This window comes from Mercenaria mercenaria, chromosome 10 (genome assembly GCF_021730395.1).
Source record: "Mercenaria mercenaria strain notata chromosome 10, MADL_Memer_1, whole genome shotgun sequence".
In the NCBI taxonomy this organism is placed as follows: Eukaryota; Metazoa; Mollusca; class Bivalvia; order Venerida; family Veneridae; genus Mercenaria; species Mercenaria mercenaria.
The window spans coordinates 22,975,604-23,119,782 of NC_069370.1; the positions used below are offsets into that span (position 1 = coordinate 22,975,604).

Below are 144,179 nucleotides of genomic sequence, written 5' to 3' on the forward strand. Positions count from 1 at the left end.
AACCTACCTACATTTCTTCCAAACTTTGTAAACTAAAGAATAAATGCAAAATCAAGAACTTTTACAAAATGTAACAAAGTATTTTCAAAGATGTCTAGAAACATTCACCCTTCAGGCTAAATTCATTTTAAACAGCAAAAAATTGCTAATCAAATGAAAAATTTCCACTTTTGTACGACAAATCAATGATAATAAGTATTAAAAAAACAGTTTATCTTACTTGAAAAAAGAAATATAATGAACAAAGTTTGGTCCTAGTGGGGCTTGAAACAACGCCTTCCTGAAAAATTAGTTAAAGTAGTCTTATGGTAGGAATGGAATACCCTTCAAAAAAGGAGGTACACTATTACGGGTCTGTCAATTTTCCTAATCATCGTATCAGGGAAGGAACAGGACTAGACCATAATCATTAACAGTCCGGTTTGTAGCGGGTTTCCCTCATACCGACAAGAAAATCACCCCATCTGATCAGTGTTCGAACATTCATACATGATGTGTTTGTGTGTGTGGGTTGGTGGTGGTGTGTGTGGGGTGTGTGTGTGTGTGTGGGGGGGGGTGCATATCGAAGTATAGATGGTGTGTTTGTTATTTTTATACTTTATCTGATATTATGTTCCTAAATGTTTATTATTGCTTCTTTATAAACATATATAAACGGTTATGGCACGCCAACTGCCCATTATAACGAGAAGCCTGGTTCACGATCGAAAAACTAGAATTAACAATCGATAAAGTAGGTTTTCAGAACGTAAAAGCAAGTGTTTCGAATACTTACCCATATTTTCGAGCGAAACACAATATAACGGGCGTTGACGATAGTTTACGCCCTTGAACCCAGTTTTAAACTTTTTTTTTTTTATCTTTTTTTTAATTTTTTTTTTTCAGCTGAACTATGATTTCGGCCGTTAATCTAAGTTCACTAGTGTGAACCTATGTTTACGGGCGTAATCCAGTGTTCACGAGTGTAAACCATAGTTTACGAACGTGAACATATGTTAACGATCGAGAACTTACGTTATGACCGTGAAAATGGGTTTACGACCGTAAACATAGGTTCACGCTCGTGAACAAAAGATTACGACCAAAAATCATAGTCTTGTTCGAGAAAACAATTTTACTGAACTTAAACTTAGGTTCACGTTCGTAAACTATGGTTCATCTCGTAAACCCAAATAAACAATGTTCGCTGCAATCCAGTAATCCAATCATTACATTCTTGGTCGAAAAACTAGGATTATCGAATACTAACTTAATATTTTCGAGCGAAAAACATAGGACAACGCGCGTAAACCATAGTTTACGCTCTTGAACCCATGTTTAGGTTCGTTTACCTAGGTTTCTCGATTGAACTTTAACTTGGGTTTACAAACGTGGACCTATGTTTACGAGTGTGAACTATGGTTTACTACGATGCTCTTTGTTTTCGCTCGAAATAATAGGTTTGCATGCTGTTAAGTTCGAAAAACCTAGTTTATCCATAGTTAATCCTAGTTTTTCGACTGTGAACCTGGGTTCATGTAATTATTGGACAATTTTCATACATGTCACGTCTGTAAACTCTGGTTCAAGATCATAGACCTAGGCTCACGTTCGTATACAGGGGTTTAAGATTCGTAAACGCAGGTTCACACCGAAATTCATGGTTGATTTTTTAATCCTAATATATCGACCGTAAACCATGGTTTACATTTTATAAACTACGTCTTTCGAATAAACTACGAATTTCGTTCATTATCTTATGTTGTTTGATTGGATTACGTTCTCGGAACCTGACATTCTTGTAAGATATTAATTTTTGTGGTTTCAGATTCCCAAGTGAGCATTATGTGCCGTTTGTCTCACAAATATTGTTATCCCCAATGAAGCAAACACAATGTTTCTTTTTTCACCATCTGTAGTCTGTAATATCCTTACACTACCTTCACAAGTTAATCAAGATGGTTCATTACATCAATACCCTATGCTCGCCTTAGTTTGATATGGAAAACCCATAATATCTAAGATTTTGCGAACACCTTTCTCCAACAGATTTCATCCAGTGTTTTGTGGTAGCCAACCTTTCTGTACTTTCAGTACTGTGATTACTAACACTGTTGATACTATTATGTTGTGTTAGAATCGAAATAATAAGGTCCCAAGTGTGATTTATCGTAGAAGTACCCGAGGTTTTTGTTCTTATGCGAAACAATATATAACTCAGGCCTACGGCCTTCATGATATATTTTTACGTATTAGAACTCAAAACACGGGTTATTCTACGATAAACCGCGTTTGGGAACTTATTATTTCTTAAATTAAGTCACTAAAGTGCATCGTTTCCGTTACATGTGGTTTGAAATGAATTCATTTCGAGAGGTACTAGAAATTGAAATGATCAATTACAATAGGAGGAAAGGCGCGAATTATTTCATTGAATAATAAAGGAATATTTGTCTTCATATTTTAACTCCATACTATTCAAGAGTAACATTTTTGTAGACTGGGAAGTTAAACTGCGATTGCTGTAAATAAATGGTGTACAATTTTTCCTGCAATACGCGGAATGTAGTAACAAAGAAATTTCCTCATAAGAAATTGAGAATTCCCCCAGTAGAAAGAGAGAAAAGGGATAATGCATTTACACCAAGAAAGGCAGAAATTTATCCAGGTTTCGTTTTTAATTTTTTTTTAATCCGTCTGGTTGTTTTAGAGCTTCTGGTTCTGTATCAGTGAAAAAGAAAATCATTTACACCGACATTTATTAGTTCAACTGAATTGGCGCAAACTGCAGTTACAAATGTATATGCTTTTGTCGGATTTATTTTCTCACATGACTTTTTTCACGAAACAATTTATCAGTTCGATAAGATATTGTATCAACTCCCCTACAAAGTAAGTTACACCAAATTGCAATTGAGTTTAATTTATTCACTTCAAAGCAAATATTGTTCAAAAGCAATCCAAGTGTTATTAAGATGTATGTCATTTTGTTCAAATGTTCAAACAAATGAAATTTTCCCTTATCTCCGAATCAAGTAAATGTTTCACTATTTTCCGATAACAACATGAATAGTTATAGACTATATACGTGACAGATCTCATAGAGAAAAGAAAAACAATCGAAGTTTTCTTATGAAAAAGTTATAAATCTACGAACATATAAATCTCGTATATGTAAAATATAATATGCAAGTGCAAACATAAAACTGAGGTATTGGAAAATGCCTTTGTGGCGAAAATGCTTTCCTGATTCTTTATGATAAAATGCCGTTCAATTAATTCTTGCAAAAACAGTATTGAAATGTCTGAGAAGAAATCAACTATTACGGTTTTAAGTTTAATTTCAATTTACCGTAGGAAAGCAAGAAATTCCCCTTCGTATCTACAGTGGTTATTTTTTCTTGCATATCGTATTTTACGATCTTTAGAGTAAATAAAGCACGTTGTAGCACCCTTTCTTATTGTAGCGTTTATAAACAAAGCTAGGAAATCTAACCTCTGTAAACCGAAGTGATGTCAGGACATTTCAATAACACAAAACAACAAAGTCTAGGTTTGAAGCATAACGTTATGTTTTTGTTTACTTTCACATAAAGTAACGTACTTTGAATAGAGAAATATACTACAAAGAACGAACAGTAACTCTCAATGTATTTGATAATTTTGCATTTTATAGTTTGTATTATATTACAGTCGACTACATTTAAAACATAATGCTAGGTTTAAATCCAATCTTCGGTCCTCGCGAAATAGTTTTGACTACTGACTTGTGAGTCATTTATTATTTGTAAAATAATTAATCAGTACACACCAAAGTCGGATACAATTCCTAGCAAGAAACTGATTTTATACGACATCGTTCCAGCAAATCATAACACTGAAAGAACGGCCGGACCGCTACTGAAAAAAAAATATAAATCGGATTAAAGCACAAGAAAATGGCTATCCATGGAGCCAGATATTTTAGTGTTTGTGGTGTCAGTTACCCGGCGCTGAATTATTCATTCATCAAATACTGTTTCAAATATACGGGCTCTAGTTTCTTGAATTTAGAGTGTACAGCATGAAAATTTAGTTTTTGAATACAAAATCCAACACAAAATGATTATGAGTACCTAAGTAGATTAAATCCATTTTTCAATGGCAAAGTATATAAAATGGATGCCATCTTGATCAAGTGTTGAGATGTTTACTATTTCTCATATTTACATTGTAAGCTGATTTTGAAAATTCTTTCATCCGTAGGGGAAACTTCCCGTTCGGGAAGTCAGCCACTGGGTTTCTCTACTTCCTTTGCTTACCGTTCGGGAAGTTAAATCATCCTTCTTTTTAAATTTTATTCAAAAGGCCCGGTAAGTAGGGAAAACCCATAAATTGATTTCCTGAACGGGAAGTTTCCCCTATCCAGAACAGCATACTGACATGGCGAGAATGAGGCTTTGATCACACTGAGTAGATTGCATATAAAGATGTCCGCTATTTGTGACCTGCAAGTCATTAGTAGATGGACAGCTGCTTTGGCACACTAATATATTTCTACAATTGGATATGAAGTTTTCTTAAGAAAATTAGTTGCATGCCCATGAGGTTACTGTGTGTAGTTCATACAGAGAATACGTAGCATCTCTTATAGCATTTTCATGAAATGGTGTAATATTTCAAAAAAAAAAAAAAAAAAAAAACAAAAGAAAAACAACAACAAAAAACAAAAAAAAAGCAAAAAACAACAACAAAAAAACGAATCAACTAATTGTCCACAAAAACAATGATGTTGGAGCATATCATATAAATTTGAACTGATGTTGGACTACAATGAATCGGTAGATATCATGATTCTTTACAATGATTCTTTCAGAAAAGTATCCAGATATATTTCGTAAATGTTCTACAAGGTACGGTGGCCGGTAGCGTCCATTTTAAAGCCGCGAGAAATTTTTCCGTCAGTTTATAAAATGTCGCGGGCAACTTCCAGATCCGCGAGATTTTATGTCGAAATTTCTGTAACGCTCCTGTCGTAAAATGTCACGGATTAAAGACGAAACCGTGATGTTTTCTGTCTACATGGTAGAATAAGCACGTTCATATTTCTGTATATCGGAGACCTCAGTACTGGATTTTCCACGTGGCATCGCTAAACAACATTTAAGAATTCGAAAGGTTTAAAAGTAACAAATATCAAGGTACTTTCTGTGTAGTTAATATCATATTCATTGATTGCCACCACGGCGTTAGTTATTCATTTATATCGCAAATGAATTTGATCTTAATACAAATTACTGAGTTCTTCTTTGAAATAATCGATATTTAAATGTATATATTACAGGACCCCTGACTCTATTTATAACAAGGTCAATGGTTTGAGCCTTCCATTCTGTGTCCGCTCTGTGTCTCCTAAACCTATTGAAGAATTTTCATGAAACTTGGATCAAATGAGCAACTCAAGGTTAAAGGTTTGAGCCTCCCATTTTATGTCTGCTCTGTATCTCCTTAACCCCTTGAAGTATTTTCAAATTCATCGATTTCCTCATACATAGACAATAAAATATACTTAACAAAGTCAATGCTTTCACCAATTACCATTAACCCTTTTACTATCCATAACAGTGGCGGCGGATATAGCTGTCTTTCAGACAAGATAAATGTAATTATACCTGATAAGTATTTTCTGTATTCAAATCAATCTAATGATGAAATAATTTAGTGAAAATATATCCTTAAAGGTGAAAAGTAAATGAATTGTAAACGTTTTTCTTTTGCAAAAAAAGTAACATAATTCAATTAGAATTTTATGTAAGAAATAACCTTATTTTCAGTTGCAAGTGGAAGAAGTTGCAGCCACTTTCATATTATTGTACAAAATGGCTAAGGAAAACCAGTTAGATTACAGCTGTAAAACGTCTGAAAAGACATGTATTTTAAAATTAAAGATGTAAAAGACCTGTTAGTGGAGAATTACCAGAAATACAGTTGAAATTTACAGGTTGAAAATAATTGCTGGTCTCAGAAATACAGCTGTAAAAAATTTAGTTGAAAGTTACAGCTGTAAAATGGTCATGTCTCAAAATTTCAGCTGTAACTAATTTTGGAGGGAAACATGAGTACTGTCAGCAATCTTTAATGCATTTCGGCGGGATATAACTGAAATTTACAGAGACACCACATCATCTAAAATATTGGAATTTTAGCCATTATGGAGTAAGTGCAAATGTTAAATTATCTAATATAGTTGTAAAAGGACATATGTAAGTACTGGCATTAACAATTTAATTGAAACTTTAAAAAAAAATAGTTACAAAATTGTTATATGTTTTCATGACAAAGAAAGTTTTATAAACAATATATGATGCATAGTTTCTACTTTGTATCCTACTCTTTAACTTTGCAAATGCTATACCAGAAACATATTTCATATTGTTCTTTACTAACTTTTTTTTTTGCTATTTATGTAGTAATTGCTACCCTTTCTAGAGAAATACAATTCATCCTAAAAAATTTTTGTACTTTTGTTTTCGTCCCTTAAAATGTTGTACTCTTTTTCAACGTTTGTTATATTTCTACAGCTGTAACGTTTAGGCGTATTTACAGCTGTAGCTTTTTCATTTTTACAGCTTTAACTTTTTTTTTACAGCTGTATCTCATTTGCATGATTCGACCTGTTTTACAGTCGTTTTGCAACTGTAAATTGAAATCTACAGCTGTAAAATCAATGATTTTATATATAATCTACAGGTATAAAATTGAGATAATCATGACTGTACTTTTAAACAAAAATACAGGTCTTTTACAGCTGTAAAATTTCGCGCAGGTATACAAACGTTAATGGCTATATGTTACATAGAATAAAATTGTAATACGGTGCTTTATTTTTGATTAATTGCAGTTCGTGGAAACACATACTGTTAGATCTTCTAAATGATAATTTAGAAGGAAGTAATGAGGCACTGTTGTTATTGTCTGGTACTGTTTACTTGCGTGTATACTCCTTGGACAACATGGAGCCAAAGTTTACAGAAGAAATAGCTTCTGAGGTAATGTTGCTATCCGGTGCGAATACTTGTACAATTTGCTCCTCAAGTGATTGCATTTGCTGGCCCATTCTTAGCAATAATTACGCTTAACCGTGACTGAATGGCGAATAGTTCGGATCATGATCAGACTGCATGGATGTGCAGGTTGGTCATGATCTGCACCGGTCGCAAAGATAGATCAATCGTGTCCAGCATGATAAGGGTTACTTCATATACATTTTCTGTTACCCTTTTTATTGATTTTTGCTTCAACTTTTGTGGGATGCGATTTTTTAAAAAAAAACCCTTAAGTTTCTAGATAACTGGTTTCTCTATCGAAACAGTGTCTAGTAAGTCGCGCAGCGTGAACAGTTATTAATTTTATTTGACAGTGCCTGCTTTATGCTAAAAGGTAACCAATATTATAACTCGAAATACTTCGACTTCATTCCAGCTGTATAAACCTTCTTATCGGAACAAGTTTATGAAGAATCCGTGGCAAATCTTGTCCGGAAAACCGATTGTGGAGCACCATAATATTGTTTCATTGTTCTGTATATCGGAGACCCCAGTAATGGACTTCATTGACAGCATTTAAGAATCCGAAAGATTTAAAAGTACCAAATATCAAGGTATAATTGAGTAATTAATGTCATATATACAGTATATGAGAGTTCTGATGTTACTCGATTCCTCCAGCCGTCGCTCTGACACTCGGTCTGTAGTCCATATAGCTTTGCTTTAAATCTGACGTAGAGAGAACGCCCAAAGTTCCAATCTTGCACCAGTTATGAATGGGAAGTTTGTAAAGTCCTTCCATTTTCAACATTTCATTACAGTTTTGTAAGATTGCGACTATTTCACTCTCGTTTGATGGTATCCCGTGTTAGCGTGCAGCCCCAAGCCAGCGGTCTGATGGAGCGCATTATTTAGTTGAAAACAAAACGTAAAAGCAACCCTATACTTAAGTTCTATAAGTCTTCAAAATTACTTTTATATAGATAAAGCAGCTGTCTAAATAGAAAATATGCACAAGTACATGCTTAGTTAAATACTGATTTCAATATTGCACATGAAATGATCGAGGTTTTGCAATAAAGGGATGTAATAAAATAGGGATTCAATAATACTTTCTTTGTAAACCTTAGCAAAGATCTAAGAAAACAATTGCCTAAAGTAGTATTTAGCAATTAATTTAGATTCTATATTCCTTAAAATAATGTGGCAACGGCATTTTAACCAAAGGAAGTATAACCCTTCAAAATCAGATGCCATATTTACTGTTTGTATTCATGTAAAAACGTAGAGCGATACCAGAAATTCAAATTAGGATTTGAATTGAATTCATAAGGACCCGTTAAATGTCATAAAGACATGTCTATTAGGTCTTACTTGGTTGTATTATGATATATCATCTTCCCCATATTAGCAGTATAGAAGGCTGTAAAAAAGAATCGAACCCGCCCGCTTAGCTCAGTAGGCAGAGCGTTGGTCTGCGGGTCGCGGGGTCGTGAGTTCGATCCCCGGGTGGGAATTATATTCTCCGTGACGATTTGATAAAAGACTTTGTGTCTGAAATCATTCGTCCTCCACCTCTGAATCATGTGGGGAAGTTGTCAGTTACTTGCGGAGATCCTGTTTTTGTTAGGTATGTACTACTGGTACAGAATCCTGGAACATTGGTTAGGTTAACTGCCCGCCGTTACATGACTGAAATAGTGTTGTAAAACGGCGTTAAAGCGAAAACAAACGCACAAAAAAGAAGCGATGATCAAATGATCATCGGTAGTTTTCAATATGTGAAATTAAGATAAATCATCTAGGCTTATTATCGTTCCTTTATTTATAGACGTCTATAATTGTAAATGAAGCTCTGCTATTGCTCTATACTCTAGAAGAGAACAATCCAATTTTATTTTATACATCAACATAAATATGCACAAAATATGATACTTCCTTTATTACGTAGAAATGACTCGTTTTGACTGAAAATTACACGACATACACATACATTTTCCGATTTACAAATACATTTCTTATTTTAAAGAGTTAACATAAGAAACTTTTGTTCCTTCTTTGTAGGTTGGCCAGATCAAATAACATGAAGGCAGCGACAGTTTTGAAATACAGCTTCTGACTGATGAGATTGTTCCATTTGTTTGACCGGATGCTTACGGCATAAAAGGAATATTTTCAGAATATGGATTTTAAATGTTCCAAGCAAAAAAGACCATCATGTTTTTTTTTGTTGTTGTTGTTTTTTTGCGTAGGAAAGCACAGATGTGGATACGCTCAAAGATATTATTTCTGTTAAATTTCTCATGGATATCTATCACTGACTGATAAATCCAAAGCTGATGCTTTTCGTATAAATACATCGTCAGTTTTTGCCAGTTTTTATTTACAAAAAGTCATAACAGCACTATTTTTGTATTTTCATATAATTGATTCTAATACCAAGGGTGACATGAAATTATGAGTATCCACGACAAAAAGCAACCTAGCGGCATTTCTATAATGTCAGAAGAAGAACACGTGTTGAAACATCTTTTAAAATCCTTATATATTGATAAGTTAAGCCAAATGTCCTGTAAACCATTTCTCCGACTTTTGTAGCGTGTCTCTGTTTTATCCTGAAACATATACAAAACTTCAATATCCACTCTGGATAATGGGGGAAACATATACAGATCTTCTATATCCACTCTGGATAATGGGTGAAACGCAAACATATACAGAACTTCAATATACACTCTGGATAATTGGTGGAACGCAAACATTTACAGAACTTCAATATCCATTCTGGATAATGGGTGAAACATATACAGAACGTCAATATCCACTCTGGATAATGGGTGAAACGCAAACATATACAGAACTTCAATATCCACTCTGGATAATGGGTGAAATGCAAACATAGTTTACTTAGTTTTACAGATGAAATGGCTGATGGCATACATGTGCATAAGATAAATTACTATAAACAGTGTGTACAGCTATTTCGATGTAGGAATAATTACATATTTTTATAACAATTATAACAAAGTATTTTATGATAAATTAGATGACGGTGACTGACTGTTTGTGCCAAGTTATTTGAATATTTATATATATTATATATATGCAAAGTAAAATTATTGTGATCTTGACCTTTGAGCCTAGGGCATGGGTTTTTGCATGTGATACGCCGTCTCATTATGGGAAACATTTGTGCCAAGTGGTTTTGAAATCCCTTGATGAATGGTAGAGTTATGAACCGGACTTGGAGCTGATGCTCGAAACCCGTGATCTATAAATGTGACCTTGACCTAGGAGAAAGGGTCTGGGTCAAGATTGTTGTCTTTTTCTGGGGAACATGTGTGCCAAGTAATTTTAGAATCCCTTGACGAACGTCAGAAATATGAACTGGACACAAAACATACCCTTCTAAACTATGACCTCTAAGTGATAACTAGTGGTCTGAACTTTGCGCATGACAAAGTGTCTCATTATCGGGAGCATGTGTGCATTTATTTCAAAATCCCGGATGGCAGAGTTATAGGTGAAATATAACGGGCTGACGGAAGGACACACGCTGCAAATTTCTATGTCACTCTGTTTTCTTCGAGAAAGGCGGGGAACAAAAAAAAGAAACAACAGTGTTAACATTTGTATACAGTTATTTTATACAAAGTTTTAAGTAATAATTTAAGCTCTTCAGTAAGAAATGAAATAATAATCTTAATAACTTATATATATTTTGAAAAGTATTAATATGTTAACTATAACATGTTGACAGTACATAATCATATGTACTACACATTAGCTTACCTACAAATATTTCTCCGGGTACCGAATTACTAATTGAGCAATTCCGGTTACAGTAATCGTTACTACAACACGAATGGCAGGATGGTACAGAACGTAACATGTGCCGAAATACTATGTTACACTGCAAGTAAAATTGAACTTTAATTGGTATATGTAACCGTGGCTACCTTAAATTGTAATGTATTTCAAAGTAAAGGTCTTATTAAATAAACATTTAACCTGTACAATGTACTGAAATTTTTGTCTTGAAACGGTTATTATATTACTGTACAGAAAAGTATCTTTGAACTTTAATAAGTTAAAATTAAGTATTTACTGGGACCCGATCTTTTACGCAAGCAAACACTCTGCAGCCGATAATTTTGTAGCCCTTATTTCGCAATACTTATCACAACCTAACACAACCAGTTGTGCTGTTTCCCAGAATAAGGTCACCACGAGACGGGGGATTAAAGTATTGCGTTTCCTTGTCCGGGTATATCTTTACTTCACTGGTCCGGATTTGATTTTATATAACTTTAATAGTACAATCAGAAGATGAAATGGACGGTGTACAGAATCAACTATTTTGTCTCACTTGTCGTCCTTGTCTAAACTTTATTACCATTACCCGGATTAATATAAATTATGTATAAATGGTGAGTGTGCGTTGCAATGTTTTGATCCATCTTTAATTGAAACCTGCCATATTGGATTCTTCATGTGAGCAAGCCATCCAGATGACATACAGAAGTTCGGTGGTTCTACCCGGGTACCCGCTCGTGATGTAAAGATGCATGGAGGGACACCTGGGGTCTTCCTCCATCATCAAAGCTGGAAAGTCACCATATGACCTATAATTGTGTCTTTGCGACGTTAAACCCAACAAAATAAAATAAAAAGAAACCTGTCAATTCCTTTGTCACACATATTAAATTGATGATTGTTATTACGGAAAACACACAAACAGCAATTATGCTAACAAAATTGAGACTAATATTCTTAGAATGGATAAGAAAGTATTAAACAATACCAGATGGTAAGTGCAGCCAAGCTTGTAATGGAAACTATCTCCCCACTGGTATCTTTCTATAGAGCACACCTGTAAATGCCAACAGGTTTTGTATGAAATACAGTTGTCATAGCAATTTTCTACTTCAGCTCAAATTAAAACTTTAACTGTTACTTGACTTTAGTCATGAGATGAAAGAACGTAAAGCAATGGTGATATCACATAGCCAGAATGTTTCTGTAACAATGATTTTCTTTTTTACTCTACTCAGATGTAACGTTTTACCCAGGTGAAAGAGTTACCTGGTCCGGTGCACACATTGTAACCTTGTTACACAGCTTTATGTCACCAGTATGATGACAGTCAAAACACATAGGACCTCTGTGTTCTCGTGTAGGGAAGTCTGAAATGGGTTAATACAATAATAAATCTAGGTATTGCCAGAAACAATGTATCGAGTTTAGTTGGGATTTTTTATCCATTACGAAACAAACAAATAGCTAGTATGTAATGTGCTTGCTGACTGCATCTCTGATTTTGCAGCAACATAAAATACTAAAATGACTTAAGTATATTCAGTTGTTAATTACAAATGAACATGATCCGTATCAATGTCTTTTCATATCAGAAAAACAGACATAGTCTTAAATAATCTGATTTACAATTTATCTGTATCACTGTTAAAAGCACAGTGAGAATGAGTCTGAAAAGCGGCATTGGCATTCTCAAAATGAAATTAAAAGTAAGCAATTGGCACAGAAAAAAGGACAAGGAGTTTGTTAGGTACCGGAATTTCCACAGCCTCTGTTGTTACACATATCAGTAGAGCAACATTCAACACATACTGAACTAGAGGTGCTATTCTCTTCTTTGTGACATTTCTGAAATGGGAAACGCTCTTCGTAACTACGCTATGAATGGTTGTTGTTAAACTATTTGTGTTACTTCCAAGTATATCCCAACGATAAGACACAAACGCTCAAGTACTGGAGTGCAATATTAGGTGACATAACATTAAATTAAGCTGTTGACTCAATGTAGAGATTTAAACATCCAGTGAGATTTTTTTCAGCACTAACTTCGGGGACCAGACAAGGGTTAACCTCAAATCTCTGTTTTCATGTCCCACAAATCAGTAGTGACATTTTAGTCTTTTTAACTGATTGGGACTAGAGAAGCTATATTTTCTGTCTCTGAAAGTTAACTGGATCTCGAGGATACATCAAATATATAGAGACAGTTTGCATTAAGGGATATAAATATATTCAGAACAGCTGACTTTACCATACGTGAGATCCGTTAGGATACTAGTTCGCATTATAAATTATCATATAGTAGAGAGAATTTATACGAACTAAATCAACACCGCAATATTATGACAATGAAAAGACTCGGCACAAGATGGAAGTCTAAAATCAAATACACTCAACAAAAAAATTAAAGGGTCAGACGTATAATATCATAAATCTTTTTTTGAAAATGCAAATATATTAAAAATAACAATAGTGAATAAATGTTTATGTTGCAACGGAGTTTAATGTTAGCCAGAGCGTCATCGGCAGGTTGTGGCAGTTGTACCTGGACACTGGGGATGTACAGCGGAGACCAGGTCAAGGTCATTTGCGGGTCACAACCGAAGCGCAGGACCGACATTTATCGCTTATTGCACGACGTCGACGGTTCGACTCCGCCGTTACGCTAAATAGAGACTTTGAGCAGACGTATGGGTACAGGATCTCTGTTCTAACCGTCAGGAACAGACTTCATGCTGCAAACCTGTGGGCTATAAGACCGGTCGTGAGACCGCCCTTGACCCCACACTACCGAAGAACCGAAGATGTCGTCTAGTGTTTGCCCGTGACTAGCTGCCATTTGGACGTCAACGTTTGCGCAACGTTTTGTGGACTGACGAGTCCAGATTCAATTTGGATTTCAATGACGGGCGCAGACGAGTGTGGAGAAAGAGAAACGAACGTTTCCGGGACTGCTGTGTGGCAGAGCATGACCGATTCTGAGGGGGTTCAGTGCTTGTATGGGCGGGCATATCCTATGACGAGCGTACGTACCTATACGTCATTAGGAACGGGGCGCTGACCGGTGTTAGGTACAGGGACGAGATCTTAGACCCTATTGTGCGCTCTTACGCTGGAGCGTACGGTCTAGGCTTCATCCTGATGGACGACAATGCACGCCCCCACCGAGCACAGGTGCTGGATCAGTACCTGGAGCAGGAGGGCATAGAGCGGATGGAAAGACCAGCGAGGTCGCCAGACCTCAGTCCAACAGAGCATGCCTGGGACATTCTGCAACGCAGGATATCCGGTCGCGATCGGCAACCAAGGACTGTCGAGGAGCTAACAAACATGCTCATTGAAGAATGGCACAGAATACCCATCGCAGACATTCGGAGGTTGATTCTTAGCTTTCCCCGCAGATGCCAGGAAGTGATTAATGCACGTGGTGGACACACAAGATACTAACTGTGATTTAAAGGAAGAACCCATAAGGTGGGACGTTTAGTTCAATTTTTTTATTACCCCACCCACCTAGTCTGATACACTGAATTTTGAGGGTGGTTATGTTTTATGAAGAACTGTCATACTGTGTTTTACATTTTTCAAGAGAGGAATACTCTACAATGAAGTAAACACGTAATTTTACATACTACTGTAAAGATTCCACTGAATAAATTTACGTTTATTCATTTGTTATGACCCTATATACTTGACCCTTTATTTTTTTGTTGAGTTTAAATAAAATGACTTCACATGCCTTTCCAACAATATTTAATTATAAAAATACAAACTAGTTTTGCCTATCAGTTCATCAGTGTACATACAATGTAACCTTATATATATATATATAATTGTACAGAATTTTATGCAGTATATATAAAGATGAACACGCTCTCTAAAAAAGTCGGGCAACGCTCAATGAAATTTTACCATTATTCAGTTGTGATTTCACTGTGGATTTCAAAAACTTACATGCTCATCCATGCATCCAGATCGAAATTCTTTTCCATAAACAGACTGATATGACTCTGTGTAGCAAACCTTAAAACAAACATGGATATTTGTAACTGAAATTATATATCTCCTGGTGAAGTTTTAAAGGAAATTATATATCACTAGGTAAGAGTAGCAACGGTAGTAAAAAAGGACGACTTCACTAGAAACCATGATGTCACTAACGATTTTCAAATATTTAATTAGTATCATTTAAGTAAAAAGACATACAAAACCTTTTTTATAAAATTAAATTCCACGATTTCACCAATATTAATTGTGGTAGAGGTATTTAATCATTTGAGCTAAAACACTTTCGCGTCTAATAACAGACGGCGAAGCTATGACCCAGTAAAAAGATATTTTAACAATTCTATATTAACCTGGTTCTTCTGGCATCGTGCAACAATGTCACAGTACTCGGGACTTGACATATCGTCGCAGTTAAAGCATATATCTGGCTTTCCTGTATTCAGTATTGCTAAAATAAATAACATATTAACAGTATAAGAAAGTCAATGATTATTTTAACTTAAATAGGTTAAATGTCAAAACATCGTTTTTCCAACCTCCTTATTGAGATTTTCATGGCATTTTTTTGACTTTAATATAAATTACCATCATGATTATTATACAATTATCAGGTACGCTTCACGTTTAGATAGACATATAATTCAACTTTGTCTGCCTTTTAACTAAGTTATAAACACTTTGATTGTTGGAACAGCTAATCTAATCTTATATGATTTATGCGAAGAAGCAATATTTTTGTTTGTATATATAAATAACAGGTTCTGGTTCTACCTTTCCGTGTACATGTTTCTAAATGTTCAAAGAATCCTCTATCTGTACAGCTCACTGCTTTTGTTAGATTTTGAGATGCATCTTTAGAAAACTCATAACCTATATCACACTGATATAGAAGAAGGTCCCCGTAATGGTACGTCGTTTTCGTTGAAGCGTTAACGAAGTGGGTGAAAGTATTACCAGCCTCAGGTAATTTACATTCTGAAATAGGAAAATCCGTTTTGGGGTGTTAAAAGAGTATGAGGGGAGTTTGAATATCAGCTGAATTCGAAATATTACGGGGACTTGCCGCTGATACTGACAATAACTTATTCAATGTGTATCATTAAAAGGTGTTCGTAATTTTTATAATATATTGCAATTTTAAATGTTGTTTTACTTTTTATAATACATGACCGTACATCTTTCCTCTCAGTATCTTGCTCATAAATTATTGTTTGATAGTTTGTTTTGTTTATGTTCAGCTATTGCACTCCACATGTTACTTTTCTTTTCTAGTGTATGTAACATTGGTAAAAGAAACATGTAGTACAAATGCATGAAACACCCCAGAAAAAGTAGGCTGACAGTTTTAACATTTTAAAACAGCTACATGAATTAATAACTTTTTCATTCCATACTCATATCATATTGATTTCTTATTGATTATGTAAAACAGCACATGGAGAATACATCGGTTTTGCAAAATGTTCAGCTTTGCTTTTGCTCAGCTATCCTATGTATAAAGAGAAAAACAATCAAAAAATAACCTTTGATAAATACTTAGGATCAGACAAGTCCATCAAATCTGCCTATGCATCAATTGCACACTTTCAAAAAGAAATTTGTTACACTGTGTATTTTCTTTGTCTACCTCTATCATATACACAACTATGCTGGTTTTTATTTTCCCAGATAACTTAAAGTTCGTTGGCGGCAAATCAGGTTTATACTATGAAGTATGCAGTAAGAAAGCGTAGAATATATAAAGGAATAATGTAATTACGGATACCTTTTATGGTGCATTGTGGTAATGTAGACCAGGCTCCATTTTGATCACAAGTTATGTTCCATTCACCATTGGTACCGCCTAACAAATAATGCAATTCATATCCAGCATCACAAACAATAGTTGCAATACTTCCATACGTTGTGTCGTTAAGAGCATATTTCAGGTTGGAATGTTCATTGAGCTGAATTTGTCCACAGTCTGTAAAAGCAGCACACAAATCATGAAAAACGTATTCGAAATTATATCAAACATTTTGTCAACTGCTTGGCGATACTTTCAGCTATGCACAACCAAATCCATCCTTGGCTTGATGAATATGGAATGACTATATGCCAATTGAAAGTCTATTTCTAATATACACGTAAGAACGGTTGGTACACTTCGTTGTGCCAAAGAGAACTGTTTAGTTTATGCATTCATTACCTAATGGATTTTTTACTCTGTGTTTTTTTCGTCTATATTTATCATGTTCGTATCCGTGCTTATACTGCTATGGAGGCATTAAGATTAATATTTTTACATTATAACTTGATTAATACGTTAAAAGAAGAGCAAATTTTGATTACTGAAAAATATGAAATTACATCAATTACTTGTTTCGTATCTGTCCAACACTACGTAGTTAATATAATTTTGAAAGGAATGATTTAGGTACGAATACCTTTTATGGTGCACTGTGGCAACTGAGACCACATTCCCTTTTGATCACAAGTTATGTTCCACTCATCATCGGTACTGCCTAACAAATAATGCATGTCATATCCAGCATCACAAACAATAGTTGCAATGCTTCTGTACGTTGTGTCGTTAAGACCATATTTCAGGTTGGAATGTTTATTGAGCTGAATTTGTCCGCAGTCTGAAAAAAGCAGCATTTGTAGACTTTATAACAAATCATGAAACAGTGTATCGAGTTTAGTAAGGATTTTTTTTCACTAAACTTGAAGTAATACATAATTTCAAACAAATGTATCTGTTTTGCGGTCAAAATTAAATGGTAAGACCCGATAACACATATACCGGTACTAATACATATATACTAAAACAATTCTGTGAAACAATTATTTGGAAAGCAGAGAATGCAACTAAGCGACATGTAAGCTAGTAGCAGACTCGGTTTGATTAAGTCCTTTCACGAGAGATAACGACATGTGCAACACCTTAAAGAAGTCTAATCAATACTATAAGATATATGTGTAAGTGCAACCGTGAATGTCACAAATTAACAAGAACTGTTTGTAGCGCACATATCACCCACACCAACGATGGACTTACTGATCTCAGAACAGTAGAGGTCATCCTAGGAAGTTTGGAGACAGTAGCAGAAGGATTGCTGAGTTGCTGAGCGAAAACCATTTTCACTTTTGATGTAGCTGTGATGTTGCACTTTGACCTACTGACCCTTAAAGTAAGAGGGCCCACCTACTGACCAGAGGTGCTCATCCTATTAGGTTTTACAACAGTAGGTCCTGGTTATCTTTAATCATTGAGCGAAAACCGTCTCAAGGTCACTGTAATCTTTACAATGGACCTACTGACCCTTTGATCGTGTTAATAATTATTTTGAAATCACGAAATGGCACATAAAGTGTTTTGGTATACTAAGAATAATGTGTTATATGCAACAATAAGGAAAAAATGTAACAAAACAAATGAAATGTAAAGGGTAGAAACATCAAAGGCATATGGAGGTACCTTTCCGTACGCATGTAGGTATATACATCCACGTTCCATTCTCTGTACAAAGAATTGTTGCAGTTGAAATTCCACTTGTCTGAATGTCGTTAATGTTGTAGTATCCTTCATCACAGTCTATCTCTGCTGTTGAACTGTACTTGGTGTCACTATGCAGGCGTCTTTTGAATGCATTGTTTATGATGATGTTGTGTACATTGCCGCAGTCTAAATAGATATCAAATAAATTAACAATGTCTGTATCAAACAATTACATAAAAAATCTTACATTTTAACAAATATTGCAACTAATACAATTAATACATTAAAGCACCTAGCAAACTTCACTTAGTACATTATCATCCTTTACTATATAGTTCCTATGCCGTAAGTATTATGTAAAAAACAAGAGCTGTCCGTAAGACAGTGCGCTCCAACATTCTGCAATTGACAGTAAATGAATATATGTATCAATAAGAGACTTCTACTTTTAAAAGGAAGGGGCATAATTCTGTCAAGAACACAAATTAGAATTATTGGGATTATTACCACACATGCAGATGATAATAGTAAAGGTGTATTTTGAGTTTCAAGTCATTATCTAATATACTACCAAAGTTTTGTCCAGAAAACGAAGTTTGTCAAAACATTAAGTATGAAAGGGACATAATTTGGTCAAAAATACAAATCCCAGTTATGGGGATTGTTACCACGCATGTAGATGATGATGATAAAGATATATTTTAAGTTTCAAGTTTATCTTATAATGTACAAAAGTACTATCCAGAAAGCGAAGATTTCCAAAAAACATTAAGTATGAAAGGGGTGTAATTCTTTCAAAAATACAACTGGAGTTATGGGGATTGTAACCACACAAACATATAAGGATTATAAAGAAATATTTTTAATTTTAAGTCATTACCTTCTAAAGAACCAAATATATGTCTATAAACAAGGCTTTCGAAAGAAAAGAATTAACATTAAAATAATTCCAAGTATAGCAACTCGGTGACTTTGACAAAGATATGACAGAAAACCAAGGTTGCCGAAAAACTTTAACCTTACAAATACTAGTAACATAAGTATAAACCTTTGTGACCTTGACGTTATGTATAATGGGCCCAGCCCCTGCACATACTTTGTTTGTATGCTGGACAATGTTTATGTGAAGTTACAGAAGATATATGCAATAGAATAGTAACAAAGATATGACAGAAAAACAAAGGTTGCCGAAAAACTTTAACCAAGAAAGGTCACGCCGACGCCGACGCCGACGCCGGGACAAGTACAATAGACCCTTATTCTCCGAATAGTAGAGCTAATAATATAATATAATAGTTATACCCTCAGGCTGTTTAAATACAAGTAATACCGTACAATATAATCACAAAGGCATACATTACCTTTCCTGACACAGTTTGGTATATTTGCCCAAGTTCCATCGGCAGAGCACTCGATCCAAGTTGAAGATATAGCAAATGTCTGAGGTTTATTTTGATCAGTATACCCAGAGTCACAGCTTATAGTAGCATTCGACTGGTATTTTGTATCACCGAATGTGAGTCTGAGTTTAGCATTTGATATATTCAGCATGTCTAACTTTCCACAATCTGCAGCAAATATAATGAATATTGTTCAAAACATATTGTTCATCATATCAGGGATTATCTTCTTTAATATAAGTCACAATGCACAAACTGTTGATAAGACGTATAATTTGTCAATTCAAATAGAAAACATAAACAAGAGGGTCATGATGACCCTGGATCGCTCACCTAAGTAATATGAGCTACATGTTTCAAATGTCAAACTGATGATAAAATATTAAGAAAGTCAGTAGGTCACATTCATGGTCAATGAAATTCAGTTTTACGATTTGTGTGCAAAACTGTGTATGTCATCAAAATTTCAAGACTGTATCTTAAAAAAACAAGAAAGTAGGTCAGTAGGTCATGGTCACAGTCAAGTGACATCATATTACTTGGGGTCATCAGGTAATTATAATTAAACAGTCCTGGAAATAGGATCAGATGATTTTTTAAGTATTTTTCCTATATAACTCACATAATAACTAAGTGACCCCAGGGCGGGCCCCTTTTAACCCCAGGGGCATAATCTGAATAATTTTGGTAGAGGACTAGGCCTACTAGACAATGCATCATACCAAATATCAAAAGCCTAGGTCGTATGGTTTCAGACAAGAAGATTTTTAAAGCTTTTTCCTATATATGTCTATATTAAACTTGGGACCCCAGGGCAGGGCCTCTTTATGAGGGATGATGCTACATACTAAATATAAAAGCCCTAGACCATGTGGTTTTGTACAAGAAGATTTTCAATGTTTTCCCTATATAAGTCTACCTAAACCATGTTACACCCCGGGGCGGGGCCATATTTGACCCTAGGGGGGGGGGGATAATTTGAAAAATTTTGGTAGAGGACCACTAGATAATGCTACACACCAGATATCAAAGCCCTAGGCCCTGTGGTTTTGGACAAGAAGATTTTTAATTTTTTTCCTTTCAGTTGCCATGGCAACCAGAGTTCTGCATGGAATTCAATTCTTTGAACAATTTTGAAAGGGGGCCACCAAAGAATCTTTCCTGTGAAGTTTTGATGAAATTGGCATAGCGGTTTATGAGGAGATGTCGTTTAAAGTAAAAGTTTACGGACGACGGACGACGGACGAAAAGCGATCACAAAAGCTCACCTTGTCACTCTGTGACAGGTGAGCTAAAACTGTATACTCTTACGATAATAGGGACATTTTATACACTCTGTGTTTTTGACACCAAAGTAAATGACGACGGACGACCTTCAGCTCTTTCCGGAAGTAGTGAATATAAATCAACTTAAAAATGCCAGTCATTTTGTATTGTTTACATGCAGGGGCTATATGACGTTACCTTTCCGGATGAATTTGGCCATATTCAAACTAGTTCTATGCTCAGAATTACTTATTGTTTTTTGTTGAAATTCCATTTGTTTGAGTGTCTTTAATGTAATGGTATCCGTCGTCAACGTAGAGCTATACATGTGTCTGATTTTACCTTTCCGTACGCACATAGGCATGTTTATCCATGTTCCATGGTCGGAACAAGTTATAGTTGTAGTTGAAATCTCAGAGGTTTGAGGGTCATTTATGTTGTAATATCCTTCATCACAAGCTATCTCTGCTGTAGACTTGTACTTGGTGTCATAATGCAGGCGTCTATTGACTGCATTGTATATGCTGATATTATACACGTCACCACAATCTGCAAAAGATACACGTCTTAAATACCATAATTCATTTAAAGAGATAGAATACTTAGATACATAGCAAACTGTGACAAAAGGAATATTTTAAAAATGTTTTAAATCTAAGTTCAAAACTAACATAAAAGAAAAAAATAGTTTACTTAAAGCACTCAAATAATACTCTGGTCACAAGAATACGGAATCCTGTTAGTGCCATGTAAAATGTCGTCCCTCGCCCCTCAAAGGCGACGCACGACATTGCGATACGACATCGCCACAATGCGATACGACGCCGACAATGCGATACGACGCGCGACAATGCGATACGACGCGCGACAATGCGATATGACATTCGTTAAAATGTCGCAATGTCACAATGTCACTTTGCAATGTCGTGCGTCGAGTTGGCAATTTTGGCACGATATGTCGCGATGTCGCGTCACATTGTCGTCCGTCGTATTGCTTGTCGCGCGTCGTATCGCATTGTTGCGATGTCATATCACAATGTCGCGATGTCGTATCGCATTGTCGCGCGTCGTGTCCTGTATTTGAGCGGCGCGCGACGCGCGACAATGCAATACGACGCGCGACAATGCGATAAGATGCGTGACAATGCGAAACGACACACTACATTCTTAAACGACATTGTTGCAATGTCGTGTCGCATTGTCGTGTGTCGCCTATGCGCCAGTAGTACGACGTGCGACATCGCGATACGACAAACGACAATGCGATACGACATCGTGACAATACGGTACGACAAACGACATTCTCAAAAGACATTGTCGCGATGTCGTATCGCATTGTCGTGCGTCGACCGGTGTTCACTTGAATAAATACCGGTGTTCACTTAAATGAATACCGGCTTATCTTGGTCGCATTTTTTCGAACAATTCATCAATTTCATTTTATAATTAAAATCTTTAAAAGTATGGTATCAAACTAAATTTCTTTTAATAAGTAGAATTGACTAATCGAATATTAAAAACAGTTCTTCCCTGACGGACATTTGCTGAATTTTGTCATTTTTGGCATAGAATATTAGCAGTAAAATAAGGAAAAAGTGCTAATAAAATATTTTTGTTTGGTAAATAACTGCAAATAAAAACTTGTTTTGAAAGACAAATACAAAATCTGAATGTTTGTGACAAAAAAGACAACATATGTTCGTCCGTCTGTATGTAATTTAGGATAAAAGCTGTATTTCCGTACTTTTCCGTACGAAAAATGTCCGTGTTTTACATTAATTGTAAATGCAAATTTTTCATACGTCGCAAAACTGATTTATTCTTGTCGCACGGACATCGTGCGGACACCTTACCAGTACCGTGCGAGCGCCGTACGAACTCGCGAGCACTGTTCGAGGTACGACCGGGCTCCCGGCAAGCTCCGCACGACTTGTCTACAATGTCCGTACGGATATCCTACGATTGCATCCTCTAAAGATCGTACGAGACGCGTAAGTACTGTGATAAGACGCTACGATTGTACAGAGATTGTAAGAATTCTTAAATTGGTGGCACTGCAATACATTATTGCTGCAGGCTATGCTGATATTATGAAAGTTTGGCAATTTAATTGCAATAATGATTTTTTAAAAATAAAAATAACTTCAAAATCACAATTATGATTCACATTGAATTTACGACACTCCAATCACGACAAAATGATATCCAATATCAAATTTTCAGAATTCTGAACCAAGTATAAATGTCAGAAAACTATCAATATTTGAGAGCACTGAAAAATGCTGCCTACACTTGGCGCACATCAATAGGATTATTATCAATAACACCGCATGTATTTTTTTTTAAAATTGCCAGTTTGTTAAAGATACCATTTGGAGGACTTGTATGTTCTTTTATTATAATGCATGTACATTGTTTCAGTAAAACAAGTTTAGTTTACTAAAAAAATCACAGTGTGACTGAATACATGTTTCACGTTCAAAGTGTTTAGGTGATGACATGATATTTCCATTTTCGTTGAGAAGCCTCATCATTTGATTAGAAAATTGTTAAATGACGGAATTATACGTAATTGCAGGAGAAATGCATAACTGTATTTACCATCTTCAAATGTCAGGGGTTAGGACGTAAATAGTGTCTTTCGGTGGTTTGAGAGAGACAAATGTGTCTCGGGTAAATATGGCGGATTATTATGACAAATCGTTACCCTAGGGCAGATATTTTGCCAAGTATGTGAGTTTTTCTTTTACTTTGGAAACACTGAATGCGTGCATTGTGTGACTACGGTATTTATCTCCTCCCGACAATTTACCCCGAGTCTGTACCTGGCGCCGTAAAAAATATATTGAACGATTTAGACGGAGATAAATAGTTCAAGTCCTGCTCAACTCCACTTTTCCAACGATTTTTGTAACACAACAGTACAAATTCGACCAAATTTATGATAGCCAATGCTTTAGAATTATTAAGTCTTACTTACGACTACATAGCTTAAGTGCAAGAACCTTTCATTGTCCATTTTTTCTCTCGTTTAAAGCGATTTCTGTAACTTACGGGGAACTTTAAAACAATTTGGTCTCTATTCGGGTCCGTGATGAAATAATGCACGGAGGGGCACCTGGGGTCTTGCTCCACCATCAAAGCTTGAAAGTCATCATATGACCTATAATTGTGTCGGTGCGACGTTAAACCCAGCAAAATAGATAAAATCTATTCTGGTCGCTCTGTACTGTGTAAGAGTTAGTATGATACCATTTCAATGTACAAGGAAAGTCATCACAAAATATTTCGATAGCCGAACCAATTTCACATGTGTCGTTTTATATTTGCAAGCTAGCAGTTCATAAGACAATTTTACAAAGGTTGATTATTTCATCCTGTTGTATTGAATCATACTGAATGTGCGTATATGTAAGTACAAACAAATGAAATGACATTTTCTGTCACTGCCAGGACAGCAAACATGTGATAAAAGAAAAAAAAGTTGATAGTGTGGCGTTTAATGCGAATAATTACATGTCATTTCGTAAAATATCATACATGGCCATGCTGAAATCGAATACGACATGGTTCAGGTAAACTGACAGTATATGTCGTTTAAGAATCGAAGTAATAAATCCCAAACAGTGTTTTCTTTGTTTGTCGTCATAAACATATCATTATGTGTTTCTTCGCATCTACACTTTTTAGCTCATCTGATTTTTTGAAAAAAAAAAAAATGATGAGTTATTGTCATCACTTGAGCGGTTGTCGGCGTCGGCGTCGGCGTCTGCGTCGGCGTTGCCTGGTTAAGTTTTATGTTTAGGTCAGCTTTTCTCCTAAACTATCAAAGCTATTGCTTTGAAACTTGGAATACTTGTTCACCATCATAAGCTGACCCTGTATAGCAAGAAACATAACTCCATCTTGCTTTTTGCAAGATTTATGGCCCCTTTTGTACTTAGAAAATATCAGATTTCTTGGTTAAGTTTTATGTTTAGGTCAACTTTTCTCCTAAACTATCAAAGCTATTGCTTTGAAACTTGGAATACTTGTTCACCATCATAAGCAGACTCTGTACATCAAGAGACATAACTCCATCTTGCTTTTTGCAAGATTTATTGCCCCTTTTGGACTTAGAAAATCAGTTTTCTTGGTTAAGTTTTATGTTTAGGTCAACTTTTTCTCTTAAACTATCAAAGCTATTGCTTTAAAACTTGCAACACTTTTTCACCATCATAAGTTGACCCTGTACAGCAAGAAACATAACTCCATCCTACTTTTTGCAAGATTTATGGCCCCTTTTGGATTTAGAAAATATCAGATTTCTTGGTTAAGTTTTATGTTTAGGTCAACTTTTTCTCATAAACTATCAAAGCTATTGCTTTGAAACTTGCAACACTTGTTGACCATCATAATCTGACCCTGTACAGCAAGCAACATAACTCCATCCTGCTTTTTGCAATAATTATTGCCCCTTTTGGACTTAGAAAATCATTTTCTTGGTTGATTATTATGTTTAAGTCAACTTTTCTCATAAACTATCAAAGCTATTGCTTTAAAACTTGCAACAGTTTTTCACCATCATAAGTGGACACTGAACATCAAGAAACATAACTATATCCTGCTTTTTGCAAGAATGATGACCCTTTTTAGACTTAGAAAATCATGGGTAGGACAATATTTCTATTACACAAAAAAAAAATCAGATAAGCGTCACCACCCGCAAGGCGGTGCTCTTGTTTAAACAATGTTCTCATTCAACGATTAAATCAATGATTGCGATATCTTATTTGTTAAGTAAACGTTTTTACAGCACAAGGAGGAAGATATGCTGACGAAGGCAGTGAATTCTGTCTACACGTACAGCCCAAACATATGACATACCACTGGTCTAATTGCTCTGAATACCTACTAAATATGTGCTACTTCGGTAAGAAATACTGTTAATAGTTTTATGTAGTGTACTCGCTGAAATCGTCCGTTCACCGAATGATAAAATAATACAGGTTTTTATATCAATCAGTTTTATACCGTTTCACAGAAGCCTCTAATTTATATCTGGTTGGGTGTGCACTAACAATAAATGAAATACTAATATAAATTGGATATATATCATTGCAAATTCAAAAATATTGTTGCTGTTTTGTGAAAATTTTAACTAGAACATTATAAAAACTTTAACGTGACTGATTAGGCTATGATTCAATTTTCAACAGCCCCTATTTACTTCCACAGGCGGAACCATTCTAGCTATTTCTTCAGAAAGACAGAACTTTTCCTGGATTGAAAACGCTAACAATTGCTTGAGAAATGGAGGTTTACCAGTGCCTTTTCAAAGCTATATTTACAATAAACTAGAAGCATCGACCCTTGTATGGACGAATGTAATCAGAAGTCCCGTTGTTAGATCTGTAAAGACAATAGAACACATCGATTCAAAAGGTAAAGCATACATTCCATTTTAAGTACTTGGAAATTTTACTATGTTTGTAGTATTGCTTTGTAGATACACTGAAATACAAAATAATAAAGAGGGTCAATTGTCCCTACCACTAAAAGACAGGGCATACACCGAGGGTTATATCAATGAGTATTTAGGTGAGACAAATGTAAATATTTTAACCAGTGTATTTACAACATTGTTAATCTATGTATACACTTCAAATGGAATAAGTAAAAGCAGAATTTTATATAAATATCGTAAGTGTCAATGAACTCATGCAGAAAGCAGATTTCATTTAATGTATCATATTTTCTTGCATAAAAACTACTTTTTTTTACTGGATCCGCCCATATATTAACGGGAGAAAAATCTTGTGCAAACAAGGCAATTCACGTGCTGTTAATACCCGATTTTTATTTTTGAAATGCTTTCCCAGGGACGTAAATGTATTTCTGCGCAGATTGACATCTGGTATCTGCGTCTTGTTTCTTTCATAAAAACCTCTTCTTAAAGCATAAAAGATGCAACCTAAACCATAGAATGTTTTGCTGTATCGGTAACTAACGCCAAATGCGCTGCCCCAATAATGTTCGTACTCGTTTCTTCCCTTGTTTACCCCCCTTTTAGAACTCGGCGTCGATTCAGATTTTCTAGACAACCGTGAATGTTAAAGAATCGCGTGTAACCTGTGCGATTCTTTGTTTTTAGGAATCATATTTATAATTTTGGTAAGTATTAGTCGGTATGTTTTTATTTAATTTCTCGAAGAATTTGTATAAACAGCTTGGAAGCTTGACACTACGTTCGTACTCATCCGTACTCCAACTGTGTCCGTACTCAATATAACTCGAATGTAAAGTTATTATTCTTGAAATTGTGGTCGAGTGCACCAAATTGTGAAGTGATATGAACAATTATTGGTAATTTTATGTTTGTAATAGCGAGAGATAAAATTATCGTTTAAAAACCTCCAGGATGTGCTTTTGATAGTGTTGTTTATTTCTGGGCCAGGGTTACGGATATTTAAAACATGTTTACCGTTTCCAAGAACAACAGAGAATGGTAAATAAAAAATGTACCGGAATCGTCAAGTCATCAAATATGAAAACAATACATAAAGTCGTCGTGTAATGTTTTTTTTTATGCAAGAATAGCGACAATACACGTTTGTTTTGTGTATTAACGTCTGCAGAAGCCCTTGGGATATGTTTGTGACCTCGATCTTCGGTCTCGGTCACAAACAATCCCGCGGGCTTCTGCAGACGTTAATACACAAAAAAACGTGTATTATCCCTACATTTTTCTGTTTAAACAGTATTATACAAAAACTGAGAATCCGACTTTCGCACACAATGTTCCTGGTCACCTCATTCATGATATACTGTATAGTAAAGTTGTTTTTATGATATTTAAGCAATCCTAAGAAAGTTTGGAATGCGTTATGGATTTGTGCGAAAAACTAACGGTACTTTCCTGTTAAACTTTTCTGAAAGCCCAGACGGCGAGAGAAATGTTCTTTGTGCTCATGGCAAGACAACAGGTACTTATCATTTGAATATCGTCTGCTGTCGTGGTCACAATCATTGCATCAGAAAATTTGAAATTAAATCATTTCGGAGATACGTGATAATGTTCAACATATTTGATGTACATGTGCATTTTTTTTTATTTTAAATAAGTAGTGATAAAAAAAACGACCTTATCTTATTTTTTTTTGTTTTTGTTGGGTTTAACGTCGCACCGACACAAATATAATGTCACATGGCGACTTTCCAGCTTTGATGGTGGAAGAAGACTCCCAAGTGTCCCTCCATGAATTATTTCATCACCAGTGGGGATCTGTGTAGAACAAAAACCTTACTTATGCCAACTGGATGGCTTCCTCACATGAAGAATTCAACGCCCCGAGTGAGACTCGAACCCGCACCATTACCCATGCGGCCCCCAGTAATGTCGTATATCAATGGTCAGAAGCAGTCTAACAATGATATACTGTAACTTATTTTTCTTTTAATGACTGTCAAGTGTATTTATTAATTTGATCTCATATCGTTTATGATCGCAAGATGTCTCTATTTATGTGTGTCAGTTTTATTGTTTCAGTTTTCATGATATGCCTGCATGTTTGTTCTTTTACATTTTAGCTCACACCTTCTTCATGACAACAAACAAAGCAGGCAGGAGGAAAAAGGTCATCAAAACAATTGTTGGACATAGGCATTGTGGCAAGTGCAAGTGGTGGAAGCGGAACAGGCAGGGTCAGAAAGTAAGAACTCATTATTGTGTAAAAAATCACACTGGGAGTGCAAGATCGATGGAAGCAGCCAGTGGTTTGAAAGGAGTTAGAGAGCTGTTCAATGAAGGAACTCCTATTGAGTACTTGGAAGGAGATGGGGATAACACTTTGATAGCTAGGCTGAAATCAGATTTGAACATTTCTCTAAAGAAACGCTTTGACAAAAATCATGTTGTCAAAAATGTGACTGGGACATTGTATAAAATGAAGAGTGCCCTTAAACTAAGTGACAATGTTATATCACACATAAAAAAATGTTTGTCCTATGCTTTCTCAAAAAATCAAGGTGATAAAATTGGAATGGAGGAGAACATTCGGGCATTGATACCGCACCAATTCGCAGACCACACTCTCTGCCATGGACGATTCTGTGGATATAAAAGAAGGCCGTCTGAGAAGTATGTGCACCGCAGTCTGCCATATATGACACCGCTACATGACAGTAATCTCAGGACCAAGCTACAGGCGGTGTTTGACACTGTGACAGCCAATGCCCACAGTTACGTTGACCTTGGATCTAGTCAACAATGCGAGTCGGCCAACAGACGTGTCTCATTGCGCGCACCAAAGTCACATTATTATGGTGACACTAAGAGTCTGGACTACCGTGTGGAAGCGACTGCTGCTTGTATAAATGAGGGAAGACATTACCTATCGCAGGTACTATTATTCTCTTTTTCTATGTAATGTTTTAGTTGTGTAACTTCTGTTTTCTCTTGACAATATTTTACACCTCAGCTTAGTCAAGCATAAACAAGCTTATTATGATTGTGATCCATATTTATCAATATCAGACTGCCATATCATAAGTCTTATCTATTACAATCCATTTGTGCATGCTTTTATGGATCCAGACTGATAATCATGCTCATAATTTCATTAGCATGGTATGTGCTTGACTAAGCTGAATTTCTGGTTTTTGCAGTTATTGAAGTGTTTACAATAGCTATTAGTGTGTCTGGTCAAAACTTAATTTTGTAAGGTACAAATATATGTTTTCTGAAAAAATGGGGACAAACACTATCTATCATAACATTGTATCATATAATAAGATTATCTAAAGTCACAAACATACAATTTTTACACTGAAAGACCAGACATACGACTCTTTTCATACTGTTGTTCCAGTTTCAGTCAGTGTTTTGTTCTTACATTCTTGTTCCTTAATTTTTGTTTTTATTTGTTGCATAGTTTAGTCAACTACATGGACACAGTCACACCCAAAGTCATAAGAAGAGAACTCAAACATAGGTAATATTTTGCAATAATTATTATGTGATTTACTTACAGTGAATAAAATGTATACCAGGATGACAGTGTACTACTTGTTCTTATCTGTACATTTTCAGTATTTTAGCATTTGATCAAAATTCATTCTAAGGGCAGCATGTATAGATATATTGAATGAACGAAAAGTAATGTTTGTCCATATTATTCACTAAGATGTTGTATTTTGTTGATAACACTGTAATATAAATTTTTATTATCTAACTTGTAATATATGAAACAGGGATTTGTGAAGTTGGGGCTTTCTCCAGGAGAGTACACTATTCAACATTCGGAAAGACAGTTGAAACGACGGAGGGAACTGACAGATAGAGCCCTGTTACCATCATCTAAACGTCGGCGACTGGAGCTGAAGAAAGAACGGGCTGTCATTCAAGGGGCCAGTGAAGCAATGGAAGGGGACACATATCAGTCTGGTATATCCTTATATTTGTGGACTTTATATAGCCTCAGATATTATTTGTAACATTTCCTTTTCTTTAAATTTTATTATTTCAAAAGGGGAAAGATTTAGACGAGTATAGAATTTTTGTACAGAATGGTAATCGTATGCCTAGAAACTTCTTTTGATATTCATATGATTTATAATACTACATGAGCTACCTCAGGCAATAACCTATATGAAAGTAACTGTGACCACTTTGGATCCGGTCAGCTCTAAAGTCTAGTCTGTTAAAGATCCAAACTATTTGGGTCACATCTGTATGACAATGACTGAAAAACAAACAGATCCTAATCAGACTACTGTTTAGCTTAGGGTGATTTTTGCTTGATGTAGCTCATATATGTAACAGACTATATGTCTGACATCAATATTTAGGGACTATTTTGCTTGATGTAGCTCATATATGTAACGGATTATATGTCTGACATCAATATTTAGGGACTATTTTATCATTCTTACAGGGATTGGTCATATGGAGGCAATTGATATAGAACGCATACCTGACGCTATTGCCCGTGGCAACTTCAAACCAGTCGTCATAGATGGAGAGCCAACCATCATAACATTTGATTTAGAAACAACAGGACTTAGTAAGTTATTTTACCTTTAAAATATTACAATGAGATTTTATCTACTACTTTCCATAACAACCTTTATTTGTCAGCAGAGAATGTTTGACTACAATGCATGCAGATGGGTGTCCTGTATAAATGGTCACTTTCCAGTCCAACAGTAGAATATCCCTCAGTTGCTTAGGGAACATTATGTATCCTTATTAGACTGGTCAAAATTATTGTAATGTTTGTTTCATTTGTCATTAATGAGCCATGTCATAAGAAAACCAATATAGTGCATTTGCAACCAGCATTGATCCAGACTGACAAGAAGAAAAAAAGAATTGTTATTTGTAAGAAAGTTACTACTATATTTCTTAAGAAGGCATTGAAAGTATATGAGCCGCGCCATGAGAAAACCAACATAGTACATTTGCCACCAGCTTGGATCCGTACCAGCCTGAGCATCCACGCAGTCTAGTCAGGATCCATGCTGTTCGCTTTCAAAGCCTATATCAGTTAGAGAAACTGTTGATCCTGACCAGACTGCGCTGATGCTCAGGCTTCTCTTGATCCATGCTGGTCACAAACCTATTAGGTTGCTTTTCTCATGGCGCGGCTCAAAATTTTCTTATTGATTGTCATTTCAGTTGTGCACAGAGTGATGCCGGACATAACACAGATAGCTGCAAGTGACCAGTCGGGAAAGACATTCAATGTCTATGTCAACCCAATCCAGCCGATAAATCCGGAAGCAACGACAGTGACTGGAATTTCATTTGTGAATGGAGAAATGAAAGTTCGAGGACAGATAGTTCAATCTGTACATGTGAAGGATGCTGTTAGCCAATTCTTGTCATGGTTGGAGCAGTTTAAAAATGTTGTTTTATGTGCCCATAACGGAAGAAGGTTCGACTTTCTGATCCTAGTTGAACTGCTTGAGAAACTTCATCTTAGTGAAAAGTTTAGTGAAATAGTTCCTGCTTTGTTGGACACAATGAGCATATTCAGGAAACAATATCCTAAAAGTTCACTGAAACAAGAAGATCTTGTCAAAACTCATTTAGGAATTACATATGATGCCCACAATGCTGTTGGTGATGTATTTAGTCTGGGCAAGCTTATCTCATATATGAATATTGACAAAAAAGAACTTATCAAAAACACCTTTTCAGTATCTGCAGTTTATAACAATTTACAATTCAATAATGCAAAAGCTAAGAATATCCAATCTCTTGAAGTCTTGATTTACTCAGGAGTGTGTAAAAGACCCACTGCAGAAAATGTGGCCGGGTCAGGTTTGAACCTCGGATACCTTCGGCTCATCCATAAACGTCGAGGCGAGGACGGACTACGTGAAGTTTTTACTTCACTCAACAATGAAGGACTTCCAAGAGTAACCAATTCTAAAAAAGTACTGGAAGACTTTATACCAAAATTGATAAACTATTTACTGAAGTAACATGTATAAATTAGAAAAGTACTGAAAGTTTGTAGCAAAATACAGCGAACCGAAGAAAATCTGAAAATTAGGGTACACATTTTCTAACTTTTATTTCTTCACTTACAGACGGTAAATTATTTTCAAATTGTGTTGTTGTATTCATTTGAATATATAGATAACATCTATGTATAGTTTAGTGATGGCATTACTTACATTATTCGGAAAAAAATATGTTTTGTGTGACGACATGCTATTTTTTCCAAATATTTTAAGGATTTTTTGTATGTCAGAGTTCAACTTTTCTTACAAAAATAAGATTTTATTGAATAAAATAACACCATAATAGTTTTTTTTTAATTGAGAAACTATTTTCAGGATGTATTAATGCCTTAATTGCATAGAAATATTTGAAAAGTAAAAAAATCATGATTTTTTTAATTTTGCTTATTTCTCATTTGGGTCCATTTCCGAGAAGCTCAAGTTTTGACATCAAATAAGCTAAATTTGAAAAAATCTGCGGTAAAAAGTTGGTAAAATGTGTATTTTAGTTGTTGAATGCTGAAATATCACAAATATCACAGATTTGGAGAATTTCATAAAAGTACCTATTACGGGATGTCATCCTTAACTTAAGATTTAGATGTCAGGGTTTTGGTCGGTGTTCCTGTCGCCGTCGCCATGGTTATCATTGCCGTCGGGATTACCACTATCATTGTTAAAAGACGACACAGGTTGCTTAAAATTTACCCTTTGCATTTAAATTACTTTTCATTGTATATTTTGTAATAATAATAATATAACAATAATTGTGTGATTTATTTTACCATAAAATTAAAAAAAAGAAAAGGAAAATAGAATTTTCTCCAGAAAAGGTTAGTTTCCCGCTATGCATTTGTCCTTACCATCTTACCAACATATATAATTCCAACATATACATTTATTGCACTAGTTTTAATGACTTGATCTAACGCTTTCAGAAAGAAAGTTCGCAAAATACATAGAAGAACGGACTTTGACAGAGTAATAAATTTGAACTGTTCAGGGAACACTCAAACTGATACAACAGCAGACGAGAAATCAGATGATGTTGTTGCACAGATAAATATCGTGCCTTTTAGTTCACATGAAACTAATACTATGCTAGAAATTGAGGATGATTCTGAAAATTCCACATACGACAAGTCAATGCGTAAAAAGAATGATTCAAATACAAGAACCGACAATGTTTACAACAAACTTGATTCTGAAACTAGCTCAACATGTGACAGTTTATACAACACCAAGAGGAATGTTAGATTTGCGCATGACAATACATACAATACAATAGAGTTGGATTTTTCAACGCTGTAGCATACCACTGGAAAAGTACAAAGGAAATCTACACCAAAGTAAATGAGAAAAGGGTAACAGTGTACATGCATATATAGACAAAATAAATAATAGTTTGCCAAAACAAATGGATCAAACTTCGAAAATGTGTTCTACATGCAAGGAGAGGTGTAGTCCAACTCGGGGCGTGTTTATAACTTTCATTTCATTTCAATCTGACATTGGGGCCTCCGTAGCCAAGTAGTTAAGGTCGCTGACTTCGAATCACTAGCCCTTCATTGTTTCACTAAGGGCGTTAAATTCTTCATGTAAAGAAGCCATCCAGCTGGCTTACGGAGGTTCAATGATTCTACCCAGGTGCCCGCCCATGATGAAATAATGTATGGAGGGTAACCTGGGGTCTTTCCTCACAATCAAATCTGGAAAGTTGGAATATGACCAATAATTGTGTCGGTGAGTGTAACCCAACAACAATAAAAGAAACAAACCGATTAGACATTACGGACCGTCGGGATAGGTAACTAGAAGCGACATTGACACTCGGCCAATATTTAGTACAAAGTACATAAAGAATATTGAACAACACGTGTTGTCGGTTCTTGAATATAATTTCTTAGCAAAAAATGTTTATCACAGAGTTCTTACTCAAGCCCATAAATAATTTTACTCAGATCACTCATTTCTACTATGTTTTCAACGTTCCTGTTTTAGACGATTTTATATTAAGGTTTACAAAAATATGAACTTAAAATAATATTTCGAGTCACTCGTTACTATCAAAAGATAATATTGGAAGCATACAATGCAACTGCAGGCTCGGTTCGATTGGCGAGTGCATGAGAAGTTAAATTAGCATATAAAGAATAAAAGTCGTGTTATAAGAACATATTCCCTCTAAAAACCACTGAAGCAGTGTACATGTGGAAGTGTAGATAATGCATATTTACACAAAGTAAATACAAACCACAGTAGGACACTGCCTTGTCACTGTTTAGTGCAAAAATATCACAAAAATAAATGTGTATAAAACTTGCATATTGTTCCTACCATACGGAAAGGACTATCCATTTTTTTCATATCAAGCCATTTTACATTTACCATTTAGTTTAGACAACTAGAAGAATGAACTTGGACGAAAGTGTTCGATTATGGTATTTTTATGGAATGTTCCAGTTAGTTTCGTTTCGTTGCGATTAATTACGCTTTCGTAAGGTATCTAAATTATGACTATTAGTACATCTCATAGTGACAGACATACAAAATTCATTTGTTTAATATTTGAATTATATTCTGAAATAAGGTTACATAGTTCAAAATATTTTAAGTACTGGGTCTGATTGAAATTGCATTTATTTTACATCAATTAACTTTAAACCTGGTCTCCCTGTCGCCGTCTCCGTGATTACCACTACGTATAATTACAAGTTCCAACTTGTTTATCATCCGTGGCTTAAGTCCTTAACTATGATCAGCAGGTCGGCAGCACGCTACCTCTGTAACAACTATGACTATACAAGCGGTGTTTCCCACATGATAAATACCCTACATGGCAAACCATATAACAACGCCGTCATCAGACTTCACAGATCGTAATTTCCCACCCCCCCCAAAAAAAAACCTAGTCAACGTAGACCACCATTATCACATCCCTATCAGGAACCTAAACTACCTAATTCCACATTCACGTACACAATATTACTCGAACTCCTTTTTCCAAGAACAATTCGACTGTGGAATATCCTCCCAAGTAATGTACAACCCAACTCCAGCGTTTGTTTGTTTGTTTTGGGTTTTACGCCGTTTTTCATGTAACGGCGGGCAGTTAACCTAACCAGTATTCCTGGATTCTGTACCGGTACAAACCTGTTCTCCGCAAGTAACTGCCAACTTCCCCACATGAATCAGAGGTGGAGGACTAATGATTTCAGATACAATGTCGTTTATCAAATAGTCACGGAGAACATACGCCCCGTCCGAGGATCGAACTCGCGACCCCGAGATCCGTAGACCAGCGCACTTACCTACTGAGCTAAGCGGGCGGGCTTGTTCTTACAATGTATTTTTCATCAAATTCTGTTGTAAAATTCGTTGTTTTCCTAATACATTTAAAATAAAAACATCCGTCTACAATTTCTTATACGGGTTTCCCGGTTTATAGAAAACGGAATTCCTGTCAGCAAACATCACGTGAATTTTCAAAACAGCGCACACGTATAGGTATCGAACTCTATTGTGACGTTTTGAAACAAGAGGGCCATAAAGGCCCCGTATCGCTCGCCTGACCTATTGACCTACAGATCATCAAGATTAACATTCTGCCCAAGTTTCATTAAGATATGGTCATAAATGTGGCCTCTAAAATGTAAAATAGCTTTTCCTTCGATTTGACCCAGTGACCTAGTTTTTGACCAGATATGACCAAGATCTAAACTTGACCTAAAGATCACCAAGATTAACATTCTGACTAAGTTTCGTGAAGATAAGTCATAAATGTGGCCTCTAGAGTGTTAACAAGCTTTTCCTTTGATTTGACCTGACCAAGATTTAAATTTGACTTAAAGATCATCAAGATTAACATTCTAACCAGGTTTCATTAAGATATGGTCATAAATGTGGCCTCTACAGTGTAAACAAGCTTTTCCTTTGATTTGACCTGGTGACGTAGTTTTTAATTATACATAACACAGATTCAAAATGGACCTTGAGATTATTAGGATTAACATTCTGACCAATTTTCATGAAGATATAGTCATAAATCTGGCCTCTACAATGTTAACAAGCTTTTCCTTTGATTCGGCCTGGTGACCTAGTTTTTGGCCCTGGATGACTCAATATCAAATTCGTCCAAGACTTTATTAAGGGTAACATTCTGACAAAATTTCATTAAATTTGGGCCCAAATTGTGACCTCTAGAGTGTTAACAAGCTTTTCCTTTGATTTGACCTGGTGACCTTGTTTTTGACCCCAGATGACCCAATATCAAACTCTTCTAAGATTTTATTAAAGGTAACATTCTGACCAAGTTTCATTAAGATTGGGCCAAAATTGTGACCTCTAGAATGTTAACAATTTTTTCTTTCGATTTGACCTGGTGACCTAGTTTTTGACCCCAGATAACCCAATATCAAACTCGTCCAAACTGTTATTAAGGGTAACATTCTGACCAGGTTTCATTAAGATTGGGCCAAAATTGTGACCTCTAGAGTGTTTACAAGCTTTTCCTTTGATTTGACCTGGTGACCTATTTTTTGACCCCAGGTGACCCAATATCGAAATCATCCAAGATTTTATTGAGGGTAACATTCTGACCAAGTTTCATTAAGCTTGGGCCAAAATTGTGACCTCTAGAGTGTTAACAGTCAAATTGTTGACGACGGACGACTGACGACGGACGAAAGACGACGGACGGACGACGGACGACGGACACAGGGCGATCACTAAAGCTCACCTTTGAGCACTTCGTGCTCAGGTGAGCTAATAAAAACAAACAAAATAATAACATAAAATGAAGTCAGTACACATAGTGCGTTTAATATTTCATCAAGTATGTGAAATAACTCGCTAAATTACTATAAATCCAAAAAATGCAAAACTGTTTATACGAAAATAGGAAACAAAACAAGAAACTCCCGACGAAAAGGTATAATAGAAATACCGTAACAGCTATATAAACAAAAATATATTGCAAAATAGTTTTCTATACCCCCATTCTAACTATTATGTCTGTTTCGTTTTATGTGAAATAACTCGCTAAATTACTATAAATCCAAAAAATGCAAAACTGTTTTTGTTTCGTATACGGAATGTTCTTCTTGTTTATATGACATTCGTATAAAACAAAACCTTCGTCGAATAAATCAAGAGGCATGACTTTGTCTTACAAGTTTCCATTTTTTCATATTTTCGGTGATTTTTTATTTAAATATGTAATGAAGTATCTTCATTAAGTAAGTTGAAAAAAACGACAGTGTTCATTTTACTTGAATAAATAATATACGAGTTGAATATTACTAAATCCTTACCACATAATTAAAACACGTACCCGCAGAAATTTCGCCGGAACCGAGTTAGATCGGTATTACAACTATGGAAGCATATCTATGTAGTTTATTCAACTTAATTTAATCAAAAACCTTTCCTTTGACACGAAACTATAATATCGATATGAGAAGCACGAAATATACATTAGCGTATGTAAGATCATTACGGAAGGAGTGACATGAAAGGCACGTGCAGTTTCCCGCCAAAATGCGCTTATTATGTAACATAAATGCTTCCGATTTCCTGCAAAAGATTTTGGTTATAGATGAAGATTTTTTTTGATTTTACCCCATTATGTTATATTCCAATTACAATTGTTGCATTTATATTATATATTGTGTTTATATCAAAATCAGTTTACAAGACGACCTTGGATATACCGATATACCCAAGTAGTAACATTTGTATGCGCACATGAAGACATTTGATTTTATTTTAATGGTATTAAACACTGAATTCTTTTAGAGCGGTAGGTATGTTTACAAAATAACAAAAGGTCATGGTTGCACAATGAGAAGCAGATGCCCCGACTTTCCTCTGGATTACCGCTTTTCCTTTCCTCAGATAGAAATACAGACAGATTCGAGACGAAACGGCTGCAGCGATAAAGAACCAGCATAGTTGCTCAGTACGCACGTGTTAGTCTAAGAAACAGCTATGCACGTGCCCACGTAATAGCTAATAAGTGATCTCTATAGTAAGTTTTCAATCATGCCAAGTGATATGTGCGCAGAGGTATTTTTTATACTAATACGTGCGCAGATGTTTAATACTATTACGTGCGCACGTAACGTCATTCTTATTACGTGCGGAAGTAATAGATATTACGTAAGCACGAAGTAATTAATACGTGCGCATGTTTTAGTATGACAAAAACATCCATGTCCCTCTCTGTGATACCTTAACTACATGTATATACATTCCTCCATTTTTTTTTTCAAATCATTACAGCTATTCTAGAAAAGAGAGAGAGAAAACATAACACCTGCATACGTGCCTTCATTTCAAAAGCGTAAAGCTATTCATTAACAGTGCAGAGAGCCTACCTAGTCTGGGCCCGCTTCGACTCCGGTGGGGTGGGGATGGTATTGGGTTTGATCTCTGGCCCCGTCATACCAAAGACGTGTGAAATATTACCAGTAGCTCCCTTGCTTGGATGCTTGTCATTAAAAGGGAAAAACTGCTTTCTCTGCTCCTACCCTGATTCATCAGGAATGAAATGTCGAAATTGATTTATATAAGTTGTAGAACTTGCTTCACAAGCTCAATAAGGCCACCGCAGATTTGCGGATCGCAGGATCGCGAGTGCGATCGCGGCGGGGGGGGGGGGGGGGGGGTTTCTTCTCCGTGGCGATTTGATAAGGGGTATTGTGACTATAATCATTTGTCCTCCATCTCATAATCATGTGGGGAAGTTGACAATTACTTACGGAGAACAGGTTTTTACTGGCACGGAATCCAGGAACTCAGGTTAAGTTGATTGTCCGTTACTGTTGAAAAACGGCTTTAAAACGTAAAACAAAACAAATCACAATCAACCTACAATAAATCATTAAAAACAATAATAAAATGACGCGTCTTTCGATATATTAGATATTCTTTAAACACAAATATATCTTAGCTATTTTGTTTTTAAAATGGTTATAGAATCTATAGGGATTTCAAGCGCGTAGCTACCTTTACGCAAATACGCAGCTGCGTAGTGAAAATCTGGCAACCATACACAATTAATTGGCTAGTGTCATGCAACGGAGATGGCTTCATACACTATCATTGCTTACTTCATATTGTGTTTGAAGTACAGTAAACTCCAGTTTTAGTGAACTCATCGGGATAAGCAAGTGCGTTTCCGTTATAACCTGAGTTTGTAATAAAAATAAAGCGAACCTGTTTCTTACAGACATTATTTGTATAGCAAACTGATTTGTATGATTAGTTGATTTAACGTGCATTGAAATTCACCAATTGTCTTTGTAGTTTTATAACAATTTACATACAGTTTTGCAATTTATCTCATAATCCTACTATCTGATTGCTTATTTTGTAATAATCCTGACCATGTGAAATATTACAATCATACGCTGTCTAGGAGGAAATTTCTATAACAAAATTATAATACAGTGTTAACAATCAATAAAATGTTGGTTGAGAAATCGGAAAAAAATACATTTTCAGGGCTAAAAGCTTTTGAATATGACATTTTGTATAACACTGCAGACGTGATTTGTCTCGCATAATATTTACTTTATCTTGAGCTGAGCGCGAAACTATTGTAACGGTATATAAATAAAAAAATAAGATATAATAGCTTCACGCCCAGCCTTTGATATCATAGATATATGTTATAATTGTACTTAAGTGTATGAAATTATCAACTATTATTCCATAGAAAATAAAAGTCAATAGAAATCCATTCATTACACCTAGTTAAATCTTACGCTATTGACACCGGTACAAGTCATACGATATTACAGTATTTGACAACCAATTCACAGTGAGATAAATATGCTCTTTCTATATAATTGGTGATTTAATATTTTCAATGCGTATTACGTAACTAAATTATATGTATAATATTTCGAAAGACTTTAAACAACATTTTTAAAAATCATCAAAACAAGATTTCAGTGTAATACTTGGTTTTAGATGTCGTTTAGATAATATTATATCAACAATCCCGCTACGTTTAAATACTTGTTTTATGATTCAATATTGTTGGTACGAAATCTGCCCAATGCTAATGTTAAAGCCTGAAATTTTCATAGTTTCGCACTTCGCCGTTGTGATCTCGCGCTTCGTCTTTCACGCTTCTCTGTCATGGGAAGGCGATACCCGAAGCGCGAGATCAAAATGACAAAGCACGAAATGGAGGTGTTTTTTTTTCTCTCGAAATTTTTTGCTTCACCACCGTGATGTTTAGCTTCGCTATCGTGATTTCGCACTTCACGCTTCACAATACGCAAAGTGTTCACAGCGCGAAATCACGATGGCTTCACCATCGCTATCTCGCGCTTTACAGCTCGCCAGAGAAAGAGATGCATGAGGCGCTAAGCGCAATATCACGATGGCAAACTGAATTATAAAAAAGGAGTAAGAAACATTTTGCAGAATACTGTTTTAGTTGAAGAAAAGATAATAATACATTTTGACGAAGTTGACATAATGCAGACGTCGATGACATTCGCCGAAATATTTTTCCTATGCAAGGCATCAGTTTCTTATTTTGTACATTTGTAACAATATCATGAAACTTAGCATGTCTTTGTTGACTAGTATTCAGTTTGGAGTTATGGCAAAATTACTTTTAACAACTCTCGAATAGATCTATATACTTATACACACATCTCTTGTTATCCAATCATAATGATGTTTTGAAAGTGTGTTACCACCAACCATCTGTTTTGAATACTGCACACATATAACATGGATCAATGAACCACAAATTGCACGTGCAATATTACACACATACCTAGTAAAATAATACATTTTATATAAAAGATTAAGAACGAAAAAGGTTTTCGTGCAGTGTTTAGCTTCAAATACACACCAAAATGCACCATTTGCGGTTCTCAGATGAAAAAAATATCATGGAGAGGATACAAAGACCCCTACGCATTACCTCTGCGTACTATGAAGAATGCCCTAGCTACGCGCCTGGATTTTATCTTTTATTCATAAAATAAAATATTTCACACCGGAAATGACATGTCAGTGACATTAATTGACTCAACATACATTTATTTATGAAACTTCGTACGGCGATGAAACGGAGTTGTTGAAACAATTCTGAGTTGTTGACTTACTATTTTTCATACGTCATAAAAAAGAAGTATAAAAACACATGTTTATAACTTTATCACAGACATAAAGTAAAAGAATAATTGACTAATTATAGAAATAACGCGGTTAAATGGTTTAAAATATTTTAACTCGTGGCTAAAGATATAAAATCTAAATATGGATTGCAATTATCAAAGAATGGTACTTTCTGTCGTTTTTGCCAGAAAAAAAGTTTTACAGGATTTGTTGGGAATCTATCTCGCATACCACTGACACCTAGCTTAAGATCTTCAGCTCTCTCGGTTTATATACTGGATTTGGACGGGAGAGCTGAAGTGCACTCCGTAGGGAAATCATACCAATAATCGTGCCAGAAATCTGACACGCTCGCGTTTGTACATTTTAAAAGAAATCGGCAGCAGCACTTTCTGATCAGTTAATATATAGTAAAATCTACCATTGTGCCAAATTTTACGCATTAAAACCCATAATTGATGGCAGAACTACCTGACAATTTCGAACTGGTCTGAAACGTTTACTCTACGCCGCCATCTTGCTCCTTTGAAATACGAGACTGACCTTTCACCCGCGCGAACCGCTAAGAGAGCACTCACATGTGCCGCTTCGTATTTGAAGTTGCATCAGCATCCCGGTGGCACAAAAACTTGGGAAAATGGTTATTTTTTATTGAAATTGATTTGAATTATTACTTTCATAGATAAATCCTTAAGAAAACTTGTATGTATAAATCATTTCTTTTGTTTACAAGGTGCTCTAGAGACTCTACATGTGTATTTTTAGCGGCTCGCGCTGTTACGTCATGCGAGAATCTCGTTGTAGCTATTCAATAATGGCCGCCGAAATGATGCTGATCTAGCAGTGACTTGTAAAAATTGGCGATTTTATTGTAAGATTTGCTTCCAGAATTTGATAAATGGTGTTAACCGATGTAGAAGTGATTACTTTATCAAGATATTCATACATCTTCGTTCAAAATTTCAGTTGACTACGTTTGCGACGAAAAGTTGGACAACTTTTTATTTTGGTATGGTTTCATAGTAGGCCTGGTCCAAAACTCTAAAGCCGCAACTATGAAAAAAATAAAATATAAAAAAGCGGCATTTAGAGTTTTGGAAGCCAGGACTAACTGACACCATGCATAATATTTCATTTCAGCCGCCATGCGTACCGATTGCGTCACAGAGACTTATGTACAAACTACGTCATATTTTTTAGATAAAAGAACTATTTACATGTGTCTACTAGTTGCGGTGTGCATGAGTTATCTTTCTTGTCTCTATAACATTTATGTAAACAATAACAATTTTCTTTTTAAGCAACTTTAATTACACTTTATTTTTAAACTTGAATATAATCCCGAAATACAGTTCACGTATATCTAAAACACGTAACTGATCAGTAAAATGTCTAGATCTACTTTCAGTTTCACTTTTGTATTAAACTCGGCTCTAAACATTTAGTTTTCTTATAAAAACAACTTTTAGTTATCAGTTACATGATTAGAACAAAACTCCCGCGTATCTGTTTGATGCTCGGTTGCTTAGAGATGAGCACGTTATCCTGTTTCCTTCAAAGAAAAGTGAGTCTAAAAATTGCGAAAAAAGTGGAAATTCAATATGAGCCGGAGCGGGTGTCAAGCTGATCTTTTCTGAAAATGTATATTTTAATAACCTTATTTTCTCAGCAAAACTTTAGCTTGACACCAGATCCGGCTCACAATGAAAATCGAGCATGTAGTGTGTAAATCGCATGGTAAAACGGTAAAAGTCACGGACTTCGACTATTCTAAAGGTCTGAGTCGTACAAATAACTTGGTTTTAAAGTTTTTAAAAGTCATAGTTTTAACGATTATGATCTTCTTTTTTGTTTTAGACAGTTAAAATTTCAATTATGGAGTTTTCATATTCTAATTATTTAGGGGGCCATTTTGCATATCTTATCATATCCCGTTCTTTGTATTCTGAAAGTAGATCTATCTATATTACTAGAGTAACATGTAAAGTAAATCGATGGTACGGAGGCGTAGAGGTAAGGTGTCTGACTTCTACGCACGTTACCACGGGTTCAAAATCACTTAGATATGTATATATTTTTTTCAGTTTAATGTAATGTCATCTCTAAAATTATTTTATGTATCATATTTCATGAATTTTAAAATGTTTTCTCTTGTACTATTTATTTTCTGGAACGCTGGTGACAGGTAATTTGTCTTTTTATCTAAGATACTTTTAAAACAATGTTATTTCACATTTTTATAACGGTAAATATGATGACTGTTAATAAATGAACCATACATTTGACGATACGTTTGATAAAATAGGTAGAAAGTCTGCATATAAACTTTGGGAATAAAACATATGGTCGTACCTCACCAAAATTGATCATTTATTTATTTTATCAAAGGGATCGATATTACTCATTATGCGCCGAGGGGACCGCATACTGAATTGAAGGGGTCGCAGGGTAAAGACGATCGCTTTAAATAGAAGATTTAAGTGTAGAATCAAGTTGGTAAATTTAAATTCATGTATATAAAATAAGCTGTGAATTATCTTTTAGAAAATTGGCACTATTTAAAACAATAAAAGTGATGGAGAAAATGTCAAGGAAGCGCTTAATTATGCTGAGCTAATTTTAAACGAGGAAGGATTAAATGCTTTCGTTTTGAAATCATGTGACGTTTATTTATGTAATCTTAAAAACATTCCAAAACTCTTAAGGGATAGGCTAAAGACAGGTAAGATGTATTTTATAAAATAATTTTGATAAAGTAAAAAAGTGTAAGATGATTTCTTTTAATTTGAGTGAATTCAAGATGGGTTTCTGGATGAGTTTTGAAATAAATGAGATGATCAGGCAGCGTTCTCTCTTAAAAATATCAGAATTGTAACCATGGTTTTGACCCAGTTTAAACCCACATGACAATGAAATATTTACATATCTTTCATGAACATGCAGTTACCAATCAATATGGGTACCTTGGCAGCTCTAAAGTTTGAGAAGAGATCATAGAAAGTGACACAGTAGTGTTCCAAGATCTGGAAGGTTTCTGATATACTTCGAGTCCCTTCTACCGGAACATAAATAAATGTAAATGTAGGTATATATCCTAGAAACAGTTTGAAATCTGGAATAGCTCTAGGAACTTGGGTAGGTCACACATTGATGTACGGTAGTATACGTTCAAGTCCCTACATGCTGAGTACAATATCGATGTGTAATTAGGTGTATCCACTTTGCATTTTACTATCTTAGGGTCAGAATATTAAATGTTTTGGCCTTTGACAGACGGACATACGTTCAACATTTGTGGATTCTAAGTCGAAATTTCGAGCTCGAAATTGCGCAAGCTTACCTTAAAGTGCGAGTTAGTATATATTAAATAAAACGCACCCGACACTTGAGATTTTGCGAATGCTAGACCATTATTTATTAAATGTGAAATGATTTTAATATATTTCAGGTTGGCTGAGAAAAGACATATGATACGATACAAAGGCGTATAATCTATTAATAAAAACGCACGAATTAAGGTAAGCTATTAACAATTGTGACAATGTCCTCAATAAAGCCTTCCTTTTATGCAATTTGCATACATAAAGTGTGCGTGTAAACCTTTAAAATACCACCCCGACCTTCCTGTACTACACAAATTCAATCCTGTTTTAGTTAAAAATCATTTACGGGTTTTTGCACTGGCACCAGAACAGGTTTTTATAAAATACCTAGGGGTAGGTTATAACATGTACAGAGGCATTTTCTTTCTGGTCTGGCGCCATTGGGTTTATGTCTATTTATATCGACTGAGGTTAGTGGATTTTTGTCGTTGAAATATACAAGCTTGTTTAAATGGGTCAACCGTGTTTTTGCATTTATAAAATAGACTGGCCCGGTTTATAGGTTGGTCAGGGCTACGGATATGTATTGTTTTTTGTCATCGAAATATTTCTATACAATGCTTCTTCCCCTTCCGTTTGAATCCGTCCATGTTTACAAACACGTTTGTTTATTTTATGGACTGTAAACGACCCCATGTTTATATTATTGTTTGATTGTTATGGTTCTCATGCGTCGTTGAACTCAAAAAGATTGTCGATGTTAGAAGTTAAGTGCATACTGTAATGTTATACAAAATATTTTCTGTATCGAAACGTTTTAATGAAGAAAATCCATAATTATCAAACATATTCTTATTATTATTATTGTTGTTATCATTATAACAGATTTACTAAAAAAATAAATATAGCGCCCTTTTCATGATAAACACGTTCAAAGGCGCTTTACATATAGATAACGCAGCCACATAGGGCGCGAAATTTATCCTTTACCGGTACAGACACAAAGCGATCTGACCAAAGGGACAGAGTGAGATATTAAAGCCCTCAGGCTAACTTAACCTAGCTCTTCGCGAATAGACAGTCTAGTTCTTTAACGTGCCCGATGTATAGCATAGATACACGCGAAGCCATCTTTCCTGGGAAGAACCAGTACAGGCCTCTTAGTTAGGCGGGAGACACTCAAGAGCATTTCAGAAATTTCCAATGTCTGGACTGGGATCGAACCCCGGACCTCTGGGTTGACAGTTAAGCGTATTACCACTAGACCACCGGCCCACTCACCCTCATGTTATCGTTTGAGTTATCATACGGGATTTATACAAATCAATCAATAGCATAGAGACTTACCCTAAGCCCTCTTTACACAAGGGAAACAATATGTTTATATAATGAACTTGTTGAATGAACACCGTTTGTTAATCCTAATTATGTCCATGTTATATCAGTGCAGTGGAAAAGTAACCTATTTATGCAATGCAGGATAAGACAGTCATGCACCTAACAGTCCTGAAATTGATTTCTTTGTTTTCTCATATTTCTAGATATTTTCCCATTTTTTGACGCATATATATGGGTAGTAGAGATTGTTCTCTTTCCAGCAGTAGCCTAGCCTTTTCAACATATTTGACCTTGTGAAATTCTGTGGGTTTCGAGTTGTTTTGTCTGTTTGTTGACAGAAAAAAATCAGACTTTCCCCAGGGCATTAACTGATTTGATCTTTACATATAGGATATTTGTTTGTTTTGAGTGAATAAGGAATATATCTCACCGAGAAGTGAGAAAATTTCAAATATTTTCATGAGAGTGTAGCGCGAGTGAAAATGTGAACATTTTTTCACTTTGAGGTGAGATATTCTATATTCACGAAAAACAAACACATTTTCTTTTTTTACGCTTAATTACGTTGAGATATGCATTTTGCAACATTTTTTTTTGACTCAGCGCGGGAAACAGACGCGCGTAAACGAACATGACGACAGACGTGTTGTGACGTTATAAAGACGCACAAGACATAAAATTCCATTTTATTTTATTTCTTGCTGCATAACGTTATGAAATTCTCATGAAGTGAAATAATTTGAATCGAGAAATATACTATAAAGAACAAAGTGCGACTACTTTTTTCATCGTGTTTTAAGCAAATAATCAAAAATTTATATACAATGTACAAGTAGATCGGCAAAGCTATAGGCTAATATAATTTACTGTGAGTGATATGCAGTGAGTGATATGGATTTTATCTTACTGATAAAACACAGTATTTCATCAGTTAGTATAAAATACATATTTAATCCCCACTTATAACTGGATTATTGCAGTAAGAATTTATGTGAATGCAGAAAAGTTGTCAAATACATGCATATCGTCCTTCTGCGTCCGCAACTCGGTTAAAGTTTTGATGCACTTCCTCTTTTTTCTGTCTTTATCTCTGTAATTACTTGATGAATTTGTATCAAATTGAAAATAGTAATTCCTTATCATCACCAACATCATCTGGATGTACCATTTTTACTTAGAATTTCAGTTTTTTTATATGCTTTTTCACTATATGTCTGTTGTTACTGAATAGACGTTATTCGAAATTAAAATGGTTGTTTCACATGGTCACCCGCACAATGACACAATGTCCATGATGCAGGCATCAAAATGCTATGAGTTATGCCCCTTTTAAATAAAATGTCAGGTTCAAGTTGTGATGCACTTCTGCTCTATCTCACTTATAATTTGAATTAAACTTCAAATAGTTCCTCCACATTCTTAGGCAAATGATATAATGTAATGTCATGGTGCATTACTTTTGCAGAAATGTCGATGAATTTTGTTCCTTTTATATTTATTTAATGTTTTGATACACTTCTCTATCTCGGTTATTCCTAAATACATTTGACACAGGCTTAAACTATTGTCAAATATCTGCAGTCTCTTTGTAGTAATTAAACACTCCAGTGACAGCTCCGGCTTCCCGAGATACGCCCAGTTTCACTATCCAGCATCGAAATAGTCGAGCGCGCTGTCTCGTGTGACAGCTCTTGATTTTCTGCTGAAGCAGCAAAAATTCTTCTTTCAATAAGCTGAACATTGTATTATTTTTACCCAACATAATGATAAAAGCTGTGACAATTAGTGGTCACGTGATTATTCATGCAAAAATAGTTTTCGACATAATAAAATATTCACAATATGACTATTTTAGATAATTTTCATATCATCTGGTATCATTTAATTTTGTTATTAACCATACATAATTGTATAGCCCATCCGCTAAGCTCAGTAGATAGAGCGTTTGTCTACGGATCGCGGGGTCGTGAGTTCGATCCTCGGGCGGGGCGTATGTTCTCCGAGACTATTTGATAAATGACATTGTGTCTAAAATCATTAGTCCTCCACCTCTGATTCATGTGGGGAAGTTGGCAGTTACTTTCGGAGAACAGGTTTGTACAAATACAGAATCCAGGAACACTGGTTAGGTTAACTGCCCGTCGTTACATGACTGAAATACTGTTGAAAAACGGCGTTAAAACCAAAGCAAATAAACAAACAAACAAATATAATTGTAATTAAAAACAAACAAACATGGACTTAAGAGAATATGAGGGTTTACATCACCTGACCGGATAGTTCAAGACGAGTTGTTAGCAAAGTTGAATTGTCCGATGTCCGTAGCTCTTCAGCTAACAATTTACTTAAACATCGTTCCACTGTAACACCAGGTCAAAACTAGACAAAACTTGGTCTTTAGTACCCTGATGTGTGTTTCCCACTGTTTTAAAATACTTTCACTTGCTGAATTCAGGCATTTAAATGACATATACTGTTATGGACCTTCCTTGACCTCTTGTTAAAATTGTAGTGATCTCAGACTCATTTATTGTTAGTATATAAAGTGTATAAATGAGATATTAAACATACAATAGAATAACAAAAGGTATACAATAAAAATTACAAAATACACAATATGACTTACAAATTTTACAATGAAAATAACATAACACTGAATAACAATGAGTATGGACAACACATATCAATAAGAATAACAAAATATAGAACAACAATTACAAAGTTTACAATATGAATAACAAAATATTAAAAATAACAATAACAGGCATACAGTAATAATATCAGAGATGTGTAATTATTACTTAGCAACGTTTGACATGCCATACTTTCCTCTATAAAATTAAACTTTATCATTTATAAGTCCTATCTAGGAAATGTTAATAGAATGGAATTTAGAATAGCATTAACAAGACTAAGACTGTCAGGGCATAGGTTATTAATAGAGACAGGTAGATGTCACAAACCAAATAAGATTTCTAGATATTAGAGGAAATGTGCTATATGTAATATACAAGAAGATGAATTTCACTGTTTTCACTTTAGATGATTTTTGACATATATTCCGTATGATTCGCCTAAAAGAGGGCTATATGTTGGTATATTTGTTCTGATTATAAGCACTATTAAGAATATTGTGTAGCTCTAGGCGTATTTTCTGTGTTACAGTGCTTCAAGGGATTCTATCCTTACTCAAACATTGAGCTCATTCAAAAATTGCGTACTGTTACAATGTCCTATGTCCTCTTTAGCCAATCGTATTGCACAATTAGGTCATGTGTCGTTAATTATCATACATTTTAAAATAGCCAAGGACAATTTATATGAACTCCATTAGTCAAGCTTTAAGTTTAATAGCCAAACTAAACTGCCTTAATGCAGGAAACTGTTGGTATTGTTTATAGCCGGATAGTTCGAAGAAAAGCTGTTGCACTCCACCCGGTGGTCGGCATCTTTGCTGGCGTCCCAGTTTGGATAAGATTTTGTATGTAAGCTTGTATGGCAGTAACCACTGTGGAAATAGATCGACACTTTACGCACTTTAACACTATGACAATCTGACATGCGGTGCACAGGCTTAACAACTATTTTGTATTTTGGTTTTTTACAAAATTACTCCTCTTTTAACAGTTTTCGGTAGAGTTTTGTTTGTAAGCTGGTAACTCGATAACCATCTGTTGGAATGGATTGAAAATTCACACACTTGTTCACTGTGACGAATTGACATGAGTTTTCAAGTTTCGTAATTCTTATTTGCTTTTTCTCAAGGTTAGGTCCCTCCTTATGCTAGGCTATTTGAACATTTTCAAATAATAGAGCCTTTGTTTCCAAGTCTTTTGTCGACGTCAGTGTCCATACAAGGCCAAATGCTTTCCAACTTCACACACACACATACACACACATATATATATTTTGTCTTTCTTTTTTCTTTTTTTTTGACCAACTGCTTTCAAACCTCACAAATGTCTTTGGCATTGTAAGATGACCTCAGAGGTAAAGATACAGATCTATAGCTTTTATTTTGTAAATGTATGCCTCTTTTTAACTTTAGAAGTTTGGTTGATGTTTTGATGGTTGTTAATCAGCGCTGTTATATTTCGATCTTCTCAGATCGTTCAGCACGACTTTTATGTCGTGTTATTGGTACTGTTTAGTTTCTCAGCTTGAACATTTTGGCCTGGGTGGTTCCAATACTCCCGCTTTCATAGCTTTGGCAGGGGTGTAAAAATTTTTTTCACACCACTCGCCCTGCAGGACTAGTAGCCAGTAATATCTACTCGCCCTTAGTGAACAGCCACTCGCCCTAATAATTGACACATCTAATACTGTCACTTTTATGAAAGGAGTATTATGTACAATAGTATTATTTTCCGAAAAATATTTATTTTGAAAAGTGTCTAAAAAATTTGGACACAATAATCATCGTCCATCCACCCGTGTTGAAAAAGATGAAAAAAAAAACGTTAAAGATTATCGGTAATTATTCAGTTGATAAACTAAGGAATTGACCTTGTTTTCATGATCAATTTACACCCCCTCAAAGAGCTAAATGAAGTGTGTAAGTATCTTGACATCTGAAGTGGAGATCAGAGCGGTATTTTTGCTCGAGATTGTCATGGCATTACGTCATGTTTTCGCGCCATGTGACACATCACTGTCTGATCGTACCGCATCGGTTCTTAAAATTCCTGAGAATAGTAATCAATAAAAAGTTTCTTCTTTAATTTGTTATCAAAAGCGAATGTGCTATATCCCGTATAAAAGGTAAATGTCTCAAACGATAGTTACTATAGTGGAGATATCCTACCTCTGTGACCTATTTGCCCTCAAGGAATTTACATTATTGTTTGACAAAAAAAAAGAACAAACAAAAAAAAAAAACACTTAAATTGTTGGTCAAAAAATACATGTACAAAGATTCATTTAAAACTTATTAAAAACCGCAATGGCATCACATTGCCTTATTTTAAAATCGCATTTCTATTTACGTTCACAAGGTCACGTAACATATTCTGCCGCACGAACAGAAATCTGTTTGCCAAAAATCGTTTTACTCCATGTATTGTAATTGCTGCCGCTTTTTCATTATTTAAGATTTTTTTATTCTGTTTTTTGTTCTTTCTGGTCAAAAGTCTGAATTTTATGCCCAGAGTATTCATCATTCATTTACTTATAGAAAGAAATAAGTAACTAAGATCGCGCTGCTTGAATTTTTACAAATGATTATATGAAAATTCGACCGTTTTTATAGAATTTTGCCTACATTTCTGTCGATATCTTATTAAAATCATTATAGAATTCAAATAGTATTATTTCTCAAGAGGTGCTGAAAACTTGAAGCGAAAATGTTAAAAAATGAGTGCACTACGCACGGTTTTTGTGTACACGTCGATGTAAATTAGATATTTAATACGATAGGTCGCACGTGCTTGTGGAATGGAAAATTACCGGCTTGACGTTTTGATATCTTTACGATTCGCGGGTAAATTCCAGTCAATCCAGGTAGCGACTGAACCATCTCAAAGTTTGTTGACGTTTTGGAGTTGTAATTTCTGAATTTTGGTAAAGTAAGGACGTAAAAAACCACTCGCCCGATCGGTCGAGTATACAGCGAGGTCCACTCGTCCTACTCAGACTTTAACTCGCCAATGCGAGCGGGCGAGTGGAATTTTACACCACTGCAATTTGGGTATTGCATAATCATCCCTTGGACATGGTGCCTGCTTTTTAACTTTGTCTTTTGACATTTCCTGTGATATGCAGGCTCCATAATCTCAGATCTACTTTCTAAATTAAATTCCAGTTTGTTGAGTTCTGCTCATTGTTTTCTCGTTTAGGGGAAACCCATTATTTTAACTGGGGACCAAACACCGCTTTTCATGGAATTACATGCAATTGTATTATTGAATGTTCCATGTGCACCGCGGTATGAACACATCTGCGGATGTCTCTAAATTATTTTTGTACTTGTAGCATGTGTAAATGCTGAGTTCTGCTCCACCCGGGGCTAGAGGGCGTGGACGGTAGCATGCATTTCCACTAACAGCCATGAACAGGCTAAATCAAACGGAGCCTGCAACATTTTTGTTTTTGTCGTGTTGAGCGACCTGTGGAGTTTCCACTTTTTATATTGCATGTAAGCAGGTTTCTCAAAAACTACTCCAGACTTCACAAGACTTCTGCATCATTAGATGACCTCACAGGGCAAGTTACATAACTATACCTTTTATTTTGTTAAAATTACACTCCTATATAAATTTTGCAATGTTTTGCATGTAAGCATGGTCCTAAGGAACTACTTGACAAAATGTTTTCATTTTATCCACACATCTCTGGTATCATCAGTTGACATAACATGGCAAGTTATATAACTCTTGCTTACATTTTGGCAAAATTATGACCCTTTTTCAACTTACAAAAAATTGCGAAAGCTTCTGTATTAATGTTTGTGTTTGGTAGAAGGGCAAATTGTTGTGTTCACTTTTATCAGAAGACTATTTTTTGACTTGGTTTATGTTCGATTATTTTTTAGTGGCAAGGATTTTGAATAATCGAGCGCTGCTGTCCTCAGATAGCTCTTGTTATATTATTCATTTGGCTAAACAGTTCCTGGGGTTCAGCAAATAACCAGTATTGATAAAAGCATTTTTTGTTCTCGCCATCTTTACATAATTGTTTTTTCTTTTTGTTTTCTGTTGGAATTGTTTATGGTACTTTTTTACCAGTAGGATGTTAGTACATTACTTACTTCATAGATTGTTTCCAAATCCATTGTAAGAGATTGGTGTATTCCTGTTTAGCTAACTGTTTGGAAAGGCAATGATTATGTAAGCTGTAGGAGCGGATTGTGTTGATGGAAGCACAGGGGATTTTACAATCAGACAATTTAAATCAAATATTGTCCTAGAAATGTTTAAAATAGAAAAAGGTCGAAACTTCACAGGTCGCTCAACACGACAAAAATGAAAATGTTACAGGCTCGGTTTGATTGAGCCTGTTCATGGACGGTAGTGGAAATGCATGGTACCGTCCGCGCCCTCTAGCCCCGGGTTGAGCAGAACTCAACATTTACACATGCTAAAAGTACAAAAAGCAATTTAGCTTATATCATATACATTGCACAATGATTATTGTTCCCTATCTAAATGCATCCAGTTAAATTACAAATTTTAATTCAATCAATGCAACTTACTTGTTACACCACCAAAATTATACGAATTCATGCACATTCATGGATCTCTGCTACGAAGAAATACACAAATCCTTTTAGATTAAACTAACAACAAATATAATGCCTAGGCAAATTTATTGAAAACAACGTTATTTATTAAAAATTAAAAAAACTGTTCAGTAGCAAGGTCAATAATAACATTATCTATTTCTGTATGTTACAACAATTCGCCTCAGATATATTGTCTTACTTGTATTGTTGTATGTATGTGACTAAAATTGTTCTAAACCATTGTTGGAAATTGAAAAACTAAACGACAGAAAATCCATAACAAGAAAGTTTGAAGAAGAATAGATTTTGGTTTTAGATGGCGCTTATTCCAGAGGCTGAAGAAAAGTTTTACTTGTAAATAGCCTTGTATAGGTGCCAATATTTTTTATACAAACTGGAGATAGTATGTGAAAATGTAAATTTTAAATAAGTTCAGATCTATCTATCTATCTTCCATAACCGTCGAACCCCTTGCGGGGACGTAGACGTTTTGCGCGTCAAAATCATAAAGAGAAAGAATATAGTGATACAAATTTAGAGTGGAAGAAACTAAAAAAATAACTTTGGTGAAATAAAAGGTTAAAACTTGAGTTAGCAGGATACCTTGGGTGTGACGGGAAAGGCCGTACCGGCGACAGTAACCATCAGAACAAATCAACACCCTTTACAATATTTACAAATTTATTTATATAAGATGATAATTAACAATGAATAGATGATATAAAAAAAAAATGATTATAAGAAAGAAAAAAAAAAAAGTTCAGTATCACCAGATACAAAGTTCGTATAGTTCCATTCTAATGTGACGTGACGCAGTTCTTTAATTTAATTGCGAACTTTAAGTAGCACAAACAATATATTGCGTATCTTTAAAACAAGTCCCTTTAAACCGTGAATACGTTGATTCCGTATTGGCTCCCTATGGTGGTAGGTGATTGCATCCCTGAGCTGACTTCAGAGGATAACAAAAATCAGCGTCTTTGCGGTTTACGGCACAACCATGGGACGAAAGCTCTGCGGTGGGAATATTACATCCAGGCGAGTGAAGACAAGTGAACCTCGGGCATTGCACTTCCGGGTTATGACATCACCAGGAATATCGTCTGGCGGAAGAAGCTAAAATATATAACATATGATAAGCACCATAGCAAAACAAATAAGTCAGGGCATAAAACTGCTCCTTTGGGTACACCATACCTCCCTAGGCTCCCATAAATAATACGTGCTACTTATACAAAACATATGTGCTACTAAGTTCAGACGTCACGTGATTAAATTACGTCACTTATTACTTCCCTTATTACAAAAATTAATAACTTAAAAGACTAAAGTTAAAGTATGACAAAGATATGAAAAGTTTATAATGAAAAAATATAGTAATGGAAATGATAAACTGCAGCCATTATTTACAACTACACATTAACAAAATTCAATGTAAATCAAACGTTATATCATAGTTGGCATCCATATAATATCTAATGCCATACAACAAAACGGACATTGTATGTATATGCTATAGACTGGCACAATATTTCATATTACAATAATATATTACATACATGGTACTAGACTTGCCATATAGATTTAACATTACAATGCAATGCAGTAATGGCGTTCCATAATTACGAAATGTTTGACATATGTTTTTGAAACAGAGTGCTATACAAATATCATGTTACAAATTTCAGTACAATTTTTACATCTTATATAACCGAGACATTTTAGATTCCTCTTTCGAAATAATTTACAAAAGTCTGAAAAATTTAATAAATTATCCTGACATACCGAAACTAGCCAAAATCATTTGCCGAAAAGTAAATGTTACAGAATTCTGTAGAATGCACAAAAAATTACCAAATAAAAATCGTAATGCAAAAATCATACACAAATCTAACAAATAAATTTCTTACCTCGATCGAGCATAAATTTCTAGCAAGAAAAATTAATCAGACATAGATTCGTCTTCAGACCACGATAATCCGTAAATAGCCAATCGGAAAGCAGACTTGTACACGTCTATATTTCATATACAACAGTAGTGTGTTGTATATATATCGGGGGAAACTTGGGCAAAAAACGCGTGAATTTCGTGTTAATTTACCATCTAACAATACAGGCTAACGCCGCAGTTAAATGACCTTGAAATATTCTCACCAGTTATCAATGGGATAAAAAATAAGATTGACTTGAAGGTAAATTCAGTTGACAACGTCTAAATATTAATGTAGGGATTATACACGTTTTTTCTTTTGTGTGTATTAACGTCTGCAGAAGCCGGCGGGATTGTTTGTGACCGAGACCGAACATAAAGATATCCAGAAACGCGCAAATCTATGAATTGAGTAATAGTTATAATTATATAAAAATCAAATTGAATTTCAAGAAACTCAATATTTGCAGTGTAGAACCAACTGGGTAAATACGTAATTTACATATTCACTGAAACGTTTCCAACAGTTGTAACTTTTTATGTTCACTTGTTATAAAATAAACATGTCAGCACGATCCTTACAAAAATTTGCAAACAACTGGATCCAGTTGTTCGAAACTTTAACAGGCGATTGAGCTAACGGTCGATTAACTTTATTAGTATAATTCGACAGTTTAGGAAACTTAGAAAAACAAATGTACTTGTTAAGTATTATAAGCACTAAATCATCTTTACAGTAAAATTAAAACATCATACTAGTGTTTCTCGCCCACAAAAACTAGTATCTTGAATAGAAATTTAATAGGCGGTTAGTTTAACAGCTTAATGCAGGGGTCGTGGATTCGAGCATCATTGAGGTCACGACCATGACTTCTCATATGGCACCAGTACTGGTTTTCCCAGGCAACGGACTCGAGAGTGGTCACAATGAGCTTGAAGCTTTCATCACATTCGAGGTAGAATAAATAAGTATAAACTAAACTAAACTAACAGCCCGTTAAAGTTTCGAAGAACTGGGCCCTCTTAGAAAGTAGAACAACTACATCATTCTTACAAGAAAGTCACGATATAGTTAAAAGTGTTCGTAGTCCTACGAGCATCTACGAACTAACTATATCCTGATAAATAAATAAATAAATAAATAAATAAAATGAATGAATGAATGAATGAATGAATGAATGAATAAACACCTGGTTCCTGTTTTTATAAGAACAAAAATGAATATAACCGTTATTATTTTGTCACTTTATACCGATTGTTGAAAAGTGATTTCTAACAGAATCTGAAAATTTGTACGTGATTATGTATATTACCAGTAAGCACTAGTCAATACTTAAAATACCAGATTACTTCAAACAACAGTATTTTTTTATCTAACATGTTTACCTCCGATTTGCTGTCAGCCTTTTTTGTAGTTTCGGAACCTGGGTATTTTCTTTAATCAACGTATCTGTCATCGTGTTTCGCCAACATGCAAACTCCTCAAAAAAAACTAATTGTTCAGTAGTTCAGTTTGAGTATTTTTGAGAAATCCATATCCATATTTAACTGTTTAGCATCTGCGATTGCAAATGACTCAAAGTGTTAATCAACGTCAAATTTTAGTAAATCCGGTATTTGAGTAAAACTGAATTTATACAAAGTAACCTGCATTCTTTCACATGCCCTACTGACAAATAGACATTGTCGGCTTAAGTTGATGTGGACAATGAACTGTGAATGTGCTGTAAATCCTGGGGGGTCTTCTCAAGACATACTTTTATTTCATTAACTGTTACAGTAGCTCACCCTTTTCATGACAGAACGTCATTCAAGTATTATATAAACAGACTGAATGAAACTGAGTCTTGGTTATGTTCTATGCTTTTTTAGGAAGTAATTAAATTTGGGACAATTTAAATGAATGTTAGTATAGGAATGTTCTCATAAGACATTAGAAGAGTTACTTTAACCAAACATGAGTTAAGTGTTTTATCAAGAGCTCTCCAAAATATACATATACTTAGAATAAGATTTCTTTTGAAAAAGACAGTAATTCTACAAAAGTTCCATAAACTATGTTTCCCATTTCAATTGATACATTTTTTCTGCCTTCGTTATATGTACGTCCGTCTATCCGTCTTCATATAGTCTGATCTAGCTTCTCAAAATGCTCTGCTAGGATTTGAACGGAACTTCACAGAAATGATATTATGAAGCCTTGTTGTGCGTATCCTCGATTTTTTGTGAGTTAGGGTCCCTTAAAAGTAGTTTTTGAATGAATCCGAACTGCTTCATAAATAGCAGGATTTGAAAACAATGTCATAGTAATGATCCGTACAAATTCTAGCTGAACATGTATTACAAGGTTCATATTTAAATGATCTTGTACTGAGTAATGGCCCTTTGATTATCATACATAAAGTCTATGAAGAGATTTTTTCAGTAATTCACCTCCAAATTTCATTGAAGCCTAAGGGATTTATTGAAATAAGATGCACATATCGTTGGTACATACTGCTCGAAATATTCTTCCGGAGTTATGTCCATTATTCATCTTACTGAAAAAAAATTGTTCGGACTACTTCTCCTAGTATACTGTTTGTGTGATTTGACTGAAACGTCTTAGGAATGATAGTTGCAGGTCTATATTATTCATAAGTTATGAACTGTACGTTGAATGATTTGACGAATTAATTGTATTTCATTATAAGAGATAGAAATTATGTAGACCGGTCCTTTTTCATTATTTTGGAAACGCCATCAACACCAGTGGAGTCAGGAAAATGCTCTTGAAAATTGTTTTATTTGAGAAAATTTGCAAATAAACAAAATCTGTGTAAAGATATTTTTGTGTAAAATATTAATGGACTGCTTTTCAGTAATTGTTCAATAGTATGACTGTTGTTTTAATGACCAAAATATACATACAAAGCCAAACTATTTTAAACCGGCAAAATTCCTAAAAGGTAAACACTAGTTAAATTCAGAATTGGGGAACATACTTTCTTTGCTTTGGGGTTACCTCCTTTTACCGGACGTAGATTTATAGAGAAAAAAAAGCCCTGCTAGAAATTTTTGTCAACGCTTCATTTCAAAATTCTAGTCCAGATTTCAATGATAGTAGTAAGTGCTTGGTATAAAGCCTTGTTGGGCATATCATTGGCATGTACGCTCGAAATATTGTTTGCGGAGTTATTACTCTTAAAATCATTTTCTAATAAAATGCGTAGCAACCTAGGTACGGGTCATGTCGCTTAACAATTTTTCACTGATGTATGGTCCTTGATTTTTACACTAAAGTTCACATAACATCGTTAAAAATTGTCACATAATGCCGTAAATAAATTTCACAGTATTCAGCTTCAAAGTTTACATTATTTATTTTACATCATTTTTTAGAAACTTAATGTAAGTGTAAATTGTCATTTTATACGTTGTATTCCGCTAATGTGAAAAGGTAAATAGTTATACATAATCATTTTCGCATAAAAGAAATGCTCTGATCTTTCTAAAAATCATATTCTATAATATAAAGAATCATCATCAGACTATATGTAACGCTGCGCGTGTTACGTTAAGTTTCTTTGCGGAATATTTTAGCTCAAACTCTGTTTTTCGAATATTTATTATTATCTATTTATTTGTTTCAAGACAGCTTTATTGAGGAATTAGCAAAATTCAGATTCTGTTTCTACTTTTATTCAGTTTTCAACAACAATATATGGATGTCCACATAATAACAATAATTTCTATAAACACAATAGAATTAATTAAAACTTTGTAATTATCTAGTCGGATATCTCGACATGAAACACAGAAGTATATGTCCTTCTTATTTCGTAGGTAAAACCATTCTGTCCACAATTAGTATTGACCTTTTATGATGTTCATGACAACAATAAAATCAACCAATAATATTGCAGGAAACCTACATGTCCCCTAGCAACAAATCTCGCATACCGCGATACCTAGTGAGATTTCACGTGATTTCACGTGGCCAGGGACCTTTGTCTGCGTGTCAAAAGATTATTATCTTACTAAACAGATATAAAGATTATGTAATGAAATGCAATAAGTCTATTAACAGACATTTAAAAGCAATTACTTTGACACTGCAAGATTTTATCAATCTAGTAAAATGTAAAACATTTCTATAATGACAACATGTAAATTTTTTGTTCTTTTAAGATTGATTATTCACAAAATTCGAGTTTTTACATATACAACTACTCTTACATTTTAAAACAAACTATTTGACCGTTGTTTAACATTAATGTCACTGCATGAAATCACCCCCTCGTCTATTTTTTTCACTCCCGTGAAGTGAAATATGAATAATGTTTTGTTGTTTTTTTTACAATAATTTTAGAAATAAACAATTTACTGAACCATAACACCGCTGTCAAAAAGCAAGATTTTTTATACATTAAATATTTGAACTATGATTTCCAGTCCATGTGATTTTAAGTCGATGCACCAATTATAAATATTTGTTATCTCCTGAAATAACCATGTCCTCGTTTATTGCGATTCCAGTGTTTGCCATTATTTCTGCCACTGCTTAGATCACAGCTTCGGTCATTTACACCGTTCATATTCTTGGCTAACTCGGACACAGTTTCTGTCAGTTTCTTTAACTGTTCTCCGTGATTTCGTCTTACGGATATATAATGGTAGAAGTATTGCATAAGTTGCTCACTGGTCGATCCTATGAAGCGATTCCCTGTATCTTCATGTAACCAGAGAAGGAGTGTCTCTAAATTTTCATCTTGTTTTTTATATGATTGTCTGACCGCCTCGGTGTCTTCTTTCTGAGACTCGTTTTGTTGAGACGCCAGTTCCAATTTCAATTCTGCTACACTGGACTCCATCTCAGCTGCAGCATTCCTCAGCTTTTCATTTTCAGCGATGAGCACCTCCTTTTCTCGGTTGATCTCGTCAAGGGAATTTCTTACTTTGTCCAGTTCCTCCAGCGTTTGTTTTGCAAATGTGGTAGCATTCTGAGTATTACATTGTCGTTTTCTCGACCCATTACGTTTAAGCAGGGATGTATTCGTAATGCAACTTATGAAGAACATGTCGTCTTCCTCATGGAATGGAAATACCAATTCCATTAGTTTCCGGTTTACAAATTCAGTCATTCGTAGCCTGTCTCGTACTTGTTGTTTTGCCGATTTCGTGATGGTATTTCGTACTCTTTTTGCCGAGCAGGTTCTAGCGAAATGTCCTTGTTCCAAACATTTATTGCACGTAACGGACAGCGCACGGCACTTTTCAAAATGTGTAAGTCCACACCGCGTACACACGACATCATGTTTGGTTTTGTTATTCCTATAAATCCATTTGCTCTGTTTACGGAGTTCCGGTTTATGTCCATAAATACTCATCTTTGAAGTTAAAATTATCTCCACCTGTTTGCGAATTCACAAAGTCCAAATATTTACGTGTAGATGTACTCGCTTTTGTGATGGTACCAAGAAAGTCAAGCGAACATAGAAGTTCCTTGTACCCGAATTCTCCACCAAGTGTAACGCTGCGCGTGTTACGTTAAGTTTCTTTGGGGAATATTTTAGCTCAAACTCTGTTTTTCGAATATTTATTATTATCTATTTATTTGTTTCAAGACAGCTTTATTGAGGAATTAGCAAAATTCAGATTCTGTTTCTACTTTTATTCAGTTTTCAACAACAATATATGGATGTCCACAAAATAACAATAATTTCTATAAACACAATAGAATTAATTAAAACTTTGTAATTATCTAGTCGGATATCTCGACATGAAACACAGAAGTATATGTCCTTCTTATTTCGTAGGTAAAACCATTCTGTCCACAATTAGTATTGACCTTTTATGATGTTCATGACAACAATAAAATCAACCAATAATATTGCAGGAAACCTACATGTCCCCTAGCAACAAATCTCGCATACCGCGATACCTAGTGAGATTTCACGTGATTTCACGTGGCCAGGGACCTTTGTCTGCGTGTCAAAAGATTATTATCTTACTAAACAGATATAAAGATTATGTAATGAAATGCAATAAGTCTATTAACAGACATTTAAAAGCAATTACTTTGACACTGCAAGATTTTATCAATCTAGTAAGATGTAAAACATTTCTATAATGACAACATGTAAATTTTTTGTTCTTTTAAGATTGATTATTCACAAAATTCGAGTTTTTACATATACAACTACTCTTACATTTTAAAACAAACTATTTGACCGTTGTTTAACATTAATGTCACTGCATGAAATATATATAAAGATTACAGCGTCAAGAATAGTAAATATAGGCAAGTTGGCGAGCTAAGCGAGCCGAAAAAGAATGGACATTCAATAGTATTCTGATATAATGAAAAATGAAAGCTTTGCCAAAAAGGGAGTGCGATCGCACCCGTCGCACGCCTTCCTCCCCCTCCGGCTACGCCCTTGCAGTATATGTTTTCTTTGTTGTAAGTTAACATTAACTTCCCCGTTTTATTTTCTCAGCAAGGGAGAAAAGTCGCTTTTGAAATATCTCTCCAGCATGATTATAGATTGACGAGCTCCGAAATGTATAAGAGACTGTCGAGAAAATAATGTAAAAAAAGAGGATAATTTGTTTAGGATTGCGCACTTTAAGCACATGAAAATAAAATACACGGCTTCTACCAGTTTCATTGACTAGGGATACTATTGTGATAGTTTAAAAATTTCTACACTAGCTTAGAGAGAACTTCAGATGATCACCAAACTGTAATTACATGGTCTCCGATCAGTCTAATTTCAGTATGCACAGCTAATGGGTGTGACTGACTTGTCACTGTGTTAAAGAAACTTAAAAATAGTTTGCTCGTTACATTTAACATTTTCCATGAAAAAAACAGCAACAATTACTTGCTTTGAACAGGTTAACTTGTACCGGTAAACAATCCAGGAACTCTAGTTAGGCAAACTGCCTGCCGTTACATAACATAAATACTGTAAAAAAAAACGGCGCATACCAAAACAAACCAATGCATGAATAAATGTGTTTTGAAACGCTCCCTAGTCAGTCCACATTCGATGTTCACAGTCAGACTTCACATAAACCGACAATGTCTATAAGCGCTAACGGTACAAAGATAATACCACTCTTATAAAAACACGTTAATCCTAATTTCTATAGAACGCGTGGGACAGTTTTCAATTATTGCAGTTTTTATGTCACGTGGTCTAAGTCGGATAGACAACTCGTGCCGTTGTCTACGGGATATATACAACTTGCTTTGCTCGTTGTATATATCCCGTAGACAACGGCAGGAGTTGTCTATCCTATACTATACATAATGTCGGAAGGTGGTGTGCGCAAGGCATATCTAGTCCAGTCTATTTAAAGGGTAATGTCCCGCCAAATACTAAATTTCATGGGATTCACGGCTAAGCCGTGGACTCCGACTATTGTTATTTTCACGGGATTCACGATATAGCCGGGAAATCTGACTACTTTGGCGCGGATTGAAATTGACAGTTTAAGGCCCGTTATAGTGGTTTTGGGGATAAAAACATAAATTACTGAAGTTTATAAAATATCAACTTTCTTATTACTGAACCGAATTTAATGAAATTTACATGGAAATTTAAGTTATGAAATACAGAAAAACATGAGAGGTATTGTATGCGTGAAATCTAACATTTACCTCAATAACTCAAAAATTTACAAAAAGATGATGCAATACCTGCATTTACACTACAGATAAAATAAGGCCCGTATGTTAATTTGTGACATAGGGCGAGACATGTTCAAGGCTGCAAACTGCGGCACTGAACTGTCTAGGGTAGGGAGGTGGGCGACACTGGGGGGAAGTTGGTTCCAATGGTACACCGTTCCCGGAAAATAAGAAAACTTGTAATGGGATAGCAACCAGATCATGATGAATCTTAGAGAAGAGTGATAACCTAGAATCTATACGCCTTAAATCCAGTCGACGAAGGTTTAGGGAGTGTAGCATATCTGTTACACTAGAAGTACGGCCGTAGTCAGTCTTGATCCAACGGGCGGCTCTCCTTTGGACACTTTCAATTTGGTCTAACTGGGTTTGGGTGTGGGGCGACCATACCTCAGATGTATCCAGTAATGATACTTTTGCAAACTTTCTTGTTTGTTAATTAGCTTTTTGAAATAGACCAAATATGCCCAAAGATATTTTGACATTTTTTGTTCTAAAAATGGTTAAAACTGAAATATACATGTGTCATTTTAACAAGCAGAGCGTCGGTTTCTTTCGGGCATATGAAAATCATGATCATGTTTATTTAGCAATATATTTATTTTTCAGGCTAAAACAATGGAAGGTTCAGCTGGGGAGGATCTGCCAGTATGTGGAATTTTGTCTAAGTATTTTGCTTATTTATTTATATAACTATATGAAATATAATATCTGAATAAATTTATGTAGAATTTTGACATATCGAGGGCTCAACGCGAAACTAGTCTATCTGCTTCTATTTCTATATACACTTAGACTAGTTTCGCATTGAGCCCATGATATGCTCAGTTATAAAAAGATGTCTATAATCAAAAATGTCTACATATTTAGAAAGAAAGAAACAAACAACCCCTCAGCGAAACAACGATGTAAAAATCTTTTTTTCAATTATTACATAGGAATCATAGTTTCACTGCGGCTATAGAGTTCATACTATGCAGTCATAATCGATATCTATATTAAGAGTTACATGGACTGTATAAATCACAAAATAAATCATAGATAATGTAATCAAACAACAGTGACGTTTCAATACATTTTGGTAATATATTTACAATATAGCTCATTCCAACACGATCACGAGCTTCAATATTCGTTTTATTTCGATAATAAAACGAATATTTTTGACTTACCAAATACCATGGCATGATAAAAAGATAATTTTCTGTTGTGTCAGTATTGTAGAATACTTCAATTTGTACATTTACGATTCCTAGTTATGAAGATGTCGCTGTCAGAAAATGGCCCTGGGTGCAGTCCGTGTGTGCAAAATATTTGAAAATATTACGGGAATATATTTTAAAAATTAACGCACATAATGGTCTAAATGGTCTAGAGCTTACAAGGGCGAATCCTTGTACATACCCTTCTATCATACTAATATGTACAGCATGCTGTCCATGCGAGGAGGTAGATTCTTAAACGTCCAAAGACATAGAAATTGTTTTCCGAATCCTTTAGGCTTAATAATCAAACCTGCATTTTATGAAAGTTTTGTATATATCGATAACTGAAGTTTCGAAAAAGATTTAAGAATGACAATTCTTGGTAGATATTCATCAGGTACCTACAAGCATAAATATCTAGTTGATCTCCCTTTGCATAAATTGTTTACACATAGCATACAATTAGAATATATTTTTCAGTGTAAGATTTACTTTTGCTTTACTGTATCGGATGTTTTGTACCATTATTCATTCAAACAATCTTTTTATTATTTTTCGATTATATAAATATATTTATGTGTATTCCCCTCGAATTCGACCTTTATACTTGCCATAAATATAGAAATAGTGCACTGAAAGTTTGTTTTCATACAAATGATCATTTGATATTATTGTTGCCCACCTAACACACCTAACATGCACGTAGAAAATTAAACACTGTTCATACACTAAAGCATTCATTGAAGTTTTATTCAGACTGTTTATACTACTGAAACAACGACAATTGAAAAAAAAAAAAACAACAACAATAAAAAAACAACAAATTAATAATTGTGTAAAAGATAAATTGCGAAGTCACCTGTACCGCGAAAAATTCAATCAGTATTAGTGGTAAGCCTATAACAATTTCCACTACTTTGTTCAAGTTATTTGTATTACGATTTGAGGTAGGAATCGTATTTGTGTTTAATATCAAATGGATATCAATTTACATCATTATTATCAGTAGATTTGACGATTGACTTTAAAAGTCTGATTATTAATGTCGTTTACTTTCAATATTTTCTGTTGATCAGCTTTCAAACAGTATGTATCTATTCCAGGATGGCTGGGAAGAAAGATATGATACTACACACGGTCGTATTTTTCATGTTCATCCTGGTAAGCTAGTCTTTAATAAAGTCATTAGCAAACATCAACCAAATATTACATTACAAATAGCATGCTAAAATGTAGAAATAGTATTTTGAAATTGTTGTCAGTGGATAAGTAAGAGCATTGTTCTACTTAGAGCGCGGACAAGATTTGTGACAGACACACAGACGGATGGACACACAGACAGGAGTAAATCAATGTCTCCAACATCACAGTGTGGTGGGAGACATAATAAAGAAAATCAGAAACCATAATAGAAAAAATAGTCATTGATGGAAACGAAATATTGAAAGCAACAACGGAAAACTTGACCCTTCCTGATTTTAGTTCTGAATCTTACCGAATTGGGCTATCTTGCCAGATGTTATGTTAATATTGATGATAGAAATAGGGAACATGCACTGGCGGAATCATAATGAATACAATCTTTAAAGCTATAAATAAATTAACCTGGCCTAGCGTGTGCTCTGAAATCACGTTATGTTAGGAAACATTTAAAATAAAGCTTAAGTAACACACAAGTAAGTCCTTAAGAAACAAAAAAAAAGAGATCACTTCTAAACATAACCTTTTTTAAAAAATGATTGCAGGACTTGTAATCTGTTGAGGAACTGTTATAACAACAACTGTTTGTCATATCCTATTCCTATTCCATTTGTTAGGTATAGCAGATTTAACTAAGGCAATTACTTTGTTAATCTGCAAAACTGTTAGACATTAATTGACTTGCTACATACATTTAGATAACGTTTTCCTGCTGCAACAATCATACAAGATTTGTTTTTCATTTCAAGAACGGAGGATTGCTCAGTTAGAAGATCCAAGAATACAAGGTTCACAAACTAAACAGGTAAAACTCTCGTTTTACTTTATTGTTTAGTCCTTTCATAAAACATATTTACGAAAAATAGTAGGGACTATGTAGTAACCTTTTTAAACAGTATACAATATACATTGTTTTTGCTGCTAGGCGCTTTGTCGTAATTCGTCTGGTATATTGTGGTGGTGGTTTTGTTCGTATAATTCTCTTAAGATATCTTCCCGTACATGGAATCCATTCAAAAATTCTATTCAATGCTTATGAATTGCTTAATTTAGCCACCCATAAACATAAGCAATAAAACCGAGTCTGCTATGCTATTGTGCTTTTATATCATTAAGCACTAGTTGGAAGGGGCGCCTCCGTGGCCGAGTGGTTAAGGTCACTGACTTCAAATCACTTGCCCCTCATCGATGTGGGTTCGAGCCTCACTCGTGGCGTTGAATTCTTCATGCGCGGAAGCCATCCAGCTGGCTTACGGAAGGCCGGTGGTTCTACCCAGGTGCCCGCCCGTGATGAAATAATGCACGGAGGGGCACCTGGGAGTCTTCCTCCACCATTAAAGCTGGAAAGTCGCCATATGACCTACCATGTGTCGGTGCGACGTTAAACGCCCCCCCCCCCCAAAAAAAAACTAGTTGGAAGGAATGTTGGGGAGGGATATTTTCCTTCTCACAAAACTTGCTAATGGAGAACCATGCTTTTTTTCTTTCAGTACGGTAAAGACTGGATCAATATCATTGATTACAATGCCCCTCTTGAAGACTTTCTGTAGGTAATAGAAATCATAATAATGTAGCATTAAAACAACTATTACACAAATAAAGTTGCGAAACGTTCTTTTTTTGATCTAAAGAAAAGTTAAAATGGTCATATTTTGCGAAATATTATTATCGTAAAATTGCTCCATATCAGATATAGATTCTAGTAACTGCTGATAATGAAATTGTCATCTTTCACGTGTGAATACTCAATAGTATTATATGTCTCCCACATGTGATGGGGAACACATAATTATTTAGTGCTGTCCGTCTGTTTGTATGTCACAAAGTTTGTCCGTGCAATTTATACGACACCACTGGGCAGATTTACACCAAACTTTACAAAAGTGATCATTGCCAAGCTTAGTTATCCATATTGTCGACATGTTCCGTTTCAAGATTTTAATGAAGTAGTGGCCCTTGATTCGTCAAGTTTAATGATGTTTCGACCACTTCTCATATTTTGTATTGGGTATATTTCCACAAAACCTATACGAGTAATTTGTGCAAAGCCTAGTTGTGCATATTATCGGCACGCTCCTCTTCAGTGATTTTCAGTCCCTTGATTTGTCATATTTTACCTTGCTCCGATATCAGCATTAGAAATTAACCAAACATAACAAAAGTGATCATTTTCAAGTTTAGTTGTGCATATCGTGGGCATATTCCTGTTCAGTAATTTTCAGTGGAGATATGATCCTTTATTTGTCAAATGATATGATATTTTCGCTGTTCAGTGATTTTCAGAGGAGATATGATCCTTTATTTGTCAAATGATAAGATATTTTCGCTACTTCTTTTACACCTTTAGACAGATTTCTATCAAACCTCACAGGAGTTATCAGTGCCAAGCTTAGTTATGAATAAATTCGGCATTTATGGTTCAGTGATTTTCAGCTGAGTTATGGCCCTTGCTTTGTTGTATTCTAAAGTGTTTACACTGCTTGCCGTGTACCATTGGGCTGAATATACAAAACCTCATGACTGACCAGTGTGAAGCGTAGTTTTGCTTATGATCGGCATTTTTCGGCTTAGTAATTTTCAGTGGGATTATGAACCTTGATTTGTCAAATTCTATGATGTATGTGCTGCATCTCCTATACCACTGGTTGGAATTCCACAAAAATCACTGGAGTGATTAGTGCCAAGCCTAGATATGTGTATCGATGAAATGGTATTATTCAATGATTTCTCTGGAGCTATGACCCTTAACTTGCGGCATTTTCCAATTTCTGCGTGTTAGGAGAAAATTTTTTTTCTTGAAAAGCAATGTTAAGTTTGCTATTCTATTTCTCCTTTGTTATGAAAATTGCCTTGAGTTTGATTATTTTCTGTGAATTTTGTTACATTAAAAGCTGTTTTTAAATGTTTAACAGTTGTACTTTTCTAACCTCTATGCCTAAGCTAAATTTCTCCCCACAAGAAATACTTGCAATGTGGGATAACAAAGGATGGAAACGCTTGTTTGCTATTATTATAAATGTCACTACTGATTTGTGAGACATGAAAACAGAGATTTGAGTATATATATGCAAATGTTGAACCAGTATGAATGTGTAGTACAATTCGGGCTCGTATATAAAGCAGCATCGAAACTAATCTTATTGGGTTAGTGGACTTGCTGTGGCATGTGCGTGTTCGTTTGTACTGCTAGGCGCTTTGCCCTAATTGGTCTGGTATATTGTGGTGGTGATTTAGTTCGTATAAATTCTCTCTACTATATAATCATTTATAATGCGAACTTGTATCCTAGCGGATCTCACGTATGGTAAAGTCAACTGTTCTGAATATATTTATATCCCTTAATGCAAACTATCTCTATATATTCAATGCATCCTCGAGATCCAGTTAACTTTCAGAGACAGAAAATGTAGCTTCTCTGGTCCGAATCAGTTTAAAAGACTAAAATGTCACTACTGATTTGTGAGACATGAAAACAGAGATTTGAGTACATTTATGCAAATGTTGAACCAGTACGAATGTGTAGTACAATTCGGGCTCGTATATAAAGCAGCATCGAAACTAATCTTATTGGGTTAGTGGACTTGCTGTGGCATGTGCGTGTTCGTTTGTATTGCTAGGCGCTTTGCCTAACTGGTCTGGTATATTGTGGTGATGATTTAGTTCGTATAAATTCTCTCTACTATATATATATATATATGTGTGTGTGTGTTAATTTATTCTATATTACACATGTAATACGTTTTTCAGATGGTTTCATGGAAATCTTTCCCGGAGAGAGGCAAAAAGGCTTCTAAAACATAAGCCTAATGGAACTTTTCTCATAAGACAAAGTCAATCTTGCCCAGACTGGTTTGTCATTGCCGTAAGATGTACAACATACAGGCATGAAGTATTCGAAACGTGCATAATCTGCCGGCATGGAAACTTTTCTCTTCTTGACTCAGATGTTTCTTTCAACAGCTTACCACAATTCGTAGAGGTACGCTAATACTGTTTGATAAGGTCTAATAAATATATAAGTAAACCGCCGTCAAACGATAAAGACTTTGTTTTAATTTACTACTTTTTAAATCATCAGATACGTAATTTTTCTCGAGAAATTATTTCCAGTTGTAAAACATAAATGTAAGTTCAGTATTATTTCAAACTATTTCCGTGAGCCGTATGGAGATACATTAAATATCAAAACATTATAGTTCCATGTCCAAAATATTTTTGTAACAGATCTTTATATACATGTATCATGTATCTTTTTTATCAATTCAGCAGATAGAATATTTCAACAGGCGTAGTTACAACTGCACTTAAAACATTGTTTATTCAATATTGCTAAACATTAAAAGAAGTATGATGACAATTTAAAAATTAGTAGATAATTCAAAAATTCCTACCGCCAAGAAAAAAACAAAGATGTAAAGACCATGCTCTAAACTTTTCAGACATTGCGGTGTTATCACGGTTAACTATAATTTTTCGTTAACAAAAAGTACAAGGTTATAACGGTAAACTGCAAGTTTTCATAAATAAAAGGACGGGGTCATCAAGGTAAACCGCAGTTTTTCATAAACAACAAAGTTCGGGGTTGTCACGGTGAACTTTATCTTTTATAAACAAAAAGTACGGGGTTATTACAGTAAAATGCATTGTTTTCATAAATTAAATGAAAGGAACCACATATTTTCAGCATTACACAAAGAACCCACTATACAGCTATGGAAAGTTAACTGCAGCCTTGGACAAATTTGAAAAGATTACAGATGAAGGTAAACAAATTAAGTTAATTTGGTATCTTGTTAATTTTGTGGTTGTTTACATGAATAATGACACACTAATACTAAGTTAAGAAGTTTGACTTTTGACCTCCAAGTGGACCTTCTGATCTTTGTTGTGAACCCAGCACTCTGTCTTGATGAGGTAAGAAAGTGATGCCCGCTTTAGAAAAATGCCAGCGGTTAAGAAGAGTGGTGCTCATTGTCACTCTGGCGTGTTCGCGTCCTTCGAACGCACCAACACAAAAATAGTGTCGTCGTTCTGTCGTGTTGGCATGGTGGTTAAAATCCGCCATAACGTCAGACCGACAAATAAACGCGCCGGTACGACAAGTAAAAATGTAAATCATGGTGTTCACGAGTGAAATATATTTCGATCTTTCGATCTAAAAATTTTCTATTTATTTTATGTATTTTTAATGGTTTATATAGACAGTTTGTCCGCGTAAAGTCATGTGCACCGCATCATGACGTCATAATGTCGTGACGTCAGGAGTATATTTGTAGAAAAACTGTAAATAGTTCTATTACGTTTCCTGATTTCTTTTACATTTAATTATGATAGAATGTATACATCTATATCTTTATTGAAGTATATTTTGCAAGGAATTTTCTATTATTTATAATTTATATTCTTTCGCATTCAAGTGTAGTTCCGTACCTGTGAAAAATAAAAATGATATTTCCACTGTTTGAAACAGTGAAAATATCAATTTTATTTCACTGATAAATTTCAGTATTTCACTGAAGAGCATAAAATAAAAAGATATCCTTTGCAAGATAGAATGCAAGCAAGGGAAATGAAAGAAGTCTTATTGATTGTGTCTGTTTTTTCTTGAACGTTTTGTTCTTCAGACCAAGCTGCTAAACTTTGAAGTGAAACATTACACAGCCCCTTACCGAATAAGATAAAGACTACATTATACGTCAAAACATTACTTCATGGACAGTGCCGGTCTAGCAGCATACATGCTTCGTGCTGTTTCCTCATTTGTTCCAAAAATATCGCTGTTTCTGTTGAATATAATGATAAATATTTCTAATAAAATCTGTAAGAAGATCATTTTGAAGCATGGAACGTAATCAAGCAAAATAACAGCAGACTCGTTGTGACTGAGTCTGTTCATGGGAGGTAATGAAATGTGCAATACCCATCACCCAGCCTAGCATTGGCTTACTTCATTTCTGGATTTACATCTCTCTATTTACGACAATTTTATACATACCAAAATTTATGACAAGAGGGACGATTTTAATTTTAGTATTGTAAATTTCCCCCATTTTGGATGTGGATGTACCCCAGGCTACATCTTATAGGATATATATTTCTCAGTTAATTCGGTTTGCAAGAGCGTGTAGCCATGTTGAGGATTTCAGTGAACGTAACCAATATATTACAAATAAGCTTCTTCAACAGGGCTACCGTTATTATAAATTACGTAAATACTTTGCTAAATTTTACTATCGTAATTCATATTTGGTTTTGAAATACAGTAGCAATTTAAAGGCACTTCTGCGAGAAGGTATATCATAACCCGTTTTTATGGGGATTTGGTTTACAAACTTCGTAAGATTTTGGGTCATGCCAGTTTTCCAGTTGTATTTAGTAAAGTCATTAAACGTTTTATTAAAAGAGATTATGACCCAACTGTTTTGAGACACACATCATGTTTGGTGTTCAGTCCTCAGTCCTTTTACAGTTGGACCCTACGCTTTACTCTTTGAATGTGTCTGACACGGAACAGGTGAATCTCACCAGGACTGAGATATATATATATATATATATATATATATATATATATAAAAGAGCATTTTTGTGTTTTACATTACATGCCTTCTGTTGCCTTTGCGTATGTTATGGTTTCACCTGGCAGGGATAGCTTTTGTTTACACTGTCCTTTGACTTTGGAACATGGTGGGGGTAAGAGTGAGGTTATGTGCACCATAAACAGGTTTAAGCTCCCCAGTGGTAGTTTTGCCACTGACCGTTCCAAGGCGGTGCCCCACTGTGTTCCTTTATTTGTTGTTTGGTCCTTGTGTGTTTGTTTTATTTATGTGCGTGTGGTGTGCATGTGTGCGTGTGTTGATCGTGTGCGCGTTTGGGGAGGCTGCGTTTTTAGATCTTGGCTTTCCCTGTTGGATATTCTTCCTTGTTTTTATGTGCAATTCAAACTCTGCAGTAAGAACATTTGTATATTTTAGAAGACATCATACCAGAAGAGCTTGAAAATGATCCATATACACGAGCGCTTTATGAAAAAGCAATTGTAGAAGGGAGAGAAAAAGACAACACTATAAGGGTCATGGTTATAGGTTGCTATGGACAAGGCAAAACGTCATTGGTAAGAAGATTATTAAAACAGTCTTTAGAAGGAGTTGAAACAACGAATGGAATAGATATACATAGATGCGCTATCATCAATGATAAGGAATGGGTAAAACAGGGAAGTGAAGACCTGGATAAGGAAATTATCCAGCGTTTGGTTAAAACTATTAAATATGATACGGACCATGCAGAAACTCCTGTCATTTCACATCAACGAAACGTTGGAAATAAAGATGAAGCGTCTACAGATTTGTACGACCACATAGGTGCAGCGAAAGACAGTTTCAGCGCGAGCAACGAAAAGACAACTCTTAATATCATGGGACTTACAATTATTGATAAATCAGATGGCTATTCCGCAAAAAAAGAACAAAGGAATAACAGGCGTGACACGCCACCTGTACAATATACATATATGAATAGACCAACAATAGATGACCAAACATTGAAAGAATTTCGGACTGAATTAAAGAGAATTGAATCTCTCGAAGATGAAAGAATAAACAGAAGTGCAACATTGAATATTTGGGACTTTGGGGGTCAGTTCGTTTACTACGCTACCCACCAAATATTCCATTCGAAACAAGCTGTATACATATTAGTGTTCAATCTGAGTGTAGGACTGGACTCAATTGTTAAAGATGGGGAATTTCCGTTGCATAAAAAGACTATGAGAGATTATTTGAAATTCTGGGTCAGCTCTGTTAACTCATTTGTTGGAAGTGTAGATGGATGCAAACCACCAATCATTTTAGTTGGAACGCACACGGATCAACTTCAGGAGGACGTAAATGTTGACGACTATTTTGAAGAAGTGAGAAAAATATTTGATGGAACCTCGTGCATTTATCACATCCAATCCGAGCATTTTGCAGTATCAAACAAAGATGTACAAGAAAAAGTTATAGATCAATTATGCATGTCAATAACTCATCTCGGACAGATACAGCTACAAAGATGTGTTCCCGCTAAATGGTTACTTCTCGAAAAAGCTTTGAAAATGAACAAAACGAAGAAAATTGTTAGTCTAGAGGAAGTTTTTGAAATAGACAGCAAAACTGACAGCCCAATACAAACTAACAGCCGACAAGAAACTATCGAACAAATTAAACTTTTCTTGTCATATCATCATGCCAGAGGAACATTCTGTTATTTTGATGAAAGCAAGTTATCTGAGTATGTAGTCTTAGATCAACAGTTTCTGATTGACGCTTTCAGATGTATTATCACTTCCGGACAATTTTGCAAAGTGCGACCAAAAATGCGAAGTCTCTGGAGTGACCTGTGTGACAAGGCAGTTTTAAGACCAGAACTTCTTGAGGAGGTATGGACACAAAATGATGCTAATGATTTTATTTCGTTTAAGGAATTGTTGACAGAATACATGCAAAAACATCGCATTATATCGGAAGTCGTAGCTCACGACCCATATAGTGAATGTTCATTTGAACCATTAGGATATTACATTGTACCAAGCTTGCTCAAAGTATCAGATGACGGTGTAATAATTGAAACCTTTTGTAACGGAAAACAATTGTCAGGAGTGTCATTTGGCTACGCCCTAGAAAATGATTCCATGGCGCCAGTACTTTTCCAGACAACTTTATCAGCTCTGATTGGAAGATGGCCACTGATTAGTTTCAATGAAAAACATATTTTGTATGACAATCTGGTTGCTTGTGAATTGAGTAGAGATCATGCTGGAGTGTTGATGTTGAAACAGAACAGAATTGAACTGCTTGTAGTAAACCTCTGTCCTCCTGACGGCGTAAAATCTGAAGTATGTGATATGTTTAGAAGGTATGTTGAAGTAGTTATCGATACTGACATGTGCAAGTGCCGCGGCACAATTGAAGATAGACGACTTATAAAACATTTGACAGTACGTTGTTTTCATGAGGACCATTGTTCAAAAGGAAGCAATGGCATATATGTCATCGATGATTTGCAGCCTCATACGGAAGAAAGATTTCCATGTCCAGACAAAGGTAATCACTGTTTGAAATTTGAAAATATTCTACAGGAATGGTTCCTGCATGAAGTAGATTCAGAACATGTTCCATGCAGAAAACTGACAAACAAGGAATACAGTAAACTTTCAATGGCCATTGGGCGTAATTGGCAACAACTTGGACTGGAATTAGGTCTTGATCATATAGCTATAGAACATATCCAAATGAATAAAGAGACAGTAGATATGCAGATATATACAATGTTACAGTTATGGGATAAGAAGGAAGCCGATAGGGCAACGTTAGATGCCTTAGTCCATGCAATTCGTGAATGTTCCAGGCGACATGTCAGTATTAACTGGGATATACTGAAAAACGTCATCAATGGATTCTGATCGTTAGGTGTCAAATCAGTCGTTTGAATCTTCGGACACGTTTACTCCAGTTTAGAAATTACTTACGGCATTTAAAGATTAGTGAATTAAGCCCATGTAACCTCAGATTATAGTGTTTTCCTAGTGCCTTTATCATCTATTAAGTTTCTAAGGTTAATGGAAACATTGTTATATCAATTATCATTCCTTCTGACTATATTTAAGAAATTTTGCTATGAAAATGGGTAACTTATCAGTATATGATATTATAAAATGAGCTTCTGTTGCCGAAACATAAAAGTGAATATACACTCAAATGTTGGGATAAAGGGATTTCCAAGTATTTTGTCTAATTCATTTATCTTTTTATACTCGCACAATTACAAGAAACAGAAAGAGGCGGTTTTAATCAATTTAACCTTGTGCCATAGCCGTTATATGACCATACGAGAAGTCAAGAAAACATATGACAACTCTTTAAATCCGCAATTTGACATTCACATTATTATCATTTTATCTTGTTCTTGTTACTAATGAGTAACAATAAAAAGAAAAGTGAAATGTGACAGTGAGTGTTAGCTTAACCAACCTGGCATAGGTAGGCTCGGTTAACAAAATCATGGAAACTCCGCTCCTATGTAATTAAAGTCAGAAAAAGTCTACCTTTTTAACAAAGCACAAACGTTTCCACAATAAGTTAAAGGGTTTGATTTTCTGTCGGTTATTCTACAGTTATTTTACACTGAAATGCTAGAAATTATTATTAATTAATGTAATAATAAATATTTTTGAAATTTACTCGTGAATTTTAAGTTAGCAATATCTTAAATGCCATGATTTTTTTTTCAATTTATATCGCAAATGAATATAAAATATGGAACATTAACGTCATTTATGATTTATTTATATTTCTTCGTCTTGAAACTACATACATGTATTCTTCTGGCTTTTATGTGGCTCGTTTATCTGTTGTTTTTTTCTAAACTGTCTCGATATTGGTTAACTTTTATAAAATGTTCTTAAAACGTTTCAGTGCTGCCTGTTTGATATATAAAAGAATGACACTTTGTTGGTACTGGAAGATAACGAAGTCTAAAAAAGACTTAGAAATAGAAAGAGTAAAACAATTCACAGATTTTCGTAGGGGCTGTCGAAGGAACGTATACTGTGGTGGCGTAGGTCGTCTGTCTTTTTTAGTTATGTCAAACAACATTTTCATATCCGCTTACTTATTTAAGAATGCTTTGACCAATGACGATCCTCAAACTTGATATACACATTGCTATTGAGGTCTTGACCTAAGATCTTCAAACACGAACATTGTTGAAAGGCATTACATTACATTTCTTTATTCCAAGGTCATTATGTCAAAGTTCAAGGTCACAGTGGTTGTTAATACAAACACGATTACGCTAAATAATTTAAGAATGCCATTACATACCATTTACACTTTGTAGACACATTGCTTACCGGTGGGTAAGTGGCTCATAGTTTAATGACTGTTCTTTCAAAAAACGCTTTCACTTAATGTATTGAGAACCCCTTTACCTTTGACTCGTTAATTGGCAGGTACGTTATTGATTTTAACGGCATATAGTTAAGGTCATGATCACCTTGAATGTTAGTACAAAATTCTGTTTCCTCGCAAAATTTTTATATTAATTAGATCCTCAAAATTAGCAGGCACATTGCCAGTAGGCAGTTTATGAACTATGTTTATTTTAAGCTAAAGATCATGGTGACTTCTAGCATAAAAAATCCGCTCAAGATTTAGAAAATTTCTTGTCTTACTACCTTAAAATTGGCAGATACATTACCCGTTGGAATTGCATGATCTCTTATATGTTAGGCCAGTTGGTGTGTGTGTGTGTGAATGTGTGTGTTTGGGTTTAACGTCTTTTTCAACATTTTTTCAGTCATATAAACGACGGTGTCTACTTGTAGCAATCAGCACAATGCCCAATTTTATAGTGGTGCCTCACTGGAATATCACGCCGTAGTCACGTGGCATGATACCCCACCCAGTTACAGTATACTGACACCGGGCTGACCAGTCCTAGCACTATCCTCTTAATGCTGAGCGCCAAGCGAGAAAGCTACTAGTACCATTTTTTCGTCTTTGGTATGACGCGGTCGGGGGTCGAACCCAAGACCTCCCGCACTCAAAGCGGACGCTCTACCACTAGGCTACCGAGGCATTAATCGTTTACCCGAGAGTTTTAATGTTCTTTCTGTTTTGTATCATAGCCATCCAAATATAGTAGTTGTAGGCGTTCCACATTGCCATATACAGCAGTTCAGTGAGTTTTTAAAATTCTTGCTTTACAAATGTGTAAAGCCCAGGTAAAATATATCAATGCTAGAGCAGAAAATCAATAAAATACACTTTACTGTTCCAGACACGCTGGCATACTTTCCTATCCAACTGTGCGGTAACTTGCATGTGGGTATTAAAGACCCTGTACTCAGTGTATATGAATTACCTGCACCAAATTTGTTAAGAAAAAAAAAACAACAAAGAAAAAACACTGATCTATGATACAAATAAGGTTTTGTTCCTGGATCCTGTATAAATGCAACTATTTTTCCATAAATGCAGAGGAATTTTCAAGCTGAAGAGGATGATTAATTTGAATTCACTATCTTCTGTGAAAAGTTCAGTCATTAAAATCAAACCCGCAACCTCTTGATTCAGATTCTGGTATTGTGATCAAGCTACACAGCTAATCATGCGGGACCGACTCTGCAGTGGATTTTTTTTTAAAATTTTTGTTTTTTGTTTGGTTCAGCGTCACACAAACACATTTTAGTTCATATGGCGACTTTTCTAGATTTTACTGATGGAGGAAGACCCCAGGTGCTCTTCAGAGAATTGTCAAGTCATGAGCAGACACCCAGATAGAACCACCAAACTGGATGACTTTCTCACATGAAAAATTCTATACGTGAAGGAAGATTTCGAACTCACGTGAGGAGCAAGTGCCTCGAAATCATTGACCTTATCTACTCGGTCACGAAGGCCCTCGAATCCAAAATGGAAATAATCAATAGACAGTGTACATCATATATCCATCAACAAGATTAAAAGAACTTTTCAATGGTTGGAAGTGCAGATGGAAATATCCGGCTCGAGGGTAAGTGTTTATGCGATACGGAGACTATTTTGTCGGTAACAAACAAATCAAAGGTCAAGTTGACAGTGGCCAAGGTAACAGTGAGCAGATTAATGTCTTTTCCTGTCTTTAAATTTCGTTCATGGATTGAAGCTTGTATAACTTCACACAAGTATTAATTTAAAGAAGCAGAGCGATGTTATATAAGGGATAATTGTCTTTTTTACTTGGTTGTCTGTTATTTTTCAATGTTGAAATAAAAGGTCGAAACCTCTTTCTTGACATTTTGAAATCCTGTGTAAAGAAAAGAAAAAGAAAATGATATTGTAGAAGTAGATATAAATCGGCCTACTTGTAAAAAATCTTAACTCACATAACGCAGCTGCTCAATGGCATTTTGTCTTAAGGAGGTAGGTTACCTTGTTACAAGGGTAAATTCAAATTAGTTGAACCGCAGCATTTTTTTTAATTTCATCTAATATGAAGTTTTAACTACTACAATCTCAATTTCTTTTGTCTCTGTCCCTTCAAGTTCAGTTTTTATCAAGGTTTGAAGAACATGACCCTCAAAAGGTATTTCATATTGAAAGAAGAAGGAAAATACGGATATTTAACACTTTTCAGTGTATTTTAGTTTCAATGATATCCGTAGAAGTCTGCATAATTGATAATTTTACTAGAATGCACGTTAGCTTTCTAATATCAGCTTAAAATGTATATGTCGCGGGGCTCGTGTTTCCATGGTAACGCATTTTCTCTCATTTTTAAACAACTATGAATAAAAATACGGGTTTTCGACGGCTTCAGTGCCATTCTGTTAGTGACCGGCATGGAATATTTAGGTAATATTATCAGCAAAATAACAAGCACTTTACATGGTACCCTATTTTTCTTAAAGTTTAAAGTAACCATGGCAACAGAGGCGTTTAAAATAGCTTATATCTTGCTTTTTGACGTAATTTCATATAAAAAGATATTGAATAAGATTATCTTTCTAATTAATGTATCTTTAAAACATATTATTTCTAACGTAAGTTATATTTTCGTGTTATTTGCATTTATGCAAACAAATTTCACAGCTTAGAATACTTACAGCAGTACCACTCGTCTGGTATTTTTTATGGAAAAATCGTTCAGCATGCTGCTATTATTCTCATGGATATTGTTGAAATGAAAATAAAAAGCCGAAGCTGTGTTTCTTAAATAGACCAGTGTCAACGCTTTTGAATTTTACATTTAGATACATAGGTCACGGGCTTCGTTTCCATGGTAACATAAATTTAATTCAAGAAACCACAGTTTTCTACTGGAATTTGAACAATTTTAGATCTAAATTCTAGTATATAAGTAACAAATTATCAACGGAACCTGAAAAACAGGTATTACAAATCAAACTGCTAGATTTTTTTTTGAAAATGGCCGTAATAAGTAACCTTTCACCCAACTATATTCCAAATAACATTGGCTATCTTCGTCCATTTTCTTACATTCCGCATAACATTTCAATATAACTACATAAAAGAAGCAAAATATTGAGTATCATTCAGAGCAATAGACCCATATGAAATATTCAAGCAAATAATGGTTATTTGAAAATAGTTAAAATAAAGAAAATGCATAGAATTACGTACTTTCAAGATAAAAACTATTAATTTTGCGCGGTAACTGACACGTAACGTCATGACGTCAATGACGTCAACATTGTTTTGAAGCGTTTCTGCAGCAATTTATTCATTATTTCTGCATTATTAAGCCATAAAGCATCAGATCGAAGACAGGTTCATAATTTGTTTGAAAAATGAATATACAAACACATTTAGTTTGTCGTAAACGTCGTCGTAAATCGTCACGTTAGCTTCCGGTTGGACATGCGCATATACAAATATGAAGGTAACCTACCTCCTTAATATTTAATTTAAAGCTGTGATCCGCAAAGAATGACAAATCTTGCCATAGGCCAATAGTTATAAGCACAGATATCTGTTAGTTTACTTCCCTTGCAATTACACAATTGAGTGGAAAAAATGAAAGCGGTTTAAGACACAGTATCAAACATTTTTTTGCACAACAAAAACATTTAGGATTTATACATATGTATATTCACTCGTGGAATGAATTTTAAATAAAATAGGACACGTTTCATGCTAATACTCGCATGTTTTCGAGTTGTTTACTTATTTATACTTTAAAACAGCTTCATAATTATGGTGTATCACATGTTCTTCTGGGGGAAGACCTTCTGGAATTTATATGAATAAAACTTGTAAACTTTTGACAACTTACTTATGGTTACCTTTTAACAAGCGATAACAAACTGAAATATCAGAAAGTATTCTATCGTGCAGATAATACAGTTTTTGCGTGTATTAAAATGTCACAATAGAAGCACTTTTGTAAAACAGAACACGTAGAATTAGCAAAGGTGCAATTATATTGATATCTATTTCCAATGCCTAAGAATTAATTCACAGTCTTTTAAATATTTTATCTTTTAAATATTCTGATTGATTTCTCCTTTTATAAATACACTAATAACTTGTGTAATTCAAGCATGAATGCGTGTGACATATGATTAGAAGTAGAAAGCAGACAACATAGATATTTCATTACATGTTTATACAGTGTTTTATCGAAATATTAGGGTGAAATATATCTGGTATTTTCACTGGAAAATAACAAAAAAATTTTCAATGGTAAATTGAGTTAAAAACATGAAATAAAAAGAAAATTTGTTTTACATGAGAGATCTAAATATCTTTCACTCAACCTATATTTTACATGTCCATGCTACTCGTGAAGTTTACCCTGTTTCTTCAGCAAGTCCAATTCCTTCTGGTTATAATGCAGTAATTCGGTCCAAAATGTGCTTCCGTGGTGTAGAAAGAAGTCCCTAATAAATAGATCCTAATATTTCCATTTTTCGCGCATTTGCGCGTAAATCGGGGTTCAAATGGGCATTATTTCACTCGTGGAATGAATTTTACATAAAATAGGACACGTTTCATGCTAATACTCGCATGTTTTCGAGTTGTTTACTTGAAAACGAAAGTAGATGTTTATTCTGCGGACCGCTTTCTGAAATGCGGCAATATGAGGGTACCTGACTTCAGTTGACTTGCATTTCACTGCATACTGTTCAACACCCCTTTTTCTTTTCGTTTTCTTGAAGCAAATGTATGGATATCTTGTGGAAAATAGGTCTACGACGGAGTGAAAATCTAGAAACTGTAACAAAATTGGTCTGAAGTAGCTGAATTTTATATGAAACAAAGAACAAATTCTTCTATTGGTATATAGCCTTCTTTATCTATATAAACCGCCATTTTGTTTTTTGAGGAGTCAATTTTTGAAATCGATCGGGCGTGACTTTTATCGGTGTGTTTACATATCTATCCAGTAGCAGACGATTACCTAACAATAGGGAACCGCATCCTGAGGTGAGTCATCGAGAAACAAAAGATGCAGCCTAAACGTGTTTCAACACGTATGCCTGTTCCAAGTCTTTACGATGACTTTGAATCTTAATGACGTCATTTCCGGTCGGGAATCAGATTTTCGAAATGTACACCTCTCGGGCTTACCAAAAACGTTAAATACTCAGAACGTCAAAATTGAACCTAATTCACTTTTCTTGCGTGTCCAGGCCTGACCATCTGACTCATTATTGCACACGTTTTTATATATTAATTATGGGCTAAATTGAATAGATTTTAGCGATATAAAGTGGAACTGGGCTTAGATCTTTGAAATAGAATCCGTCCTATTGTTTAAAAGAAAGGGACTGTATCGTTCTCCTTGAGCGTGTTGGATCACGTTTAGGCTGCATCTATTGTTTCTCTATGACTCACCTCAGGATATTTATGCCCGATCGATTTCAAAAATTGACTCCTCAAAAAAAAAAAAAAAAAAAAAAAAAGAAATGACGGTTTATATAGATAAAGAAGGAATTGGACTTGCTGAAGAGACAAGGTAAACTATTTATATTGCATCTTGTGTTTTTACTCCTGAATTTCTTTCAATCTTACACTGAAATAAACAGATATCCTCTATATATTTTGATTGTCGAACTACTCAAACAGCAATTGTTACTCACAGACGATTCTTACACTATGAAATTACCATCACGTCCAGAAGCTAGAAGCTGCCTGTACATAATACCCCTCCCGTAAGTGATCAGTTTCAGAAATGACTTACCGCAGGCTTAGATCAATGGGAGAGCACATACTTACAGATCGCAGGGTCCACGGAAGAGGCGTATGTTCTCCGTAACGATTGATAAAAGTCGTTTTGTCTGCAATCATTTGTCCTTCACATATGATAATTGTGGGGAAATTGGCAGTTAACTACTAGAGGAGAACAGATAAGTACTGGTCAGTATTTAGGAACACAGGTCAGCCTTCGGAATAACTGGCCGCCTTAAAATAACTGGTGCAAAATTGCGCTATACCAAAAATGAAACATACAAAAACAAAACAAAACAAAACAAAACAAAATAAATAAATAAATAAAAATAAATGAACAAAATAAATAAAGCAAAATCATCAGGTTCTATTTATTGAACATATCTGCCCTGTGAAATCTTGAAACGTAAGCATTACGGTATGCTTTAAAGTTATCAAATTATTTCTCCGCTGGAAAAACACTTTCATAATTTAGATAATTGAAACATCAAAGCCTGTGGAGTGTTTTAAATTATTGAAAAGCCACACAAAGTTCCAACAGTCAAAGCCTCACTTGAAATCTTTCCTGTTCATAATCGATAACGAGCTTTGGTCTGAAGGAAGAAAAATGCTTTTTGATATATATACGTGACTTGCAGAATGCTAGTTGCCAAAACAAACAGTTGTAAGATTTGTTTCAGAACTGATAAAATAGTAAATATTTCGATACAATCGGTTTTAAGAAGAAAATTTGAGTCATAGATTTTACAAATATAAAAAGCAACCAGTACAAAATGTCTGATTATTTTCTTTAATGAATTGAAAGGTATCAATATGCTTAGCCTTTCATCTGAAAACTGTTTTATTTCTATCAATCTTCCACCTTATTCTCTACAGTATACCGTCCTCTTTATCAAGAGGCAGTCTGATAGAAAAGAGCAAGTTATCTAACGATTGCGCGTGATTATGTTCCATTTAACCGAGGTGGTTTTGTTTTGTTTTTAACGTCGAAATGGCACAATTTTAGATCAAATTGCGACTTTCCAGCTTTGGTGGTGGAGGGAGACCCTTGGTTCCCCCACGTGCATTATTTGATAACGGACGTGTACCTTTTTAGAACCACCGAGCTTCCATAAACGAGCTTGACATGAATAATTTAACTCCTCTAATGAGGCTCAAACCCATACTGGTGAGGGACAAGGCATTCGTAGTCATCGACCTTAACCACTCGGCCGCGATTGAAAAAAAAAAGCATGAAAACGTCTCTCTTTAAAGGTTCAAAGGCTTCTAATTTTATGCTAAAACAAATGAAGCAACTATCCAAGTAACCAATTTGCATAAATGGTAAGAAAAGTTCCAGTATTGCACATGAACTTTAACCAATTTGCATAAATGGTAAGAAAAGTTCCAGTATTGCACATGAACTTAAACAATTACAGTCATGAAGGGACATAACCAAAACAATTATAGTCATGAAGGGAGGTAACCAAAACAATTTGTTGAATAGAGACACTATCTGTTTACAATCATTTGACAACTATTTAAGAAAACAATTATCGAAAATAGCATTTTACAGAAATCAGTAGATCGTGTCTTCATAACAAAATATGTGGTGGTTACTTAAAGAAAGGCATCACGACCCTTTAATCATCAAAACAATAATCTAGAAATTGCATTTGTCAAATTAAATTAAGATTGCTGTTTTATTCTTATATTTCAGTTATCATCAAAATTTTGCATCTATTTAACTTGAACAATGCAGTTATTGCCTAAAACAAAGGAAAATTTTCTCCTAAGCACAAGACGAATTCAGCCGTTTTTTTCAAGACTGAACATTTTAGCATAGATATCCGTTTACATAAGCTCCTGATAATTAGTTTCCATACACTGCACTCGCAGATATCAGTTGAAAGGACGTGTCTTAAACATATCTATCTCTATCACCTTTATATTGAGCCAAATTCTGATGCTACTTTTATCAAGTTTATATATGTTTTCAAAAATTAGCAGGATGTGTGCTTAAGAGATCTCTGTTAGCAGGATATGAGCTAAACGGATCTCTATTACAATCAGTAGGACGTATACTTAACAGAATCTCTGTTAGTAAATGTGTGAGATCCAAATCAGACGGCTTTAAAAAAGAAAACATTGCTAAAACTATTTTAGTATATTACTACCACCAAGTAACTGGATTGCCAGTCTCTATCAAAAAGAATGCATAGTAACCAGATTTATTAAAACATATGACAGGATTTATATCAAAACAAAAGCCAGCCGGCTGTGGACGTTTATATTTTTTAAAGCCCTTGATATCATTTGTCATTCGCTTATTCGCTTGTATATTACCAACTACAAAACTGATTGTATTATTGTCACGAAAATGTTAAATATTTAGAATAGAATTTAAGCTTTAATTCTGTGTAAACAGAATATGATATCGTTGTATATACCTAAAGTCTTTTGCAGGTATTGATGAATAAAGTAGAAGTGGTATAACACAACAATCCTATGGAACATAATACAACCGCCTCATGCATTTTATATGATATTTGTTACAGTGTACTTTCATCTATGTAAACAACTTAGTAACACTGTTTGTCCTAGAAAAAGTGTACGTTTGAAAATGGAATGAAAAAACAACAACAAAAATATCAAAACAACTAAATGATTGTACATAAAACAAATCTAAATTTGTGGCATGAAGTGGGTATTCAACAGTATCTTTCATAAAAGGTCAGCACAAAAACAAAGAAAAAGGAATATTTGCACGTTTAAATCGTGTTATTTTTTTAGCGTTTACTGAGGTGTGCCTATTCTAATTATCTTGATTATACGCGGATTTATTCTTCTTTAGATTTGTATTGCAGTACGTTCGTATGCGTTTCTGACAAAGCAAAAACAATAACAAAAAAAACCCCAATCAACCAAACAAAAAAAAGAAGAAAAGGAAGAAAACAAACAACCCCTACCCTTAAGAGAAACAATTAGTCAGTGAAGGTGTCTGATTTGTCTTGAACAATAGCCGTTTAAAATATGGTAGTGACGGAAATACAAAAGGGATAATCCTAAATGAGTGAAAATGCCCCACTCTAATACTTTCACTTTTACCATTGATAACTTATCAAAGAAAAAAAGTATTTGCTATATGTTTAAAAAATAGATCGACCTAATGTGTCATACGTTATACGATCTTAACGTAAATAATTCTTTAAAATGCTACAATGGTTACAAAGGAAACGTTGAGACTTTGTAATTTCAAATGTGTTTGTACCAGTGTCATATTTCCAAGCCTGTTTTTGAATATTTATAGGCGTACACTGGTCTCTGTATATGAGATGGGCGAATTTTTTCCCAATAATAGAATTTCTTCAAACTTTGGATATTATACAGTCATTGACTTATGCTGAGGTTAATATGTGTTTTTACCGACCTGTAAAAATGATAATGACCGAGGATGGCCCATATTTCATACACATTAGAAAAAGTGATATCACAATCGACCAATCAAATGAGCGAATTTGAGATGGGCATATAATATTGAAGGACAATCATCTTAGAAACAAAGATATGGAATAAAAGTCATAAGCCATCATTATTGAAAAAGAGTTAGCTGCCATTGAAAACGGCATTTCCCCCTAAATTGTGAAAAGTGGTCTGCTGATTCGGAGATTTTCATAGTATTTCATAAAATGATATAGGGATATCTAGACCGGCATTTGCAGCAATGTTCTTTTGACAAATGACTGTTAACAATTTCAGAAATTATTTCAAAATCAAAGCAGTGGTTTACACGGAAATGGCGTTTGAATAGATTTTTTTTTTCAAATTTTCTGGGGGTGCTGATTTTACGAACCAGAGTAATTCGAACAGTATTTGTAAAGGGTCACACAAGGAACATTTATGCATCTTTTAAATCTGGAAACCACTTCCTGACAAAAATGTATTTCAATTGCCCTGCGTCCGCTTAATAGAATAATAAGCCAGTTAACAAGAGAAACACATTCACACGGACATGCAGACGACACACGATACACAGAGACACAGTCAAAGCAAACGCACGAGGACACAACTAATAAACAAAGTGTGGGGCACCGTCTTTTGATGGCAAATCCATCCTTAAATGCATAAATGAAAATGGAATTATTTGTTTAAGTCTTTGTTTTCAATATTGTAATCATGCTTGAAATCTATGGGGAAGTGTGAAACACAGATCACCATGTGTGCCATCTATTTTCTGATTTTATGTGTTTAAGTTCTACATCACCCAGTTAACTTGATATGGCAAACGTGGTACTTTTTACCAATATTCTGATTTGAACGTTTGTAGATTTAGTCTTTATTATTATTAAGAGTTACCTGTTTGTACGTAAATATTGTGTGTGCATTGACCAGCATTACGCTGTCGTACTGTCGAGGTCAAAGTCAAAATGTTCTTTGGGTAATTGCACTTTTGTTTGGGTCCTAACTTTATCAGTACACTATTTATTTCTGTTTAAACCTAACAAATATTTATAAATACAGACCATATTTTCGTCCTGTTTTTTCAAGATCAATATCAACTTTTTTCTGAACAATGTCTTTGCCTATCACCGCCTCTTTGATATAAATAAAATATGTGGTGATTTCTACTTAAAATGATCCATAAATGAAAGTAATACACCTAATGTTTTTTAGTATGTTTGTGGTTTAGAGTGTTACATTCAAGACCAAATTTTAGTCTAATGCATTCCTAACTTAAAAAAACGGCATTAGACATACTGTTGCCATTAACAACCCTCACATGGTAGCGTCACGCGAAAGATATTATTTATTCAAAAGCTTGAAGTCTGCGTATCTCTGCAGACAACGAAAGGAGAAGAAAATACATCAGAAATTGTTCTGTTGAAACAATTATACGATTATTTTAAGTTTGACAATATTGATCAGCTGTCATGGATTACAAACTTAGATATTTCTTGTTTGGCTGTGTCCTGAGTTTCATTGAAGTGTGGACTTTCATTTCATCTACCAGTATAAACTTTACGAAATACCACTATGATTTTAATTTAGCAGGATACCGGTGTGTTCCTGACAAAACCGCCTTTGAAACTGACAACGTGTTTGATCCTTTACAATGTGGCAAGCTTTGTCACCTTGATAAAAAATGCCGTAGCGTGTTCTACGACCCGGAATTTAACAAGTGCATTGGATGTCGTGTTAATCCTGAGATTCCGACAGGCAATCATGAAGCATGCCATGGTTCAAAACATTTTCGATCTAAGCCGGTATACTGTGAGTATTATCTTAGTGTTATTAATACATGTAGCTGCGTTGAAAGAAATCTTCTAAAATTCAACATCAATATATGGCAATTTTTTTTCTACTCGGCAATGATTCGTTTCAACTGACCTAATATTTTGATTGCCTTTGTACTGTCTGAAACATTTCTGTAGTCACCTGTGCATCTGGAGCTTATGCATTTCATATTAAACACAGTTCACTACAGGTTTTATGTAAATTTCCAAAGTCAGCTTTTTTCTACATGGTGGAGCATATACTAGTTTTGCAACAACTTTTTCTTTAAAACTACACAGCTATTCTGACATTTAGCATTGCTGTATTGACATTGTTATCGACCTATATCATTGTGAAAGGCAAGCGTAACTGAAAATCTTTTGCGGATGAGCAACAACGAGACAATGTCAAACACTTTCCTTTCATATAGGTACAAAGACTGTAGTGCTAAGGGCTAAGGTTCCTCATGTGCTAACAACTATTTAACATTGTTAATGCTTATGGCCCGACCTTTTTGTATAATACTGAATGCTTGTTGTAGTTTGACTCTATGATTTGTTATGCACACAATCATAATACAATAAGAATTAAATATATAAATTAAAACTGAAACTTAAATAAAAATGTGTTTGTTTGCTAAATCACAGGTCATATTTTTATTTTAATATTAGCTCAAGAAACCGACTGCAAAGATATTTTGAAGAACCGACGCTCCGCACCAAGTGGCATATATCAAATAAGGTTGTGGAAGTCGCAGAAACTAGCAACAGTATACTGTGACATGCACACAGACGGTGGGGGATGGACTGTAAGTTTATATATATGCCTAGTAAACGAATATGGTGTACCATTTGGGTCGAAAGTCTGCTTTGCGTGTTCGCACATTTCAAAATATATGTACACGTATAAAAATATGCGTGCATGCGTAAATATGTGGGTGTACGCATATATGGACGTGCACGCGTAAATTTATAGGTGCACGCGTAATAACAAGTTGAAAACTATTATCAAAAGTTAAACATGTTCCCATAAAATAATTATTTTTATAGAGTTTTCATAGTGATAGTATTGTTACAGCTGTATTTTTGTCCAGATCCCAGAAAACAGGAATATGCTTTGCAATGACTGGGCTTTCAAACAATCATATTGTAGAATATTCGCAATGGAGAAAGGCCTCGTAAGCCTATAAATATCTTTTCTGCATTTGTCGACAACTTTTCTTAATCATCAAGTTAAAATATCAAATATTCATTGTAAGAAACTTTACATAAAATTTCGTAGTCTTGCTTTTTTGTAAAAATTTGGTTTCCGTCATTTTTTGGAAATGTGTCAAATACATTTTCCACATTTGCATATGTACACAGTTCGTAAATGGTAAAACTGATATTTGTACATTGAATTTTTATTTGAGCCGTGCCATGGGAAAACCAACATAGTGGCTTTGCGACCAGCATGGATCCAGACCAGCCTGCGCATCCGCGCAGTCTGGTCAGGATCCATGCTGTTCGCTAACAGTTTCTCCAATCCCAATAGGCTTTAAAAGCGAACAGCATGGATCCTGACCAGACTGCGCGGATGCGCAGGCTGGTCTGGATCCATGCTGGTCGCACACCCACTATGTTGGTTTTCTCATGGCACGGCTCATTTGTTCATATGCAGGTATTTCAGAACCGGTTTATCGGTTCAGTCGACTTTAATCGAAACTTCTCCGAATATGAGAACGGCTTTGGTGCTATTAGTGGAGAATTTTGGCTAGGTATGTTAACATCAATTTTCTGATCTACTTTGCTATCAGTGTGATGTAGGATTTGTATCATGTGGAAAAGCCTAGAACTTCATTTCGATTACCATCTTTGGTTACAGGCGATGCATTATTAAAAAGGAATGGAATAGTTTTTGTTATATTCGGTAGTAATTCTTACATGCGGCATGTGTTATTAGCCTTTATCTAAAACGAAAATACGTTGGCATTTTGCAGAGTTAGTACAAAAAATATAGTGTTATAATTATGCCTCATATAAGGGACTTTCATTTCACAGATTATGTAAATAGCAAAACAAACCTAATGCCAGTCTCAGAAATGTCACAGGTTTTATGACGACACATTTTTTTTTCTGTGTCATGTTAGTCTGTTTACAGTATGACACATATATTGAATATATAAAGATAAGAAGAAAAGATATCTTACACTTTTCAAATCTGTAACATTCTTTACACCGTTAAAAGAATTTATATTGGTGTTCTTATCTAACATATGATCTAAAATGATTTTACAATATATGTACAATCATTTTAGATCATATGTTAGATAATAACACCAATATAAATTCTTGTAGTACATGTATTTAGTGATTATGAAAAAATTATAACTACCTTTTCGTTTTTATAAAGCAGAAAAAGAGCTAGGGAGAGAGTTTCTAAAAAAGCTTGTGGCTTCCTACTCAGTCCTCTATGTTTGTATATTTGTAAAACTGTAACAATTGTAACTATATCAATAAATACTGTTTAAAGCAAAAAGAGCTAAGAAATGAGCTATGCCATGAGAATTTCATATTATTTAATTAGTGTGTTGTACAAAGGAAAATAGCACAGAATATTTTAAAAAGCGTATTCATGAAAATGATGAATGTGTTTAAACGTAAACTTACAAAGTTTATTTCAATTTGTCTCGATAAATTAAGTACCTATTACAACAATAAAACCGCAATAAAACAGTTCTAATTTTTACAATATGAACATGTTTAGGACTGAAATATATACAAGAACTGGCTGATCAAGGTGATACAGAGATTCGACTGGAATTGGAGAGGAAACGGGGCGGAGATTTCTATTCAACATATAAAGACTTCAGGTTATTGGATGGCTCAGAATATAAACTATCACTCAATGCAAGCTCAATAGTCTCGTATCCAGGTAGAAATTTTGAAAATGATTAGACAGTAGAATTTTGTTAGATCAGGTTAGATTTTATAACACTAGTTAGTTTTTGTTTGACTAGGTCATACTTTTTACTAGAATCTATCTTCACGGGGGTTGTTGTAACAGAATCATTGTAACAAGTGTAATTGTAATTCCTGCCATGTTAGAGGAAGCTAGTGGGTCTACTGGTTCACTCAACCAAGGGGCCGTGAGTTCGACCCCCACTGGGTTCACAAGCATACGTCTTATATGACCCCAGTACTGTTTTTTCCAGGAAGCTAGAGAGTGTTGCCCGGTAGTTAGAGCAGTAGATCGGGACCATAAAGCGAAACGTCTTTAGATAGACCCCTGAGTTAGGCGAAAGTGGCTATTACCCTTCATCAATACCTTTTAGCATTTCAAAACTTAATGACCATAGGTGACGATCATAATATATGTTTTGTTACAATTTCAGCATTTTTACTATCAGTGTTCTTTCAAATACAAAGTAAACAACATGTGTATGATCAAGACCTATGCTCAGTTACTTATAAAATGCTACAATGTACAATATATAACCTGACAGATAGCAAAAGGAGAAAGGGGACATGGGCTTGATCGCGAAGGTCTGTGTGAACATATTGTCAGAATAACTGTATATATTTAACAATTAATATGGATTTTTGCCGGCGCATGCCCTGTATTTTTTCAGTCATTATCAACCGCTAGTCTTTTCATGACATTAGGGTCAACATGACTACATAAAATTACCACGGCCACATTTATCAGCAATTCGTGTATTTCCTAAGAAACACTTATTAAAAGTAAATCAGTTGCCATCTTTAACTTGCTCCATTTGTCAATTCTGTCAGTTTCAATACATCTAACTATTCCCATATATTTATGTTCAAATCGCACTCTGCTATTTTAGTGTAATACTATGGCTAGAAGGTTTCTTTAATGGATTTTCTATATTGTTTTTCTGAAACCAAAACGGCATTCATTTTATGAGTGGCTGGATTCTTCTTTGACTCTTACCATGCTATATTTCTATAATGAACTTGTCCATCTACCATTACCAGTACCATTAACTTTAAAAATGGGTGCATGCAAAAAAAAATAAAAGAAAAAAAGAAAAAAAACAACAACAAAAAAAAGTACTGACTGAATTGCGAACAGTGAAAATCATGATCAGACTGCACAGATGTGCAGGCTGATCATGATCTACACTGGTCGCAGAGGCAGAACCAATCGTGTCCAGCATGGTAAGGGTTAAAGGAGAGACATACATTTACTTATCATCAGGGTTCACGAACTTCAGATAAAGTGTATGAAATGCTACAAATGCGTCTATCCGGAATGTCGATAATCACTGTAATTATAAAATGTTAGAGGATATTTTTCCTTAAAGGTAGCAAATAAGAAATACCACTAAAATGAGAGAAGGGTGTATTAGCCAGGCGGCACTTTTGCTTTAGAGCGTCCCAGCTTCAGAATGGAACTGTAAGGTCATGGGTGTTGTCTATTCTGGCATATACGATTCTAAATTATTGAAACTTTTTATTATTTTGAAAGATTTTTGGACCATACAATAAGATGAAAGGAGAAATTCATCACTTTAAGAAATAGTAACTATTCGTTTAAACTGTGTATCTACAAAGAGAGATTTGAATTATTAACTAATTCAGTATAATTTCGAGCTTTTGATTGAAAGAGTCATATTTAAGAACACTGTATCTTATGTTTTATTATCTCAAGAAAAAAAAATGACTTCAATGGTCAACTAATGAAGTCATAAACAACTGATAGGTATACATTATGTCCCCCTGTTAGATCTTACTTTTAAAGGAATGTTTATTTTCAAATATGAGTTCAATATTGCCGTTTTACTTTTTAATGAGTTTTAATACACATGAAGAAAACTCAAAAACAGTATCAGGGACATGTTATTTGTCTTGATTTTTTTAAAGAGTATTTTAATAAATTTACATACATTTCTTAACTGTTTAATTGAAGAGTTGTCTAGAAGTTCACTGAATTTGTACACATTTTTATTTTCATAATAATAGCGTTTCAGATATGATTTTTAATACACATAAAGAAAACTCAAAAACATTATCAGGGACATGTTATTTGTCTGTAACATGCTAATTTTATTTATATGAATCATCTGTTCCGATCTGATAAAATTGATCAAGTTTCGGTTGCTTGCCGAAACACTTATACAAAGGTATTCAAGACATCATTAACTAATTTTCCTGGGCGTTTACGGGATAATTCTAACACGATTTTTTCTATTAAACAAAGAAGGCTGAAAACAGTGAATTATTATTTAACAATTCACTGTTCTGACGTCACAATTATTACGTCATAGCGTAAAACGGCATAACGGCGCGCTGGAAAAGAAACAGATTGAAAACGGGCCAGTATTTAATGAATGCCGTCAAGGATGTATTTTACAGGGACCATAAAGCGAAACGTCTTTAGATAGACCCCTGAGTTAGGCGAAAGTGGCTATTACCCTTCATCAATACCTTTTAGCATTTCAAAACTAAATGACCATAGGTGACGATCATAATATATGTTTTATTACAATTTCAGCATTTTTACTATCAGTGTTCTTTCAAATACAAAGTAAACAACATGTGTATGATCAAGACCTATGCTCAGTTACTTATAAAATGCTACAATGTACAATATATAACCTGACAGATAGCAGAAGGAGAAAGGGGACATGGGCTTGATCGCGAAGGTCTGTGTGAACATATTGTCAGAATAACTGTATATATTTTAGATTAAAGAGTATTTTAATAAATTTACATACATTTCTTAACTGTTTAATTGAAGAGTTGTCTAGAAATTCACTGAATTTGTACACATTTTTATTTTTATAATAATAGCGTTTCAGATATGATTTTTAATACACATAAAGAAAACTCAAAAACATTATCAGGGACATGTTATTTGTCTGTAACATGCTAATTTTATTTATATGAATCATCTGTTCCGATCTGATAAAATTGATCAAGTTTCGGTTGCTTGCCGAAACACTTATACAAAGGTATTCAAGACATCATTAACTAATTTTCCTGGGCGTTTACGGGATAATTCTAACACGATTTTTTCTATTAAACAAAGAAGGCTGAAAACAGTGAATTATTATTTAACAATTAACTGTTCTGACGTCACAATTATTACGTCATAGCGTAAAACGGCATAACGGCGCGATGGAAAATAACCCGATTGAAAACGGGTCAGTATTTAACGAATGCCGTCAATGATGTATTTTACAGTGTTAGAATCGAAATAATATATCTCATTTAGTGATTTGCTCTTGAATAAGTTCATTGTTTGTCGTTCAGATGCGTATTACTATATCACTAGGGCTGCGCCTTCGTGATATAAGTCCTTCGCATCTGAACTCCAAACAATGATTTATTCAGCGACAAATCACTAAATGAGATATATTATTTCTTAATTTTTCCATCGCAATCAAGAGTGTACGTCTGATGTTTCAACTTCTTTTCATTGTGTTTTTAAATAAAATGATTTCTAATGTTTTAGTTGTGACTAACGCCAGGAACTTTGCTGCAACGAAAGGTTATCCATTTTCAACCTTCGACAGAGATATGGATGCACTTGAAACTGGTAACTGTGCCGAGCGAAAACGAGGCGGATGGTGATATAGTGGTGAGCTTGCTAAGGCTGAATGTACAGCGGTGAGCCTTAATGGGAAATATTGTACGCCTGAAAATGATTGCGATGACGGCCACCGCCAGTTAAAAGGTCTTTATCATTTGGGATTCGCAGGCGAATCACTGAAGACATCTCGAATGTTAATAAGGCGTTATTAATGATGAAGACCTTTTAGATTGATACAAATCCTGCTTAATAAGTTATACTTTTCCAGTAATTAGAAATTTATTACCATTGTTTCTTAGAATTATAATAACTTTGTTTTGGGTTTAATGTCAAACCGACACAATTATTATTCATACGGCGACTGCACCCTCGTGATATAATTCCTTCGCATCTGAACTCCAAACAATGATTTATTCAACGACAAATCACTGGATGAGATATATTATTTCTTAAACAAACGCACCGAAACTTACTAACATGTATTCATAATAAACTATGCAATAACGTATGTATATTAACACATTTGTATACTTATGACGGTTTGCAAGTTTAATGTAGTACTGTACAAATTTTAGCAATACTTATATATTTTATGTAGAATAAGGTAACGGATCGATTGAGGCCTAAACAACAAAAAGTGTTACAAACTATCGAATCAGTTCTTACAGGATTATTCTGAAGTTTAAGTCATGTTTACATATTGTACGTGCTCTTCTATGATGGAATTACTTTAGGACTTCTGATTTTTGTTAGCTCTACTAAATATGTCTGGTGATGTGCATGTTAAACTGATACTATTTTACATCAGCATTTCAAGTTTTTACATGTTCATTTTTCTTTTTAAATCAAATTCTTCAGTTATGTTACGCAAAGATAGTCAGCCGGGGCGTAGATGTTATTTTCCTTGTGTAAAAGTGATGTTTCGTACGTTGCTATAGAATAAGTATATTACAAATCTGGATACGGCTTATCGATGAGATAATAGGTTATCCTTTGATGAGCATATGAATATCAATCTAAAGTATTTTTCTGTCATTTTCCATTTTTAAATTAGATTATTTATACATTTGAGCTGAGAGAGTCAACAGATCTTCGTACTCATGTTATTTAATACACTAACTCACAGTGTTTCTATTTCCCTGATCGATTGCAAGCTTTATATCGTGTATGTATACACAATGAATGTTGTCCTAATATATCTGATATAAATGAGACACCTGTGTCATAAAATGCAGCTGATAAGATAACGTTGGATAAAATACTCAGAAACAGTGTTATTTAGTGCAAAGTGTAAGTTAACATTTAGGAACAGTGTTTTAAAATTACATAATTGCAGTTTCTAAGTTCAAATGTATGAAATATTGTTGAACAGTGTTATTCGTTGACAGCTAGTAGGTGAACAAAAGATAAGATATTGTGTTGTGCAATCCAGCTGCTAGGTGGACAATAGATGCAATATTACGTTACACAGTACAGCTGCTAGGTGAACAATAGATGCTATATTGCATTACACAATACAGCTGCTAGGTGGACAATAGATGCAATATTACGTTACACAGTACAGCTGCTAGGTGAACAATACATGCAATATTGCATTACACAGTACAGCTGCTAGGTGGACAATAGATGCAATATTACGTTACACAGTACAGCTGCTAGGTGAACAATACATGCAATATTGCTTTACACAGTACAGCTGCTAGGTGAACAATAGATGCAATATTGCGTTACACAGTACAGCTTTAAGGTGAACAATACATGCAATATTGCGTTACACAGTACAGCTGCTAGGTGAACAATAAATGCAATATTGCGTTACACAGTACAGCTGGTAACAACATGATGCAATATTGCTTTACACAGTATCAGCTGTTAACGGTGAACAATAGTTTCAGTGCAAATTGGCGGATACAAACAGTAGCTGCTAGATATGATGTAAGTACTGAGCGACGATGTAATAGCTACCTATGCGTACACAGTGTAATTGGTTCAGTGCAAGAAAGAAACATTGTCAATCCTACTGTTAGATGAACAATAGATAGCACTCCAAAGCCAGTTTTAAGAGATACAACTAGCCTCAATGCAACATAAGAATGCATCATAATAATTCAAAAAGATGATAACTACTTTTATATTGTATCACCGTTGTAGAAATATTTTTGATTGTTTGAATTATTATTCTCTTAGAAAATGGCTGTGTCCGATATAGTGTGGAGGTTTATACGTAAGTTTATGTGGCAAATAAAAACACGGTTTTGGGCGTTTAGACTTTCTTATAAGGTATAGTGTCTTGAAACAGGAATTCGACGGAAAAAATCGAAAGAAAGACTGATTTTAAAGGCAAGTTTATCTAATAGTGGTTGTGGATTATTTTTGGAGGTCATGTTTGTCACAGATTGGAATGTAAGAAATGACTAACTTTATTAATAAAATGAATCATATTCATTATGTATTTATGTCTTGTTTGCGAAGAAAATATATTGTACGTCTTTTGATTTGATGTATGAGAAGAACGTGAATTTATTCTGTATATTTTCTGTAACTACACAAAGTTTGTACGTATTTATTTGATGTTTGTCAACCAACGAAAATAAATACATAACAACAAGGATTATCATTGAATTTTAAGTCCGCACGAAATACCGTAACGGTTTTGTTCCAAGCTACGAGAGGTTACGCAAAAAAAAAAAAACTAAATGATTTGACGGTATAATATCATGTGTGATTTTCTGTGATAAACATACACAATTAGAATAAGTATGTATGTGTTTTTGTTATGTATGAAAATACACAAAACAACTTGTTTTATATATTGTAATAAATTAATTGTAATTGCATGCTAGAAGATTTTTATTTGATTTTTTTTTATCATTATTAGAAGCAATGTTAAGTAACATTTAACGTACGTTCTGAGTAAAGTGTTTCTCACTAAGCGCTTGAGGCGCATTTAGAATATTACAATGTGAAGTTTTCTCACAGAAGTACTGGCGTAGGTTGGTTGCGTATTGTTAGCTTCCCTTAGCTACGTCTTGAATACACTTAGAGAGAAGTGTTGTAATGATCTTATCCTCCACAGGAGTGAAGAGTTGTTAGATTTCCCGTTATGCGTGAGTAAGACTTTGTTTGTTTTTCCGTTATGAATATGACGTATGTAACGAGTAAGGTTTTGTCAGATTTCCCATTATGCGTATGACGAACTTCAGTGGTAAAGTATAGCTAGTGTAATTCTTATGCATATGACGTACGCTGCATGTTGAGCTTCCCTTAGCTACGTCTTATGAAATGTTGCAAGGTTTCTGATCGTCCCTCGGGAATGAATTTTATTAGTATTTCCGTTTCTGCCTGTAAAGAGCGTTAGGAGAAAAATGTTCTTAGATTTCCCGGCGTTCAGAGTGGTATTGCTAATTTTCACGTTTTGCATATGACGTAAGTTAGTAGTAAAGTATTGCTAGATGATTCTGACATAAGTTAGGAGTGAAATGTTACCCCGTTAGGTGTTCGACGTACGATATGAGTGAAGTTTTTAAAATTTTTTTGTTATACGCAAGACGTATATTAGTATTGAAGTTTTGTTAGTGTTCCTGGTATACGTTTGACGAACGTTACGAGTGAGGCTTTGTTAGTTCCCCATTATGCGTATGATGTACATTAGGAGTGCAGTAATGCTAGTTTTGCTGTTGTGCGTATAACATTTGTTGAATCGAATTTCGGGTAACCTTTTCTCTCATATATGTTATCAAGGATTTGAATATCTGGGTCCCATATGAATGGCTTTCAACTGATGTTGGTCAAAACCATCACAATGAAAGAAAGAACAAAGCTTTCTGTTTGTAGATAAATCTGCGGAACAAGTAAAAAATGAAAGCCACAAATTTTAAAGTAGTCATTCTTGGAGATTTAGTCACTGGCTGTATATGCCATTTTAATTTAAGAAGCCACAGCCGAGACAAAAGAAACAGTTCACTTTTACGTGCGACAACTGCCACGCAGCGAAAAACAATTTTTAAATAACAGTCCTTTCAAAACACGTAAAATTAATGCATTGTCCCTAAGGAAACATGTGCTCTTTGCAGTAAATAGCACCGATATAGAGTGCAGTAAAGTTTGAAAGTACTCGTAGAAGCCCATTAAACTTAAGCGTTGTATATTGCCGTAGCGGGATCCGTATTTTGGCATGACGAGCTTTTGTAGTTCAACATGAAGGTTATTTCTGTTTGACTATGATACCCTACAAGAGACTTTGCGAGACATTCAAGAAACATTTTTTTATGTATTTGTCTTATCTGCCTGCGTTCGAGTAACAAATTAGTCTTGCCAGCAAAACACGTGACAGATTAACAAATTAGTCTTGCCAGCAAAACACATGACAGATTATGATGATACTAAACCTCAATACTTAGTATGGAATGTACTTGGCAGCACATTCATTTTCCAATAGGATTGATCTTAACAGCAACTATAATACTTTGTATGGAATGTAGCTAACAGAACATTCTCTCAAAGGATAAATCTTAACAGAAATACTTTACATGAAATAAAGCTGACAGAACATTCTCTCAAAGGATAAATCTTAACAGCAATACTTTACATGAAATAAAGCTGACAGAAAATTCTCTCAAAGGATAAATCTTAACAGCAATACTTTACATGAAATAAAGCTGACAGAAAATTCTCTCAAAGGATAAAGCTTAACAGCAATACTTTACATAAAGCTGACAGAACATTCCCTCAAAGGATAAAGCTTAACAGAAATACTTTACATGAAATAAAGCTGACAGAACATTTTCTCAAAGGATAAAGCTTAACAGCAACACTTTACATGAAATAAAGCCTACAGAATATTCTCTCAAAGGATAAAGCTTAACAGCAATACTTTACATGAAATAAAGTTGACAGAACATTCTCTCAAAGGATAAATCTTAACAGCAATACTTTACATGAAATAAAGCTGACAGAAGATTCTCTAAAAGGATAAAGCTTAACAGCAATACTTTACATGAAATAAAGTTGACAGAACATTCTCTCAAAGGATACAACCTAACAGCAATTATAAAATTTTGCATGCAGTCAGCGCATCCGTGAATTATGTTAAACGTTGCCAACGCATCAATTGTTGTCAGATTATAATTGAATTTGAGTGTTATAAGATGTGTAGCTAGGCAAGTCCTCAACATATTTCGGTTCAATGATTTTCATAGAGATATCATACTCATTGTTGCTAACTTTTAAATATAGACAGCGATATTTCGCATTGGAATTATTACAAAAGTTTTGTTATTTTTGTTCCGTTTCTTGCTGAGTCCAAATAATAGCAGTTGTTGAGAATTTGGCATAGAAATGCACACTTCTTCCTGGGTCAAAGAAAATTATGGCAATGCAATGTGTAATTCCCAAACTGAAATATACTTAGCAGAATATTGTTCGATGTTTCAACATGTGAACATCTGATACAAAGGCTTCACTTTTGCAAGGGTTTATATCAAACAATTCATAACTTTGTCATGACATCAGGAATTCTAACTGACCAATCAGAGAGCTGCCAGTTTCCACTTGGGTAAAACGAGGTTGTTTTACAATGAACATATAGTGGCTTTAGAAATAAATATCACAATATTTTAGAAATCAAATGAGATTTTTGACTGCGCATGCCCCAGATTACGGTACAAACTAAACAATTTTGAAGTTCCACCGAAATATTGTATGCATTTAATACTTTAATTTAGTTTCAAGTTTGAGATTTTACACAAGGAGTCTATGATAAGGTCTGAGTAAAATGTAATCATTACCCAAGTATCATTCCGCAATGTTTCGGACATGTTAAAGTTATGAATTTCAACAAATTCTCATCTTTAAATAATATTTTAATACTGAAACATTTTCAACAATTGGACACATTTCAGAAAAGCAAAATAATTGCGGCAACTGCTAATTGTACGTAAAATTGTTCACTAAGATAGACTGTGAGAGTGGAAACATAGTTTAATGTAATGATGTGTTAAAGTCCATTTACCTCTGATTAACAATTAACAGCTATAAAAGGACTGGAAATAAATCAGTTTCAGTTTTGTATAAACATACGTATTAAGTTCAAAAGTAAGTTTTGGCACGTACATGTAGACAAAGTGAACGTAAAAGTCCATTTCCTTGGTAATTACATGTACGTACGAGAAAATTGTGTCGTGTCGTAGAGTTTTTCGGACATAGCTCGTAAACTATGCCATTCATGCCAATCAATTTGCAAACTTTTTTTTAAAAACAAATCTAGAATTTCATTGATGCAGACTAGGACCTTTGTCTTTTTTTCATCAAATGTTAAATAAGGAAATGTAGAGAACTTTTATCATACAATTACGCGTTTATAGTATACAGTATATAAGATGTGTATCGTTCTCTTGATAATTATATTAAAATACAAACCATCTAGTTCTAGCTTTGTTTAAATAGGTTACTCCAAATTATACAACGTTCCAATTATTGCGATCAGCTTTTATATTGGCCTTGGTGAGCAGGGGAATGCACCAATTCAGCTAGTTAAAAGGGAGGTATACTGCTTGCTTGGAAAGTTTAAATTTCGATAATTATTCAAGGTGATTGCAACATATTCTTTATGTTTTGGGTTTAACGCCGTTTTCAACAGTATTTCAGCTATGTTATGTAACGGCAGGTTAATCTAGCCAGTGTTCCTGGATTCTGTACCAGTACAAACCTGGTCTCCGCAAGTAACTGCCAACTTCCCCACATGAATCAGAGGTGAAGGACGAATGATTTCAGACACAATGTCTTTCATCAAATCGTCACGGAGAACATACGTCTCGTCCAGGGGCTCGAACCCATGACTCCGCGATCCGTAGATCTGCGCTCTCCCTACTGAGCTAAGCGGGCGGGCTACTTTTGTATTATATTACTGACTCGAAAGAAATGCAGTAAAATACTTTTTAAATGATACAATATCGTGTAATGGACGGGGAAGTGTTTCCACGAAGTGCTTTTGAGCACGAATGTTCTCCAAAACGTAAGACTTTCTTAAGAATGTAAACGTCAGAACTGAACTAAAAATATATGTGTTCTTTAGTACGGTGTCCCGTTAGGTACGCGGTACGCGCAATTCCAAGACAATATGATGACATGATGATCATAAGTAGTGTTTGACTTTTAATCAACCAGGTTTGTAGGTCAAAGGCCAAGGTCAAAAACAGAGCTCAAAGGTCAAATATATCCGTCATACTTCGTGTTCGGGGCATAACTTAGTAAGCATGCAATGTACTGACTTCAAACATTGCATGTAAGTAGGTAGTGATGAGACGATGTGCAGGGAATATGTACCTGAGGTGACAGCGATAGCACGTTGGCCCTAACGGGACACCGTACTTGATACCATATGTCAGTCTTGCTTGTTATGCCACCACTTTGCGATTGTGATATAGATTTGCATTTGACTGTTCCTCCTTTCATCTGAGAAAATCTGTATTACATATACCCCCAAAAAGTATTTGACATGTCTTGATAAAATTTTATTGGAATGGTATTCATTATTTTAAGTTGCGCAGCTAACCTCATATGAGCTACTGTGATAGCACTGTGTTCACATTTTTACTGTCAAAATATAGGCTACGTAAAAGTTTGAAAGATATACAGCTTATTCGTGACAATGCGTCCTTTTCCTATTTCCCTTGCAAAAAATATCCAAGTAAACGCAATGCCAGTAGAAGTGCTCATGGTTCTATAACTAGTGTCTCAACAGTATACTATTGGGAGATATCTTGGTCATGAATCGCACGACTTGAACATTGCCTTGATTTAATTGATAATCTTGTCACATAAAGACCAATGGCAATACTGAATCATCCTCGTATGCCTCTGAAAAATCATGGAAGTTTACTTAATGTACATTACAACATACTTTTCAATCGAAAATGACACAGGTAACAAAAAGTTTTTGAAACCAACGTAGAAATGAATGTTCGTCATTATAAATAATTGTTAGTTGAAAGCAAACCTATTCCACCAACAATGTACAATTTTAAATTAAGACATGCATTTACTCTCTGTTCTAATACTAGAAAGTAAATCCCCAATGCATAATCCTCATCCTCGCATTTTCTGATAAAGTAAAGATTAAAAAGGTCGTGTTTGACTTTTAATCAAACATTGTTTGATAACTATGCATCGCTTGGGCTCAAAATAATGAACACAAGTTCCATTCCCAGTGAACAAATCAGAAGTTTTCTAGGTATTACAGTTTTTATAATTTATTCTAAAGTTTTCTGGCGCAATCCAAACGCTTTGACTTTTTGTCCGGTGCCCATCTAGCACTAAAGGTCAGTCAGAATATGATGGACGATCCCTTATAAAATGCTTATGGTGTGAGCTATTGGGGTAACCAACTTCTTTTACCAGACCAATAATTGCTGCCTGGATGGTTACTGTCTTTAAAACTATTTTGACTCCCTTGAAATATTTTAATCCAACGAAAAAATGTTCTAAACATCACTACAGAACTACCATTTAACGTCACAATTCAGAAAAAAACTCTTTTGGAGACGTCCGCATTTAAACCCGGGCTATAAAGTAAGGTGTATTTTCTTCTTGTTTTTCACGTTTGTTAATACTATTGAAACATAATTACTATATCTGAATACGTACAATTCAACAATGGACTGCTTGGTCAGTTACTAGTATTAAATCGATATTTCAGGTATATGTGTAAGGATCCATTAATAAATAAAAGAAACTCCCGTACAGTTATGTAAAATAGATTTTATTTAAGACCATCACTGATAGAATTTATTTAATCACCTTTGTGTCAGTTAGTGAGCATTGTTTTGGAGTGTTTAAGCACTATTGAAATATTATATATTGGATGTTTAAAGACTCTTTATTCTAAAAAACAAACAATATAAAAAAAAAAAAAACGAAAGAAAGCTACCGAATTAATACACAGTTGATGGATGTTGTTGAACTTCAGTAGCGAACGCCCTCGTTTAGTGCTTGCCTGTTAACTGTAAAAGGGTTGCTACGTGAGTCCGCCTGGACACCGTCGGTGTTTTTTGTTAGAGATAGTTATAGGAAAATATAATGTAGGCAATGTCAAAGTTTAACTGTAACTCTTAGTAATTGCAAAGTTGTAGAACAAAACACTAGCATGACACTAGCATAAAAGGCAATTTTTATAACAATCAAACGTTAGTTGTGCATCGCGATTCTCCCGTAATTGCCAAGTTCAGCGCCGTAACGCACTTTAGATTTCCTAAAATGACTCTTCAAATTAGAAGTGCACACTTTTTCCTCAATACTACCTCAAAATATGCAACACTTTCAACACAAGAAACACAAATAATACTCACCGCTATTATATATGATTTACTAAATATAACTCGTCAAGCATAAATAAATAAATAACATTGGTAGAAGTATAATACGCCGAAATAAGTATGTAAATGTGATATTTTCTACCAATAGGTATCGCTGCTGCTTTAGAAGCTAAAGAATAATATACCGACCAATCACGTTTACACAACTATTTGGAAGTATCATTGATTCAGTATAAATTTATAGTAAATTTCACACATATTTTTGTTGTTTTTGGGTTTAACGTCGCACCGACACAATTATAGGTCATATGGCGACTTTCCAGCTTTGGTGGTAGAGGAAGGCCACAGGTCCCCCTCCGAGCATGTAAGGTTTTCAACAGGGGCTGAGTGATGTAAATATTACATGGTATTCAAATCAGTTTCTGTAATTGCACAGGAGAAATATTAAAGAGTATTAAAATGAAATGTTGTGTCGTTAGAGTATATTCAGATCTAATGAAAGGTGTGTTCCCGACACATGTGTAGTTTACGTGTACCTTTACGGTACAGGTGCCAAAATGTTTAATTTCCTCCTCGCGCCTGTAACCTAATAAAACGTACTCCTTTCAAGTCAACATTTGTTAGACGGAAAGTCATTTTGAAAATATGGCTGGTTTAGCAGCTCTCAAATACGGAAATATCCGACATCATCTGAGACATAGACATCAAAAACGGGCCGTTTGAACCATTTGACGAAGTTCAAAAATTCTGCATATACCCTTGATGCGCTACGTCCTTTTTGGAATTTGTGTTTTATCCGCGTGCAAATATTTTTTTTCATAAGCTGACAGAAAAACCTCCCAGACTGGAAAAAAGGTAAAAAGAACAAAAACACAATAACAACAAAAAACTCAAAAAACTTAAACAAAGAAACAACTACAAAAACCAACAGAAGTCCAAGCGCGATAGCGTGACCCCTGCGCGTGAACTCTGAATGTAGACCAATAGAAATGCGACTTTCGTTGAAAAGTTTCATTATTTTCTTCCGGAAAAAGCTGAAAAGGTCGTTTCTTATGTTGTCAAAAACATACGTAGGCCTATGCCTTTTGAGATTGTTTAAAAATGTGTCAACTGAACTATGGATATGTAATACAGTGAAAATGGATCCAGTTTAAAACAATAATTTACATGATAATTTCTGGTTTGAAATACATTCATGGAAGTAAATCAACATCTTAATGGTTGCTCTGTATGTGTCAGGACAATAGTAATTGATTAAATGGCGTCCAGTAGTCGGGTAAGTCGTTACTTAAAAGACATTTAACTTAAAAAAAACATTTAAAACAATTTTGAGTTATTTTCTACTGAACTAGGTGATAATATGGGAAATGCGTAATGTAGTACAGGAGGTAAATATCTTTGAACTCGAGTTGGATGAAATAAGGAATGTTTTGGTATAATGAGTTCATAAAGACAGTTATAAGCTACTTTAAGAGTGACCTGTTAGAATGTGGGGATAGTCGGGCTTCTACTGTCTGTCGTCAATCGCCTGTCGTCCTACGCAGTAACCTTTACTGAGACAATTTGTCCCCTGAGATTACGCTAAACTTGGTCGGCAGAATCGTGGTATATATGTCTCTCAATATTCCTCAGATGGTCTCACTTGACTACATTGAGGGGCAACCACAGCTAACAACAGAGACAACTTTAAACAACTTGCTCAAATTTACCTATATCTATGTGTCTGAACCAAACTTGATCTGTTGAAAATGGAAAAACCATCAAACGATATCTCCTCCTTAACTGGAGTTATAGATGTTCACAAAAAGGGCAAATGAAACAGCTAAATACACTGGGGGTTAACTGCGTATGTGAATAAGACACTACGACGACACTTGAAAAGCTTCTAGCCAAAATCGCTTTATTAATAACACTTTCTTTTGTTATCTAGCGGTAATAGTTGCGTTAATTTGCGTGTGCTTCACTGGGGATTAACTCCGCATATGATTAAGTGTACCTAGCCAACACTATGTATGTACGCATGCGTGTCTATACGATAAGCCAAAATGTTAGATGGCTCCACATGTCATCCAGTATGGCAGTTTTCATTTACTTGTTTTCTTTATTTTTTATTATTTCAGGCTAAAATGGTACATATTTACACTACATTTACTACATCTTTTGTAATTAGATTGCAGTAAAGCATTTATAAACATATAACTTGACTTTTTCTCTTGGACACAACATTAAGACGATACCCTATTATTTTTGTTTAAACTGCTAATTCAAGTTCGATATGTTATTAAATGGATATATGTGTAGATAAAGAATATGTATCATAATAAGGAAGGATAATACTATGATTATATATATATATATATAAAAAAAAACAATTAAGTATTTCCTGTTTTGTATGAAGTGGTTGCCTAGTGCAACTTGAAGTAAAGACTTAATGTATGGGAAATATTATGAGTTCAATGTGTTACGGTATTGCTTCGTTTTAGTGCTGTACATTGTTCTGAAGCGCACCATGAAAATATATGTTTTGTATGCGGCTAGAACACTTATTATAAGTACTCATTCAAAATTTAAATGTCGTACTTTCAAAGTGAAAGGTAATTATATCTATGAAAAGTAACAATTCATCAACTACAGAAAGTGCGATCAGAAAATTAGTGAAAATAATTACACTTAATCACAGAGAACAAGCCATTGAATCAATTTTAAACTTGTCTGCAGACAAGTCTATAACGTCCCGAATATCGCATTAGCCCTGGTGACTTTCAACACGGCGAGTTAAAAGAGACATAATCTAAATTAATTTCAGTCAAGTATTATTTTACTTGGTTATTTCAGTAGGTTTGGTGGCTAGGAAGACTTTTGTGAAATTTCAATTAAAAAACATAGACTGACTGCACGACAGACAGACAGACGGCCATACGCAGTCGCCATCACATAATACGTCAGCTTTGCCAAAACAGGCGTATAAATACGAGTTCAAAAAATAATGACAATGTTAAACTTAGGAGTACAAAAAGCTGATTTACGAAACCTGTACTGACTTGGTGTAAACTTAAGACAACTTTAGGTGAAATCTGATCGTGACTTAAAATAAAGCAAAATATGGCGACCGCCTATGTTTCTATAGAGAGGTGCGATTTTGTACTTGTACGTGTATCCGCATATGAAGAAAATCTCAAAAACGATAATATTATGAATCGCAACGACTTTACGATGACAACATGACTGAAAATGAACTTTTATCTAGTTTGGGAATGACTCGTCAAGTCACTGCGAATTTGACCCTGTCAGTCACTTTTATATCATTTTGTTTAGCTAATTAATAAGACGACAAGTTTGCAACAACAAATTTTGATAACATGTTTATAGTATTGATAGTACCTCAATTAACCGTTAACGATACACGTATTGATGATTCCTGTTGTGAAATTCAATTATATGCATCACACATGTTGTATATTATGATGACAATTAAAACTTGTTTTCCATATTTCATGCAAAAATTGACAAATAGAAATTAGACTCATCATGACATGAATGAATCAAGAACACTGTTCCTGGCGTGTTAACTCACTAGGTAGAGGAAATGACTATGAATCGAGAGGAATCGAGTTCGCGTTCGATTTCGCCTGAAGTTGTGCGGAAAACAGCTCGGTACCAGTGTAGTTTTAAGTTAATGAAACAAAACGACCTTAAACTGAAGTAAGGAATGTGCACTGAAGGAAGATTATAGGGAGATTATTCTGCATGGGGAAATACATTTAGTAGTGTCAGAAGCAAGAGAATGGGTTTTAATTTTGTAGAGCTACTTACATATCATTTAGTTATTTCGATGTGTATTTTAATGCAATATAAAAACCATCTAAATACATGCTATTTTGCTTACTTATTTTTCTTGACAGGCGATTTCGACATGATTCGTAATTAAAAGTATATTCCAATACTAAATATATAAATTGTATGTAGTCTAAGAGTACTTTTGGCTTACAGTCGTTAAAACTAGCGATATTTTTTTATCACATGTGCTGCACATTTATGCACAAGATCTGAAAATCCAGTGGGTCTTGCATACTATTAAATAAGGAAGACGTTTTTTGCAAACAGTGAAGGGCATGTTGTTTAATGTTGTTTGTTATAAAGAACACAGATTCGCTACAAAACATTATGGAAACAATGTTCGAATTCTTCATCGTGATGTTTCAGGAATTATAATCGTGGATTATCTCACAGCTATCTTTTATGCTGTCACACTTCTTAGACATGCATATTTAATCATTGAACACTATAAAAAGATTTCTGTACAGTTGTTGAGACTAGTCTTTATATCTCAATGACCACTATATAGGACATGGGTAAGAAGCCATTTAGGTTACTCCTAGGTTTTGTCTTAAGTTCAAACGTAGGAGTGAACTGAAGACATAACTTAAAATTTTACGTGAAACGGGCCCCTGTACTTTACATTTGGATACTTGAAATATTTTGAAACAGCCCCTCCCCCTCCGCTTTAGAAGTGAATGTCTTTTGCAGAGAAATAAAAGTTAACCATTGCTGAAAACTGCGTTAATCCTAATTATGTGAAAATTCAGCACTTGGAGGTACATAACAGTTCTTTGAAAGTGGTGATTAAAAAAAAAGCGCTGAACAATCCGAAATTGTCCTTTTTCGGAATTCATTGCATATATCGGGAAATTGACAATCGTTTTGTAGAGTGATGCAAGTTATATATGATGTTCAATTTCCATGTATACAACTCTTTCTTTCTATAGTTTAGCGTTGTTTGAATATTTGTTTTCAAAATATGAACATTACCCTCAAGGAATAAGTGACGATTTTTTAGTTTTATTCAAGTCGAAATTCATTCCCGGAGTATAGGTTTGTATCGTGTTGTGTATTTATCTCCGGTCGCGTAACTACTGTCGTTTTCAGCATGCCTAATGTATTTTCAGTTTTGTTTCTTGTGGTGTTGTTTTATTGTTTCCCTAACAAATAAACTAATATCCAATGATTATCATAAACAAGTTAAAATTGAAATATTTGAACCTCAAACAAGTTAAAAATGGAAATATTTGAACTTAAGTTAAACTTTAGGAAACATTTATGTTTGCGTTGTGAATGAATGTCCTGTCTTCGCTCTATCAATATCCCTTTCCTTCTCAGACTGGTAGATCACATAACAATCGTAATATTTGTTTATATAAATCACTATATATTTTTTTCAGGATAACAGAATGCAAGATACAAGAGGAAAAGATCTGTATGGTGGCATATTTCTGCATACGATAACTAGATAAGTTTCGCGAAAATGTATCGAGTTTTCACGAAAAACAGAAATTTTTTCGCGAAAACATAAAAGCTTTTCACGAAAAGAACTGCAAATATTAAACGGAAAAAGATTGCGTTAGTGCCCACTACTGCATAGAAAAACCAGATAAGTTTCGCGAAAAATGGACTAAACTTTCATGAAAAACGGTATAGTTTTCGTGAAAATAAAGTTTTCGCGAAAATATTATTTTATTTTCACGAAAACGTTACAGTTTTTCATGAAAATTTGGTCCATTTTCGCGAAACTTATCTGGTTTTCTTATGCAGAAGTTGGCAATAACACAGATTTATCCACATAATATATGCAGTTCCTTTCGAGAAAAGCTTTTATGTTTTCGCGGAAAGTTTATATGTTTTCGAGATTTTTTCACTGTTTTTCTTGAAAACTCGATACATTTTCGCGAAACTTATCTGGTTATCGAATGCAGAAATATGCCACCATAGATCTGCCAGTATGTATACTTTTCTTGCTTTTACTGCAATTTAATTAGCGTAACTGAGTGAGTTGTACCCTTAGAAATGATCCAGTAATTTATGTGTGTGTGTGTGTGTGTGTGTGTGCGTGTGTTCGGGTTTAATGTCTTTTTCGACAATATTTCAGTCAAATCTACTTGTAGCAGTGACCACAATTCCCAACTTTATAGTGCTGCATCACTGGAATATCACGCTGTAGACACGTGACATGATACCCCACCCAGTTACATTATACTGACACCGGGCTGACCAGTCCTAGTAATATCCTCTTAATGCTGAGCGCAAAGCGAGGTAGCTGCCAGTACCATTTTAGCTAACCTGAGCACAAAGTGCTCAGGGTGAGCTATTTTGATCGCTCACCGTCCGGCGTCCGTTCGCCGTCTGTCCATACCTTCGTTTAAACAACATCTCCTCCTAAACCATCAGGCCAATTTTAATGAAACTTCACAGGGATGTTTCATGGATGGTCTTCTTTAAAATGTTTTCAAAAAATTGAATTCCATAGAGAACATGGTTGCCATGGAACCGAAACGAAAAACTTTTAAAATCTTCTTGTACAAAACCATCGGTCCTGTGGCTTTGATATTTGGCATGAAGCATCATCTAGTGGTCCTCTACCAAGATTGTTCAAATTATTTTCCTAGGGTTAAAATGGCCCCGCCCTGGGATCACATCGTTTATATAGACTTATATAGGCAAAACCTTGTCCAAAACCATAGGGTCTAGGGTTTTGCTATTTGGTATGTAGCATCATCTTGTGGGTCTCTACTAAAATTGTTCAAATTATTTCCCTAGGGTCAAATATGGCCCCGCCCAGGGGTCCAAAGTTTTACATAGACTTACATAGGAAAAAAATAAGAATCTTCTTGCCTGAAACTGCAAGACCTAGGCTTTTGATATTTTGTATGTTGCATTGCCTAGTGGTCGTCAATTTTACATAGACTTATATAAGAAAATATTTTAAAAATCGTCTTGTCTGAATGTTCCTATGTCTTTGATATGTGGTATGTAGCATTGTCTAGTGGTCTTCTAACAAGATTGTTCAAATTATGCCCCTGGGGTGAAAAGTGGACCCTCCCTTGGGTCACTTGTTATATGAGGTATATAGGAAACAAATACTTAAAAGATCATCTGATCATATTTCCTAGACTGTTTAATTATAGCTTCCTGATGACCCCAATCAGGGGTCACTTGACTGTGACTTTGACCTACTGACCTACTTTCTTGTTATTTAAGATACAGCCTTGAAATTTGGATGACATATAATTTTGCACACCCATCTTAAAACTAATTTTCAGTGACCATAAATGTGAACTACTGACCTACTTTCTTAATATTTTATTATCGTTTGACTTTTGAAACATGCAGTTCATATTACTCAGGTGAGCAATCGAGGTTCATCATGACCCTCTTGTTTACGTATTTGGCATGACATGGCCAGGGACCGAACCCACGACCACCAGCTCTCGAAGCGGGCACTCTACCACTAGGCTACCGTGGCGGTCAGTTACTGCGTAGGGGCTTCCGTTGCCGAGTGGATAAAGAGGCTGACTTAGAATAGTTTGCTCCTCACCGCTGTGAGTTCGAAAACTCGACTAAGATGTAGAAATCTTTTAATGTGAGGAAGTCAGGTGTCCATTCATGCGTGAAATAATGCACGGAGGGGCAGATGGGGTATTCCATCATCTTTGAAAGCTGGAATGCGGTCCTATGATTTTCCATTTTGCCGATGTGACGTTAAAACAAAAACAAGTTACTACCTCATAGTGTTTCCCTTGAATCAGTTTTAGGGCAGTTCTTTTTCTGTTTAGAACTTTTAATGGTAGATTCTTGTACATGTCTTTCAACTACACAGCACATTACTTGGCAGTTCTTATGTTCATGTCTCAAAAATTAATTCACCCAGAGTCAACACACCTCACAGGATTGTTTTTCAACATGGGAAGTTGTTCATCAGGGATTTAGTTCGATCTCACACAGCCAGACGGAAGTTATGGACTCAAGACAAAATTTAAAAGATATTTAAAAATTGCCAAAATTTGTGTCGTATGTATCTAAAAATATTTGACCTAGTGTTATGAGACATTGCAGAAAATTATTTAGTATATAAAGTTGTACTCCTGGTGTTTTGTTAGAGATATCACTCAGCTATACTAGAGTTATGACCCTTGGCAAAAATATGCATAAAAAGTATAAAAGCTGTGTAGCACAAATCTAAAATCTAAAAAATATCTACTAGACCTAGGGTCATAAAACATCATCGGAATAAAATTCAGCTTGTTAAATTGCGCACTTGGGAACTTGTTCTGAATTTCTGCCAGTCAGACCATAGTTATAGTCCTTGCTTGTTTAGATTTTGTATTAATGGAATACAAGTTTGTTTCACATATATCTCAAAAAGTATTTGTCTTAGAGTCATAAAACATAAGGGGTTTCTTAAATAGCGTGTGAAGTTGCGTACCTGGATTTCAGTCAATTAGATTGGAGTTATGGTCCTTGACATAGTAAAAAGAAACACATAAAATGCTTAAAAGCCGGTTTGTGTCGCATATAATCTAAACATATTTCACCTAGTGTCATGAAATCATGTAGGAATATTATCCAGCATGTGAATGTGTGCCCCTGAGTTTTTTTTTTTATTTCACTTTGCAAGACCAGAATATATTTTTGCCCTTGCCTTAGTCATAAATTAAAAGTTTATGTCCCATGTATCTAAAAATGTACTTGACCTAGAGTCACAAAACATCAAAGGATTGTTTTATAGCATGTGAAGTTGTGCACCTGTTGGTTTTCTCTAAGGATTTCACTCACTTATGTCTGAGTTATGGTTCTTCACTTAGCGCAAAATACACATAAAGTTAATAAAAGTTTGTGTTGCAAACATCTTAAAATATTTCACCTAGAGTTATATTACCGTTTCTGCTATTATTTTACTTAGTTGCCGCTTCGAGGGATTAAAAGATTTATTGAAAGTCTATGTATACACACAAGTACTTTAAAATCTCCTTGTTCATATAATTTATGGCATTCTTGCCGCTTGCAAGATTGTGACATTCCCATCTGATCCAATAGTGTTCTTTCTTTTGTGATACTCTATACTTGTGAGCTCTTTTACAGTTCGTGTCATACAAAATAATATTAACTCTTAGTACATGATGAGGTCGATTGTAAAATCTTAAACAACAACTTTTTTGCTTAATTTTCCAATGTTTGTATTTAAGGTGGAATTCGCCTAAGTTGATGTTATAGGGTTCCGTTTCGACATTTTGTTTAATATATAATTCAGCATATTCCGCATTTAATGCGTATTTTACATCTTAGTTATTTCTGTAACTTTTTCCTCTGCAAGGCTTCAAACACGGCTATTGACGTAAATATTTTGATGAACCATGATTTTACTGTTTTCGTAAATCGTTCTTTTCAGTCAACACGTACCGCTTATTACTCATCCATGTTAAAATGTCTTGGTATTTGCGTAGATCATTTTAACATTAAAGTCGATATTTACGTTAATGTGACTGAGGTCAGAGCGACAAAGGTGACGTTGAGTTTTGAATAAAAAATTTTCTTCAATCTTGTTTCATGTAAAACCCAGCCGATAGGATTTGACAAAATGCTAACTTGATGTTGAAAACTTTATTTTCTGTGGATTGAAATATTATTATTATTATTCTTGCATGTTAATTACATTGATACAATGATAAATTAATATTCAACTAATATTCTTTGTCCCAATATCTTATTTCTATGTCCCAATTTCTAATTTGTTTTTATGTAAAAGATAATCAACAGTGTAAAACATAACATTTTGTCCCAAAAATTCCTGCATGCATGATGGATTTTACATATTTTGTTATATTTAAATTGATAATGCTGAAGTTTTATTTTTTCTACGCCGTATACTAATTTGCTAACCACTTACTGTAAATTTCATAATACACTTAACATCATTATTCGCATTTTTTTTTTCATTCAGAAAGTATTTTTCGTACTTTTAAACATATATAACATCATTTAGAAGTTATAATAAGAAACATGTATCGTACGCATTTAAAAGTTACAATCTGAAAAAATGAATTTAGAAGGGTACCAATGATATTGGTATCCAGCTACATAAAAATTATAACAAAGAAGCAACCAGAAATACCGGATCTCTTTTGAGACAGAGGGCGCTTCAATGGGCTATTCCATAACATATCCGCACCCCTACCCCTGTGCAAAGCATTTCAACCCCCAAATACACTCCTCGGACACACCTCTAAAACACATAGGAGGCATTTTTTCCCCTGAAAACTGCCCGTTAACAAGCCGTTTCAACCCCCCCCCCGGGACAGACACCCCCTGGACCACCTATGGAAGGCATTTTTTTCCTAAAAACCAGCTGTCTCCAGAGACCCCCCACCCCCGGGCAACCTATGGAAGGCATTTTTTCTGTAAAATACTCCCTGGAAAAGCTGTCTCAAAAGACCCCTTAACAGATACCCCCTGGACAACCTATGGAAGGCATTTTTCCTGAACATCCCCTCCCCTGCCCCCTGGACATGCTATCTCCAGAGACCCCCTGGGCAGACACCCCCTGGACAACCTATATGGAACGCGTTTTGCCTGGAAATTACCCCTGGACAAGCCATCTCAAAAGACACTTTGGATGTAAGGTCATCTCCCAAACTGAAAGCATTAGCATTCGGCAAGGCAAAACTCCACAGTCTTGGGTTTCACTCTGCTGCTGAACGTTCATTACTTTTATCCATGGTAATATGTAATTTGACAGGTATTTAGAAAAACAACAAAAGTCAATAGGCGTGCATTCATATTTTAAATGAAACTGTTTAAGCAATCTCTCTTTATATTCTATTTACTTTTTTCAAGTTTTATCAAATCTAATTTAAATATTGTCTTAAAATCTTTCACTTAGTCTCCTGGTCCACACCACACTTTAGACGCGTGTTGTCAGTTTAGTGTTGCAACTTGCTGCACAGGTTATTTGCTGTTACCAGGTACACGTTTAGACCTTTTGGGCAGAAAAACTCCGCATAAATTGCATTGAAAGTTATTATTAATCCAACATACGTTTCCATTTGTCCCGGTACAGGGTCCATGGGTAGTATAGCTTCAGAGGGTAGCGAGTAGTATGTTTGAAGTAATACGTGACGACACGAATAACCAGGGGTTTGAATCCCTGTGAACAGCCCGTCTGAATGTACCATGCAAGGCTTTAAGCACTGGTATCCGGCCGGCAGTAGGAGTAAGATAGCATCAAGGGGAAGGATGTTGTTATGCCTGTTCGTTTCCAATATTTCCTGAATTTTGAATTCCATTATTTCTGACCACCACTATCCACAATATTATCCACAATAACATTGAATGTGTGTACACTGTTCATTCCTCACATGCTTGAGTTCTCAGATAGTGTAGTTTCAGAAAAGGTATCATTTTTATCTACATTTATAAAAGGTATTCATTATTATATATCGACATTCGTCCTATTTTTTTCCATTGAAAATTATGACGTCCATTTCGTATGAACAGCAAAAGAAAAGACCCGAAATTTACGTCATTGCTGCTTAGTGATAACCGACAGCTGTTTTGACGACGTCCGCGTATAGTCAGGGGGAACGTTCCTTAGATGACGGCGCAGTTATTCCGTGTGGTGAACAGAATCACCGGGAAGATGATTTTAATGTTAAATGCCGCAAAATATGTGCAGTTTATAATATTATCGTGTTTACAAAGGGAAAGGAAATATAATGTAAATATAAGAAATGAAAATATTTTTAGCGATTCATGGATTTGCCGATCCTATTCTGTAGTTCATTTCGCATGAACACGGAAAAAATATTTCATTTCTTAATTGCACACTTTCTTTCGCTTGTTCCTCATATCTAATTAATTGTGTATAATTCGTAGGACAATTCTGTCACAACATATTTGTTTTTTTTTATTTTTTCCTCTAAATGTCTTATCATTAAATGTAAATTTTATTACAATTATTTAACTTCATGCAGTAATAATTACAACATTGTAATCCAAAGCTTTTTGTACCTTTCTAATATTAGTGTTTAGGGGCTTTAAGAGGTGCGGGGATTACAAATAACATTGTTTAACAATGTGTAACAACAACTGAAACTTAACATGCATGTTTGATAGTTTCTGCTTCTAAAAATGCTCAGTGCAGTTATAGAGCAGTATGTATTCTCATACTGCGCAAAACATGTATACGTCTTTTTGGATTATTGTTGTTTTTTTTTCAGAGTTTACATGATACGTTTTTAATGTCCTTAAGTGTCTACGTTGCCCTTGACTCATCCTACTTTAACTATTAAAGACCTAGAAACTACCTTTTGGTAAATTCTTTTGTCCTATAATGATTCTTTGAAACATACATGCAACAGAAAATTGAATATTACTTACTACATTAAACCAGTGATAAACATTGCAGTCAGATAATCGATCCTAACTTGTATTCACTGTTAAACGATTAGGAATAAAATCAGTTTGTGATACTCTAAGTTATCAGCAGATATATAAATCAACATTCCCAAAGTATTAGACATAACATTTTGAGTAAATGATCAAACATAATTCAAATTCTAAACAGATACTTACAACGCTTGCTATTGGTTTAATGCTATTTGCTCAATTTCAAATGATGCATATATATATCTATATATATATTTCCAGGATGGTTGGGAGGAGAGATATGATACAATACGTGGGCGTGTATTTTATGTCCATCGTGGTAAGCTGTTTACCTAACCTTTCTATTCAAAATATTTCTATTCAATTAAAGTAGGCAAGTAATCTTTTTTCGTTTCCATGTGGTGACATCTGCATGCATAAGATGTAGGAACTGTTGGCCTTTTACCACTTGATAGAAAAAGTTGAACAGAGATTCAATCGTGAAATGTGCATATTGTTACGCGATGGCACTATTTATATTATATTATTATTATTTCTTTTTTTTCCATGTAATTTAATGTTGGAGGCTGGAGATACTTTGGTTATTGTAACAGTAGCAGGTGCATTTCCGGCTCTGATATGTGCCTTCTCCGGTAAATATTTCTAAATCAAATACTATTACAGGTTTTAAAAAAGCCCCTAATCTGAATTAACCGCTCAAAGTAATATAAAAAATTTTGACACATTTTTATCAAATTTGTTGTATATAATAAAATTAAAATTGGAACTAAAAAATATCTATGAAATATGAAAAGTGAGGTATTTGAAATTAATTTGATTTTTAAAATTGGTCAAAGTTGATAAGTTAACGTTATTTTTCTATGAGAGAAACAAATGATTGTTGTGAAAATAATACCAGTGTTCAAGTGATAATACTTTAACTTTCTTTTCGCTGTATCTGTCATCAAGACTGTAGGTAATGAAAAACTGGTATGGTATTTCCTTTACGATAATTATAAATGTGCTACACTGCAATCAATTGTTTAGTCGTATATCAATAACGCATGTTTTCTTTGAAAAAAAAAGACAGTTCTATAGACATGCATTATATGAGTACGTTTTGATCGAGACTCAAACGTATTAGCATTGTTATGTAAAGCTCTCATATATTTATGTTTCACTGTTGGCATCAAATACATTATATTAGTGATAAAGTTCTTTCAAGAGGTGTGGTAATAGTCTGTCTACCCGTCCATGCAACCTTAATACGTTTTTCCTGGGCATAACCCGAATACTAGTTAAGTGTTGTTGCAAAAACGTCACACTATGACAGTGGCCATTTATGAAGAAATGTATTGTGTAAGACTTATACGGCGGAGAAATCATATAATTAAAACCATTTCTTCCATGAATGGCCATTTTGACAGATAACAGATAAAAAATGACACATTTTGAATGTTTCTTAGCAGGGATAGCACCCTAACTGGAAGCGGAGCGGTGGTCTATTGGTTAAGGTCTCCACCGCTCAATCCTGGGGTCGCGAGTTCGAGCCCTACTGGAGTCACGTCCATGATTTCTCATATGACACCAGTTTGGGTTTTTTTTTATCACAATCGAGCTCAAATGAATTGGTATAAACTTAACTTAACAAGCGAGAAGATTCAGATATTTTCAAAACATATGCTGTAAAGGCCTCAAAGATCGGCAGACTTTTCAGTATAAATCACTATGACAGAACGAAATAACGAAATGGCGTAAATTAGCCACCATACGAAACTGCTTGGATACTAGTTCTTGATATATTTTCATGTATCTATTTTTTCAAGGAATAGTTTCAATGTATAATAACCGCGAAGTTGTTCATACATTACACATTTTATTAAAAAAATAGTAAAATTGTTCAAATGTACGAAGAGAAAAGTTACGTTTGAAAGTAACCAAACGTTATCCACTTAAAAAATTTATTTCGTTATCAGTTGATAAAAGCTCTGTAATTTTAACATTTTTGTTCGTACGTTTCCGAAAATTCTTGTCAATTTTGAGGACATCTCCATAAAAACAATTTGAAAATAATGGAAATGGAATTAGTCTTCTATGCGATATTAAAAAAAAACGTTTCCTTTTATTTCTAGGAATTTCATTTTGGTTTTGGCAACGACCAGTTTCTATTAGGCCCCAAGCTGGAATTGGGAACCCTCCATCCCCTTTGGGATTTTTGAAGCCAACATTTTCTTAAAGCACAGTGTCTGTGGCTCATATTTCTGAATTCGGGCTCTCTGTAATTTACAACATGTTACTAGAAAATGGTTTTTTCGACGGCTTCAGTGCCATTCTGCTTATGACCAAATGGGTAACCCTTCACCCAACTTTATTCCCAATAACATCAGTTACCATCATCCATTTTCTTACATTCCGCAAAACATTCAAACTGTTTAAACATAACTGCATGAAAGAAGCAAAATATTGATCTTTATTCAGAGCGAAAGACTCATACAAAATATTTCAGCAAATAATGGCTGTTTAAAAATAGCTCAAATAAAAAAAATGCACAGAATTACGTACTTTCAAAATAAAAGTTATTAATTTTGTGCGGTAACTGACATGTAACGTCATGACGCCAATGACGTCATTTTAAGGCAACATTGTTTTGAAGCGTTTCTGCGGCAATTTATTCATTATTTCTGCATTATTAAACCATCAAGCATCAGATCGGAGGCAGGTTCATGATTTCTTTTCAGAAGAATAGATAAACAAACACATTTAGTTTGTCGCAAACGTCGTCGTAAATCGTCACGTTAGCTCCCGGTTTGACATGCGCGTATACAAATATTAAGGTAACCTACCTCCTAAATACTCCTAATAAAGTTCTCTTGGTCAGTTTGATAGTTTCTATCATCAGTCACCACAATCACTGTGTGTTTCATATAAAGTATAAACCATACTGGTCGTCGTATATGGTGCATTCTTGTTTTCCTCTTCTGGTTTCAGTAGTACTACCTCCTTTACAAAAGCAACGGCCGTGTTACAGTAAAAAAGGCGGTCGATGCTCTTTCATTTGCTTTAAAAATATTCTATACATTCAGAAGGCGCCTCTTTTTGCCTGAACCAAATGATGACAAAATTTTATCGCAAAAATTAAATTTTCAAAGCTTTTTTCACTAATGCAATTAACACGTAATGGGTCAGACTATATTGAATTCTTTTCAGTAGTACTGATGACTAAACAGTGTAGAATTAATCATATGCATGCCTCTTCCTGTTTGGGTAAAATTGTTCTTTCGGACATACGTTGGCCGAGCACATTACTACTAGTAAAGAAATTACACTTTCACAATAGCCTTCCCTCATACCAGGGTTGAAAAATGACCCAAAATATTCAGAAAGATTTTCTTGTGTTAGGTATGTAACAATGCAGACGTCCTTCTACCCATAGATTTCCACATGCATTCTTCCATGAATTATCGTGCACGATTTTTGCAACTTGAATTCAAATCTGACTTTTACAATTTTCCAGAAGATTCAGAGGACATTTACACCAATATAAATTTTGACAGGAAGTTCTACTGATAGTTATATACAAAAAGCAGCTGATGTGATGCTTTTTCATGCGCAGTTACAAGTACAGCGGTTCCAGTTGAAAAGTTTTAATGCTTTTCATGTATACAAATAGAAAATGTTTAATCAGAAATAAGTCTGCAAGTAAAATGAGGATGATAAGATTCTTTGTAAGTGTGCACCAATTAAATCATGAAAATAAAAACCTTGACTCATTTTTATACATACCTACTTGTTTTAACGTTTGTTACTTTGAAATTGATTATTATGTTTTGTTAATTTTTGATACGTACATGAACAACACAAAAAGATACATGTTTGTGTTTAACTAACCTTAACAACGTTGAATTATATTGTTTTTCATGTAAGGATTAAAATTACCATAATCAACACGACTTTTTCAGCTCAGAGTTTCAAGTATACATTTGCAATTGCTTTCTGTTAGTTAATATGCATGGTTTAACGTAATCACCCAGGTTTTTTGTTACATCAGTTGCTAGTATGTCGCTCAATGTTTCAGAACTATTCAAAGTGAAGGATTTGATTTCTAGAGATTCATGTAGATACATTCATCATGTGGAAATTCAGCATTTGTCAAAACGTGTTTAATAGTTACTCTGGTGTATATATCCGAATATAATAGATGTGATTTCTAGTGTACGCAAATTAGGTTGACCATCTCAGTAACAAGTATGAAAATTGCTGTAAGATGCAGCAAAAGGAAACTCCGTGCAAAATAAAGCAGTGCATGTAGTACTACTGATAGATTAGGAGGTGATATAACGATGCTGGTGTAGACCCTAGGCAAACAGAAAGTCTAATGGGGTTTCATTAATATTGGACAAAGATATAACGATGCTGGTGTAGACCCTAGGCAAACAGAAAGTCTAATGGGGTTTCATTAATATTGCACAAAGATATAACGAAGGTGTTGTAGACCCCAGGCAAACAGAAAGTCTAATGGGGTTTCGTTAATATTGGACAAAGATATAACGAAGGTGTTGTAGACCCCAGGCAAACAGGAAGTCTAATGGGGTTTCACGAATGTTGGACAAAGAGGCATGGAAAATCACAGTTTGATAAAAAATGGCTATCTAGATTATCAACTGGCATAATTTACCATGGAACTATAATGCTATACAAAAGTAAAATTAAAAACGTAAATAACCTCCTTGGTTAGATTAACAACATGTTATGAAAAATACTTAGAATACATGTCAGGATTTGATATCTTATTCGTTTGTTTGCAAAAGCTACTATATCAGGTTTTAAATGTAGACCTATAAAAGCATTAAAAAGTTAACAATAATAAGTGTTTATAAGATACACCTGGGATGCAATAAGTAACCCTAAATATGAGTTTTAAAGAAATAGCACGTGAATTACCAAAGACGTAAATATCTTCTTCGAAAAACTGCATAAATATATGGCTGACCTTCTCAATTTTATATGAAAGGTCCATTTATGAATTTTTTTAGGAAGATAAAATCAGTATATCTTTAATCACAAACTTGTTAATTGTGCTGCGCGATTGCAAAACGCACAGATTGATTCATTGCGCGAAGCATTTGTGCAGCTCTAGCCAATATTATTGCGCAAATTACGCAAACGGTGTTCATCAAAACATTTGGGTACGCTTACATTTCTAGATTTTTAGAAATGCGCAGTCAAATGTTTTCGGGTTCATGCTACTCGGTCTACTTGAGGCTGTAAGTTTTGTAAGGAAGGCAACATGAGCTGTCTTTGATAGTGCATTCGATATCTTTTCTTCTACGTCTAGAGCCAACTACCTTTTTTACAAAAGAATATCTACCTGTCTGAGCAAAGCATTTCGGAATATTCGTATACTTTTACTTCTTTTAAATTTAGCTCTTATGGGTATGCAATTTACACTGTAACGTGTGCGTTATTTAATTATAGTTCAACTAGTTATCAAAATTGTTAAGAGGTAGAAATTGTTATTATATCAGATAAGAATTTAACAAATGTCACTGTTAAAACATACACATGTAGTGAGTGGATTTTCAGATTTTCACTGTTTATTGTATTAAACAAAAGTAAATCTGATTTATGTACCATGGAAATCAGATTTATTACATCCTGTTGGATATACCCAAGTGTAACTATTAAACACTTTTTGATAAATGCAAAAATTCCACGAAAAGTAGGTATTTAAGGAAAGTTACAAATTATAAAACTTGATTTTTTGCATCCGTCAAATATATAAAGGTTTTAAATATGTATGCATAATACATTCAAATAGCGTAGTTTTCTGTAAATCAGGCTAAAACATATAATATATAGTCATCTTGAAATAGACTTCCAGCAGACTCGTTAAGCGGTCCTATGCTGCGATCATATGAATAAGATTGTCTATGTTTTATCTATGTTAACCTTGACTATATACTTGCTGCTTGTCAGTTGCATATAATTGTGTTTACTCAAAGAACTATTTGAAAACGATTTTTCTATGCCCTTGACTACAATCTGAATTTTCACGTCAAGTGTCTCATCTACGTTTAGTCCGTATTTTGATATTTGTTGCAAAGCTCTAACGTTTCTTTTTAGCCGCTAGGACCATCGACTTAATCTTTTACCTAATTAAGTTATTTTGTACAATATTCGTCAGATGAGGCATTAAATCCACTTGATAATGTAAGTAAATAATGTAAGCTAACATGAATTTTGGATTTACAAAATTATCAGTTTACTAAACCATTATGAAGTTTACTTTTTTATGAAAGTATCTTACAGACATTACTGACTGACGAGAACATGAACCACTTTGAGTTGTCGTTGCAGGCAAAGTTTTATTCCAGTCTTAAAAATTTTAAAAATTCTATTTGAATGCCATATAATAATTATTCTGCAAAGGAAAAGAATTGTACTGAATGATATTGAATTAAACCTATAAATTGTATTGTTTTCATTTTAAGAACAAAGGATTGCTCAGGATAAAGACCCAAGAATACCGGGGTTAGAAACTAGTCAGGTAAGACTAAATTTTTCACTTCGTCTCATCGATAGGGAATCATTGTTTTAGCACATATTACCATTTTCGATACAACGCTTTTATTCGAGGTACAGTATGTAATATATGTGGGGAGCAATATCCAGTATATTTATAAAAGGTACGGTACTAATAAACTTTGATAATGTGGCAGTTGACCTCAATACAATCGACACTGTTTATTTTCCAATACAGGTAAATCCAATAATTGCTTTACAATAGATCTGTGTCGGATTATCTTTGAACACCCTTGGACTTACTGGACTCAACTGCCACATTATCAAAGCTTATTAGTACCTATTGTAAAGGACACAATTCTTATGTTTGACCTTGTGCGAAATCTTACAGCTGTAAAAGACCCGTATTTATGTTCAAATTACAGTCATGGTGGTTCCAAATTTACACCTATAGGTTGATTTTACAGTTGTAATATTTTCTTTACAGCTGTAAAGCGACTGTTCGAATTATGCAAAAAAAAAAAAAAAAAAAAAAAAAAAAAACAACAAAAAACTTCGTAAGTATGCCTAAAAGTTACAGATGTAGAAATGTTACAGGTGTTGAAAATCTGGGCATTGTTTTTAAGGGACGAAAGCAGACGTAGAAAAAAGTTTTAGTATGAATTAATTATTGTCCTCTAGAAAGGCCAGATAATTTACCTAGTAAGTAAAAACAATATGGAATACGTTTGCAAAATAACTGTGCATCAGATTTTGTTTGTCGTGAAAGTAATATATCTAATTGAATAAATATACAGGATAACACAGTCATTCATCTAACAGTCTTGAATTTGTTTTCCTTGATTTTCTCATATTTTTCGATATTTTCCCCTTTGACACGTATTTAGAGGTAGTAAGGGTTCTCTTTCCAGCATCTTTAGATGTACATCTTTTAACATATTTTAACTTGTGAAACCTTGTGTAAGTTTTAACTTAAAATATCGTGTTTGTTGACTAATTTCACTACTGTAACAGAAATGTCACACTTTCTCAGAGCATTTCTAGATTTGATCTTGCCAGGAGGTAAAATGTGCATACTTTGTACATAGTCATCTAAGCTAGCGGAGTTGTTTCCATTTTTTCCAAATATTTTACTAAGAATCACCCTTTTCAGCTCCAGAAAATGATGCCTTAAATGTTTTTTTAAGACTATGCACTTTATTATATTAAAGGATATACATATTTGACACAGGTAGTGCATTCTTTTTGTATTTTAGTCAATTTCATAACATCGCTACGAGAGAACATGTATTTTACTTGACGTTAAACATAGAAAGCGTTCGTTATGAAGCTACGTATTAATGTATCGCCGTTTTGACGATTTTGTTGTTTTAGACATCTACAGTTTCAAAAGTATGCACCGTTTGGTCAATTAAAGTATATTAAAGAGGGAGAAAATACAACAGTTACTGTTTTATATATTGTGACGAAAACTTTGGGGTCTATGTTTATTTCGTCGCCGTGACTCGACGACTTCTGTTGAGTGAGTTGTGGTAACTTGACTAAGGGCCAAGGCTGATAATTTATTGGGGTGGAATCAGTATTTGTAGTTGTAGTTCTATAATTGATGATCTATCTCTGAAGTCGTAGTTCTCAGTAGGTGTTGTGATTCAGACTAAGACTCAAGGTCTTGTCTTTCTGAAGATGATGTAGTTGCTGCTCTACTGTATGACTAAAATGTCACAGGCTAGAGTCGCAGTTTGAACGCAAATGATTACACCGGATAACAGTTAAAATAATTTATTTCCTCAACAATTTAACTGAAATATGCGTTGAATTATCAAAGATAAATTAGAAATATGTTCATTACTCTAAACATGACCTGTCAGACCTCAAAAATTAACAAAGTCCTAGCGATTTCTAAAGTTTCAATAAATTTGGAAAATGCCCAAAAATATCCGGGCGTAAAAATTTATTAGATGAATATAACACTTCAAGATGTTTAAATTGTTAAACTTTACCTAAATTTCTGTAAATTTACGTAATTTTTCTAAGTATTTATGAGTAAGACAAAAGTGCTGCTCTACGATAGGAAAACTAGAAGGCGACTGCCAAGAACTGTTTCGTGCGTTCCGAGCCGGTGACGCGTATGTGCAGTTACCGTGTCCGAGCCGATGCACATGCGCAGTTCATGCAACTGAGCCGGTGGCCGAACTCTCAGAGCCGATGTACATGCGCAGTAACGTATAAGAGCCGGTAAAGATACCCGCATAATATTTAGCAAAGCCGCACGTTAAACTGACATCGATAATTAATCGACGCATGCGCAGATAAAGACATGTGAGAAATGGAAAGTTGACGTTTGTAGGCTATATACCAATAAAAGAAATTGTTCTTTGTTTCATATAAAATTCAACTACTTCAGAATAATTTTGTTACAGTTTCTAGATTTTCACTCCGCCGTAGACCTATTTTCCACAAGATATCCATACATTTGCTTCAAGAAAACGAAAAGAAAAAGGGGTGTTGAATAGTATGCAGTGAAATGCAAGTCAACTGAAGTCGGGTACCCTCATATTGCCGCATTTCAGAAAGCGGTCCGCAGAATAAACACCCTACTTTCGTTTTCAAGTAAACAACTCGAAAACATGCGAGTATTAGCATGAAACGTGTCCTATTTTATGTAAAATTCATTCCACGAGTGAAATAATGCCCATTTGACCCCCGATTTACGCGCAAATGCACGAAAAATGGAAAACTTAGGATCTATTTATTAGGGACTTCTTTCGACTACACCACGGAAGCACATTTTGGACCGAATTACTGCATTATAACCTTGTATACGAGAACAAATTAGCGAAAATAAGTCATTCCACGCGATTACAGTCACTACAATCGGTCTAGAACAGAAGGGATAATGAATACTTACTTTAGGTAATACTGAACGCGAGGTCTGAAGATTCATAAATACAAAATAGATGGTAACAAATCCGGTCTGGTAGCTAAAAATAATCGTAAACATTGTACATGTATTAGTCAAAATAAGATGTCAGTATTTCTGTAAGACATCCTACAATGTTTATAAATCAGGCATGAATATTTGACATAAAACTACGAAAACTTGTATGTGTGTACCCACAGACGTCACAATATGAAAATCGCGGTTTAGTACTAGTAATTTCCGTCTGGATTTAAAGTACGCGCGAAGGGAGGCATCCCTTTAACATGAACTTCTGTTGCATGTAAACGTTCATTGTAGCATTACATATTTTTGATATAGCAATAATCTATATAGTATAATTATTTAGTTTCATGTAGACTGCAACATCAATAGCACAGACTTAAATGTGTTCTACAGTGTTTTTACCATAGAGAGGTTCATTTACTAAGCAACATGTTCTGTTAATGAGAAAACAAAGTTTTTGTATGAGAACGTGTGTTTCCATCTTATATGTAATATTTACAGAAATTGCACAGCACCAGTTTCAGTCTTTTTAAATATTCTTTCAGGACAATGAAGTCTATTTTGAGGACGATCCGTAAGTAATAGATATTACATTTCTTTTGAAGTATTCATAACATCAATGTTAAACACTCTTAAAAACTAATCTTTTATTGGAATTAAACAAAATCAGATAGAAAACTGAATATATTATATTTAAGAAATAATAAATCTGCTCCTATATTTTATCAGTTAATAAAATATGGGCAGGAGTTTGGATGCGTAATAATTAAATCACGAGTGCGTAGCACGAGTGATTTAATTATTCGCATCCAAACGACTTCCAAACGACTTCCCATGTTTTATTAATTGATAAAAGTATTGGAACATATTTATTATTTCGATTCTAACAACGCAAATAATTCGCAGTTTACAGTACTACATTTTCAGCGTAATACGTCATTTGGGTCTTATGCTGTTACAATTTACCCCCTATGGTTAGAAAGTGTTGCATAGCCAATGGAACGTATAGATATTTGTTTCTTTTTTATCAGAATTTTGAGAAGTATTTATAAATTAGTAATCTAACAGCTCGCAAACTAATTATGAACAGAATCATCAAATTAGGCGAGTTGACCCTGTGTTACGAGTGACGAGCTTAACTTTTTTTATGACGTCACATCATTATGACGTCATACTTTATGTCATACATTTATGACATCACCGCTGAATCATAATTGAGCTAATTGAATCCGCTCGTAGAGATCAGAACGTGGTTTACGGACCTACATATAAGTCAGTATGACTTTTTATTATATTTATGTTTTTGAAAAGCTGTTTTCAACCGTTTGGCCCTGAAATAATTCGTATGTGATGGAACTGAAATAGAATCTCTTATGTTACAATCATAGGGGGGTTAAATGTAACAGCCAACCATATTTTATCGTAGATTCATGTATAGGCGATTTCGCTATATGTTTATATAGCAATTGCTGTGGATCGTGTTAGAATTAAGAAATAAGAAATATGTTCTATATTTTATCAGTTAATAAAATATGGGCAGGAGTTTGGATGCGTAGTAATTAAATCACGAGTGCGTAGCACGAGTGGTTTAATTATTCGCATCCGAACGACTTAATAATTCGCATTTTACAGTACTGCATTTTCAGCGTAATACGTCATTTGGATCATATGCAGTTACAATTTACCCCATGGTTAGACAGTGTTGCATAGCAAATGGAACATATAGATATTTGTTCTTTTTTATTAGAATTTTGAGAAGTATTCATAAACTGGTTATCTAAAAGCTCGCAAATTATTTATGAACAGAATAATCAAATTAGATTAATTGACCCTATGTTACCAGTTACAAGCTTAACTTTAATATGACGTCATATCATTATGACGACATGCTTTATGTCATATATTTATGACGTCACCGCTGAATCATAATTGAGCTAATTGATTTCGTTTGTAGAGATCAAAACGTGTTTTACGGTCCTACACACAAGTCAGTACGGCTTTTTATCATAACTGTGTTTTTAAAATGTTTTTTCAACCGTTTAGCCCTGAAATAATTCGTATGTATTGGAACAGAAGTAGAATCTCTTATGTCACAATCGTAGGGGGTGAAATATAACGGCCAACCATACTTTTTCGTTGATTCATGTATAGGCGATTTCGCTATATGTTTATATAGCAATGGCTGCGGATCGTGTTAGAATTTAGATTTGGTCGATTCTCTCGCCAATACTTTGTGAATTGTTGTTTAAAGTAAGAGCATTAATTTTGTCTATATAAAGACAGACAGATATTTAAACTATGGAAAGCCGGTGCGCCATGATAATTGCCAAATGCTAAATGACAATGAGTTAATGCAAAATGCTGTATACCAAATGATGAATGTCAAATATTGAATGTCAGATATCAAACTGTACTTCTAAAATGACAAATGCTAATGTTTAATTTAGAAATGTGAAACAACAAAGGTCAAATATTTATTGCGAAGTGCTTATTGAAAACAAGAGCTGAATATATCAGTGTATAAATAGCCATTGGCCTTTTCTCTATTAAAAACTTAAGAGTAAAAAGTTTTGGTCAAATTTTCGTATGTTTCAAGTCAGATTGGTAGAATATCATATGTCTTAAATATTGAAAATACATTCTTTATGTTAAGTCTGGTGTGCCATGCTAATTGGCAAATGCTAAATGCCAAATAGTTAGTGCTTAATGTCATTACTTAATGCTAAATGCTACATACAAGATGCTATATGATTTACAACAAATGCTAAATACGAAATGCTAGATGTCAAATAGCTAATGCTTATTGCCAAATAATAAATGCCAATCTTCAAATACATTAACCTAAAGTGTTAATGATCTGTATTTCTTAAACTCATGAATGCAGGTCTTAATTATTTAAAAACATATAATTTTCTACTAGTCTGAACTGAAACAAAAACATGTTCTACCGGCAATGTGAACATGGTACCGAAACTGTAAAATGTTTCAAAGCAACTTTTTAACAGAGTCAAAGTAATTTAACGTAGGCCAATTACTTTGAAAGGACGATCACGTCCCCTGATATATTTAGTTCTTTATTTAAATTAGCAATTAGCTATAAACTTTAGCAATTATTATTTCGCATGTCTCAATGAACAATTAGCATTTATCATTTGACAATTGCCGTTTGACAAAAAAATATTTTACATTAAACGTTTGGCAAAGAACATTAAGTTTTAGCATTAAATATTTGGTGTTTGGCAATTAGCATGGCGAACCGGTCTTTAATCGCAATGGAATATCCTTTCTTTCCTTTTTGCAGAAGGATATGATAACCATGATAAACTATAAACATAAATGGCTGTTCTATATTAATTCTTATCTAAGTATACAAGTATCTGTCTTTTTACAGATAAATATGTTTAAAGGCACTGACCTCCAGATTAAGCTAAAAACTGATCTTTTTTTTTTCAAATTGAAGTTTGGTCATATTATAAACATTAGAATATGAGTTTTTGTTTCTAAAATATTCTTAAAAATTCCAAATCAAGAAAAAAAGATGACCGCGTCGGGAATCGAACCCCGGACCGCCGCGGCAATAAAGACATTTTCCGGTCGTCGTAACCAGTGAGCTATAGCGGAATCAATGAATTATGACTTTAAAATATAGATATTTATAATCGAGGCAGTTTACCTGGAGTAAAGCGTTACAAATGCTTTTCGATTTTCATCGTAAAAAGTAACAGCAAATTCTCATGTGTTTCCGTAACATATAGTTTGTCAGTAATAGTGGGGCAGCTTAGTGAGAAAATCTAAGGAAATACTTCACTTGATGATACAAGTATGAAATGTACGCTAAATGTTCATCATATGGCCCAGATTCAAAAATGATCGAGGGCCACCTAAAACTCATCCATTTTCAAGATGGCCTCCGAATTTCAAAATGGCTGCCAGAATTGAGGCATTTTTCATATAATCAGGATCTGTAAGTTTCTAAAATATCATATTTGTTGGGATATAACATGTTTTTCCCTATCAATTTGTTCCCATAAGCTGATAGTTTTATTTCTAATGTTGCCTTTTCCAAATATCGACCCATTTAAGAAGGTCGCCATCTTTAAAATGACCGCCAGACTTTTAGATAACGTTCTTATCACGGCCAAGTTTGAGTTTTCTAATTTCAGTGCTATAACCATCGACTATTGATTAGATCCTGGTCCCAGATAAACCTGAAAGCATATTATTATGATATTGGCCTGAAATTAGCTAATATGGTTTATATGGACGTCTCTTCTTTTCAGTCTCTTCTCTGTTCTATCCTTCATTTCTTGCTTTGTTTCACTGAGAAACAGTCTCAAAATCATGGCAATACTGGACCATTGCTTATCAGCTGAAACAAAATCTTTAATTAAATGATATGTGTAATGATTCTATGGAATGAACTACAAACACTACAAGGGCACACTGATATAGTTCATAATGTCCTGTTACTCAGCATGGGGTTCAGTGACAACTTCAATACGTGTATGTATCCAAAGAAAAAAATACAAAACAAGTTGTATCCCATACAGCAAAATGTTAAAATCTATATTGAAGGCGGTAAAAGGATAGTCCCTTGGTCCTCAAATTATAATAGTACAATGTACATACTTTGTATTAACAGATTCCAAATGTGAATATATCATTGTAAGTTTAAGGATCTGTGCTTTTGTTTATGTTCTATTTCAAACTCTTGATAATGTCGAAAAGACTTCCTGAATTATGGAATAGTTTCTTAGATGCGTTGAAAATAAAACTAAACTATTTAGTTTTCGTGCAGATAAAACAAAACGTATCACTAATGGTGATGAATACCCCCATACATCAGCTTATTGTCAGAGGAACAGGGTTATTGAAAATATGATACATTGCTTTGTATATTGTACAGGTAGAAAATGTACAAAGACGCACAAAAATGGTGTGCAGAACTGTATAAGATCTCCAAACTTCACTGCTGTACCTTAAAAAGAAGAAAGTAGGTCAAGATCAAGGTCACTGAAAGTCAGTTTTGAAATGTTTGTTCAAAACTGTACAATTGGTTCGAATTTTATGGCAATATCTTAAAAAAAGAAGAAATTAAGTCAGTAGGTCAAGGTCATGGACAAGGGCCATGTAATCTGCTTTTATAATCTTTTGCACCATGTAATCACGATAATCGTATATTTGTTCATGCAAAGCATGCCTCATTGACAGGAAACCGAACAATTACAATTATTAGTTTGTTCTTGCTATGGCAGTGTATTGATGTTTTGTGGCTTGCTTACTTGTTCCTCACTCAAAGGCATTGTCATTGTTTCTTGCTTTTACCCGTTGCGACACTGTTTCTGCATTTGTCGGCAAAGGCAAGAAATCTGCATAGCAGGAATGGAATGCTTGTGAAACAGCTACAGTTCAAAGTATTTCATAGTCTCAGTGTTGCCAAATAAACAATAACTGAGTAGGAAATGGATACATTAGAATGTTTTTTAGTTATATTGTATGCTCGATCAAGCACGACATGCAAGATGGATGAAGCTCGACTTGATTTGTTTGCCCGGAAACAAAGAGCGTATAATGCGATTCCACCAACAAAAGGTGCTCTGAAACTATTCATCAAGCGAGCAATTTTTCAAGCAGGCCATTTCTGGGGTAAAGCAGCTGTTACCGTGCAGCAACTGCCGCCTCCATCAAACTGGGGATGGCTGAAGAACAATGTGTGGATCCCTTATCGGATGGAATTGTCGGTTATAGCTGAATGCTTCCAGGACCTTCAAAACTGTGTTTGCAAAAGGACTTCCTGTATTGGAAATTGCAAGTGCCACCGCTTAGGTCTGTTATGCACAGCAATTTGATGTTGCAACTGTTAAGAAAAAAGGACCAAATACAGTATATGCATATTTTTTTTTTGTTTTGGTTAGAACACGATTTCCGATGTGTATAGTTTCATGGGTATAGTAAATCAACAGAGATAGTTTCTTAAGGTTTGCATTATAAGAAAATGTTGCTATTGACTGTGCAAGTGCTCACGCTGTCCTATTTCTTTATCCCCTCGTGGTTTATAAGACGCATTTTCTAACGATGTTAATTTATTGCATTGAATGTAATCTGAGTGTAATGTATATAAAATATATTGGTTGGTGGGCTTCAGAATTTACCATTGTTCGAAAACAAAACTGCAAGTTATAAAAACTTAAGTGTTGAGATGTCTAAAGCCATGAGCTTAGTCATACAAAATTGATTACAAATTAAAAGAATATGAATACTACAGATTGGTGTTCTGTTCTAAACTGAAACGAAAGTGTATAAATAAAACCAAGGAGCTGCGTTCAATAAACGCTTGATGCCACCAGTGGAATCCTTGTCGATAGATTTTGCACCTAAGTCCAAAACGAGGTCAAGGTCAAACTGAGGTCAGGTGATGTTTGAAGATGAGGAATGGTCACAGTTTACATCTGTATTAGTATCAATTCATTCTTGTAAGGGGTATTGATGCTAGACGAAACGGTCCCATTTGGTTAACCAAGAGATGGCCCATATAAAGCAACCTAAGTCCAAAATGAGGTTAAGGTCAAACTGAGGTCAGGTGATGTCTGAAGGTGAGGAATGGTCACAGGTTACATCTTCATTAGTATCAAGTCATTCTAGTAAGGGGTATTGATGCAAAACGAAACGGTCCCATTTAGTTAACCTCGTATGGACGGACGGACGGACAGGACAATCACTATATTCCTCCTGTATCAGTAGATGCTGGGGGCATAAAAATGCTATCGTTTTAATGTATTACATGCTTGCCTCAAATAAAATACTGAAAAGTAAATACAAAATGGCGGCCATTTTTGATTTTGCGGCGGCCATCTTGAAAACGACATTATTTCAAGAGGCCCTTGATCTTATGTTAAAGCGCATGCCAGGTAGTTACTGTCCTGTAAATTTGATGCTTGTATCATCAACATTTTAAGGCAGAATCAATCGTGTCCAGCATGGTAAGGGCTAGTCTGGTTAAGATGTGTTATAATAGTACCTTCAACTTTGAAAATATTACCCACAATTTCTACATATTTCAGTTTGTTTGATGTTGTAAAAACATTGTTACGGTGATGGCAGCTACGCCTGCTTTATGTCATTCATTATTATATTTTTCCTGACTTTCTTCACTATCGTGTATGATAGTTGGACTTTTACCTCACCTGAGAATAATGGTGTCTAATTCGACTTTTCAGGTTTATTTTTCATATGAAATGATAGCTAACTGCACCAATTTACTAGATACGTTTTTTATCTCCTAATGAAAGCAGAAATATTTGATTTTTAAAATATGACCATCTAAAAGTATCTGAAGCAAAATGGACAACTTCTGTTTTCTTAGTTTTTCATTTGGATTTTACTAATTATAGTCTGTATCAAATGTCTCGAAAAGAAAATAAATTCAAAAGAGTATAGTTTAGGCGTCTATATTGAAATTTCTTTTGTTTTTTAGTAAACTCAAAATCCAAGACTATCCAAGCGTTTAAAACTCATTTGAGTAAGAGAGAATCATATGCTCTTTATTATGAGCTTACCAAAACCATACCAGAGTTTAATCTGAAAGAAGTTATTGAAGATTTTATAATGTAAACACAGTTTTATAGCATTTTGCAATCACTGCTGTTCCACTCATGAATACACTCAAAGCTGGCGATACATGTAATAATGAATTATCTGGACATACTGCTAAATGCAATAAAGCTAAAACGTAAATATTCTTTTTGTTGTTGTAAATTTTCAAATAACAAATGACATTGTTGTATTTTTTCAATTTGGATGCAGCTAAACGTTTTGACATGGCCTCAGGACGATTAATAAAAGTGATTGTAAAGTATTAAGCTCTAAGATGTTTTTTTTTTCAGTTTTGAACACTATTTTCATATTGGCCTCAATTTATTGGTCATTTCAGAGTTTTCCCCCGTAAACCTGAATTAAAAAGAATTAAAATACATTACATATGAGTTAAAATATCAAAATTTAAATGAAGAAGAAACGAAAACAAACTGCTTTTCATTAGAAACAATACCTACGAGCGTAGCAATGAAAGACTTCGTTAAATATTTATAGAAGTCTTGTTTTTTCTTGATACCACACGTCTAATTTCAGGTTAGTCGGAGTAGTAAGAATAGCATTATTTCATATTGTTAACGCATTGTAGACTTCATTTCTCCAGCATTGCTCATGAAACCACACAGAATGTGTACGGTCGAAAGATCACAAACAATTTTAATAATAAGCAAGGCTATAATTTACAGACAGCTAAAACTAATTGATTTACTGACATTAATATAGTATCAATCTTGATATAATTTTTCATCTTAGAGCACATATATTGAAATCTTAAGTGATAAGCTGATATAATTATTTAACTGAGAGATATTGAGCAAAGCACTCCTATTTTGTTGAACCAAATATATGTTCATTGATTTTTTATTAATATATAAATTTTCGTATCGTATAAAATATTTTAATAACGATCGATTCTTTTTCGTCTTATACTAACATGATATATTGCAATAAGGAATGTCAGAAATTAGATTTGCAAATATATTTTTTATATATTTATTCATGCAAGTATATATAAAATGGTTCATTGTTACTGAAATTCTGTTTCAGATGGTTCTTCGGTAAACTTCCCAGGAAAAAGGCAAACGAGCTTCTAAGGAACCAGCCTGATGGAACTTTCCTAATAAGGGACAGTGAAACTTGCCCAGGAGACTTTGTCATTTCCATAAGATATGTCCAACACAAAGACGGCGTATTACACGCACTGATAAGTTACAAGCATGGAACATTTTTTCTTCAGTTTGGTAGCTACAATGGTACTACATTTGAGACCCTGTCCGACTTGGTAGAGGTACTCTAATATTAAAGTGTTACTTTGACAAGAACAACCATAATTCAGGAGTTTAATTAAGGGCCGGGGGTGGGGGCGGATGTGCGACTCTCCCCTGTTAAAGTGGTCTGAAGCTCCGACTACTTTTCCTTTTGTAACAAGTTCTATATGAATGAACCCCTAGATCGCCCACCACTTCCACATTCTACTTTAAGAATGAATGAAACCCCTGAGTTTAAGACATATGCTATTTCAGTTATTTTGGTACTTCATGAAAGTGTCTCGGTATACGCATTTAGACAAGGTTAATGCTCATTAACATACTGATTATTGTGTAGTTAATTTAAGGTATTCTGTCCATAACAGAAAACCTTCTGTCAACTCCATTTCTAATGAGTTGTTGCGACAAAATTGCAGGATATCAGCTATGCATACATACAATCGATAGATAAGTCTTAACTCCATTTGACTTTTGTGCACATATATGTGTATAAATGGCTGTAGGCTGGTCAGTTTTAATTTTAGGGGTTGAACTAATCCTTACATAAACATTTTGGTGTGTAATAAGTATAAGCAAGGAAATGAAACACGGAAAAAAGTAATATCTTGGCACATTTTTGTTATATTGCATCTGGAATTCTTGAGTAGATCTAACGTCTAATCTGTATTGTGGTCGTTATTTTTGGCCATATGCTAAATGTTTGCTTTGAATATCAGGAAACGCATTCTAAGATTTCTAGCAAGTACTCGTAGACTACGTTTAGTACTTTACCATCATTCCAAAAAGCATTTTGTTGTCAAAATTCAAAACATAGGAGTCAAAATTTAGAACATTATTATTATTAATAAAGAATTTCTTACTCTATTTGTAAATACATATTTCTAAAACAAACACCCGCATCTGAGTTAAAAGGGGCTGGACATCAAACACTTGTGTCTCAAAGGCAGAAACAAGAAAGAAAAAAACATTCATAGGGGACTTGTAAAACAAAAAAAAATGTATTCACAATGATACTGCAGATGGGTGCGGTACATGATAACATATTGATGTTTGCTCGACATTCGTCAACAGTTACAGCAATTATTTATAAAATGCTTCTTGAACTGCATTATTATGTAATGCATGCATGTGAATAAAGAAATGCTACTGCTAATTCTTTTAATAGATTTTCTTTTAGATGAATATGCAATACTTTGTTTAATTTAATTCTATAGGAAGCATCCCTTAAATATCATTTGATTTTCAAAGCTTGACTTGGATTTCTTTTGAGGACTTTTTTCTTGTATTGCATAAATTACCTAAAATAAACTTTATGTTTGAATTAGTTTAAGGTTCTGAAATTATTTCTAGTAATATAGTTTCTGTAGAATGATAGACAAATGGACACAGACAATATTATTAGTTACACTGCTTGTTGGTGACAGGATACGGGATATACGCTGTTGAGGAAATCCATATCAATACATATCATATGGATTTTCGAGACAGCGTATATCCCGTATCCTGTCACCAGCAAGCAGTGTAACGATTTTATCTTGCCGACTACCTTTTACATCCTCACTGTACTGATTGACACAATTTTTATATTAATAAAGCTACTTACAGTTACAGTGCAGACTGGAATCCTGAAATCTCTGGTTTTCATGCTTTGAATCTAGTTGATTCACACCAGCCATAAAATGCAAAATGAACTGTATTTTGACAGAATCACAAAACACAGAAGCTCATTTATACAGGTTATGAACTGGTTTTGAAAAACATTTACGTTCCATCTTTTCGAAAAATCATCAGATTACACGATGTCAGAAATGTCTTAAAAGTTCGGCTTTAGTCCCGTTTCCTGTTAATTCCTTTATCTTGCAGGTAGATTAAATGATCCTACAACAAACTGCTGTTTTACAAATGTGTTAATTCCTTTGCTTTTAGTTGATTTTACTGTTTAACTAAAACAACATTTAAACCTGTCAATCGCAGCCGTGCCATACAGAGTTACTGTTCTTCTATATAATTTCCACTAACTTCACGAACCTAAATTAGATAGGAAAAATAAGAGCGGCAAGAAAACACTATTTATTTTTCTCGGAAATGATATCTATAGCTTGGGCTTATAATCTGACTTGTTTTAATTACCCTAGCGATGCGGCAGCCATTTTGTTTTTAATCAAAATTCATATCTGTAATGTACTAGCTGGATATGGAATATATCCTGTCTCCACGTGACGTCTGTTGACCAATACAAATGCAAGAATCTTGTAGGAGGCGAGATAACAAATTTATATTCCTTCAATAGATATATCAAAAGGTGGGAGAGTAACTTTTGATAATCTCTATTCAAACTAGGCAGCTGCATTTACATGCATAAGACTTTAATAAATCGTAAATGAACACTCAAGAAAGCAAGTTTTGAAAATAAAAGAGTAATTTTAAGACAAAGTAAAATTTGTTATCGTACCGATTGCCACTTTCTCTACACTACTCAGTTTAAATAAAAAAATCATCGTCAATGAAAAATGTTGCCGAATGGAAAATTTCCCAATCGGTGAAAATATTATATATAAACTATTGACCCTATGGTCGAGTGCCATTAGACAACAGAATTGCAAGTAACCTTCAATACAGTTTACGTAAATAGGATACCTTGGAATAAAATGTGCATTGGCTCTAGCGTAAGCTCTGCAGCACTGGCTCTTTTTCTTGGTCACAAATTTGTACATATACAGATGAAAATGAAACCCGTCAATAAAGCACGTAGGATATACAGTAGTAAAACAGACTTTCAACAAAATCTGTACAGTGACTTTTAAATTTTTATTTTACGTAAATTTGGGCGAATTAGTATAGACACCACTGTCTGATAGAACCAATCCTATTTCACAACTTTCAAAAGTTTTCAAGTCAGGAAATGCTTTCACTCTGCAAATCTAACTGAAACGGTAAAAGTATAACTATTTCTGAGTGGATCTTTTCTACCATCTTGAACCGAATACTTATTAAGACTTTGAGTTCTGCAAAACTTCCAACTTCGCCATGTTGTGACGTCATGTTCTAGCTCGCTCCCCGAAAACATTTAAACCCGACTTTGCTACATCTTTGTTTTGTTCCCGGAGTTATTTTCGCTTACCCGACGCGACTTTACTATAGTGTGTGCAAACTCGGCTCTAAATTGCCATACGCAGCGAAAAATCCTTTCAAAAGTGATGCTATGTATGTTTTCACATTCTCTTTCTATCAGATTGTACATGTAGCTACTTTTTTCATATCTCTTCTAGTTACTTATACCATTTATTGTATGCCTTTCACCTAAAACTTAACAAATACTCACTATCAAACAGAGACTATTTTCCATGTAATCACTTCCTTATTGTGGTCAATCAAGAGTAAATAACTGTGGTATTGTGCCTATTTATCGCATACCAGATAAAAATGGCGGCGTAAGAACCTTGTATCTCACTTAAAAATGGTGAAAAGCAGTAAATTCAGAGGGTTCTATTTAATGCAGTATAGTTTTTTTTAGCTCGATTATACGAAGTGTATGGAAAGCAATCCTACACATCCCGGCGTAAGCGTCGGCGTCTTTTCGCGTTCTTACCTTGGTTAAAGTTTTGTTTTACACTTTAATTTTTCTCCTTATCGCTGTAATTACTGGATGAATTTTCCTTAAACTTGAAATAGTTATTCCTCATCATCATCCACATTACATGACACAAGAGTCATAACTCTCACACCAATATTTCCTAAATTATCCCCACTTTTACATAGAATTTCAGGTTAAAGTTTTGATGCACTTTCACTCTATCTCAGTTATTCCTAAATGGATTTGATTCAAACTGAAAGTAGTTTTTCCACATCATCTCCCGCTCCCCATTATATGACAGAAGGTCCATAACTCTGGTACCAATATTTAATTATTTATCCCCCCTGTTACTTAGAATTTTAGGTTAAAGTTTTGATGCACTTTCACTACATCTCAGTTATTACTAAATGGATTTGATTAAAACTTCAAAAAAGATGTTTAACATCTTCATTCACATCTTATGACACAAGGATCATAACACTCTTGCACCAATATTTCATGAATTATTCCCCCTTTTAATTAGAATTTCATGCTAATTTTTTGATACACTTTCACACTATCTCTGAGTCAGTTATTACAAAATGGATTTGATTCAAACTTAAAACAGTTGTTCCACCTTATCACCCGCATCATATGACACAAGGTGCAGTGCATAACTCTGGCACCAATATTTCCTGAATTATGCCACCTTTTACTTAGAATTTAATTTTAATTTGATGCATTTTCACTATATCTCAGTTATTACTAACTTTATTTGATTCAAACTTTAAGTAGTTGCTCCACATGCATCACCCACATCATATGACACAAGGTGCATAACTCTTGCACCAATATTTTATGAATTATGACCCCTTTTTGCCTAGAATTATACTTACATAGTGTTTTGATACATTTTATCTTACCTCTCTTATTACTTGATATTTTTGGCACAGACTCGAATCAAACTATTGTGCAATATCTTCATCCACCATTTGAGTCATTAAACACTCCAGGGTCAGCTCCAGTTTTCTCAGAAGTGCCCAGTTTTACTATCCAGCATTGAAAAAGTCGAGCTCGCTGTCTCCTGTAATATAAAAGTTAACACCCCTTTTTCTTTTTCTACCGTAGCGATTAAGTTGTTTGGGGGAATATACGTATCTTAAATATCTGATATTCCAGAAAATGTTTAGTAAATGTTAAAGGGAAAGTAAGGCCTGACTATAAAATAATTCTATATGAAAGCCATCCTCAAGCCTTTCATAACGCTGAAAGAATTTTTTAAAACGGACCACTATTGAAAAAAGGTATGACAGTTTGACATTTAAGAAAATGGCTCATCATGGAGGCAGCCATTTTAGTGTGTTTATGACGTCATTTACACACTGCTGAATTATTTTTTTTTTAGCAAATAACCTTTTAAATAGATTAATTTTCATACGCTGCTTGAGTAAAAGGTGTAAAACATGATAATTTCTTTCATTATAGCTGAAAAAAGTAGAGAATTTTTTTTTTACACAAATAAGTAAATAAAGTTCAAATGTGTATCTAAAAATTTAATAAATCCGCCATTTTGTTTTTTGTTTGCCATGGAAACAAAATGGCCGTCAATTTGACCAAATATTTAAATGCTAATAACTTTTTCATTTTTACTCCGATTTTGAAAGTTCTTTCACTTCTTTAAATGATTTAAGACATCCCAGCTGACGAAATTAACGTAAGAACAACGTTGCCTTTCCCTTTAAGAATAGCCGGATTTAGTGGCATTCAACCGCACCGATAACCTAGTGGTAGAGTGATGCAGGTCGTGGGTTCGGTCACGTCATACCAAAGGCGTGAAAAATGGTATCAGTAGCTCCCTTGCTTTAAAGGGAAACTGACTTCTCTTTTCACATACCGTCGTTGTGATGGACTCTATCAGGAATGTGTTGAGAGTGATTAATATAAGTAGTAGATTCAAAATCGACTTAAAATAAGTATAATTCAACCTATAAAAGAATCGCGTGTCACGGATTATTTACTGTATCTTGCACTTGTGTAAATGGTCGATAAAATCTGTGGGGACCGACTGCTTTATCACAACTTATTAGAAGTTTAGCATGGGAAAAAATGAAACTTGTTTAGATGTGGCTGTAAATGGGTTAGTTTGGTCAGATCATGATAGAAAATGACAATTTCAGAACAGTTTTGCAGAGAAAGTGTAGAAAAACTAAAACGAACATTTTTTGAGGGTGATGTTTTTTCAGAACAAATTATTTTTCTTATATGTACCATAAGATGCCAATATTTTTTCTATTTTTGATAAGGAGATATGTCATACTAAATGACCATATATGGTATGAGGTCTCAGTATTTAATTGTTTATATGAAATAAAGAAGGAACTGAAGTTGTAGTATGTTACATACTACAAATTCAGTTCCTTCTTTATTTCATATAAACAATTAAATATTTAGACCTCTTTTTCCGTACTTTAGAGCATTTCAATGGTATGAAGACCGTAAAATGGTCATTTAGTATGACATGTTTTCTTATCAAAATTAAAAAAAATATTGACATGTTATGTTACATATTAGAAAAATAATCTGTTCTGAAAATCATTACCCTCTAAGATGCTCTCATGAAAATAGCCGTTTAGCAATTACGCGTATATAGACTTTTTCTCACAGAATAAAACTAATACCTGGAAATTCACAATGAAAATGGTCTAGATCTTTTCCAAATACAATTAGCAATAAAACTATAATAGTAAGCAAAACATATTACTGCCACATCCTCATATGACTTATCATACCAGATTTCATCAACAGCATGGAACTACATTTTGGTCTACTTCACATGTAACACTGGGTAGTCACTTCCTGTTTGGTGTTATCAGTCCTTTGAAGGCATGAATGCATGAAATAGTTATTTTTTTTTATTATATTTAAATTTGACTAATTTCAGATGGCTGCAGCACACAACAGGACCCATTTTAAATGAGCTTGCATTTTTTTTAATAATATTCTCAGTGTTGAATAAAAATCAAAAAAAAAGTGGGGTCATGTTTAATATCAGAAAATAATTTGAGTCAAACGCACAAACTGCAAAGTCAGCTAAAATAAGTAAGACCCAAAATTGTAGTGGTGGTGTATGATCTAAGTTTCCAGGACAAATTCTGTCATGGTAGTATTTCATTATGAACTAATTATGACAATGCTATACAAATGACAGCATTGTAGAAAGAACATTGAAATTTAGAAATAAATAAAAAAGATAATAAATGTCACAGATTCAACTTATACCTGTTAAGTAAGAAAAGTTGTGATTTGAAAACTAATTTCATATATTCTTCTAAACATTATCTGTCTTATAAAATTCCATTATTTACGAAAAGTCATAAATATTAAACATAATGTGTTGAAATACTGTGTGATGTTTAAGCCATTTAATGAGCATGTATTATTAAAACATGTGTTCCTCTGCCATATAGCATTATTCTAAGACAGGGTGACTACTATTTTATACAAAGAAATGTCGGTCAGTTGTTTCGGCGTCAGGACATATTCATGTATATCCCGCCCACTTAATAGGGAGAGCACAGTTTTACGACGTATGCTGTCCATGACGATTTGATTAAAAGATACTGTGTCCGAAATTTTTCGTCCTCCAGATCTGATTCGTGTGGACAGGTTAGTACTGTATGGCGGAGAATCCAGGAACACTGGACAGTTTAATTGATTGAAATACTGTTGAAAATGGAACTCAACACAAAACAAACAAAGAAGTATATATAAGTTGTAAAATAAAAATGCATTTGACTGAACGAATTCTTCCAAAACTATAGTTTGTACATTTATCTACAGTTACGCCGTTCCACCTATTATTATCGAGACCAGTACCTCGTTTCCATTGTATGTTATATCTCGGACAGTCATACACCGCAGGAATCTTGTCTGCTTCCACCAAGGAAATCACGTGACGATGGCAAAACCATGTGATTACGTTTGTAAACACCTTACACAATGTAAATAAAACGCTTAGCATAATCTACAGGCAAACTACCATATATGCCACAATCTTTAAGAACATAATGAAAATATATAACTACAATCTGTTTATGTTTTACTCTAGGCGATTGGTCAAATTCTTTGACAGTACTTATTCAAAATACTTTCAAATACTTTCATTGTTTACATTTTAACAGTTGCACGTAGGAAGACAGTTTAGTATTACTGTATTATTGTTGTTTTTTTACTCGTATTACAAGCAAAATGTATAATATCTAGCTATTGGGATTTGAAAATTGTACAGCAAAATTCAAATCTTAAAAAGTAGAAATTACATTTTCTCTTTGAACTGCTTGACGGTTCTGCATCTAAAGCATCTTGTAAGGTCCTCTAGCAACGATTTTCATTTGGGGTCACGTAGCCCATTAAGGATTATAAGGGCCGCTAGAGCTAACAAAAATAGAAAAACCTTTAAACAACTTCTGCTCATGAACCGCTTGATGGCGCATCATCGTTCTGGTATGTGGCAACGACCTAATCTCACGAACTGCTTGTTATATCTACATTAAACGTGGTCAGTAGCATCATTACAAAGTCTTCTCCTAAATTTCTTAAAAATGAGACTCTTGGCCGCTTTAGGGACCGCTTGAGCTAAAAAAATCCTACATTTAAACTTCTTCCATTCGTGAACCGCTTAATAAAATGTGATTAAATCTGGTCAGAACATCATATGTTTTTTCTTCTTTTTGTTCAAATATGGGAACTAATGTCCTTTTTGTGGGGCAACTACAGCTGAAAATAGAAAATAGCTTAATATAACTTCTTCTAATGATGGGTTTGATAAATCATTATCATACTTGGTTTGTAGCATCTTTATAAAGTAACCTGTAAAAGGTATTCGCATTGGCGCACTTTGTTCCTAAAAGGAGACACTAGAGCTAAGAGTAGAAATGTCTGTGTACTAGTTTTTCCCATGAACTGATTGGAGGATCTTCATTTAACTTGATATGTAGCATACTTGAGGTCCTCTATCAAATTTGTTTAATAAGGGACACTCGATCTATTTTACGTATTTTATAAATAAAACACAGTTGTTACTACATTCAAGTTCAAATAGTCATGGCCAGGTGAGCAACTTTGGGCCACAATGGTCCTCTTGGTAATCTTGCTTTTGTTATTGGCATTTACCTTGTTAACATTTATTTTGAAGCCTGGTACAAAACATATTAAAATCTTTTTGTTTTACCAAAGCAAATTAAATAAAAAGAATATAGATGAAAAGTCTGGTACCGGCTTATCTAAAATCTGATTCTTTGAAGATTTACACGGGCTGGATATAGATGAAATATAGTTTGAACTTATATTTTGAAAACGTATGTGTTTATACAATGCTTTCAACACATATGTAGTTTTAATGTGTCTAATTAATGCTTGTTATGAATGGAATACATAACGTTAGCTTTTAACTTTTTTTTGTTAGGTATCGTCGCATCGACACAATTATAGCTTATACGGCGACCTTCCAGCTTTGATGCTCCGAGTGACGCTCGAACCCACATCGGTGAGTGGCAAGTGAATTGAAGTCAGCGACCTTAACCATTCGGTCACGGAGGACCCCTAGCTTTATACTGATTCACCCATTATGCACCAATATTTTTTCGAATTTCTTTCTAAATACAAAACAGATTTAAGTTAAATATAATGCTGAAGGTCTCTATACGTTACTACGTTTTGAAAAATTGGAACATTACTTATATTTTGAAAATGTACGTGTTTATACAATGCTTTCAACACATATTTAGTTTTAATGTGTCTAAATAATGCTTGTTATAGATTGAATACATAAAGTTAGCTTTAACTGATTCATCCATTATGTACCAATATATTTTAGAATTTCTTCCTAAATACAAAACAGATATAAGCTAAATATAATGCTGAAGGTCTGTATCTATAGCAGAAGGCACGTTTTGATAAAAAGTTAATCATTTTAAATACATGACCAACGTTCAGTTTTCGTAGGAAAATTTCCGTGTAAAAGTTTATAATTTAGTAAAACGAAAATTTAGTATCATTTTTTTGTCTTCACAATTTTACTAGATTTTCCATTGAAATGTAACACTTATGCACAATTTCTAAAAGAATTAATAAACTATATACTTGAAATTTACAACAGTACAATGCCACCCCCCCCCCCACCACCTCCCCCGAATCACACCCTATTTCCCCCTCCAGTTACAAACACACACTTCCCATCAATATGTTTTCTGATGAACTCAAAAGTAGGAAATGTTGTTGTAAATTTTAAGACCTGTTGCATGAAGGGCGTGGTAAATCTGAAAAGAACGTGTACTCTTGAAACGATCAATTCGCATTATATATCTAAATATAAATGTTTGATATAGAAATTAATGATTTATCATTGTTAAAATAAAAGTAAATCATCACCGTTTTTCTTTTAGTATTGCACAAGGAACCAAGTGTTCATTTATGGAATGTTAACTGCTCCACTGAACAAATTTGAATTGGAAAAGGCTAAAGATGGAGGTAATCATTTAAACTTTACATTTAAGTAGACATAGGTATCTGAAAAGTGGTAAAATATTTGTAACTTAAATGTAATGCAAATTAGTCGATAATGCGATATTCTTGCAGACGTCACACCGGGTATTTTAGAAATCAGTAGAAATCTTCATATGGAATGTACTTAATTATATAAATGCAATGATAGTGATTTCCAGGGAGGTACGGTGAATGCACCAAATAAAAACCGCAATATCTGGAGAAAAAGATGTTTGTTAG

General features: G+C 34.5%; 4 protein-coding genes and 1 long non-coding RNA gene across 12 annotated transcripts in view; 4 read left to right on the forward strand and 1 right to left on the reverse strand.

The window, feature by feature from the left end:
- Positions 1–8,804: 8,804 nt before the first annotated feature.
- Positions 8,805–23,506, reverse strand: LOC123560460 (complement factor H-like). Its single transcript, XM_053516821.1, has 14 exons — positions 23,443–23,506; positions 21,318–21,524; positions 19,671–19,877; positions 18,289–18,495; positions 17,255–17,452; positions 16,594–16,791; positions 15,600–15,803; positions 15,179–15,276; positions 14,775–14,843; positions 12,575–12,668; positions 12,090–12,190; positions 11,809–11,877; positions 10,797–10,917; positions 8,805–9,619 (listed from the first exon to the last, which is right to left on the reverse strand). Exons 1-14 carry the CDS (start codon positions 23,504–23,506, stop codon positions 9,615–9,617), a joined length of 1,842 nt encoding a protein of 613 aa, XP_053372796.1. The 3' UTR covers positions 8,805–9,614.
- Positions 23,507–28,532: 5,026 nt separating this feature from the next.
- LOC123549932 (uncharacterized) lies at positions 28,533–32,565 on the forward strand. Its single transcript, XM_053516822.1, has 5 exons — positions 28,533–29,356; positions 29,888–29,944; positions 30,207–30,399; positions 30,890–31,018; positions 31,633–32,565. The coding sequence occupies exons 1-5, from the start codon at positions 28,559–28,561 to the stop codon at positions 32,442–32,444; spliced, it is 1,989 nt and encodes a 662-aa protein (XP_053372797.1). The 5' UTR covers positions 28,533–28,558; the 3' UTR covers positions 32,445–32,565.
- Positions 32,566–43,890: 11,325 nt separating this feature from the next.
- LOC123559654 (uncharacterized) lies at positions 43,891–94,832 on the forward strand. 8 transcript variants are annotated; one of them, XM_045351645.2, is made up of 13 exons: positions 43,891–44,334; positions 45,061–45,130; positions 63,710–63,748; positions 65,409–65,466; positions 66,204–66,310; positions 66,996–67,051; positions 69,253–69,484; positions 70,190–70,268; positions 87,249–87,470; positions 88,145–88,281; positions 89,133–89,229; positions 90,219–90,386; positions 93,936–94,832. In XM_045351645.2, the coding sequence occupies exons 3-13, from the start codon at positions 63,719–63,721 to the stop codon at positions 94,052–94,054; spliced, it is 1,305 nt and encodes a 434-aa protein (XP_045207580.2). In that variant the 5' UTR covers positions 43,891–44,334; positions 45,061–45,130; positions 63,710–63,718; the 3' UTR covers positions 94,055–94,832. The 8 variants fall into 8 exon arrangements, with proteins under 8 accessions (XP_045207580.2, XP_045207581.2, XP_045207574.2 ...); XM_045351646.2 differs by having other exon boundaries at positions 87,252–87,470; XM_045351639.2 differs by lacking the exons at positions 87,249–87,470; positions 88,145–88,281; positions 89,133–89,229; positions 90,219–90,386; positions 93,936–94,832 and adding exons at positions 44,556–44,693; positions 72,477–75,812 and having other exon boundaries at positions 43,985–44,334.
- Positions 94,833–108,977: 14,145 nt separating this feature from the next.
- LOC128559832 (uncharacterized) lies at positions 108,978–122,067 on the forward strand. The gene is made up of 3 exons (XR_008372669.1): positions 108,978–109,098; positions 115,802–115,859; positions 122,011–122,067. It is a non-coding gene; the product is annotated as an uncharacterized LOC128559832 (long non-coding RNA).
- Positions 122,068–130,507: 8,440 nt separating this feature from the next.
- The window catches only part of LOC128546232 (uncharacterized), a 17,132-nt gene continuing 3,460 nt past the window's right edge, over positions 130,508–144,179 (forward strand). Inside the window, exons 1-4 of the mRNA XM_053516823.1 lie at positions 130,508–130,781; positions 132,460–132,592; positions 133,623–133,863; positions 143,840–143,924. Of these exons, the coding sequence (XP_053372798.1) occupies positions 130,508–130,781; positions 132,460–132,592; positions 133,623–133,863; positions 143,840–143,924 (733 nt within the window). The remainder of the gene's footprint in view (positions 130,782–132,459; positions 132,593–133,622; positions 133,864–143,839; positions 143,925–144,179) is intronic.

What these genes read in the sequence shown, in the direction of transcription:
- LOC123560460 (XM_053516821.1), bottom strand. Translation starts at nt 23,506, where the DNA reads ATGAGGCTTCTCAACGAAAATGGAAATATCATGTCATCACCTAAACAC. An exon ending in ACCAAACTGTGTCAGGAAAG is followed by an intron (nt 18,496 to 19,670) that starts GTAATGTATGCC and finishes ATATCTATTTAG; the next exon opens with ACTGCGGCAATGTACACAAC. An exon ending in CAGAGGCTGTGGAAATTCCG is followed by an intron (nt 12,191 to 12,574) that starts GTACCTAACAAA and finishes AACCCATTTCAG; the next exon opens with ACTTCCCTACACGAGAACAC.
- LOC123549932 (XM_053516822.1), top strand. Translation starts at nt 28,559, where the DNA reads ATGACAACAAACAAAGCAGGCAGGAGGAAAAAGGTCATCAAAACAATT. An exon ending in AGGGGACACATATCAGTCTG is followed by an intron (nt 30,400 to 30,889) that starts GTATATCCTTAT and finishes TCATTCTTACAG; the next exon opens with GGATTGGTCATATGGAGGCA. An exon ending in TTTAGAAACAACAGGACTTA is followed by an intron (nt 31,019 to 31,632) that starts GTAAGTTATTTT and finishes TTGTCATTTCAG; the next exon opens with TTGTGCACAGAGTGATGCCG.
- LOC123559654 (XM_045351639.2), top strand. Translation starts at nt 63,719, where the DNA reads ATGGAAGGTTCAGCTGGGGAGGATCTGCCA. An exon ending in TATTTTTCATGTTCATCCTG is followed by an intron (nt 65,467 to 66,203) that starts GTAAGCTAGTCT and finishes ACATACATTTAG; the next exon opens with ATAACGTTTTCCTGCTGCAA. An exon ending in GCCCCTCTTGAAGACTTTCT is followed by an intron (nt 67,052 to 69,252) that starts GTAGGTAATAGA and finishes TACGTTTTTCAG; the next exon opens with ATGGTTTCATGGAAATCTTT.